At 44.7% G+C, this 144,179-nt stretch overlaps 3 protein-coding genes and 1 pseudogene across 3 annotated transcripts; all 4 read right to left on the bottom strand.

Moving 5' to 3' along the window:
* Positions 1 to 5,089: 5,089 nt before the first annotated feature.
* On the bottom strand, positions 5,090 to 6,295 carry LOC130123377 (gastrula zinc finger protein XlCGF26.1-like; annotated as a pseudogene).
* Positions 6,296 to 28,439: 22,144 nt separating this feature from the next.
* On the bottom strand, positions 28,440 to 32,168 carry LOC130124312 (gastrula zinc finger protein XlCGF57.1-like). The gene is made up of 2 exons (XM_056293773.1): positions 31,844 to 32,168; positions 28,440 to 29,953 (listed from the first exon to the last, which is right to left on the bottom strand). Exons 1-2 carry the CDS (start codon positions 32,166 to 32,168, stop codon positions 28,440 to 28,442), a joined length of 1,839 nt encoding a protein of 612 aa, XP_056149748.1.
* A 34,396-nt stretch (positions 32,169 to 66,564) lies between these two features.
* On the bottom strand, positions 66,565 to 80,282 carry LOC130124311 (oocyte zinc finger protein XlCOF6-like). Its single transcript, XM_056293772.1, has 6 exons — positions 80,111 to 80,282; positions 73,641 to 73,814; positions 73,515 to 73,544; positions 71,946 to 73,275; positions 71,506 to 71,777; positions 66,565 to 66,683 (listed from the first exon to the last, which is right to left on the bottom strand). Exons 1-6 carry the CDS (start codon positions 80,280 to 80,282, stop codon positions 66,565 to 66,567), a joined length of 2,097 nt encoding a protein of 698 aa, XP_056149747.1.
* Positions 80,283 to 101,464: 21,182 nt separating this feature from the next.
* LOC130124310 (oocyte zinc finger protein XlCOF8.4-like) lies at positions 101,465 to 116,070 on the bottom strand. The gene is made up of 4 exons (XM_056293770.1): positions 115,899 to 116,070; positions 112,328 to 113,076; positions 108,660 to 108,695; positions 101,465 to 101,551 (listed from the first exon to the last, which is right to left on the bottom strand). Exons 1-4 carry the CDS (start codon positions 116,068 to 116,070, stop codon positions 101,465 to 101,467), a joined length of 1,044 nt encoding a protein of 347 aa, XP_056149745.1.
* Between the last annotated feature and the right edge of the window lie 28,109 nt (positions 116,071 to 144,179).

Genomic DNA, 144,179 nt, shown 5'->3' with positions numbered 1-144,179 from the left:
TTCTATCAGCTCGAACCAGTCTGGCCATTCTCCTCTGACCTCTGGCATCAACAAGGCATTTTCGCCCACAGAACTGCCGCTCACTGGATATTTTCTCTTTTTCGGACTATTCTCTGTAAACCCTAGAGATGGTTGTGCGTGAAAATCCCAGTAGATCAGCAGTTTCTGAAATACTCAGACCAGCCTGTCTGGCACCAACAACCATGCCACGTTCAAAGTCACTTAAATCACCTTTCTTCTCCATTCTGATGCTCGGTTTGAACTGCAGCAGATCGTCTTGACCATGTCTACATGCCTAAATGCATTGAGTTGCTGCCATGTGATTGGCTGATTAGAAATTTGCGTTACCGAGCAGTTGGACAGGTGTGCCTAATAAAGTGGCCGGTGAGTGTATATGGGAGCCATGGGTAGCTGAATGTGAAAAAATACTCCAGTCTGTGTTTTCAAAACAGTCCTGGAGTTCAGAGACTGCTCTGTCTGGCCGGACAGTGATGGCTTTACTGCTGGCTTGACCCGTTTTATTAGGGGTTTGTAGGCTAGGACCAGGAACAGGCAGGGGTGGTCAGAATGCCCCAGATGAGGGCAGGGAGTAGCTTTGTATGAGTCCTTGATGTTTGTATAGCGATGGTCCAGGGTGTTTTGTCTCCTAGTGGGGCAGGAGACATGCTGATGGAATTTGGGCAATACAGCCCTGAGGTTAGCCTGATAAAGGCATTGTCCGGGTGTTTGGTCTGTTGTCTGCTGATGGCACATTGTAGCTGCTTAAGCTCTTCCTTAGAATTAGCATGTGGGGGGGGGGTGTATACAGCGGCGATGGTAATGGCCGTTTGCTCCCTGGGCAGGTAAAAAGGCCTGCACTGAATCATAAGGAGCTCGAGATCAGCAGAGCAATGCCTTTCAACGATCTTTATATTGTTGCACCAAGAGTTATCGACATAAATACTCAAACCTCCTCCGCGGATCTTGCCGGAGTCCGCTGTCCTGTCGGCACGGAAGGCTGTGCGGCCCGCTAGCTCGACTGCCGAGTCTGCTATGTTGCTGTTGAGCCAAGTCTCCGTAAACATCAACAGACAGAAGTTTTGCAGCCTTTTGTGAAAGGACAGCCTGAGTCTTATCTCGTCCATTTTGTTAGCTAACGATCGGACATTAGCCATGAAGATGCTGGGGAGGGAAACTTTGAAGGGAGCGCTACTTAGCTTAGCATGTACAGGTTACTAGATCTCTAGTGTTAGTCTGTGTAGACTTCTTGTCAATAGAGCCAGACCGAAGTAATACAAAAGATGTCCTTGTGATCACTGACTTCTTTACTAAATATGCAGTCGCAATTCCCACTCCTAATCAGAAAGCTAGAACAGTAGCCAAATGCCTCTGGGAAAACTTTCGAATACATTATGGCATTCCTAAAAAACTTCATAGTGACCAAGGGGCAGATTTTGAGTCCAAGACGATCAAAGAGCTATGTGATCTTGCAGGTATCCACAAAGTGAGAACGACTCCGTACCATCCAAGGGGAAACCCTGTGCAGGTTCAACCGTACGCTCCTTAGTATGCTTGGTACTCTCGAAAACAGACAAAAATCACTGGCGAGATAAGTGTGAAGCCGTTGGTACACGCATATAACTGTACAAAACACGAGACAACAGGTTTCACATAGTACGAGCTGATGTTTGGGCGCCAGCCCCGGTTGCCTATTGATCTTACTTTCAATGCTTCACGAAACACAGTCATCAGAAGATCTCATTCCCAGTATGTTCAAGCTCTAAAAATCCGTCTTCAAGAGAGCTACTCCCTAGCTACTGCAAATGCTGCCAATGCCGGTGAACAGAACAAAAGGAGGTTTGACACACATAACACTGAATCCACCTTACAGGTTGGTGACCGCGTATTAGTGAGAAACGTGCGCCTAAGAGGAAAACATAAACTGGCTGACAAATGGGAAGCAGTTGTGCATGTTGTTGTCAGTCGGAAAGGTGATCTTCCAGTTTACACAGTCAGGCCAGAAAACAAAGATGGTCCCTTCAGAACTCTGCACAGAGACCTTGTGTTGCCGTGTGGATTCCTACCAACTCTTGAAGAAGAACCTCCTGCTGTGTCAAACAGACCTCGGAGGCTGAGTATGCGTCAACATCCAGACACTGATACTGAGGAGCAAGAGCCAGAGTGTAACTCTGATGAAGAGGATGACTATCCTTTATACCCCTGTAAAATTCCAGTCGTGGAAACCACAAGTTCAACTCAGGAATCTGAGATAAGGATGTCTCCAGGGGAGCAGTCCAATTCTGATAGAGCTCCAGAGAAATCTGAGGAAAACTCACCTGAGAATGCAACAACTGTGGAAAGTGAGTACACACCTGAAGAGGAAGACCTACCTGAAAAGGAGAACTTACCGGAACATCTGTTGGACGATCCTGTGGAAGAAACAGAAACTGAAACACTTACAGTCAATGCTGAAGATGTACCTGCAATTCAGAATGAAAACGCCACAGAGGGATGTAGTGATTATGTGTCTGTGGAAATGGATGACACACGTGGTTAAAGTGAAACCCAATGTGCAGTGAGGAAATCCTCAAGACAAAGAGAAAGGACAAAAAGGTTGACCTATCCTGAGCTAGGAAACCCCTTAGTAGCTGTCATCCATCCCTACTGCAAAGCTTGAGTACAGCTATTACTGATTCACTTCTAGAGCCAAGACTTACACCCCTACCTGAACCCGAGATAGTATAGTCTATGTACACTATGCATAGGGACTTGCATAGAGTTAAGAGGAGAGGGTGTAACCCAGGTCAAGATAACCCAGGTTAAAATAACCTACATATAATTATATTTGAATCATAATAAATAAATAAATAAACAATCATAATTATTCACTTTGCAAATAAATAGTAAACAGTAGATAAGTAATTCATGATATCAATAAATTCATATTCATATTGTTGGTTCAGACTGCCATTTCTTAAATCGCAGCGCATGCAGTGCTGATTAGCCAATCAGCTGCCTTGCTCGAGAGGGAGAAAGTTCCAGAACCAGCTAGGTTTTAGAACGCCAGGAAAACGCTTGAGAGAAGCCACTAGAACGAGAGATGACGATAAAAGATTCTACTTTGAAATAGCAGTGAGCTACAACTGTTTCTTTCTTTATCCAAATTTAGTATTTTGTTGGTTTAATCATCCTCCGGACCCTGGGTTTTATATTGTGTCCGAGTATCATCCAGGACTTGGTGACTCAATTGCTAACTAGCCAAACTTTTCCGTTTTCAATGTCTGTGCGCATAGGCTAGTTAAAGCTATACGTTTTATGTTGTAGATCATATTTTGTGTAAAGATTATTGAGGAGCTACGTTTTTCTTTTGTAAACGGAAGTCAGAATATATTTTTCTTTTGTGCAAACCGAATTGATAAGCTAGCTACTTCCAGTTAGGCTGCAGCAGCATGGTGTATTAGCACAGAAAATTGACCTGCGTCACAGCTAACTACATGCAGCCAGGCTGTAGTAGCATCGTGCACTAGCATAGGAGATTAAACTGCGTCACGTTTTAGCGGTTGGTAGATTGACTATGTCAATCGGTACTTCTGTTGTTTTATTTTGATTATTTTATTGAGATATGTAAATTAATGTCTTTGCATGTGTGATGTGCCTGTTATAATGCAGGCCAGTTTTTTTTTTGGATTGGGAAGATCGCGCTTGGTGTTTCATACCCCAACCTGGAAACAAGATGGCGAGCCACCCATAGGAGACCTGCTGGATCCACGTGGTCTGCCTGCGGCTGCAGACAGCTCATTCTCAGGACAGTAGCCTACAGATTCGAGCACCGGGATTGTGGTAGGACTGAAATTTCCAGTTTGTTACTGCAAAACTCTGTTGGACTCAGTGGAGCAACAACGAACTTTCCAAAAAGGATTGATTATAGCCTACATTGATTATTAATTTTGATTGTTAATCTGATATTGTATTGTTAATTGCTGTATCGGCTGAGTTTATTACTCATTCATACTTTTCATGGGGTAATGCAATTGTGTGTTACTTTTGGCATTCTGATTTACTGGTTAAGTAACTTAGGTTAATTGAAATTAGAACTGAAACTTAAAGGCCTAATAGAACAAAATAGAACATAAAACAAATTAACATAATTTGTCAACTCAAACAAGAGATAACTTCAAATTAGAATTAAAAGGATCCTAAATTAGAACTAAAATATCTATCTAAAATATCTGAAACTGAAAATAGTGGTTTAATAAGGGTTAAATCATAAAACGAGAGGTTTCAAGGAATTTATCCATTCTCATTTTGTTATTGTGTAATTGTGTATATTTCTCTGTCTATGTTTACAAGTCTTTATATAAAAACAAGCCGGCAGTTCAAACTTTATTCACTGGTCTGTAGCCTGCAATCATTTGATGCTAGTTATAAACTGCTCCTACGAACCTAGAACTGGTCCTGGTCAACTGTCAACATCTACAGTGCTACAAACACTCCAAATAATTTTCATCTTTAAGCATGGAAATGTGATTGTCCATTGAGAACTATAGAGCCTATCTGAGTCCTTGCAGAGCAAACCCAAACCCCGAGTTCTCTACTACATTTGCAGCCCCACAAGACTGACGATGGAAGGAAGAAACAAAAAAAAAAGATGAGACCCTCGTGCAAATGAACGCAATTAGAATTTAGATCAGACCTCTTTGGGAGAGAGCATTTCATAATGAGGCTGAACTTGGCTTCTTATTCAACAGCTTCTTGCTCGTATGTTTCGTTCCACCTTAAAGGTGGCGTTATGTGGCCTATAGGAAGCTCTGCTTAGTAATTTTTCAAAAGACTATTCTTTAAGGAATACAGTAAACATCTTCAGTCAAAAGAAGAATTGAAATGGACTGACTGTCCAGTTTGCATTTTTGTATGGAACGTATTTAAGAATGTGGAAAATCTCTATTTAAAAACTGAGATTAACAAAACTTGGTATGAATAGTTAAATGATAAACTAATATGATTGCACTTTCTGTTTACCATGGTTCTACCTACTACCAAAATCCTGAATTTTAAGAAATTTTGTTGTAGCATTTCTTTATTAGGACACTTTGAACATAGCATGTATGATTACATTGTCATAATAAAATGTGATTGCACTTTCTGCTTAATTACTATGGTTCTTCCTCCTTAATATCAAAAAGTGACCTGTGAGGCCTCTCACCGGCGTGGATCATGACATGTTGTTTGAGATGACATTTTGAGCCGAACCTATTTCCACAATCGCAGCACCTGAATGGCTTCTCCCATGTACATGAGTCCTTCCGTGCCTTAGTAAATCTGGCTTCCGGGTAAACATTTTCCCACATGTAGTGCATCTGAATGGCTTCTCCCCTGTGTGAGTCCTTATGTGCATTTGTAAATTTGACTTCTGGGTAAACATTTTCCCGCAGGTGGTGCATTTGAATGGCTTCTCCCCTGTGTGAGTCCTTACGTGCATTTGCAATTGTGAATTATGGGTAAACATTTTCCCGCACATGGTGCATGTGAATGACTTCTCCTCTGTATGAGTCCTAACATGCGTTTGAAAATTTGACTTCTGGGTAAACGTTTTCCCGCATATGGTGCATATCAATGGCTGCACCTCTGTATGTGTCCTAACGTGTATTTGTAAATTTGACTTATGGGTAAACATTTTCCCGCACGTGGTGCACCTAAATGGCTTTTCCCCAGTATGAGTCCTGGTGTGCCTTTGTAAATTTGATTTGTGGGTAAACATTTTCCCGCACGTGGTGCATCTGAATGGCTTCTCCCCTGTATGAGTCCTTACGTGCGTTTGAAAATTTGACTTCTGGGTAAACATTTTCCCGCATGTGGTGCATCTGAATGGCTTCTCCCCTGTATGAGTCCTCATGTGCATTAGTAAATTTGACTTGTGGGGAAACATTTTCCCGCACGTAGTGCATCTGAATGGTTTCTCCTCTGTATGAGTCCTTACGTGCATTTGTAAATTTGACTTGTGGGTAAACATTTTCCCGCACGTGATGCATCTGAATGGCTTCTCCCCTGTATGAGTCCTTATGTGCCTTAGTAAGTCTGACTTCTGGGTAAACATTTTCCCGCACGTGGTGCATCTGAATGGTTTCTCCCCTGAATGAGTCCTCATGTGCCTTAGTAAATTTGACTTATGGGTAAAAATTTTCCCGCACATGGTGCATCTGAATGGCTTCTTCCCTGCATGAGTCCTTGTATGCCTCTCCATGTTGTACTTACAGGTAAAATCTCTCCCACAAGTGGTGCATTTGAAAGGCCTTTCCCCTGTGTGAAATGTCTTGTGAATTTTGAAAATTTCCGAATTATAAAGTACTTTCCCACAAATCTTGCACTTGTTATCGGGCTTTTTGTGACGTTTCAGCCTTGCTTTCCGAGTTGAACCCGCTTCCTCACAGTTTTGGTATCTGCAGGTATGGTCAGCTTCACTCTTAGTTACATGACAGCAGTCAGAGAGGGTATGGTGGTCACTTGTTGGTTCTGATATTAAAAAGTTTTCTTCTTTGGCATCCAGTTGTATCACTTCAAATGAGGTGATAGCTAGGGGCTCTGTATCTCCCTCTGTCTTGGTTTGGTAGATTTCTGAGGGCAGAGGCGGATCTTTACCATCATCATTTCCATCACAAAGAGGGGTAAATATGGACTCAGAGGTATCAGCTACCTCCTGCAATGGAAGTTGGTCTTCCTGTGGACGGATCCAGAGTTCCTGTTGTTCCTCCTTGGCTAGACTGGGGCTCCTCTCCTGCTCACCATGCTGCTGATCAGATAACTGTACAAAGCCTGGATAGAGGGAAAAGAAAAATCAGTGCTGTTATTTGCATCTACAGAGGCAGTTTAAAGTTTGGTCGTAGTAGCACACCCTGCTTACGTATCTTAGGTAAACCATAGAGCAGTGGTGCCCAACCCTGCTCCTGGAGAGCTACCCTCCTGCCTGTTTTCACTCCAACCCTGATTTAACACATCTGATTCAATTAATGAAGGTCTTGGTCAGTAGGTATTTAGTAGAATCAGGTGTGTTAAATTAGGGTTGGCGTGAAAAACGGCAGGATGGTGGTTTTCCAGGAGTAGGGTTGGGCTCCACTTCCATACAGATTAGGTGTAGCTTCCCCATATTGACAGAATTTTTACCACAGATTATACCCAGGAGAAGCTATACCTAATATGTATGGTTTACCTAAGATACATAAACAGGATGTACCATTAGGGCATATTGTTTTTATGATTAACTCAGTGACCTACACTCACTGGCCGCTTTATTAGGTACACCTTGCTAGTACCGGGTTGGACCCCCTTTTGCCTTCAGAACTGCCTTAATCCTTCGTGGCATAGATTCAACAAGGTACTGGAAACATTCCTCAGAGAGTTTGGTCCATATTGACATGATAGCATCACGCAGTTGCTGCAGATTTGTCGGCTGCACATCCATGATGCGAATCTCCCGGTCCACCATATCCCAAAGGTGCTCTGTTGGATTGAGATCTGGTGACTGTGGAGGCCATTTGAGTACAGTGAACTCATTGTCATGTTCAAGAAACCAGTCTGAGATGATTCGAGCTTTATGACATGGCGCGTTATCCTGCTGGAAGTAGCCATCAGAAGATGGTAACACTGTGGTCATAAAGGGATGGACATGGTCAGCAACAATACTCAGGTAGGCTGTGGCGTTGACACAATGCTCAATTGGTACTAAGGGGCCCAAAGTGTGCCGAGAAAATATCCCCCACACCATTACATCACCACCACCAGCCTGAACCGTTGATACAAGGCAGGATGGATCCATGCTTTCATGTTGTTGACGCCAAATTCTGACCCTACCATCCGAATGTCGCAGCAGAAATCGAGACTCATCAGACCAGGCAACGTTTTTCCAATCTTCTATTGTCCAATTTTGGTGAGCCTGTGCGAATTGTAGCCTCAGTTTCCTGTTCTTAGCTGACAGGAGTGGCACCCGGTGTGGTCTTCTGCTGCTGTAGCCCATCTGCCTCAAGGTTCGACGTGTTGTGCATTCAGAGACGCTCTTCTGCATACCTCGGTTGTAATGGGTGGTTATTTGAGTTACTGTTGCCTTTCTATCAGCTCGAACCAGTCTGGCCATTCTCCTCTGACCTCTGGCATCAACAAGGCATTTTCGCCCACAGAACTGCCGCTCACTGGATATTTTCTCTTTTTCGGACCATTCTCTGTAAACCCTAGAGATGGTTGTGCGTGAAAATCCCAGTATATCAGCAGTTTCTGAAAGACTCAGACCAGCCCGTCTGGCACCAACAACCATGCCACGTTCAAAGTCACTTAAATCACCTTTCTTCCCCATTCTGATGCTCGGTTTGAACTGCAGAAGATCGTCTTGACCATGTCTACATGCCTAAATGCATTGAGTTGTTGCCATGTGATTGGCTGATTAGAAATTTGGACAGGTGTGCCTAATAAAGTGGCCGGTGAGTGTATATCATCTCTAAGTTTCTTGCAACTATTCTTAACTTGTTGGTAGGCAGTAACGAACATCACATTCAGAACACTATGGGTGAGGGACATCATTATATGGAGAGGGACGAAACTGTGGTCTCTTATGAGGTTAGGTGTCTCTTCACGTGCGTTCCTGTTGATTAAGCAGTGGAGTTAGTCCTATGAAATTACAAAATGACCTCACCCTTAGCAATAGGGTGGGGTCAACTTTTGATTATTGCTGTTTACCGTAAACCATAATGATCAGTACTTAAGGTTTGACTCTCATCATCCACTGGAGCACAAACTAGGAGTCAGAAAAATCCTGTCAGCCTTCGTGGCCCTCTCCCAAAAGTTGTTGTTGGTGGACGTCTTGGAGCTAGCCAAGGCAACACGGATGTGTGAGGGTAGCTGACGGTGGAACAGCTGGCCGAAAAGGAAGGCGGGGTCACACGAACCCAGCATAGTCAGCATCTTGTCCATTAGTTCCGAGGGCTTGCCGTCCCCCAAGCCTTGCAGCGAAAACAACCAGTACGCCCGCTCCACCTCTGCTAGCTCAAAAGCCTGCAGCAAGTGTTTCTTAATTGTGTCGTACTTATCCACCGGCGGAGGGTCTTACAGCAGGCCCAATATCCGTGACGCCGTAGATGGTCTGAGTGCTGCCACGACGTAGTAGTACTTGGTCTCATCCACGGTGATGTTCCTAATAGCGAACTGGGCTTTGATGTGAGCGAACCACGCTGCCGTAGCCGTTTCCCAGAAGTCGGGCAGTTTGAGCGAGACGGCGTTAGCCACTGCCCCACTACTGGTAGCTTCGTTTTCCATGGCTCACGTCGGGGTCACCAATGTGGAGGATGTAAGAAAGGAGACGAGACTGCTTCTCCTTTGGATCACAGAGCTGTGGGGTCTTTTATTTCCTCTATCTAACTTCAAGTGAACAGTTCACAACATCAAAACCTCAGCCTCGTGTCTACCCACAATCCCCCCCTGCTAGGGTTGGCGGATCGAACCGAATATCGATACCACATGGGCATCGATACCAGATGGATTCTAGTGCGTTGGGATCGATGCCAGTTTCAGTTTCCCTCTCAGTCACCCATTTCAACAAACAATAGAACTGTCTGAACAAACAACGTTCTATTGTCATGAACACATACACGCCCACTTTGCTTCTCTTCTACTGCTTTTGTTGTTGTGTCGTCACGTGACTATACATATATAATATATCCGTGCTCACTACCCTCGAAGTGCGGGAGCAACGGCTCCGACAACAGGAGGAGAAGATTGAACAGGTGCATCGGGCTGTGGCAGAAGCTTCCCAGCGCAGTGAAGAGGTGTGCGGCACAGTTACCGCTCAACTCAACTACGTCATCGGGCAGCTTCAAGCATTGGGCTCATTCACTCACCCCTCTCAGTCAGCTGAAACCCCTGCGCCTCCCTCATCGTCAGCTCCGGCACCAGAACTGCCTCTGGCTCCTGCTCCTCCCTCAGAAGTCAGACCCGTCCGGCTCTCCAGTCCGGAAAGATTCTCTGGGAAATCTGATTACTGCTGCCCCTTCCTCTCTCAGTGCGAGCTCCATTTTGAGTTCCAGCCCGCCGCCTTCCCCTCGGATCGAGCCAAAATAGCCTTCATTATCTCCTACCTATCGGGGAGATCCAGGGCGTGGGCCACCGCGGAGTGGAGCCGGCGGTCTGCAGTATGTAACTCTCTTTCTCTCCACCGACACATTTAAACAAATTTTTCACTCTACTCTTCCCGCTAGAGAAGCTGCTAGAGCTCTACACTCCCTGAGACAAGGAAGACGCTCTGTGATGGACTATGCCATAGAGTTCCGCACGCTAGCCGCCGACAGCGGTTGGAATCAACCTGCCTTGGTGGATGCCTTCTTTAACGGACTCTCCGAGACCCTGAAGGATCATCTCACTCCTCTGGACCTGCCGGTGGAACTGGATGCCCTCGTCGCCTTAGCCTCCCGCATCGACATAAGACTGAGGATAGACAGAGAGGTCGCCCCATCAGGGAACCTGACCAGCTCGGCACCCCTCCCCAAGCTTCGGTCTCCATGAGTAGCTCATGTCCCAACGCTGTTTCGGAGCCAATGGAGGTTGGGTGTACCCGCCTCACCCCAGCCGAACGTCACCGTCGTATGATGGAGGGTCGGTGTATATACTGTGCCCAGCTGGGTGATTTCATCGCCTCCTGCCCTCTACGTGGCTCCCTACCTGCTCCACCCTCTAGACCCCTGGTGAGTGTTACTGCTCTTAAAAATAAGACTCAGAGACAATTAACAAAGGTGAAACTAACCGCTGCCTCTTCCACTCTGAACTGTTAAGCATTAGTTGATTCAGGTGCAGATACTAACCTGATAGATTTCAGTATAGCCCAGAGCCTAGGCGCCTCGGATGAGCCACTGCCTACACCCCTCCTTGCCACGGCTCTTGACGGCAGGCTTATTGCCACTGTCACTCCTCAGACCTCACCCATCCAGATGAGCCTCCCCGACGGACATGTGGAAAACCTCCGTTTTCACCTGTACAACTCTGAGGTACAACCCCTGATCCTCGGGTACCCCTGGCTGGTTCAGCACAACCCACACATCAACTGGGCTACCAGTCAGGTAGGGGGAAAAAACTGCTACCAAGACTGTTTCCAGGACATAGCCTCTAACCTCTTGAGTAAGACACAGTCAAAGGACTCTCCTGACTTGACTGGTGTCCCAGCCTGTTACCATGACTTACGAGAAGTTTTCAGTAAGAGCAGAGCTGCTTCCCTTCCTCCCCATCGTGAATATGACTGTGCTATCGACCTCCTCCCCGGTGCACCCATTCCCAAGGGTCGGTTGTACTTTCTGTCCGCAGCCGAGAGAAAAGCTATGGAGGACTACATTAATGACTCCCTCGCAGCAGGGCTAATTCGGCCATCATCCTCTCCAGCTGGAGCAGGGTTCTTCGTGGAGAAGAAGAGTCTAAGACCATGCGTAGACTATTCCCCACTCAACAACATTACAACCAAGAACCGTTACTCCCTCCCACTAATTTCTTCTGTCTTTGACGTCCTCAAGGGCGCCAAGGTATTCACTAAATTGGATTTGCGGAATGCGTATCACCTAATACGCATCCGGGAGGGGGATGAATGGAAAACAGCTTTCAATATGCCCATTGGCCACTACGAGTACTTAGTCATGCCCTTTGGATTGACTAACGCCCCCGCAGTTTTCCAAGCCCTAGTGAACGATGTCCTGAGGGACCTCCTGAATCAAAATGTCTTTGTATTTCTTGACGATATCCTTATTTTTCCCCCCGACGAAGAGTCTCATGTCCGGATGGTACGGGAAGTTTTGAAAAGGCTGTTAAAAAATTAACTGTTTGCCAAAGCAGAAAAGTGTGAATTCCACAGGAAACAAGTGACTTTTCTGGGGTACGTGATCTCCCACGATCACTTGGAAATGGACCCAGAAAAAGTCCAGGCTGTGGCAGAGTGGCCGACCCCCACCTCCCGAAAGGAGGTACAACGTTTTCTTGGCCTCGCAAACTTCTATCGTAAGTTCATTAGAAACTTTAGCTCAGTGGCCGCCCCTTTAAGTGCCTTAACCTCTCCCAAGGTTTCGTTTCAGTGGTCTCAATCCTCCGAGGATGCGTTTCAGCGCCTGAAGAAGCTCTTCACCACAGCTCCGGTCCTCACCCTGCCCTCAGCCGATCAACAGTTCATCGTGGAAGTGGACAGCTCCAGCTCTGGAGTGGGGGCCGTCTTGTCCCAGAGATTAGGTACGGATAACAAGATCCACCCCTGTGCTTTTCTTTCCCGGAGATTGTCTCAGGCGGAGAGAAACTACTCTGTGGGGGACCGGGAGCTGTTGGCTGTAAAAGCGGTGCTGGAAGAGTGGAGGCACTGGCTAGAGGGGGCGGCCCAACCATTCCTCGTGTGGACAGACCACCGGAATCTGGAATACCTCAAGGGTGCCAAGAGGCTCAATGCCCGCCAAGCCAGGTAGTGACTTTTCTTTTCCCGGTTTAATTTCACTCTGTCATATCGTCCAGGAAGCAAGAACACAAAGCCAGACGCCTTGTCACGCATTTATGCACCCGAAACAGACTCCTCAGATCCAGAACCCATCCTCCCTGAAACCTGCATCGTGGGAGACTTCACCTGGAGTGTGGAAGGCAAGGTAATAGAGGCTCTCAGGGCAATTCCATCACCCCCTGAGACCCCCATGAACAGGTTGTTTGTTCCCCCTTCCCTCCGGGGGGAGGTTATTAAGTGGGCTCATGAAAACAAGCTCTCATGTCATCCTGGCATCCGCCGAACTCTCTTCTGAGTGTTGGAGCGGTTCTGGTGGGCTAACGCCAAGGATGACGTGTCAGGATGACGTGCCCTTATGTGTTTAACCTGTGCCTCGTTATCCCTTCCCTCCTGTGTGTATTTAACCTGTGCTCCCCTGTGCGTCAGTGCCAGACTGTCTTGTCTCCTAGAGCAGCATTCCAGTGTTTCATATAAGAGAGTTTCCCCGTGTCTGACTGTTTCGTTCCTGGTTTCCGAGTCTCCGTCTCCTGTTTTGGTACCGTCGCCTGTTTGTTAGTCCGCCTGGTTCTTGAAGTCTTCTGCCTGCCGATTTTGTACCTCTGCCTATCTGATTGCCTTTCTGGATTTTGACCCTTGGACCGAATTAAAGACCCTGAGAACTGATTACTGTCTGCCTGCCTGCATTTGTGTCCGCCAGTCTCTGTGTTCCTGACAATTAGGACAGTGCAATATAAATGTTCCCCCAAATGAATAAACAAGAACGAAACCGTCCAGACCCACGGCGCACCTGATGGAGACAGTGACTGAAGTCTCTACACAGTTTGAAAAATTTGCTCAGAGGCGTTATTCTCGTTAGGCTTTTGATGGATATAAACTACAGCATAACGACCCCCTACAGCGCCCCTGGGAGGCAGGGAGCAAGCTGGAAGAAGAACAAAAGAAAAGGGAAGGGGGAAAAAAAGGTCGGGATGCTTCCACATAAGTACCTAATCACTAATAAGATTAAAGAGGTGTCCTTTAAAATCATTCATAAATATTATCCCGCCAATCACTACATGCAGAAATCTAAAAGAGTCGTACATGTGAACTGTTCTTTCTGTGATGAACAGCCAGAAACAGTGTTACACCTGTTTTGGCACTGCTCTCACACCAAGAAATGCTGCCAAGACCTTTGCAGATTTGTCATTGATCATCTTTTCAGACTTTGTTTTATTATGGGAGAACGTAGTATTTGGTTTCTTTAAACACCCAATAAAAGGTGATAAATATTTTTCCATACTAAATCCATTAATAATATTGGCAAATTTTTTTATTCGCAAAAGCAAATTCACAAACAAACATCCTTTTGTTATTTTCTTGAAAGAGGTTGAACAACATGTAAAACTTAATTCTTCTACGAGCAAAAATGTTGTGAAAACGTTTAATCTATGTATGTCTTTTAATATCTTTATGTAATGGGATGGAATGTAGCCCTGGCTCTTTTACTTATGTTCGTTCTATATACTGTCCTCTGTATACGAAATCAATTGTATCAATAAAGATTTGTTAAAAAAAAGAGAAAGAAGAAGAATCCATTCACAGAGACCTGTGTTAATTTCTGTAGCAAATAAACAATGACATCACATTGAAAGAAGGAATGCAAGAATGTTTTGATTACGGATGGCACACACGATTTTACCAACCTATTCTCTGTAACGCAATACGGGGCGTCAACACCATGTCCAGCAGTCTCCTCTGTCGATCTATCTCGTCCTCATACTCCGCTATCGTCCTCTCGAAGGCTCCTAATATCTCCTCAGCTGCTGCTGTTAGTCGCTCGATGACGAACGATCTTAGAAGATCTGTTCTGGACATGGTAAACTCAACGGGGAAATAAAACCAGTTGAACTCCAGCGGCACGATGTCGCGTAGCTGATTTTCTGTCTGCAGCTGGCTGGTTTTCTATCTTCTACTTGAAGTTTAAAACCGGTTGACATTAATCACAAAAAGTGCACTACCGCCGCCTGTTGGGCGAAAGTGTAAACAAGTGATCCTTTTTTTTAAATACCTTTATTAGACAAAAGAAATCTGGCCATAACAATAACAAATTAGCAAATAGTACAGCTCAGACTGACATATTACAAATTTTTTAATATTTCACAAAACAATAAAAGATAAAAAGAATAAGAAAATATAAAGACAAAAAGACAGGTCTCATCAGAAAGGAATATATGTATGTTTTTGTAAATATTCAAAACTTGTTTGGTTTGTATACATTTCAGTGCTTTCTTAAAATTTATTGATTCATTCATGAAGACTAAGAATAGTGGCCTGGCATTAATAAACCTAGATCTATGGATAAATTGTTTAGCCATGATAATCAGGCTATTGTACAATATTTTCACATTTTTATCCTCCATTATAAATCCACATTTAATATCCTTATAATCGAAATTGGGGAAATTAAAGTTTTTTTCCAGATATCCAATTTTGAAATTCCCAAAAGGCTCTGGTATAACTACAAGTAAAAAAAAACAAATGTTCTACAGTTTGGATAACAGAATCACAAAACATACAATTGTTTTTTATCAATGTTAAATCTTTGTCTCAGAAACTCATTACAAGGATAAATATCATTTATCATTTTAAAATGAGTTTCTTTCGCGTTTGGTGAAATGGGGAGTGTGAGATATCTGGTTCTAATTCTGAATATAATCTCTTTGGGATAATCTTTATTTAATATATTTTTTTCTTTTTAATGGCGGAGAAAAGAGTGCGGCGGTAAGGGCACCCCATACAAATTTGTTTGTGCATTTTATTCGCCGTAAAATCGAGATTGTCTATATAAAGTGAAGCCATATGCGGTACTAACACGTCATAAGGCACCCTTCCTTTTATCATATTCACCATTACTTGCGGGATTGCCTTGATAACCACTGAGTATTGTTTTTTTTTGTACACGTCACATTGAAATTATCAGTGAATTCATTGTAATCTAGAAGATTTCCTCTTGAATCCATCAAATGTAAACGAGACTAAATACCTCTCTCCACCCAATCATAAATTAGACTACTAGTAGTTTCGGCTGCTCCCGTTAGGGGTCGCCACAGCGGATCATCCTTTTCCATTTCTCCATGTCTTCTGCATCTTCCTCCGTCACACCAGCCACCTACATGTCCCCCCTCACCACATCCGTAAACCTCCTCTTTGACCTTCCTCTTTTCCTCTTCCCTGGCAGCTCCATATTCAGCATCCTTCTCCCAATATACCCAGCACCTCTCCTCCACACATGTCCAAGCCATCTCAATCTTGCCTCTCTTGCTTTGTCTCCAAACCGTCCATCCTGAGCTGTCCCTCTAATATAATCGTTCCTAATCCTTCTTAGCATCTTCAACTCTGCCACCTCCAGCTCCACCTCCTGTCTTTTCATCAGTGCCACTGTCTCCAAACCATATAACATAGCTGGTCGCACAACCATCTTGTAAACCTTCCCGTTAACTCTTGCTGGTACCCTTCTGTCACAAATCACTCCTGACACTCTTCTCCACCCACTCCACCCTGCCCGCACTCTCTTCTTCACCTCTCTTCTGCACTCCCTTTGTACACTTGACCCCAAGTATTTAAACTCATACGTCTTTGTCATCTCTACTCCTTGCATCCTCACCACTCCACTGTCTTCCCTCTCATCCACGCATGTGGAATCTGTCTTGCTCGCATATGTATTGCGTCTGAAAAATCTGTCGAAATCTGTCATAACAAAGAATTATAAAGAAAGCAACAGAAGAGAGAAAATCATCGTAACAAGACCAAGATTGGATCACACAGGATTAAATGGCACTTTGTTTATAATGGGGAAAATGACAGTGATAAGTGTGAGAACTGTCGAGTTAAAGAAAACGCCGAACATGTAATATTACATTGTAACGTGTATGAAGTGGAAAGAGAAAGGTCACATGATAAAGTCCGAGAGGCGGGACGAGAGTGGAATCTGATGGGGATACTGGAGAGGGGGAGGGGATTAAAATCACCAGTAAGGCACTCTTTACTTTTTTAAGTGACGCAAGGTTGATGGGTAGAATTTAATAGGGTTAAATGGCATGATGTTACACACTCTTGTACAATAGTTGGCGATATGCAATGTAAAGTTGTTTGCGATCTGTCAGTAAACCGAGAGCAGAAGAAGAAGAAGAAGAAGAGGAGGAGGAGGAGGAGGAGGAGGAAGAAGAAGAAGAATTAGTTTGTTTTTACAATTCAAGACTTCAAATATACAAACACATCAGCAAAGCCAGTATAGTCTAAAACAACAGAGTAGGCTAAGATCAAACAAAAACAAGGAAACAGAAATAGTAAATTAAAAAGAGCTAGAATAAATTAAAATAAAATAGGACAACACAATATTCCAGGGTTTAAATTATATTAAATTATTCAAATGCGAAGAATAATTTTTGGGCATTTCTGTTTTTCATACATTTTAGAGATTTGGAAAAAGTTACCAATTCGTTTTTAAAGGCTGCTAAACAAGGTTGCGTTTTGCAATATTTACATTTGTGTATAAAATATTTTTCCAAAATAATTACATTATTCAACAAGAATTCTATATTTCTATCTTCCATAAACATTCAAAATTGGACACCTACTAGTAGAAACGGAGGTAAAGCACCATTGCTAGACTTCATCCATACATACAAATTATACCAAAAATTATATGTTATGTTATATAATGTTACAGTGGAAAAATAAATGATCCGTTGTTTCTATGCCTGTAAGAAGAAGAAGAAGAAGAAAAAGAAGAAGAAGAAGAAGAAAAAGAAGAAGAGGAGGAAGAAGAAAAAGAAGAAGAAGAAGAAGAACAACAACAACAACGTCAGAGCGAGGGCTGGGCCGGTGTGTTATTGTGAAGTCCACCGCTTTTCTTGGCACGCTGCCTCTGATTGGCCAGTACTCGTTACCTCCGTTGGTTGGGTTGGTTGGGGTTGGGGCGGGGCGGGCCTGGATGCTATGCAAGGCGTGTCTTGCCAAGAAAAGCCGTGGGATCCATAGTAACGCTGCGTCGGAAGGGACGATCCCGACACTTCCGCGGGCTCATTTGGGCTTATTCTTTTTCTCATTCCCTCATCAGACAAGCCACTGCCGGGATCCACTAACGTGTATCTATCAAGAGCCACTCGCCATGTCGTAACCCGCTGCCATAACAGCCGAACGGTGCCGGCTGGTATATAAAGGGCTACAAGGCAACACGAAACGCAGCCAGGGTGCAGTGACTGAAAGTTCAAGTATTTGCTCATCACTTGGAGGTTGTAACGTTTTAATGACCCGACCCCTTTTCGCACTACTTTTTTTTTATTGAATTATAGTGAAATTGATTATTTTTGGACAGAATGTAGCTAGAACACCGTGTGTGGAATATCAGAAGCCATGGTAACAGGCAACATTCTATTGTGAAAGAGAAGCTGATTGGACATGGAGGCTTCGTTATACTGTGTTCTGTTTGTGTGAGAGACTATGGCAGGCCGTTTCATTTATTCATTTTAAGGCACTAGTCACTAAAACATTAGACTATAGCAATTATTTTTAAACAGTAGTTCCTACTCTGACTGTCACTAGACGTTATTGTAAATTCACTACTTGCAAAAGAAAAAAAATAGTAGTTACAGAAGGTTGAAAACAGCTCACCTCAGAAATGAGTAGAGAGAAAAACAGACACCCCTAGTTCACTACACTGCCATTTTACCTCCTTGCCGCTAGATGGCGGATTGCGCTTTGGTGTTATAGAATAGCATCTCCAGCACACACGGGAAGAATAGATCCCCCTGTCGCTAAGATAACACCAGCTCAACGTGTGTGTGTGGGGAAGGGGTGGTTTCCACTGATCTAAAAAAAAAAGACTGGTTCGAGCAACTCGCGATATGAAGTGAAGCCGGCATGGGCGACTTGGCGGCCATCTTAGGTTGACCAAGAAGGGATCAAATTGCATAGAATTGCCAGCTAAAATGTTGAGTTGCGGCGCGTACCAGTGCTTTAACCGCACAGGGTCGAAAAAAGGTGGCAATTCAGATAATATAACATTTCACAAGTAAGTACCCTTTTTTATTTGACTCTTGGCGCCGATCAAGTTCAATTGGCCTTCATAAATTGGTGGCGCGGAATTATGGGTTGCGCGATCCAGTCTTTTTTTTTTTTAGATCAGTGATGGTTCCCCGGCTATGACTATGCGCTGGATTTAGTCAAGGAGAACCCGCTGCAGGTGATCGATCAGAATCACGCAGATGTCTTCAGTTTTTCCGTCTTTGTTGCCACCACTACAAACACAATCCTTGTACAACAGTCTGATGACTCCGTTTCTGTGTAAATGAACAAAATAAATCAGCGACCTTTATAAAATTATGAGGCACATGCAGAAAACGTAAACTACATTGCTTTCCCAAAGGTATGAATTTACACTGTACAAGGCAATACAACTGGTAAACACAGCAGATAAATAATGTGACTATGCATTGTAACCGGTTATTTTCTTGCCCGGTGCGGGATTCGATACGGGTTGTACTGCACCACAAGGCGACATCACTAACCGCTCGGCTAAAGGGTCAGACCCGTTAGCGATGGACTAACGTGTTTTATTAGTAGTTTACAGTATCAAACAGGCATATCTGAGGCTGGCACAACAAATTCCCTCTTTAACAGTGGCTGAATGCCAATCAACGGTGCAACACCCCCCTCTACTGGCCAGTAGTAGGCAGCACGATTGAATTGCAAGGCACCAATTCCGGTGGCTAAATTAGCTGCTGCGCTACACACGCTGTACCATCCATCCATCCATTATCCAAACCGCTTATCCTGCTGTCAGGGTCGCGGGGTTGCTGGAGCCTATCCCAGCAGTCATTGGGCGGTAAGCGAGGAGACACCCTGGACAGACCGCCAGGCCATCACATGCACACACACACGAAATTATAATGTCAAATCAATGAAATTGTAAAGTCCACCTTTTTAATTATCCCGTTATCACAGTAACTCCTTCTCACTCCAAACACGGCAGCGCGAGAGGAGAGGGAGATACGCCATTTAAGCTCGTGATGCAGCAAAAATTTCAAAAACACAATCTGGAAAATAACATTACACAAAGGCATGTTACACAGAGGATAAAGTTGCTATACAGCTTAAGAAACTTGAACAGAGTCTCGCCTTATTCACTCAAATGCACACAAATCACGAATAAGTTATAAAGGGTTAATTGTCCCTACGGGGTATATCTGAACTGTCACTTTTGTACAGAAATAAAGTCGCCGTTCGGTCCGCGATTCTATCAGTAACAGAGTAAACCAACGGAAACCAAACAACCTCCTAACGGTGTACCTAAGACATGACACCCATTTACTGCTAGTAACTGAGCAACATCCATCCATTACATTGGTCAACACAATTTTTCTTGCATGGGGTTTTTCAACGGATTCTAGCTAACTGTTGGGTGCTGAATCCAAATCTGGCATTAGTTTTTGAACTATGAAAAATCATTATTTTTGAGAAAACAGCAATTTTACACTCGAAGTTAAAAAACACTGTTGCATTAGAAGATCAATAGATGCAAAAATGATTACAATGAATAAATAAACACTCAGCCTAGCATGAAATTACTTAGGAAATGAATAGGGGTGATATTATCCCCACCAACATTGCCAGACTAGATGGTCAACTTTTGTAAAACCCTGAATAAGGAGCATACAGATAGCACAACAACTTGATGTGATAGAGCAAATCTGAGCTCAGATTTGGATTCAGCAGCCCAAAATTAGCCAAAAACAGTTTCCAAAGTCCATGCAAGAAAAAAAAAACTACATTTTTGTAGACCAGTGTTATCAAGCCGGGATCACATCTTTTCGTGTTATAGTCACGAATAAATTAATCTATGGATTCGTGTTGCGCAACACTTATAATCTTTAAACTTCGTGCACGAAGTACAACTGTATTTTCAGTTGGAAGGCTGTTTTGTGTCTGTGTTAATGTGAAAAAACGGTTAATGTGAAAAACTACCCGGGTAACGTGCAGATAACCCAACTGGGCGGTTAATGTGCACATTACCCGCCAGAACGGGTTATCTGCACATTACCCGGGTAGTCTGCACACTACCCGCTTGGGCGGTTAATGTGGATGGAACGAACCTGCAACTCATCTTTTTACGACATTTTGATATTTAGTTTCTCATAGTAAAGGTCTCTCTTACACGTACCCATTATTTTTGTCCGATCTACTACGATAAGGTTGGTGAGGACGTGAGTGAGTTGGACGATTACCAGATACTACTACTAATCAAGCTGTTCAGCCAACGTCTGAATGAATGAAATTCGCGCTTCAAACCAGTCGCTTACAGCAGCCAATCAGTGTAGTTGTGCGCGTACAGTAGCCAATCGAAGTAGCTCATTGCCATGCGCGTGCTTGATGTTGTCAAGGCTAGTTTGCGCGCCAAATTCCCTTGAGCGCCACACTCCCTGAATAAAAGGGACTCTCTAAAAACACGGCATTGTGCCCGGATGGGCGTGGTTTGTGTTGGACGTAGCCGCGCCCGACTCAGAGCCACCATATCGAGGAGTTGTTCGCGATGGAGGGTGAGTGACATTCCTACAGTCTGTGATGATAGTGTATTTTTATTTCTACAAACGACTTACTATTACTGCCTTTGCGAGTCATTTCATTTAAGATGGTATCTCAACTACTACCGCGTTTTGAATTATCCAGTCATGGCCATTTTCGATGTCATATATAGAGCGTTAAATGTTGTATGAAAATTAGCATTGGCTAAGGTTAGCACTAGCTATTACGAGCTAACTGTTAACTGAGGTAATTTACCAGTTCATACAATTTAGTTTACAGCACGTCCGCGGCGCTAGCTATTACATTTCGTCGACAAACGTGTGCAAAGTTGTTGTGTGACCAGGGTAATGTGGAATTAATAGTGCTGTCAAAATCAACCTGTTAATCCTGGCGATTAACACGACGAAAAACGGGTGGTGGTGAGTCTCGTTCCAAGATGGCCACAGCGCCAACACCAACTAAGCTAACATTAGCCTAGCCATACCAGCTAATTAAAACGCCGCGCCAAACAAACACTTTTGGTGAAAGTGACTGGGAAAGTGACTTCAAAAAGGTGTTCACATTTTCTCTACTTTTTTTTTTTTTGGCCAAATTTTCACTTAAGATGTTCAGTTCAGTTAACATTGCATATCCACCTTCATTATAAAGACCCAGGCACAGCAACACTGTCAATGGTGAAATTGTCCATTAATATTAGATTTATGTTAATCTTTACTCTTGATTCTCTATGGGTAAGTGGTTAGCTTACACCAAGCTAAAAAAAATCGATCTCTTAATTTTTAACTTAACCCATCAATCTACAAGCCTGTTGTTTTTTTAATGATTTATTGAGGTAAATTACCCGTTTAGGATTCAAAAACATCAATTAAGCAGCGTAAAATGCTATAAATTGTCTCTCAATTTCATCACTCCAGCAACACGGCGGTGCCGCCATCTTGGTTTGAATTTTCTGATCCGAATCGTGCACGGCTACGTCCAACACAAACCACGCCCATCCGGGCGAAATGCCGCGTTTTTAGAGAGTCCCTGAATGGAATGTTCTGCCCGCTTTGCCACACATCCACAGCAGACCAAATCAATCAAGTCAAGAGCCATTATCAAGGCGTGACATAACAATTGCACCGCAATAGTACAGCGCTAACCCAAGGAAGGCTGCACAGGCACCACCGATATGAACTAGGTTATACACGAAGGACTAGCTACTTGCTGATTTATCGGGGACAGCAGACTATATTAAAATGAAACAAAATCCTATATAAGAGCTACCTTTACCGATTCCATATCATAAACCTCTTTCAACTTGGCATAGCCTATAGGCCGGAGAATGAGCTAGGCCTACGTTGCAAAACTGGACAGTGGACAATTCTGATTGAGTGTTTGTTATTTGTATAAAGTTATTTAACTCACTTTTTCCCAAATAAATGTAGACTAGACTCGCTGTGGTTTTAGGCCTAGGCCTATAGGCCTACATTATTGGGCTTGCTTGGCTTGTACGTGTATATATGTGTGTGTGTGTGTGTGTGTGTGTGTGTGTGTGTGTGTGTGTGCGCGCACGTGAATGCGAATGCGCGTGCACGTGGGTGCTTTACCTGCACAGCAGCGAGTCTAGTCTACATCGACTATCTGTTTGCTCCCTCCCAAATTCTGGGTTAGATTAGGATATGATGGATGAAATATGTAGGCTACTAGTAGGATATTAGCCAGGTGAGGGAGGGGATCGGGCACATTTTTGTCTTTTTTGGTGGTTGTGTAAAAGTGCATCTGAAAGGTATCGCCTGTTCATTCATTTTTCTTGCCTGATTGGCAGACAGGAATTGCATTTTGACATTTTTTCGCTGCTTCTGCTCCTACATAATGGGCTTATAAAACGGATTTGGTTCCGTTTTCATATCATCTAGTCTTAGTATGTTCCCCCGCCAGTACCCCTCTTCCATAAAGTGTTATTTACCAGTCTGTCGACGGAGTGATTGCCATTTGGGATTGGTTGAATGACGCATGTCTCCAGTGAGAGTAGGTTATAGCAGCCTGATGGGAGATGGCCGAGACTGATATTTCTTTTCACCCTTGTCAAAGGTGTAGGCTACTCATTCATATCAGGGATCAGATAGAGAGTGAGGAGGAGGGCTCATGTTTGTGTTCTTTGATGCTAATAGCCTCGTTATACAAGTGGGGGAAAACGTTGATCTAAAGACAGAATGATATCGCCAATGTCTGTTCTTTCATTTACCACAACTTGTGATTCCTCAGATGGCCTCACTTCATGAGTCATTAGGCTAAAGGCCTATTGCTGATTTAAATATGCAAATATCATAAAAAGATGAGTTGCAGGTTCGGTCCATTCACATTAACCATCCAAACGGGTAGTCTGCACACTACCCGTTTTTCCACATTACCCGTAACATCTGCACCACGTTTATTTATTTATTTATTTTTTTTGTCAATCAGGACTCGGGAGCGCAGAAGCCGTATAGGTTTTAGGGTTGGGGCCGGAGAGGATCCGTCGCATACCGACTAAGGTCTGTCACTGGTCTGCTTCATGTCAGTAGTCTCAAACGGCCCATGTCAAATCTTTTTGTAAGACACGTGTGAAAAAGTTAATCGTTGTAAATCATATTGGCCTCACGCATACCAAATAGGTAGAGATTGTACAGAAAACGGCTTATGTTCTGTTCTAACAGGTGTCTTGAGATTCAGATTTGACCAGAAATGTAAAGCACTTTGAGTGGCTGTTGCAGTGAGAAAACCGCTATATAAAATGCAGCTTGATTGATTGATTAATTGATTGATTGATTGACTTCTCAACACAAAACACAAAAGTGTCCTTGATACCTCAACAATATGACAGGCTAATGTTACGCCCGTCCATTTTCATTATTTCTCCTTCGATTCTGAGAAATCAAGCTTGTTTTGGTCGATTTCAATAGCGGAAGGCTACGTTAGCCTACCAATGATCCTCAGTGAGTTTGAAAGTCGTGCTAAGTGTCACGAAGAAAAACAAGGAAAATTTGTGACCGTGTACACGAATCAATAGATTAAATGTCGTGACTATTGGACAGGACGCCAAGCTATCACAGATCCGACACACACATTTCTCCCCTGCACTAAAAGACAATCTCCTGCCATCTGCACATCTGGCAATTTGGCTGTGGTGAGGGCGACAGGTGGTTGATGAGAATGTAACAGTTGTTGTTACAGCATTGTTGTCTTGTAGACAATCAAAAACCCATAAAACAGGACCGACATTCACAACAGTTATTGCAAAACAATACATCGTTCTCCTGAGACCGAACCCCGTTCTCCTAAAGGGATACCAGGGCCTGCTTTCAGGCACTGGCACCATCACGACAAAGTACCTCAGTGGTACCTTACTTTCATCAGGCTCCATTAGATAAAAATAAAAGTATGCTTTTCCCTATAGCGCAGCAAGCTTGGGCTCTCAGTAGGTTTTTAAACTTCATTGAGGGGGCGTCCGGGTAGCGTAGCAGTCTATTCCGTTACCTACCAACACGTGGGTCGGCGGTTCGAATCCCCATGTTACCTACGGCCTGGTCGGGCGTCTCTACAGACAGAATTGGCCGTGTCTGGGGGTGGGAAGCTGGATGTGAAGAGTGGGGTAATTGGCCAAAGTACAATTGGGGAGAAAAAGGCAAGAAAAAAAAACCCCTGTGAGAGCTGGCCACGTCTACTTGTTTTCCTCGTTTGTGAGCGGAGCGGGTCTCTCACCCTGGACCTCCGTCTACAGTGGTGGCACCTTCTAGCAGTGGCTGGTGTGTGTCCAGCTGACTATCTCCTCCACCTTCACCGCTGTAGGTGTGGTCAAGAGCACTTGGTGGGACCCCGCCCACGGGCCTTTTCCGATGTTTTGGCTTCCGGTCGTGCAGCTGACCCTCTGTTGGCTGTGGAAGTGCCGATCTCACCTGCATGTGAAGAGGACCCAGCATTTTGTTTAACTGCACACCATAATTAAGCATTACATCCTTGATGAGGTCTGAGCTGAGGACCTGCTTTTACGGGGGAAGAGCTATTGCGGTGTCCATGGTCTGCCTGTGAGGAGTTTAAAAGGCGACACTCCTGTTGCAGCTCTCCCTCTTGCTCTCATGGCCATCGACACTAATGGCAGTGCCTTTATCCACGTGAGTCCTTCTCATCACAACATTTGAGCACTATATTTTTAATTGTCCCATTTTCTCTCTCAACTTACCACACCACTCTGTGGATGATAGGCACAATGTTGCCTAAGATTGACACCCAAAAATGTTGAAAGTTGTTTAATAGCACTATTTACAAAAAGTGTCCAGTGATCACTGCTGATCTTCCGTGGTATTCCCCATCTGGGAATAATCTCTTACTAGCACCTCTGCTACTGTGGCGGCATCTGCCTTTCCTCTAGGGAAAACGTCAAAACACTTAGAAAACATCAGCAATCACGAGACAATATGTCTTTCCCTCACATGGTGTTAGTTCAATGAAATCCATCTGCAGCTGGTCAAGTCGTTGGTCAGGGGGAGGGTGGGTTGAGGCTTGTGTGATTTGCCCTCTTGCAGCATCATTTTTCAAACAAAAACATTTTGAACAAAAATTTTAGGAATAATTTGTGAAGCCTCTCGTCAAACAGTGTTTGTTTACTGCCTCCACCCCCCCTTTTTGAAACATGGTCCTTCCCATGTGCCAATTTTACATAAAAAGGAAGAAAAGACTTAGGCTGGCAAGGATGTCTTGTCTTCAGACAGCCATACCTTATTTACATATGTGCACTTAGCCCTTTTCTTCTTTTTTCTCTCTGTCTCTTGTCATAAAACCTTCTCCTTCCACAGTCTGTGTGCATGTTCTGTCTGTGGTAGTCCAGGTCTGTTTTAATTGAGTGGGAACTTAAGTAAACCTCTGTCTACGTCATATTGTCAGTTGGTTGTAGTCCATGGTCATGTGTAATAGATAATAGTGGAACCTCCAGGGATGCATAGTCACAGATCCACTGTCAACAATGGCCCGTCATCCCTAAAAATGTCATTAATTGCCTCTTAGTGAAAGGTTTTCGAAATTTGAGGATGGCTTCCATTAATTTTTTTCTATTTTAAGAGATCTTGTGCCCTGGAAAGGTGACTTGTTTCCTAGACAAATTGCAATTTACTCAAACTGGCCTTGTGGCAGCAGATCCCATTGATATATATATACAGTGGCTTGCCATGCCCTAATTGTACATCCTGACCTGGGATGTTTAACCCTGTGATGGACTGGCGGACTGTCCAGGGTGTCTCCCCGCCTGCCGCCCAATGACTGCTCCAGCATCCCGCTACCCCAATTGGGATAAGTGGCTTGGATAATGGAAATGGACCTGGGATGTTTGATAGTTTAGTGACTTTAATTCCTTCCTCTGTATCAAGCCCACTGCACACAACACATTTCTGGGTAACAGATTAACAGGGCAACATTCGGAAATGAGGAAAGACACTTTCTTTTCCCATGTCACCATCTTATGTAACAACTGGCAAAGGTGTTGTATATAATTATTTTACTGCAACGCCTGATGCTGCTACAGTGTTAATATATCTACCACTCAAGGGGGCTGGGGATTAACAAAATATGGAGGGACAATGATTTCCATTTCCATTGTATTTTTGTTTTTGTTTTTTTCCCCACCCGTTACTTCCAATAAAATATCATAGCAGATTGCAGATATATGTTTATAAATATATAATTGCAGATATGTTTTTCAATTTAATGCTATAGTTATTCTTTGTCACCTGTGCTGGCGTCATTTTGTATTTATGTCCTTTGTCTTGGGGTAGAATGGAACAGAGCAGATCAGAGTTGTGCTATATGGCCATTCTAATAAGTTCTGTCAATCTTCCTTACCTGTAGAGGGCACTCTCTCCGCTCCGGGATGTAACCTGCGAGATAAGTAAAAAACAGTTCAGTAAAAATGTTATGGTCAAGTCAACCAGGTGTTGCCATTAATTATTAAATTATCACTACAAGAAGGACATAAATTGTTTAGGCCTAAAGATTTTTTACGCCGAGTCACGTGACCTCAGACACTAAAGGGAAAAAAGACGCAGCGAAAACTTGACGCATCTTTGACAGATTTTGGTTTGATTACTCAACCACAAATAGAAAACGGAAATAAAATATAATATCCAACTAAGATTATTTTTATTAGTCAGGCTATACAAAAACCTCCTGCCTGCATTTACAGCATATAGGCTCTATTACTGCAGGAACATTTGAGTAAGTTAAGTTTACAATGAGGGCTGATTCAATAATCCCATTCCTAAATTCGGTTTCCCTAAAAAGCCATTTGGTTAAGATGAATAAAAGAAAATACAGGATTCGATTAATTGCATTGTTTTTTGTTAGAATCACCTCAACACTCCAAATAATTTTGGCTTTAAACATGGAAATGTGAATGTCCATTGAGAACTATAGAGCCTATCTGAGTCCTTGCAGAGCAAATCCAAACCCCAAGTTCTCTACTACATTTGCAGCCCCACAAGACTGATGATGAAAGGAAGAAAAAAAACCAAAACAGATGAGACCCTCGTGCAAATGAAGGCAATTAGGATTTAGATCAGACCTCTTTGGGAGAGAGCATTTCATAATGAGGCTTAACTTGGCTTCTTATTCAACAGCTTCTTACTCGTATGTTCCATTCCACATTAAAGGTGACGTTATGTGGCCTATAGGCAGCTCTGTTTAGTAATTTTTCAAAAGACTATTCTTTAAGGAATACAGTAAACATCTTCTGTCAAAAGTAAAAATGAAACAGACTGACTGTCCAGTTCGCAATTTTGTATGGAACGTATTTCAGAATGTAGAAAATCTCTATTTAAAAGCTCAGACTAACAAAACATGGCATGTCAGACTAAACATAATTAAATGATCAAATAACATGATTGCAGTTTCTGTTTACTGGTTCTACCTACTACCAAAATCCTGAATTTTAAGAAATGTTGTTGTAGCATTTCTTTATTAGGAGACTTTGAACATAGCATGTGTGATTACATTGTCATAATAAAATGTGATTGCACTTTCTGCTTAATTACTATGGTTCTTCCTCCTTAATATCAAAAAGTGTCAACAATCTGACACTATGGTGTCACACTCTGTATAAGTCTGTATCACCATGACTCCAATGAAATGGAGCTGTGAGGCATAACTACAGTCTAAGTTCGTTGGTATAAAAATGCCCCTCAATATAAAAGAATTGATCTTATTGTTGCACGGTCGTTTTGGAACACATTGACAAAATGATTATAAAGGGCACCATGTCTTGTTTGTGCAGTTACACCCCAATAATGATTCAATGTAACCCCCTGACCCATGGTGTGATATAAAATGATTATAAATAATTAAGATGAATATTCAACTTCTTTTTACAGTGACCTGTGAGGCCTCTCACCTGTGTGGATCATGACATGTCGTTTGAGATGACATTTTGAGCCGAACCCATTTCCACAATCGCATCACCTGAATGGCTTCTCCCATGTATATGAGTCCTTCCGTGCCTTAGTAAATCTGGCTTCCGGGTAAACGTTTTCCCGCATGTGGTGCATCTGAATGGCTGCTCCCCTGTATGAGTCCTTCCGTGCCTTAGTAAATCTGGCTTCCGGGTAAACGTTTTCCCGCATGTGGTGCATCTGAATGGTTTCTCCCCTGTATGAGTTCTTATGTGCACTTGTAAATTTGACTTTTGGGTAAACATTTTCCCGCATGTGGTGCATTTGAATGGCTTCTCCCCTGTATGAGTCCTTACATGCGTTTCAAAATTTGACTTATGGGTAAACATTTTCCCGCACGTGGTGCATCTGAATGGCTTCTCCCCTGTATGAGTCCTCATATGATCTTGCAAATGTGACTTCCGGGAAAACATTTTCCCGCACGTGGTGCATCTGAATGGCTTCTCCCCTGTATGAGTCCTTACGTGCGTTTGCAATTGTGAATTATGGGTAAACATTTTCCCGCACGTGGTGCATCTGAATGACTTCTCCCCTGTATGAGTCCTTACATGCGTTTGTAAACTTGACTTCTGGGTAAACATTTTCCCGCACGTGGTGCACCTGAATGGCTTCTCCCCTGTGTGAGTCCTTACGTGCGTTTGAAAATTTGACTTCTGGGTAAACATTTTCCCGCACGTGGTGCATCTGAATGGCTTCTCCCCTGTATGAGTCCTTACATGCCTATGTAAATTTGACTTGTGGGTAAACATTTTCCCACACGTGGTGCATCTGAATGGCTTCTCCCCTGAATGAGTCCTTACGTGCCTTAGTAAATGTGACTTATGGGTAAAAATTTTACCGCAGATGGTGCATCTTAATGGCTTCTTCCCTGCATGAGTCCTTGTATGCCTTTCCATGTTGTACTTACAGGTAAAATCTCTCCCACAACTGGTGCATTTGAAAGGCTTTTCCCCTGTGTGAAATGTCTTGTGAATTTTGAAAATTTCCAAATTATAAAGCACTTTCCCACAAATCTTGCACTTGTTGTAGGGCATTTTGTGAGGTTCCAGCCTTGCTTTCTGAGTTGAACCCGCTTCCTCACAGTTTTGGCGACTGCTAGTATGGTCAGTTTCACTCTTAGTTACATGACAGCAGTCAGAGAGGGTATGGTCGTCACTTGTTGGTTCTGATTTTAAAAAGTTGTCTTCTTTGGCATCCAGTTGAATCACTTCAAATGAGGTGACAGCTAGGGGCTCTGTGTCTCCCTCTGTCTTGGTTTGGTAGATTTCTGAGGGCGGAGGCTGATCTTTACCATCATCATTTCCATCACAAAGAGGGGTAAATATGGTCTCAGCGGTATCAGCTACCTCCTGCAATGGAAGTTGGTCTTCCTGTGGACTGATCCAGACTTCCTGTTGTTCCTCCTTGGCTAGACTGGGGCTCCTCTCCTGCTCGCCATGCTGCTGATCAGATAACTGTGCAAAGCCTGGATAGAGGGAAAAGAAAAATCAGTGCCGTTATTTGCATCTACAGAGGTAGTTTAAAGTTTGGTCGTAGTAGCACACCCTGCTTACGTATCTTAGGTAAACCATAGAGCAGTGGTGCCCAACCCTGCTCCTGGAGAGCAACCCTCCTGCCTGTTTTCACTCCAACCCTGATTTAACACATCTGATTCAATTAATGAAGGTCTTGGTCAGTAGGTATTTAGTAGAATCAGGTGTGTTAAATTAGGGTTGGCGTGAAAAACGGCAGGATGGTGGTTTTCCAGGAGCAGGGTTGGGCTCCACTGCCATACAGACTAGGTGTAGCGTCCCCATATTGACAGAATTTTAGAATTAGCTATACCTAATATGTATGGTTTACCTAAGATACACAAACAGGATGTCCCATTACGACATATTGTTTGTATGTGTTAGTGGGATAATTTGGAAGGGCTAGTTTGTCTTAGGTAGAGAGTAAACAGGATGGTGTGTCGGTCAGAACACAGGAATGAAGAGGAGACGTGAACTTCGTTTGTCTGAACTGTATTGAAATCCAGCATAAATTATAGCGAGTTCTGCAACAACAAGAAGGGAATTGCCATTAGGCACTACCATTGCAACATTACAGGATATGAGTTAGGCTATCAATAAACATAATAAAGGTATGTCCATCCAGTCAGTGGTTCTGAGTTATTCAACATAACAATAGCTTTACAATATCAGAAACGGTGGCCTCAAGCTACATACATTTAGAGTAGGCCTATTACTATCAAATACGAGATATACGAGTAGGCCTATTACTATCATATGCTGGAGAGATGAATAACAAAATGGAGTCCACGTTGGACGATCAACACAACGACCAAACTAACACATGACGGCATAAGCTGCACGTTAGTCTATAACAGAGTGTAAGGCATCACCTTTGCTAGTTTAGCACTTAAATCAAGGAATTATGGCAGACATTCTAACACTGAATATATCTTCTCACATTTTAGAACCTACGGGTGCGCAGTGAGCTAACAACTACTACTTAGACTAGCTAAACATAACGAGGCAACTCAGACTGAAACACTTACTTTTCGTCAGTGACTCAAAGAACAAGCTGGATCGCAACAAAGGACAAATGAGGATAACGTCACTATACACCTAGACACAAGTATTGCAGGGGAAAACTACATGTAGTGTGCACTTATAACATAAAGGCAGTCTGAACGTGCGCTAGGCAAGGCATCTAGCTTCAAACTACAACTGAACATAGGCTGCGTCACTCACAACCGGAGAATTTGGCCAGAGTCTTAAAGGGGCAGGCAGTCTTAAAGGGGGAGGCACCTATAAATGTCGGCGCCTTTTTTACAGTATGATTAACTCAGTGACCTATAACATCTCTAAGTTTCTTGCAACTATTCTTAACTTGTTGGTAGGCAGTAATGAACATCACATTCAGAACACTATGGGTTTTGTGGATAAGGTGAGGGACATCATTATGGAGAGGGACGAAACTGTGGTCTCTTATGAAGTTAAGTCTCTCTTCACGTGCGTTCCTGTTGATTAAGCAGTGGAGGTAGTCCTATGAAATTACAAAATGACCCCACCCTTAGCAATAGGGTGGGGTCAACTTTTGATTATTGATGTTTACCGTAAACCAAGATATAATGATCAGTACTTAAGGTTTGATTCTCATCATCCACTGGGGCACAAACTAGGAGTCAGAAAAATCCTGTCAGCCTTCGTGGCCGTCTCCTGAAAGTTGTTGTTGGTGGACAACTTGGAGCTAGCCAAGGCAGCACGGACGTGTGAGGGGAGCTGACGGTGGAACAGCTGACCGAAAAGGAAGGCGGGGTCGCACGAACCCAGCATAGTCAGCATCTTGTCCATTAGTTCCGAGGGCTTGCTGTCCCCCAAGCCTTGGAGTGAAAACAACCAGTCTGCCTGCTCCACCTCTGCTAGCTCAAAAGCCTGCAGCAAGTGTCTCTTAATTGTGTCGTACTTATCCACCGACGGAGGGTCTTGCAGCAGGCCCAATATCCGTGACGCCGTAGATGTCCCGAGTGCTACCACGACGTAGTAGTACTTGGTCTCAACCACGGTGATGTTCCTAATAGCGAACTGGGCTTTGATGTGAGCGAACCACGCTGCCGCAGCCGTTTCCCAGAAGTCTGGCAGTTTGAGCGAGACGGCGTTAGCCACTGCCCCACTACTGGTAGCTTCGTTTTCCATGGCTCACGTCGGGGTCACCAATGTGGAGGATGTAAGAAAGGAGACGAGATTGCTTCTCCGTTTGATCACACAGCCGTGGGGTCGTTTATTTCCTCTATCTACCTTCAAGTGAACAGTTCACAACATCAGAACCTCAGCCTTGTGTCTACCTACAATCCCCCCCTGTTAGGGGTGGGCGGATCGATCCAAATATCGATAACACATGGGCATCGATAACAGCGCGTTGGGATCGATGCCAGTTTCAGTTTCCCTCTTATAAGTCACCCATTTCAACAAAGAGTAGAACTGTCTGAACAAACAACGTTCTATTGTCATGAACACATACACGCCCACTTTGTTTCTCCTCCACTGCTTTTGTTGTTGTGTCGTCACGTGAACATACGCGTCGCGCGCACGCGCAGAAGCACTCCGACTACCGGCGCCAATCCGACATGTGGAGTGATGGCAGAGAGAAAGAGGAGCGCTGCGTGGAGTTATTTTACACGTGAAAACACACATGAAAACCTTGCGAACTGCTTTGTGTGTAAAAAGGCTGCTCGCTACTGTGGCAACACCACCAATTTATATAAACATATGAAAAACCACGAGAAAGAGGAGCAGAGCTTCAAAAGAAATGAAGGGAGGAGGAGGGGGACATCTAACGGACAGACAGACAGACCCCCAGCCCAGAGACGGAGTTCACTGGCAGTCCTTTCAGAGAGGCAAGGAATAGCCAGGTAGGCTACGTAGTGAAATTCATATTCTAGTCACATCGGATCTTAAGCATTGTTTAATGTTAGATTTTCAAACGGTGACTGCACATCATTAGCTATAAAGTCTATATTCAGGCAACCAAATAAATTCAGCCCATTGAAACTTATGTAAGTTAGTTATTTTAATGGAATTGAAAAAAATACCTCAAAACTGAAATATAAAAATGGCTGAATACTGTAACCTTTTTGTGTAACTGTGAAAGGGAGACTATTCCTGTATGCAGTCTATATAGGCTATAGACCTACTTATTTTGTTATTTCATCTAGGTGATCCCCCAAGAGCTCTCAATATAACCGGAAGCCTTGCCGAAATGATTGTGAAGGACATGCAACCTTTCTCTGTGGTTGAAGATCAGGGTTTTGGGAATTTTGTCAAGACACTTGAGCCACGCTAGAAGATTCCAAGTAGGAAGACTTGGAATAATGGAAGGGAAAATACCAGAAAAGTATGAAGAATGCCGATCAAAAGTTAAAAATAAAAATCTCTGGATGGTGCAAACACTGTTGTACTCACAACAGCCATGTGGACATCTAGAGCCACAGAGGCTTATTTAACTGTCTCATGCCATGTCATTGATGAGAACTGGAAAATGCAAGCCTGTGCCCTGGAAACCTGTAGTTTTGCAGGAAAACACAGCGCTGACAACATTTGCACAGAATCAAAACGCACTGGTGAACGGGGCATAACTGACAAAGTTCAGGCTGTAGTCACAGATAATGGAGTCAACATGGTTGCTGCAGTGCGCAAAGCAAGTTGGGTGCATTATCCATGTTTTGCACACACTTTAAATTTAGTGGTAAAAGACTATTAAGGCTCTTCCTGATCTACTTAACATCCAGCAGAGATGCAGTGCTATAGTAGCTTTCTTTCACCCTGCACAAGAACAGCAGAGAAGCTCAAAGAAATCCAGAAACCGCTGAAGTTTCCAGAACAAAAACTGATAGTCAGTTGAAAGAAGGTGGAACTCTGTGTTCTATATGTTCCAGAGACTCTGAGCAGAAGGAAGCTATTACAAGAGTCCTCTGTCTTCTTGTAGAGAGCTCACTGTACTTACGTGAGACAGACTGGTTCATGATCAGTCTCTCCATTGTTATTTTCTTGAAAGAGGTTGAACAACATGTAAAACTTATTTCTTCTGCGAACAAAAAGGTTGTGAAAACTTTTAATGTATGCATGTCTTGTAATATCTTTATGTAATGGAATGGAATGTAGCCCTGGCTCTTTTATACTGCTCAAAAAAATAAAGGGAACACCTAAAAACACAATATAGACCTCGATGAATGAAATATTTCAGCTGAAAATCTTTATTTATTAGACAGAGGAATGTGTTTAGAGCAAAATAACCTAAGAATGATCAATGGAAATCAAAATCATTAGCCCATTAAGGTCTGGATTCAGAATCATACTCCAAATCAAAGTGGAAAATGAGAACATAGGCTGATCCAACTTCTGTGGAAATTCTTCAAGACGATTCAAAATGAGGCTCAGTAGTGTGTGTGGCCTCCACGTGCCTGTATGCACTCCCTACAACGTCTGGGCATGCTCCTGATGAGACGACGGATGGTCTCCTGAGGGATCTCCTCCCAGACCTGGATCAGGGCATCGGTCAACTCCTGGACAGTCTGTGGTGCGACATTGCGTTGGCGGATGGTACGAGACATGATGTCCCAGAGGTGCTCGATTGGATTCAGGTCTGGGGAACGTGCAGGCCAGTCCATAGCATCAATGCCCTCGACATACAGGAACTGCTGACACACTCTGGCCACATGAGGACGAGCATTGTCATGCATGAGCAGGAACCCAGGGCCCACTGCACCAGCATATGGTCTGACAATGGGTCTGAGGATCTCATCCCGGTACCTAATGGCAGTCATGGTACCTCTGGCTAGCACGTAGAGGTCTGTGCGGCCCTCCAAGGATATGCCTCCCCAGACCATCACTGACCCACCGCCAAACCGGTCATGCTGGAGGATGTTCCAGGCAGCAGAACGTTCTCCACAGCGTCTCCCGACTCTCTCACGTCTGTCACATGTGTTCAGTGTGAACCTGCTCTCATCTGTGAAGAGCACAGGGCGCCAATGGCGAATCTGCCAACCAAGATGTTCTCTGGCAAAGGTCAATCGGGCTGCACGGTGTTGGGCTGTGAGCACAGGCCCCAATTGTGGACATCGGGCCCTCATACCATCCTCATGCATTCTGTTTCTCACTGTTTGAGCAGAAACCTGCACATTAGTGGCCTGTTGAAGGTCGTTTTGTAGGGCTCCGGCAGTGCTCCTCCTGTTCCTCCTTGCACAAAGGACCAGATAGCGGTCCTGCTGCGGGGTCGTTGTCCTCCTGCGGCCCCCTCCACGTCTCCTGGTGTACTGGCCTGTCTCCTGGTACCTCCTCCATGCTCGGGACACTGTGCTGGGAGACACATCAAATCTTCTTGCCACAGCACGCATTGATGTGCCATCCTGGATGAGCTGCACTACCTGAGCAACTTCTGTAGGTTGCAGATACCGCCTCATGCCACCTCTAGTGGTGAGGGCACTAGCAAAATGAAAAACTAACCAAAGATCGGTCAGAAAAGATGAGGACAGGCAAATGGTCTGTGGCCACCACCTGCAAATCCATTCCTTTTATAGGGGTTGTCTTGCAAATTGTCTAATTTAAACCTGGTGGAAATTAGACAATTTACCAACAGGTGAAATTGAGTCACAAATCAGTGTTGCTTCCTAACTGGACAGGTTGATATCTCAAAAGTGTGATTGACGTGGAGCTACATCGCATTGCTTATGTGTTCCCTTTATTTTTTTGAGCAGTGTAGTACGTCCAAATTTAATATCCTTATAATCTAAATTGGGCAAATGAAAGTTTTTTTTTCAGATATCCAAATTTGAAATTCCCAAAAGGCTCTGGTATAACTACAAGTAAAAAAAAAAGTTCCAAAGTTTGGCTAAGAGAATCACAAAACATACAGTTGTTTTTATCAATGTTACAACTTTGTCTCAGAAACTCATTACAAGGATAAATATAATTTATCATTTTAAGATGAGTTTCTTTCGCTTTTGGTGAAATAGGGAGAGTAAGGTATCTGGTTCTAATTCTGACTATAATCTCTTTGGGATAATCTTTATTTAATAGATTTTTTTTCTTTTTAATGGCAGAGAAAAGAGTACGGCGGTAAGGCCACCCCATACAATTTTGTTTGTGCATCTTTTTTTCGCCGTAAAATCGAGATTGTCTGTATAAAGTGAAGCCATCTGTGGTACTAACACGCCATAAGGCAACCTTCCTTTTATCATATTCACCATTACTTGTCAGTGCCACGGTCTCCAAACCATACAACATAGCTGGTCTCACAATCATCTTGTACCCTCTTGCTGGTACCCTTCTGTCCCAAATCAACCCTGACACTCTTCTCCACCCACTCCACCCTGCCTGCACTCTCTTCTTCACCTTTCTTCTGTACTCACGTTACTTTGCACAGTTGACCTCAAATATTTAAACTCATACGTCTTCGTCACCTCTACTCCTTGCATCCTCACCATTCCACTGTCCTCCCTCTCATTCACACATATGTATTCCGCCTGAAAAATCTGTCATAACAAAGAATTATAAAGAAAGGAACAGAAGGGAGGAAATCATAGTAACAAGACTAGGATTGGATCACACAGGATTAAATGGGACTTTGTTTATAATGGGGGAAAAGGACAGTGATAAGTGTGAGGACTGTCGAGTTAAAGAAAATGCTGAACATGTAATATTACATTGTAACATGTATGAAGTGGAAAGAGAAAGGTCACAGGATAAAGTCCGAGAGGCGGGACGGCTTAGGCTTTTGATGGATATACACTACAGCATAACGACCCTCAACAGCAGTGGTTCTCAACCTTTTTGGGGTCCTGGACCCCCTGCCTATTTTTGATCTACCCTGAGGACCCCTCCACCTGATCTTGGGGGAGGGGGTTTGCAATTTGATAGAAACAGTAGAAACTGCATTTTAAATTGCATTATAGCATTTATTCACTCTTTGGGGCAAAAATAAGAGCTTTCAGTTGTAACTTAGATATAGTTAACAAAACAGAATTCTTATGCAGTAACTTTCAGATATATGTAACAAAACAAAATATGTATTCAGTAACTTTCAGATATATGTAACAACAGAATTTTTATGCAGTAACTTTTAACAATGCAAACGGGAGCGAGATCTCTTATTAAAATACAATAAATTACACTTGTGAAACAGATGTAATTAGAGAAAAAAGTCCTGTTACCCTTTATAGTTTAGGTAGATAAAGGTCTCAGTCACATTTGAGTAAAATAATCCTATTTCTATAAATGTCATAGGATCTTTTTTTTAAAGATATTTTATTTTCACGGACCCCTTGCAATTACACCACGGACCACTAGGGGTCCGCGGACCCCCGGTTGAGAAACACTGCTCTACAGCACCCCTGGAAGGCAGGGAGCAAGCTGGAAGAAGAACAAAAGAAAACGGGAAAAAAAGGTCGGGATACTTCCACATAAGTACCTAATCACTAATAAGATTAAAGAGATGCCCTTTAAAATCATTCATAAATATTGTCCCGCCAATCACTAAATGCACAAATTTAAAAGAGTCGTACAGGTGAACTGTTCTTCCTGTGATGAACAGCCAGAAACAGTGTTACACCTGTTTTGGCACTGCTCTCACACCAAGAAATGCAGGCAAGACCTTTGCAGATTTGTCATTGATCATCTTTTCAGACTTTGTTTTATTATGGGAGAACGTAGTATTTGGTTTCTTTAAACACCCAATAAAAGGTGATAACTATTTTTCCATACTAAATCCATTAATAATATTGGCAAAATGTTTTATTCACAAAAGCAAATTCACAAACATCCTTTTGTTATTTTCTTGAAAGAGATTGAACAACATGTAAAACTTATTTCTTCTACGAACAAAAAGGTTGTGAAAACTTTTAATGTATGTATGTCTTTTAATATCTTTATGTAATGGGATGGAATGTACCGCTGGCTCTTTTACTTATGTTCGTTCAATATACTGTCCTCTGTATGCGAAATCAATTGTATCAATAAAGATTTGTTAAAAACAAGAGAGAGAAGAAGAAGAACCCATTCACAGAGGTCTGTGTTCATTCCCGTAGCAAATAAACAATGACATCACATTGAAAGAAGGAATGCAAGAATGTTTTGATTATGGATGGCACACACGATTTTACCAACCTATTCTCTGTAACGCAATACGGGGCGTCAACACCATGTCCAGCAGTCTCCTCTGTCGATCTATCTCTTCCTCATACTCCGCTATCGTCCTCTCGAAAGCTCCTATTATCTCCTCAGCTGCTGCTGTTAGTCGCTCGATGACGAACGATCTTAAAAGATTTGTTCTGGACATGGTAAACTCAACGGGGAAGTAAAACCAGTTGAACTCCAGCGGCACGATGTCGCGTAGCTGATTTTCTGTCCGCAGGTGGCTGGTTTTCTATCTTCTACTTGAAGTTTAAAACCGGTTGACGTTAATCACAAAAAGTGCACTACCGCCACCTGTTGAGCTATAGTGTGAACAAGTGATCCTTTTTTTTAATACCTTTATTACACAAAAAAATCTGGCCATAACAATAACAAATTAGCAAATAGTACAGCTCAGACTGACCTATTACAATTTTTTTAATATTTCACAAAACAATAAAAAAATAAGAAAATATAAAGACTAAAAGACAGGTCTCATCAGAAATTAATATAGGTATGTTTTTGTAAATATTCAAAGCTTGTTTGGTTTGTATACATTTCAGAGCTTTCTTAAAATTTATTGATTCATTCATAAAGACTAAGAATAGTGGCCTGGCATTAATAAATCTAGATCTATGGATAAATTGTTTAGCCATGATAATCAGGCTATTGTACAATATTTTCACATTTTTATCCTCCATTATAAATCCAAATTTAATATCCTCATAATCTAAATTGGGCAAATTAAAGTTTTTTTTTCAGATATCCAATTTTGAAATTCCCAAAAGGCTCTGGTATAACTACAAGTAAAAAAAAGTTCCAAAGTTTAGATAACAGAATCACAAAACATACAATTGTTTTTATCAATGTTAAATCTTTGTCTCAGAAACTTATTACAAGGATAAATATCATTTATCATTTTAAAATGAGTTTCGTTCACTTTTTGTGAAATAGGGAGAGTGAGGTATCTGGTTCTAATTCTGACTATAATCTCTTTGGGATAATCGTTATTTAATAGATTTTATTTATTTTTAATGGCAGAGAAAAGAGCACGGCGGTAAGGGCACCCCATACAATTTTGAATGTGCATTTTTTTTCGCCGTAAAATCGAGATTGTCTATATAAAGTGAAGCCATCTGTGGTACTAAGACGTCATAAGGCACCCTTCCTTGTATAACCACTGAGTATTGTTTTTTGGACGCGTCACATTGAAAATTTTCAATGAATTCGTTGTAATCTAGAAGATTTCCTCTTGAATCCATCAAATATAAACTTGACTAAATACCTCTCTCCACCCAATCATAACATGCATGCATAACTACTTTCTTGGATGAGAGACGAAACGTCTTCACGGATATATACCAAGTCCAGTTGCACTTGATTCAACTCCTTAGGATACACAGGGCGTGTCTTGCCAAGAAAAGCAGTGGGATCCATAATAACGCTGCGCCGGCAGGGACGATCCCGACACACCCGCGGGCTCATTTGGGCCTATTCTTTTTCTCATTCGGGGTACTTTCTCCTGCAACGGTCAACACGCCAGGTTGCCCTTTAAGTCCCTTGCTATTTGCCCTTGCCATAGAACCCCTGGCAATAAAACTTCGTTCCAATCCTCTAATTAAAGGTATAATTAGACACGGAAACGAACAAAAACTGTCTCTATATGCAGATGACTTATTGTTATACGTATCCGACCTTTCTGTTTCTGTCCCTGCAGCCCTTGCCACTTGCACATCCTTCAGTCACTTATCAGGGTATAAACAAAATTTTAGTAAAAGTGAATTGATGCCACTTAATGTGGCCGCAAAAAGTTTCTCTCTGCATAACTTTCCATTTAAAAAGGTTCATAAAACTTTTACCTATCTCGGTGTACATGTCACAAACAGACTTGAAAACCTTTCAGGCCAACTTTGTCCCCCTTTTAACCCGTACTAAGGACAATTTGGAACGCTGGTCATTGCTGGACCTCTTTTTAGTCGCAAGAATTATATTAAAATGAACCCCCTCCCTAAATTCCTATATCTCTTTCAGTGCGGGCCGTCGGTGGCAATATGGTGCTCCACGCCGTGCTTGGACACCGCTGATGAGAATGTAGGTGAGGTCAGGGAACTCTGCGAGCAGGCGTTGATACGTATCTCCAGCGGCGAGCATGTTTGACAGCCCGAGCGTCCCTGCACCTCCCATTGTGCATGGGTATGTAGCGAAAGAGACAGCATCGATCAAGCGACAGTTTGTAACATCCACCAGCAGCCCTAAGGCGAAGTCCGCGCCCAGGAGGGGAACCGACACCGCGGCCATAACGAAGTCCCAGCCAAAACGCCGCCCGCCGAAATACACCTCCACATACCTGGTGCCGTAGGTACGTATGGGCGTGCCGTTCACGGCATCCATCCGGGGGCCTTGTCCGCCGGCCATGGTGTCCGCGGCCGATGCAGGCAGGATGCGACGCTCAGCGCCCGAGTCGACCAGCAGCCCCCGGCCAGATAAGGCGGCCTTGATAAACAATAGCCTGCTGTTCTCGCCGGCGCTCATAGGCGCTATTGAGCGCCGATCCTGGCGTTTCCCTGGACGCTGAAGCTGCATGGCGGGCGACACTGCTTGGCCCTGGCACCAAACCTGTTGTGGTAATAACACAACCCGCTGTCATGCTGGCGGTGGGCAGCCACCGCAGCCGCGGTGCCCGCTGCGTCCTCCAGAGGCGGGGGCGAGGTCTGGGTGGGGAGCATGGCATGAACAAACTGCTGCCGGTTGGCGAGGAAAATCCTGTCCGCTGCCGCACCCAGAGTGCAGTAGACTTTGGTGGAGGAGAGGGAGGCGCTGGGTGCTACCGTAGAAAAATATGGGTGAAAATGAAGGAGGGATCCGCCGAGCCCAAAACGGCCAACAGCTTCTCCAGCAGCTCAGACGGTTTGCTATCGCCGACTCCGTTGAGTGACAACAGGCGATCCGCCTTCTCCATCTCCGAAAGCTCAGAGCTGCAAAAGGAAGGCCTTGAGTGCGCCGTATTTTCCCACAGCCGGGGGGGGGGGGCTTCCAGTAACCCCATAGCTCGGGCCGTCGTCTGGGCATCTAACGCCGCCACCACATGGAAATATCTCGTAACGTCCGGCGTTATTCCTCCCAGCTCGAACTGGGCTTCAATGTGCTGAAACCATGGCCGGGGACTGTGCTGCCTAAAGTCGGGCAACTTCACCGTCGTTGCTGAGATGCTAGCGCTAACATGAGCCGTACCGTTAGCATCACTCGGAGCTGGAGCGGTGTGGTCATCGTGTTGGGTCGACATGCTCGTTGTCAACGTGCGGGGCGTGCAGGAATGAGGTGGGCGTGCAGGAATGAGGAGTCGGAGAGATCGAGTCGAGTCAATTCCGTTTACTCGCCACCAGTGGTGTAGTCCTAAAAAAAGAAGCGGTGTACTACAGGGTCATGTGTCCCAGCCCCATTAGGGGGGTTCAGGGGCATGGCCCCCCGAAAAACTTTTGAAGAATCTATGCAATTTAACATATTTTGAGAGCAACAATAATCACTTATAACAACAATACATCACACTTATAAACAGGTCAAACCTGGTAGCCGAGGACAATTTTTGGTAGCCCAAAAATGGACACAAGAGAAGTCAATTTTTATTTTGTTTTGTTTACTAGTAATGTTATGAGAATCATTACATGACAGTGTATAATTTTCTCTAAAAAACAGATAATACAATTAAATAACACATTTATATATAGTCACTTTTACTACATCAGCTCATTGTCAATTTGTTTTGTTTATTAGTAACATTGAGTGTATCATCGTCTCCAAAAAAACAAACAAATAATAATACAATTAAAGTAATTTATACAGTCACATGCTAAATGGGCTCAGTAAATCTTTTGATTACATTTATACAGTAATTTATGCTATATCAGCTCAGTCAAACAGCTAAATTATGAAGACATTTTGGCTCATCTGCCAATGGCGGGTAATCTGAAAAAAATTACCGGCCAAAAAACTGCATAAAATAAAGGAATTAAGCATACAGTCCACTTTAGAGTTGGCTAGCAATGTTAGTCTTGCTCACAATCATTTAACATGGTAGCTAGCTAATATTAACTTAAGGTTAGAAAAATGGCAAACGGCAATCCGAGCATTTGTATCTGCAGCGACGACCAGCGCGGATGGAGCCTCTTAGTTCTACAAGTATGGCAGTGATTAAGTAATTTTATCATGCTATAGCAAATATATCGATTATTTAGGTTCACTTGTGTGATATTCTTACCGTTCTCTTACGTCTGTGAAGTGTGAATGCCTCGAGAAGCTGCTCGATGCAGAGCCTGGCGGTGACAGATCTCAACGTCAGAGGCGGGTCCAACCAACTGATTGGCTCATTTGGCTGAAACCATACTACTGAGTATGGTCCATACTCAAAGGCATGCATAAAGCACACAGTGCTGTCCTCAACAATCCCACATCAGCTACACTCCGGCAACAATGGCAAGCATCCAGGAGAGAGGTGCAGTCAAAATTGCGTGCCCTGCAGAATGAGTGGTGGATATCGAAGGCAAATGAAATACAATCCCATGCCGATAGAAATGATATGCACAACTTTTATGATGCAGTGAAAACCATCTACGGCCCAAGAAACTGCTCTGTCTCCCCCCTGAAGTCTGATGATGGTACCACCCTCATAAAGGACCAGAAACTCATCACAAAAAGATGGGCAGAACATTTTGAGACTCTTTTGAACCAGCCCTCCCCAACAGATCCCTCGATCTTGGATGAACTACCTGTCCGCCCCACCATCCAAGACCTTGACCGTCCACCAACCTTTGAAGAGGTTCATTGTGCAGTTAGGTCGCTGAAAAATAACAAGACCCCTGGCCCTGACAGTATCCCTGCAGAGATTTTTAAACAGGGAGGCTACCTCTGCACCCGTGCACTTTTCCTGTTCATCTCACACGTATGGAAGAATGAAACGGTCCCTCAGCAGTGGAGGGATGCTAACATCATCTCCATATATAAAGGCAAAGGAGACAAGTCCCTCTGTGGCAACAGCCGTGGCATTTCACTACTGGCTGTTGCTGGAAAAGTCCTGGCCAAACTCATGTTACACAGGCTGGTAAAACACATCTCAGAGGAGCTGTTGCCTGAGTCACAGTGTGGGTTTAGGAGGAATAGGAGTACTGTGGACATGGTGTTCACAGCACGGCAACTCCAAGAGAAGTGTAGGGAGCAACATCAGAACCTCTTCATAGCCTTCATCGACCTGTCAAAGGCTTTCGACACAGTCAACAGGTACATCCTATGGAACATACTCCTGAAGTTTTGCTGTCCACGAAAGTTTGTCAACATCCTTCAAAGATTTCATGTGGGGATGATGGCACGTGTGACCATTGGAGGCCAGGAATCCGAGCCCTTCAGGGTGTGCACAGGGGTACGTCAGGGGTGCATCCTTGCTCCAGTTCTCTTAAACATATTCCTCCTGTGTGTGACATTGCTGCTCCACAAGGAAATCAGGAAGGACAGTGGGGTTACTGTGGACTTCAGACTAGATGGAAACCTATTTAACATCCGTAGGCTCCAAGCGGTCACAAAAATGACATCTGAGCACATCATCGAGTTACAGTACGCAGATGACTGTGCAGTTGTGGCCCACACATCCGAGGCACTACAAGCTACCCTTGCAGCTGCTGCAACGGCGTATGGTAGGCTGGGGCTCTCTATAAATGTGGCAAAGACTGAAGTAGTATGCCAGTGGGCATCTACTCCTCCATCTCATTCACCAACCTTCAACATCTCCGACAAACCACTTACAACAGTGGAATCCTTCAAATACCTGGGCAGCTTCCTCTCTGACGACTGCAGCATCGACAGGGAGATGCAAAACCGCATTAAACAAGCGTCATCCTCTTTTGGCAGACTTAGGAGAAGGGTCTTTCAAAACAAAGACCTCAACCTCCACACCAAAATATCTGTCTACTTGGCAGTTGTCATCACGACTCTCCTCTACAGCTGTGAGGCGTGGACCCTGTACAGCCACCACCTCAGGATGCTTGAGGCCTTCCACATCAGATGCCTACAATGCATCCTGAGGATAACCTGGCATGACCGAGTGCCCCATACTGAAATACTCCGCAAGACCAACTGCATCAGCATGGAGGCTACCATCACCCAGCACCAACTTCGATGGCTTGGTCATGTCATCAGGATGCCAAAGGAGTGCTTGCTTACCGCGTAAAGTGATGTATGGCCAGCTACATCTTGGCCGCCGCTTGACAGGGGGCCAGAAAAACGGTACAAAGACCAGCTGAAGACCATCATAAAAAAGTGCGGCCTGAACCCGAGCCAGCTGGAAGACACTGCCGCCCAACGCTCCATCTGGCGGCAGCTCTGTCAACAAGGGGTGCAAAACCTCGAGAAGGACCGCGGTGATCGACGGACCAGAAGACGTCTGAAGAGACATGAAGCCAGTACCACACCTACACCCCCAGTCAGTGATTTCACCTGTTCTGTCTGCGGCAGACATTGTGGATCTCGGATTGGGCTTTACAGCCATAAGAAGACTCACAAGTGACAGAGGCAGGATTGTCATCATCGGACACGACGGACAACCTAAAGCAAGCAAGCAAGTGTGTGTGTGTGTGTGTGTGTGTGTGTGTGTGTGTGTGTGTGTGTGTGTGTGTGTGTGTGTGTGTGTCTCCTCACTGGCACAGGAGAGGAAAAAGTACTCAAAAAAGAAAAGATCCAGCTTAGTTTTCATATTGTGGTAAATGACGGTAGGTGCTCGAGGTTGGTAGTCCAAACCATGTTTGCTGCTGGCCCCGGCTGCATTGATTTCCGATTGAGTAAGAAGGGGGCGTGGCTAAGTTCCCACCACTTGGTTTTTTAAAAATCCAAGATGGCCACGGCGTGAAATGGGCGTATTATGCTCATCTCGGGTTTCCTTAATGTGACGTGTTTCCGGATGAAAACAGACCGTTAGGCGGGTACTTTACGTGGGGAGGCGCCCGATTTGATTGACACCCGAAAGTGAGCGCGCGCGCTTTTTGAAAATCAAAAAAATGGACATCCTAGATATCGATCGAGGCTAGCTTCGACTCCGTGGTAGAGGACCACTCACCCCCCCCCCGCTCCGAGAGATAGAGGCAATTTTTGAAGAAGAAGAAGCAGAAGAAGAGGAAGAGGAGGATAACCACAACGAAGAAGAGGATAATTTCATACCTGGGGTCAGTGTTTGAACCCGCGGTGGCCGCGAGAGATGCTGCAGCTAACAACGTTCGTGTTATGGACACGGACATTCATCCACGGGACAACATTTCGGCAGATGAATGGTAAGTTAGGACACAGTAACGTTAACATGCACACTAAATATAATGTGTTAGTAACTTTATTTAACAATTACATATACACTACCGTTCAAAAGTTTGGGATCACCCAAACAATTTCGTGTTTTCCATGAAAAGTCACACTTATTCACCACCATATGTTGTGAAATGAATAGAAAATAGAGTCAAGACATTGACAAGGTTAGAAATAATGATTTGTATTTGAAATAAGATTTTTTTTACATCAAACTTTGCTTTCGTCAAAGAATCCTCCATTTGCAGCAATTACAGCATTGCAGACCTTTGGCATTCTAGCTGTTAATTTGTTGAGGTAATCTGGAGAAATTGCACCCCACGCTTCCAGAAGCAGCTCCCACAAGTTGGATTGGTTGGATGGGCACTTCTTTGAGCAGATTGAGTTTCTGGAGCATCACATTTGTGGGGTCAATTAAACGCTCAAAATGGCCAGAAAAAGAGAACTTTCATCTGAAACTCGACAGTCTATTCTTGTTCTTAGAAATGAAGGCTATTCCATGCGAGAAATTGCTAAGAAATTGAAGATTTCCTACACCGGTGTGTACTACTCCCTTCAGAGGACAGCACAAACAGGCTCTAACAGGTACTATTTAATGAAGATGCCAGTTGGGGACCTGTGAGGCGTCTGTTTCTCAAACTAGAGACTCTAATGTACTTATCTTCTTGCTCAGTTGTGCAACGCGGCCTCCCACTTCTTTTTCTACTCTGGTTAGAGCCTGTTTGTGCTGTCCTCTGAAGGGAGTAGTACACACCGGTGTAGGAAATCTTCAATTTCTTAGCAATTTCTCGCATGGAATAGCCTTCATTTCTAAGAACAACAATAGACTGTCGAGTTTCAGATGAAAGTTCTCTTTTTCTGGCCATTTTGAGCGTTTAATTGACCCCACAAATGTGATGCTCCAGAAACTCAATCTGCTCAAAGAAGTGCCCATCCAACCAATCCAACTTGTGGGAGCTGCTTCTGGAAGCGTGGGGTGCAATTTCTCCAGATTACCTCAACAAATTAACAGCTAGAATGCCAAAGGTCTGCAATGCTGTAATTGCTGCAAATGGAGGATTCTTTGACGAAAGCAAAGTTTGATGTAAAAAAAATCTTATTTCAAATAAAAATCATTATTTCTAACCTTGTCAATGTCTTGACTCTATTTTCTATTCATTTCACAACATATGGTGGTGAATAAGTGTGACTTTTCATGGAAAACACAAAATTGTTTGGGTGATCCCAAACTTTTGAACGGTAGTGTATATATATATATATATATATATATATATATATATATATATATATATATATATATATATATATATATACTTGCTGTCAAAAAATACAACAAACTTATACTTAATGACTGACTGTGACTGTTCCAGACAGACGAAAATAGAAAACACTATGAAGCTCTTCTATTAGGTTGACAGATCCTTACCGCCGGCGCCTTTTTCCATCTTGCCGCCTTTACATTAACCGCCTTTTTTTCCTTCTGATGCTCGTTGCATTAATGTTACAACAACGTTTGTTAGCTTAGCTAGCTAAAGTTATTGCTAAATATAGGGTCTATTTCTCTAATTAAATGCAGAACGTTAACTACCTAGATAACTAAAGTTAGTTAATTAACTTACCTTTATTACGCCATGTGGGCTATATTGGCTGGAAATTAGCCCGAGTCCCCACGGTTCTATTGGCATGGGATGTTTGGCTGGTCACATCCCGTGTCAGCGCCCAGAATAACAATAATTGCGTTGCAGTTTTGAGACAACATAACCTTGTACATACTAGCTATGATGTAAAGAAAATAATTAGGTAACGTTACTTTTGGCGTATGCAAAGAACCTCCTCCGACTGTGTACACAGTGGGTATAGCAAATTGATTTAGAGAAAATTAGTTTGCAGCTCCAGCAATTACAGAATCGTAATTTGGGAAGGAGTCAGGGATGAAATGACGGTCGCACAAGCGTGAGCTGTCAAACATCTTAGATTCCTCGAAATGCGTAAAGTCAAGCTATTTCTGGCGCAGCCACTGGGTTTGGGGGAAGGGAAATAGCGTTTTGTTTACGGTGCAACCGAAAACACACCGGCTTCCCATGGTGATCGGTGAGAGTGAAAGCCGTGACTGTTACGGGTGGTATTATAGCACCACCCATTGGATGTTAGCTATAGTTAATGTTACGTAAGGCACGCAGTCTCCTGCGTGCGTCAGTTCATCTCTGTATTGTTGATACTGTAACGATCACACGGATGAATGAGCTCGGTAGCCCTTAGCTAACGGGTTGGGCCCTTTAGTTAACCCTTTAGTCGAGCGGTTAGCGATGTCTCCCGCGGTGCGGGAGATACGGCTTCGCGTCCCAGCTGCAGCGGTTCCTGCGGTTGCAGTACTTACAGTTCGACGCTAAAGCCCATTAACTGTTAACTTAGAGTATGCCACGGTTTAATACACCACTAGCGCAAACATGGTGTCAGAAGTGGACCTGCGATTTAGTGGCTGAAGGGCTATTGAGCTGTCAAGCGAGTTTTGCAAATTTTTCTGGTTTGCTAATGCTAGCTAGCCGTACCGCAGTAACAGTAGTGAACAGCCATTGCCGCGACCATACCCCCGCCAGCTCCAATGAAGCTCAGTGGCAACCTGAGTGTGAATTGGGAAATCTTCTGAGCAGAATATAAAGATTATGCTTTAGCCACAGGGCTGGTGGACAAGGACAAGAAGGTCCAGGCGACGACTCTGAGGAGTGTCATGGGAGTTGAATGTCGACATGTTTGAAGCATGCAGAGCAGCAGAGCTGAGTGATTTGCAGTTGAGATCCGTGGAGCAGGAGAGATCACTTGTGGACAATGTCAATGTTGTAGGGAAACAAACATTCAAAAGATCAGCCAGTACTACAGAGAAAATGAGTGGACACCCCAGATCACAAGGTGGGGGCCTCTCCGCATGCAAATACTGTGGAACAGCACATGAGTGGGGAAGAGAACACTGCCCAGTGTATGGCAAGACCTGCAATGCTTGTGGCACAGCCAATCACTTTGTGAGAGTTTGCAATAAAAATAAGAAAAAGGATGGTAAACTCCACGCAGTTGAGGGACTGAACATGGATAAAGACAGCACAGTCATGGACAGAAATGATGTGTATGCAACAGAAAGCATTGGTGGAGTGGGAACAAAAGGCAAGAAATGGTTTGTCAATCTTCGCCTAAATGGCAAACTACAGAGATGCCAGCTTGACTCAGGAGCTATGTGCAACGTCATGAGTCTCAGGGACAAGAAGAGGCTAGTTCCCAGAGAGAAACTAAAGATTAGTAGCACCACACTGAAAATGTACTCAGACCAAGGTCTACCATCATTTGGGGTCCTTACCACTGAGTGTATTGTACGGGGCAGCAAATACAAGCTGAATTTTGAGGTTGTAAATACACGACAGTTGCCACTGCTGTCAGAGTCCACGTCAGAGGAGATGGGGCTCATACACTTCACCATCCCAGAGGAGCTCAGAGAAGAAGGGCTCAACGCAGTGGACATCAGCCTCACCATGCCTCTCACCAGAAGTACAGTCATCAGAACATATCAGGATGTCTTCGCTGTTCCTGTGGAGGCACTCCCTGGAGAGGTTCATTTCAATTTGGATCCAGCGGTTCAGCCGGTGCAGAGTGCACCACGCAATGTTCCGGTGGCTATGAAGGAAGCATTGAAGGCTCAGCTCGACCGATATGAAAGAGAGGGTCATATCACATCAGTCAGTGAACCCACGGATTGGATCAGCGATATGGTCATAGTCAAAAGACCAGAAAAGTTGCGTATATGTCTACAGCTGCACCATCTCAACTAGGCACTCAGGCGCTCGCATTACCTCATGCCCACACTGCAGGATGTGCTCTATACGTGGCCTAAAGCCAAGGTCTTCACACTGGTTGATGCAAGAGATGCTTTTCTTCAGTGTAAACTGGATGAGGCTAGCAGCCTCATGACCACCTTTTGGACCCCCTGGGCTGGAAGAGATGGTTGGAACTTCCGTTTGGTGTGTCAGTAGCCCCAGAGGTCTACCAGGGGAAATAGCATGAGCTGTTGGAAGGGCTTGAGGGAGTGGAGCCTATAGCTGACGACATCCTCATCGTTGGTTGTGGCAACATGGAGGAAGAGGCAAACAAGGACCATGATGACAAGCTGTTAGCCCTTCTGGACCGCTGCCGACAAGTGAAACTGCAGCTCACTGTCAAGAAGCTTCAGTTTAGACTGTCTGAGGTGCGGTTCCATGGCCACATCCTGACGGCTGCAGGTCTAAAAGCTGAACGGGAGAAAGTCAGAGTGGTTTTGGACATGCCAGCCCCATCCGACGTCAAGGGTGTGCAGAGACTCATCGGATTCGTCATGTACTTGGCTAAGTTTCTCCTGCGGCTCTCAGAAGTATGCGAGCATTGAGGAGACTCAGAGACAAGGACACAGTCTGGCACTGGCTGCGGAAGCACGATGCAGCTGTCAGGGAGCTAAAACAGCTTGTGACACAGACGCCTGTGATGCAATACTATGATGTGTCAAAACCCGTCACAGTACAGAGTGACTCCAGCCAGCATGGCATGGGTTGCTGTCTGATGCAGGAGGGACAGCCTATTGCTTTTGCGTCGAGGGCGCTCACGCCTACAGAGCAAAACCATGACCAGATAGAGAAGGAGTGCCTCAGCATAGTATTTGCCTGCCAGCGTTTCCATCGTTATCTGTACAGTCGAGACAATTTGACAGCGGAGACGGATCACAAGCCCCTCGTAGCAATCTTCAGCAAGCCTCTCCTCAATGCTCCCAAGTGCTTGCAGAGCATGTTACTGGCTCTTCCGAATTACAACCTGAGGGTGATCTACAAACCAGGACCGGACCTGTTTGTGAGTGACACATTAAGCAGGCTGTCACATCCAAAACACATCCTGGCTATATGCATGCAGAGCACACAGTCTGCAGTATGGTGGACGAGCAGCTGGCAATTGAGCACATAAATATGGCTGACTAACTGAATGTCACAGACAAAAGGCTGCTACAGATACAGCAACACACAGACAACGACAGACAGCTATAAGTTGTGAAGTCTACGATCCTGAAGGGTTGGCCCGCTGATAATGATGAAACAGAGCAGGCAGTCAGCGAGTTCTGGCCTATCAAAGAGGAGCTAAGTGTCCAGAACGGAGTCTTGTTTACGGGGCAAAGAGTGGTGATCCCAGAATCATTGCGTCCTCAGATGCTTGTTAGAGTACATGGCAGTCACATCCGTGGCGAGGCCTGCTACCGACAAGCACGGGAGACCATATACTGGCCTGGAAAGCAGAGCAAAATCAAGGATTATGTCAGTAAATGCTCTACATACAATGAGTATGTGATTGAGCAGCAAAAAGAGACAATGCTGAGCCATGAACTGCCCACACAACCCTGGCAAATCATAAGTCTGGATCTTTTCCAACACAGTGGGAAAGCCTTTCTGATGGTAGTTGATCACTACTCAGATTTCTGGGAGATTGATGTTCTGCCAGACAACAATAAAATGATGCAAGGCTCAATTTGCTCATTATGGGCAACCTGAGAGGGTCATTTCCGACAACAGGCCCCAGTTCGCCTGTTCTCAGTTCCACCAATTCGCTGTGGAGTGGGGGTTTGACCATATCACCTCCTCACCAAGGCATCCCAAGGCCAACGGGAAGGCGGAAGCAGCAGTCAAAATCGCAAAGAATCTGAGCAAGAAAGCACTATGGGATGGCGAGGATGCCTGGAAGGCAATCTTACAATGGAGAAACACCCCAATGGAGGGTATGGACAGCAGTCCTGCCCAACGACTGATGCCACGGCATTTGAAGTCAGCTCTGCCAGTGATTGATGCACTTCTTGAGCCACGCGTCATTACGGATATTGTAGACAAACTGCGGAACAAGAAACAAATCTCAAAACTCATCTTCAACAGGTCTGCTACCTGAGCTCGCAGTGGGAGAAGCAGTTTGGATGAAACCACTACCAGGGGACAGGACTGGCATCTGGCGATGGGGAGTGTGTCTGAAGAAAGTGGCCCAATGGTCATATCTGGTAGAGGTCGAGGGCTCTTTGTATCATCCCAGTCGAGTCGATCTACGTTTGGCAGAGCCAAGGCCATCACAAAACCCTAGAGCTGGCGCAGAGGGGCCTTCATCTGAATACAGTGGGTCTCAGCCACAGAGTGAAATGACGGCGGTTGAGAGGGCATGCATGTTCTCTCCTCAACCCTCTCCCAGCAGGCTCTACAGCAGTCCACGGGCTCCTGGCCCACCACAGACTTTGGACACCTCTGCTGTCCCATTGTCACCCCATTCCCCTGCTCTCTCTTGATATGACCGTAAGATAAGGCCTCCCAACAGACTGAACCTATAAGCTCACATAGACTGGTTCTAATGTTCTGTGTTTAGGCAGTCTGGGGATAGTGGCTGAAAGGAAGTGGGGGGGGGGGGGTAGAGGGGCTGTTTAATTGTTTTTGAGATCTAGATATAACCATGTCTTGGGTGAAGTTCACAAGTTGTTATTTCAAGAAGTGTTTTGTTTACTTAAAAGGAAAGAGAGATGTCACGGGTGGTATCATAGCACCGCCCAGTGGATGTTAGCTGTAGTCAATGTTATGTAAGGCACGCAGTCTTCTGCATGTGTCAGTTTATCTCTGTATTGTTGATATTTACAGTTCGACACTAAAGCCCATTAACTGTTAACATGGAGTATGCTGAGGTGGACACGTATTGGGGACAGAATTCAACCCAGGAACTAAGGGTTAAGTCATGGTTGCCCTGGCAGGTTAACGCAGGGTTAAGTTATGGTTGTCCAGCCAGTCCATTAACCTATAACCTCTGGTTATTCTTGCCACCTCCGCTCAGTCGAGCTGTGGTTTGGTTGTCTCTCTGATTTACCGTGGATTAAAGAAAGTTGCCTACACGGCTAAAGTGTGAACCTACGGTCTTCTCCGTTCCTTTGGCTCTACACTGGTGACCCCGACGTCGGTTTTCGGATAAGTTTTCTGAAACCACACACATTATGGCTACGAACGCCGTTGCAATTAAACTGCCGGAGTTTTGGGAGTCTTCCGCGGCTACATGGTTCGCGCAGGCTGAGGCACAGTTCGCGCTCAGAGACATAACAGCAGACGAGACCAGGTACTACTACGTAGTGGCAGCGCTGGGGGGCGCTACGGCTTCCAGGATAAGCGGTTTCATAACCAACCCACCGGCCGATGGTAAATACGCCGCACTTAAACATCTCCTCCTTGAAACTTTTGAACTGTCAACAACGGAGAGAGCACGTCGCCTCTTCGCAATTCAGGGCTTGGGAGATGGCAAACCATCGGAGCTAATGAGCAGGATGTTAAACCTACTGGGTCAAGAAAAGCCATGTTTCCTGTTTATGGAGCTGTTTCTGCGCAACATGCCGCCCCACGTCCAGACTGCGCTCGCTAACTCCACCATCACTGATCCCCGTGAGCTGGCAAAGGAGGCTGACCGATTCTTCGTCGCTACACAACGTTCCTCCCATGCCGGGGTGCTGGCTCCTACCTTCACTGGCCCCCCGCCGACATCGCGGGCGTGGCCCGACGGTGGCGCCACAGCATCAGACCGCTACAAGCCCTCTGGACTCTGTATGTACCACGCTCGATTTGGTGCGAAAGCTAAACGGTGCCGTTACCCCTGCAACTACAGGCCGACGGGAAACGAGAGGGCCAACACTCAGTAGTGGCCATGAGTGTTGGCGATACGAGCAGGCTACTCTTCATCCTCGACACCATCTCCGGTCGGCGATTTCTTTGTGACACGGGCGCACAGAGAAGCGTGCTCCCTGCTACTGACGTCGACATCATGGGCGGGGAGCGGGGCCCCCAGTTGGCGACGGCTGACGGCAGCCCTATCCACACCTACGGCGTGCGGTCTGTAGAACTGTGTTTTGGTGGACAACGTTTCACGTGGGAGTTCGTCATGGCCAATGTAACGCTTCCCCTCCTCGGAGCTGATTTTTTGTGCGCTTACGGTTTGCTAGTGGACATTCAGAACAGCCGTCTGGTCGACGCCTTAACCTTCTCCTCCTTCGCATGTACGCGGAGGGAAGCGGCCTATGCAGGTCTAGCCAACTCTCTCTCAGAGGCAGACAAGTTCAACCGCCTCCTCGCTGAGTTCCCTGACCTCACCCAGCCTACCTTCTCTGCACCCACCGCTAAGCATGGGGTGGAGCATCACATTGCTACGAAGGGGCCCCCGGTCTACGCCAGAGCCAGGCGTCTCGACCCCGCCAAACTCGCCATTGCCAAGTCTGAGTTCGAGCACCTGGAACGCATGGGGATCATCCGCCGCTCTGACAGCCCGTGGGCGTCCCCACTCCACATCGTCGCTAAGCCTGATGGAGGTTGGCGCCCATGCGGGGACTACCGCCGACTAAATGACGCCACCACGCCCGACCGCTATCCTGTCCCGCATATCCAGGACTTTTCTGCAAACCTGTCTGGCAAATGCGTCTTCTCAAAAGTCGACCTGGTCCGTGGTTATCATCAAGTTCCCGTGCACCCCTCAGACATCCCCAAGACAGCGGTGACTACCCCATTCGGCCTATTTGAATTCCTACGAATGCCATTTGGACTCAAAAACGCGGCCCAGTCCTTTCAGCGGCTGATGGATTCAGTGCTCCGTGGCCTTCCTTTCATCTTCGTCTATTTGGACGACATACTCATCGCCAGCGCCTCCGAGGAAGAACACCTGTCCCATCTTCATGCCCTCTTCACACGCCTCAGCCAGCATGGGCTGATCGTCAACCCGGCGAAGTGCCGGTTCGGGCTGACAGCCATTGATTTCCTCGGGCACCGCATCACTGGGGACGGGGCAGTCCCCCTGCCCTCAAAGGTGGAAGCGGTGGCGGCCTTTCCGCGCCCCCAAACAGCTCGTGCGCTCAGGGAGTTCATCGGGATGGTGACATTCTACCACCGCTTCATTCCCCGAGCCGCCTTTATCATCCGGCCACTGTACGAGGCGCTGAAAGGCATGTCCCCCAACCAGGCGGTCGACTGGACAGCAGAGCGGGACCGTGCGTTCACCGAGACTAAAGCTGCGCTCTCCCAGGCTACCCTGCTAGCGCATCCTTCACCTACAGCGCCTATTTCCATAACCACGGATGCATCGGACTATGCTGTTGGTGCGGTTCACGAACAGTGGGTGGGGGGGGGCTTGGCAGCCTTTGGCCTTTTTCAGTCGCCAGCTTACACCCCGAGAGCGCAAGTATAGTACTTTTGACAGGGAACTCCTCGGTCTCTGGCTCGCCGTCCGGCATTTCCGTTTCCTGCTAGAGGGCCGCGAGTTTACTGCGTACGTGGACCACAAGCCCCTCACGTTTGCCATGTCCAAGACGGCCGAGCCATGGTCCGCTCGCCAGCAGCGACAACTCTCCTACATTTCGGAATTCACTTCCGACATCCAGCACGTCGCTGGTAAGTCTAACCAGGTAGCTGACTGCCTCTCTAGGGCAGTGATTGGAGCGGTCCACCTAGGCCTTGACTATGCACAGATGGCTGCTGACCAGGCCACGGACCCGAGCATCCTCCGTCTCCGGGCCTCCGACACGGGGCTACGCCTGCAGGACGTTCCTTTCAGCGACACAGGTGTCACCCTCCTGTGTGACGTCTCCACAGGACAGCCCAGGCCCATCGTCCCGCACAGCTGGAGACGCCCCGTATTTGAAGCTGTGCACGGCCTCTCTCATCCAGGCGGTAAGCCATCCGTGCGCCTGACCTCTGCTAAGTTTGTGTGGGAGGGACTTAAGAGAGACGTGAAAGCGTGGGCCGACTCGTGTGTTGCCTGTCAGCGGGCTAAGATACACCGCCACATTAAGGCGCCCCTGGAACGCTTCGCAGTGCCGGAGAGACGATTTGACCATGTCCACGTCGACCTGGTTGGTCCCCTACCCCCCTCCCATGGGTTCACCTACCTCTTTACTGTGGTGGACAGGACTACACGCTGGCCTGAAGCTGTTCCCCTGGCATCCACGACGTCTGCTGATGTGGCCCGGGCTTTTATTGGGTTGTGGGTCTCACGTTTCGGTACGCCTTCCGACCTTTCATCTGACCGCGGGCCACAGTTTACCTCAGAGCTATGGAATGCTGTGGGTGAGGCTCTGGGCGTCAAGCTTCATCGCACTACCGCCTACCACCCTCAGGCGAACGGCCTATGTGAGCGCTTCCACCGGTCCATGAAGGCTGCGCTTCGGGCTACTCTCAAGGACTGCAACTGGGTCGACAAGCTCCCATGGGTCATGCTGGGCCTGCGGACCGCCCCGAAGGAAGACCTACAAGCCTCCTCTGCGGAGCTGGTGTACGGCACGCCGCTGCGAGTCCCAGGCGATTTCATGCCCAATGCAACGCGTCCCTGGTCAGCTGTGGACCAACGAGCCTCCTTGCTGGACGGGGTCAGAGCTTTCACACCCGTCCCTACCGCCCAACACGGCGCTCCGGTGTCCCAGGTGCCCCCAGGTCTGCAGTCAGCGGACTACGTGTTCATCCGTCACGACGCACACCGCCCCCCTCTGCAACCCCCTTATGACGGCCCCTTCCGCGTCCTGGAACGGGGAACTAAGCACCTGGTGGTGGATATTGGGGGCACGGCCGAGCATGTTTCAGTGGACCGAGTTAAACCCGCACACCTGGACTTGACGCAGCCGTTGGAGTTAGCCCAACCTCCTCGTCGCGGTCGTCCCCCGGCTCCGCCTCCTCCCCCCGTGGAGGCCCGAGCTGCCTCTTCTGCTCCTCAGGCCGACCTCCACAGGCCCGCGTCAATGCCTCCCAGAGACACTCCGGCCCCTGTTATCCGGAGCCGCCGCGGACGGCCTGTCGTCCCCCCGCACCTGCCTGACTTCGATTACTAGGGCGAATTCTGGGGGGGCTCATGTGGTGGACAGGTATTGGGGACAGAATTCAACCCAGGAACTAAGGGTTAAGTCATGGTTGCCCTGGCAGGTTAACGCAGGGTTAAGTTATGGTTGTCCAGCCAGTTTTCTGGTTATTCTTGCCACCTCCGCTCAGTCGAGCTGTGGTTTGGTTGTCTCTCTGATTTACCGTGGATTAAAGAAAGTTGCCTACACGGCTAAAATGTGAACCTACGGTCTTCTCCGTTCCTTCGGCTCTACAATGCCTCATTTTTACACACCGCTAGCTCAAACAGTGACTGCACATTTACGTTACAATTTTTACAAAGTGGTGGTGTATGTGTGTGTGTGTGGGGGGGAATCTAAATGACCATTGTCATATTTTACCGGATGAGCTTTTTTGCGGTATGCCCCCGAGTGCAGATGTAAGTCTCTCACAGGCAAGCAAGCGTTTTCAAGGAAAAGAAAGAATGGATTTTCTCGATAGAATTTCAGGCCGATTTTTTATCTTATTTTTTGTCAAATATTTGGCATGATTTGATATAAAGATGCATATTAGGTGCCAAAAAAAGTATAACACAATGAAAAACACATTTTTCGTTTCAAAGGGTCCTTAACATTGGTGCCGCAACAGGCATTTCTTCTTCTCTTCTAACTTACGTGACACACAACACGGCATTCATAACATTTGTGCCACCTACTGGCGCATGCGTAGAACACAACAGAAGCGTAACATCCACCTCCGCCCGAGACGTGAAACGTATCACGTTATAACGTTAAAAAAACAAAACAAAAAAAACAACAACAAAAAAAACAACGTGATATGGATCTTTTTCTGGTGTGACAGCAATATGCTGCTGTACTGCCCATTAGACGGATTTTTTTTTTCAAACGCTAGCTAGCAGAGAAAAAACGTTGTTAGCCTCAGTGTAATCCCACGCAAACGAGGAGTGTCCAGTCTGGTAAACCTATACACAGGTTCGCGCCAGTTGGAGGTGCATAAGAGTCACCAACTGCTTGCCTACTGGATCCCTTACCAGCAAAACTTTTTAAAGACCTCTAGCCTTTCCTTGGACCTACAGTGCTAGACGTCGTTAATTTATCTCTTACTACTGGCATTTTCCCCAGCAGTTTTAAGACAGCTGTGGTTAAACCTGTACTTAAAACATTGCACCTTGATCCAAGGTCTCTTAATAACTATCGACCAGTCGCTAATCTTCCATTCTTCTCTAAAGTACTAGAGAGAGTTGTGTATCAACAACTTTTGACCCATATAAAAGAAAACCATCTATATGAACCTTATCAGTCGGCTTTCAGGCCCTGTCACACCACTGAAACTGCTCTAACCATAGTGGTAAATGATCTTTTACTGGCTATCGACTGATTTCTGTGCTTCTACTACTGGACCTCAGTGCAGCCTTTGACACCACTGATCACTTTATACGTTTAGATAGATTGAATTGTAATTTTGGTGTCTCTGGCTTAGCTCTCTCTTGGCTTAAGTCCTACTTATCTGGAAGAACGCATTGTGTCTCCTATAGTAATATTATATCAAAATTTTCTGATGTTAAATATGGTGTGCCTCAGGGCTCAGTTCTTCGCCCTCTACTTTTCTCTCTTTACATTACACCTCTTGGCCAAATTATACGCAGTTACGGAATAAATTTCCATTGCTATGCTGATGATACTAAGTTGTATGTGCCTATAAGGGCTGATGATCATACTCAAATCACTAACTTAGAGGCCTGCCTGGCTACTGTGAAAAAACTGGATGTCACTTAACTTTCTGCTTTTAAATTCAGATAAAACCGAGATGCTGGTCATTGGCCCGGCTAGACACAGACACCAATTTGATCAAGTAACGATAACAATCAACAACTCTGTGGTTTCACAAAGTGTGGCAGCCAAAAATCTTGGTGTTACGTTTGATCCCAGCCTTTCCTTTGATAAGCACATTAAAGAAATCACCAAGACTGCCTTTTTTCACTTACGTAATGTAGCACTATAGATGTTGACAGTTGACTAGGACCAGTTCTAGGTTGGTAGGAGCAGTTTATAATTAGCATCAAATGATTGCAGACCACAGACCAGGGAATAAAGTTTTAACTACCAGCTTGTTTTTATATAAAGAATTGTAAACATAGACAGAGAAACATACACAATTACACAGTAACACAGTGAGAATGGATAAATTCATTGAAACCTCTTGTTTTATGATTTAACCCTTATTAAACCACTATTTTGAGTTTCAGATATTTTAGATAGATATTTTAGTTCTAATTTAGGATCCTTTTAATTCTAATTTAAAGTTATCTCTTGTTTGAGTTGACAAATTATGTTAATTTGTTTTAAGTTCTATTTTGTTCCATTAGGCCTTTAAGTTTCAGTTCTAATTTCCATTAACCTAAGTTACTTAACCAGAAAATCAGAATGCCAAAAGTAACACACAATTGCATTACCCCATGAACAGTATGAATGAGTAATAAACTCTGCCGATACTGCAATTAACAATACTATATCAGATCAAAAATCAAAATCAATAATCAATGTAGGCTATAATCAGTCCTTTTTGGAAAGTTCCTTTGTTGCTCCGGTGAGTCCAACTGCGTTTTGCAGTAACAAACTGGAGATTTCAGTCCTACCACAATCCAGGTGCTCGAATCTGTAGGCTACTGTCCTGAGAATGAGCTGCCTGAAGCCGCAGACAGACCACGTGGATCCAGCAGGTCTCCTATAGGTGGCTCGCCATCTTGTTTCCAGCTTGGGGAAGGAAACACCAAGCGCGATCTTCCCAATCCAAGAAAAAAACCTGGCCTGCATTATAACAGGCACATCACACATGCAAAGACATTAGTTTACATATCTCTCAATAAAATAATCAAAAGAAAACAACAGCATCGACATCGTCAATTTACCAACCGCTAAAACGTGACGCAGTTTAATTTCTGTGCTAACACACCATGCTGCTGCAGCCCAACTGGAGGTAGCCAGCCCATCTACTCGGTTTGCACAAAAGAAAAATACATTCTGAATTCGGTTCACAAAAGAAAAACGTAGCTCCTCAATAATCTTTACACAAATTATGATCTACAACATAACTGAGCTACTTATAGCTTTAACTAGCCTATGCACACAGACCTAGAAAACGGAAAAATTCGGCTAGTTAGCAATTGACTCACCAAGTCCTGGATGATACTGGGACACAATACAAAACCCAGGGTCCGGAGGATGATTAAACCAACAAAATACTCAATTTGGATAAATAAAGAACCAATTGTAGCTCACTGCTATTTCAAAGTAGAATCTTTTATCTCACGTTCCAGTGGCTTCTCTCAAGCGTTTGCCTGACGTTCTGAAACCTATCCAGCTCTGGGACGTCCTCCCTCTCGAGCAAGGCAGCTGATTGGCTAATCAGCACTGCACGCACTGCGTTTTAAGAAATAACAATCTGAACCAACAATATGAATATTAATTTATTGGTACCATGAATTACTTATTTATGGTTTACTGTTTATTTGCAAAATGAATAATTATGATTATTTATTATGATTCAACTGTAATTATATGTAGGTTATTTTAACCTGGGTTATCTTGACCTGGGTTACACCAACATAGCTAAAATTCGGCCTTTCTCTCCGTGGCTGACACAGAGACTCTAATACATGCATTTTTTTCATCCAGACTTGATTACTGTAATGTTCTGTTCTCAGGTCTGCCACATTCTAGTACTAAAAGTCTTCAGATGGTTCAGAATACTGCTGCTAGAATCCTAACTAATTTGACCACATTACACCAATTCTTGCCTCCCTTCATTGGCTTTCTATCCATGTTAGATCAGAATACAAGGTGCTTCTGCTGACTTATAAAATCCTAAATGGGCTTGCCCCATCCTACCTGTCTGATCTCCTTAAACCTTACATGCCATCTCAAGCTCTTCGTTCTCAAAATACAGGGCTCCTGTGTGTACCCAAAGTTAAAAAGAAGTCAGCTGGTGGCAGGGCCTTTTCCTATCGGGCTCCATTGTTGTGGAATAACCTGCCTGCTGCCATCAGACAACCAGAGTCTGTTGAGTCCTTTAAATCCAAACTTAAAACTCATCTTTTTGCCTTAGCTTACAATTAGTTGCCTTTAAGTTGAGTGCTTCACAACCTGTACTGGATGGCGGGTCGGTTTTCTGTCTCAATGAATTTACCAGCCGCTGTTCTGCCCACGAGATTATCGAGTATAGATTACAGAGTATAGATTATGACTTGTTGATGACTTAATTGATTATTATAATGACTATTGCAAACTGTTCTCTTCTCTAACATGTCTTTTCTCTCTCTCTCTGAATGATGTCTTCTACTTTCTCTTTTTCTGTGTTTGAATGGTGTCATGTGAGTCTCTCGTGTACACGCGCAGTCGGTTCTCCCAGGTCTCCGTGGTGATGGTGGTCGCCATTTAGATGCGCTGCCTGCCCTTCCTCTCCTCACATAAGTTTTTTTTTTTTTTTACATGATGATGCTGGTCGCGTGGCTTGGGTTCTGGACTGTTCCGGTGGCGTCTGGACACTGCTTGGCATCCTGTGCATCATGTTCTTCATACATTTTATGTCCATTATAATTCTGTTATCCTCTTTCAATGTTGTATTATGTAAATTGCGTGAACACAACATCCATTGCACGCTGTCCGTCTTGGGAGAGAGATCCCTCCTCTGTTGCTCTCCCTGAGGTTTCTCCCTATTTTTTCTCCCTGTTAAAGGGTTTTTTTTTTAGGGAGTTGTTCCTTATCCTCTAAGGACAGGGTGTTGTGTTGCTGTTAAGCCCACTGAGGCAAATTTGTAATTTGTGATATTGGCCTATACAAATAAAATTGAATTGAATTGAATCATTTAAGATCGTAGCGACTTTAAATCCATAGTTTGGAGTTGAGTTGCTTGGAGACGTCACGGGAGACGTGTTACATGGACGCCGTCTTTGCTCCCTCAAGCCCGGGGAGTGTTTTGTTCTCCGCTGAATTTGCAGCATAGCAGAGCGGGAGACCACACAGAGGGAAACAATTAAAAAGCGTGAACTTTGAGACTTGAAAAGTGAACATAAAGACCTGAGGAGCGAACATAGAGACTTGAAGAGTAAATATAGAGACTCTGAAAAGAGAAACGAAGAAAAGGATATCACAGGAGAAATAGAGGATACAGAGGACGATTTGGCGGCACCGACAGAAGTAGAGGACTTAGGTGAGTTGGCTGCGGCTGCTAATATTGATTCATAGGCAAAGTCAAACCCACAAATAAACCAGTCAGGATATTTGAAGACCATTTATATGTTATTTATGTTTACCACTCAGCATGGGAGGTGAACATTGGAGGAGAAGACTCACCACTCTGTATGAGAGAGGAAGAATCCTGGTGAGTTAGCTTCTGATGACTAGACCTGTCAAGTTAATTCAAGTTGGTACATTTATGGGGAAAGGGGCTGTGTCGTGGCACGCTTAGCCATATATGACATGTCATGATGACAGCTAGCATAAAAGGCAACATGACAATATGAATGTGGTCCATGATATACACAAACGCATAATGTTACACCGATTGTTGAATGATATTGATGGTAAATTAAAAGACGTTATTACTGTTACATTTTGAATGCATAGCATTGTAATGTTCACGGATAAGTAGACACGTTAGCCCTTGGCTAACGGGTCGGACCCTTTAGTGGACTGGTGAATGTTGTCGCCCGCGGTGCAGGAGATACGGGTTCGCGTCTCGGCGGCGGCGGTTCCCGGACTGCCCCCCGAATTCGCGCACGTTACACTACCCCCCCTTCTTCGGGAAGCGCGTCCCCGCGCTTCAGCATATCAACTCCCTCATGCTTCTGAGCGCACGCGCTTCCGATGACCTCACGGTCTCACCATCCCACTTCTGACACCAATGTAGCGAAATTCGGGTGGGCAGTCCGGCCGGACCGTCACGATGTGTAGTTATCCGTGCACGTTACACTACCCCCCTCTTTCGGGGTTCTGCATATCAACATGATATATGCTTCAGCATATCAATGTAGTGAATTCGGGGGGGGGGGGCAGTCCAGGAACCGCCGCCGCCGGGACGCGAACCTGTGCCTCCTGCACCGCGGGCCACAACGTTAACCAGTCGACTAAAGGCTCCTATTCATCCGTGCACGTTACACGGATAAGTAATCTTCATCTACTGCCACAGTAATATTTTGTTAATTTATTGAAAGCAAATTTTCCTCTGATGACTCCTTGAATTGTTTGTAGAGCAGTACTCCTCCACTTCATCCATCAATTTGGGTGTCTCATCTTCTCATTGCTGGGCAGCTTACATTGACAATGCAAAATATAATTACTGAGTTTATTACTGTATATGTATCTGTGCCCTGTGTATTAAACACGACCTTCAACTTAAAATGTATTTGCTGTACTTGGTGATTGAAATGACTAAATTGTATTTATGGACATATATGTAGGCCCCAATGGAAGTCAGAACTGAATACTTACAGGGTGGAAGCAGCCTGGAAACTTGGTAAATGGGACCTTCTGGAACATTTAAACATGCAGGCAATGTATATTTAATCATGTTCAAGTCTTATCACACAAGATGATACTTTGTTGTCCTCTCTGTATTTGAAACCTTCTCATTAATTCAAATGGACATGTATTTGTACTATTTAATAGTGCATAGAACCTGATTATTTCTTCTGCCTTTTTTTAGTGGGGGGAATCTGTATTCAGTATAGTGTAGTATTGTGTATGTCATGGTAATTATTAAATTCCACGCTGACATTAAGTGAGGAGCGAGACAAAAATCTCTTACAGTATTCACACTTTAATATGTTCATGAACAGACACACAAGCCGAGATACTTGAATGTGCACCGATCAGTACAGTAGTCTCTCTTCTAGGTCAGTCGTCTGTTCTTCTCCTCCTTATCTCATGTCTTCCAGCTCACATCCCATCAAGGCCATTTCTGCAGTTACTGTGTAGACTTGCTACACTCAGTGAGTTGCTCACATGTGTCTATATCAGCTAACAGTTAACAATAGGCCTTTATTTGTTCACATGGAGAAGACACTTTATAAGACTGCCTTTGTTCTGTTACACATGAACTTTAAGCATCTATCTAAGCAATGTAAAATAAAGTTAAACATGGTATAGGTCATACATAGTCAAAGATTAAAAGTAAGCAGACAATATGACAAATCATCTAGATAAAACATCACATGAAAACATGACAGTGGTTATACATCCTGGGGAACATCTTACCTCACACAGAATAACTGTGAGGCCTGTCTGTCAGTTGTAAGTCAACTGAAGTGCATCAGGTTTACATCAACACACTCCATATAAACTCACCAGTCAGACAGACGTCACAATTATCCCATGTCCTCTCCAGCCACACATCTCACCCCACTCCTGACTAGAAATAAGAAACTAACAAGAAGCAGGATAATACCTACAATCAGGGTACAAATGAATGATCTACCCACAGATGCCAAGGGGCCAAACCTATTGGAAAAGGGATCCCACCCCTGAACAGTATGTAAATCTTTTGCCCCTTGTTCAGGATCATGTTTCAATTCAGATATTTCAGCATCGTTGCTAGTAATATATGCAAAGCATTCAGTGGAGAGCACCTTAAATACACCACCTTCTGAGACTAACGGAAAGTCCAACACCATTCTATTTTCAGTTGTTACACATCTAATATCATCTAAGCATCTCGCCGTGGCTGTTGATGTGTTCATGTGACGTTCTAACACAGTAGAGTGTGACTTAATCGTGTCCTGGGCTGCATACCATACTACGGTATTGATATGCCAAATTTGCACTGAGCAGTTGATAACGTGTGAGACAGTTGATAAATGCCTCAAAAGGGGACAAATGTTTTTGGGCAGCACGGCAGCACAGTGGTTAGCGCTGTCGCCTCACAGCAAGAAGGTCCTGGGTTCAAACCCCGGGGTTGTCTAACCTTGGGAGTCATCCCAGGTCGTCCTCTGTGTGGAGTTTGCATGTTCTCCCTGTAGCTGTGGTGGGTTTCTCCGGGTGCTCCGGTTTCCCCCACCATCAAAAAGACATGCATGTTAGGGTTAATACTCCTGTCTGTGCCATTGACTGAGGCAATAGGAAGAAATAACTAGAGTTGGTCCCCGAGTGCTGCACAGCGGCTGCCCACTGCTCCTAGCTACACAGCGAGGATGGGTTAAATGCAGTGTAATTTCCCCACGGGGATCAATAAAGTATCTCAAAATCAAAAAAATAAAACAAAATTAGGCATGTTTAGCTTTGTGATGGAGTGATCATAACTATGATGCACACGCCTGTCTGATCAAGGGCACCGACAATGCAAAGTAGCACCGGTTGTGGGTTTCTCTTGGGAAACGGCTATATCCTGATCACCACAAATCAAATAGACCTTTTCAGGCAGTGGGGGTTGCTTACTGAATGTTATCTTTACTGACCTATTACAGAGAGTAGTGTCTGTGGTAATTTCATAACTGGGATCCTGTACACACAAAGAAACATCGGGCAGGGCATTGTACACTCAGAGTAGGCCAAGTAAATGAACAGTTGCGAGTGAAAGACTTAGTATAGAATATAGGCCTAGATCAATTATGTACAGTAAAACCTAAAAATGTCAGCTGTATTTGCAATTTTCATGGGGCTGAAAACACCCTGGCTAAAATACGATAGGCATATTCTGATTCAGTTATTGGCTTACATTCTATATTGTTACTGCAATTAGGAGGCACAGACAGACTCTCTACACTATACTGAAGCACTGCATTTATCATTGTTTCAAATTTAGATACCTTCCACAATACTGCGTGCTTCAATTTACACAGCTTGTAAAAACTTTATTGAATTCAGACAAGGCAAATAAGATTATATCTACCTCACAATCAGGTAGACCATAATGAATAAGACATGAGACTTTTTGACACCTGAGGAGGTGTCAAATAGGTTAACAATGAATACTTTAAAGTCCACTGTAGACAACGGTACTGGAACTACCATAGGTGATTGAGACAAAGCAGGTAATTGTTGAAAAATCCAGCAATTAATAAAGTTATGAGAGGTGGCCCGTTCTTTCATCCTAGTTAGACAGATTTCCTCTCTAGGTATCAAAGCATCTTACACACATTAGAGGGGTTTCAAAAGTCTGAGTGGCTACTGTGGGGTTAGCAATAACTTTAAATACCCGTGATTGATACCCTGGTGGCCAATCTGTATCTATACAGCATGTGGATTTTCCATCTTTTTTGCACCAGACTGTGGACTGTTTCAAGCCTTCAACTGTAAATTGGTCTGTGACTAGCACTTTACAGTATCCTGTTCCACATGTAGTAACATGATAGTGATTGCCGTTTATCCATGACCAATAAATTTTTATGCATGCTCAATAATCCAGGTAAGAAGATCAAAGAAAGTTGAATCAGTTCATCTGGACACAACGTTTACTGAGAGAAAGGTTTCATCACTCATCTAAGTAACCTTTTCAGACTAACCTGACTGCAGGTATCCCCACCCTTATAAACAATACAGTGGCATAACGACCGAAGCCAATAATCAGTTTCATATGCAAACTGGCGTGACTATTATGTTTCAAATGCCAACTGATCGTTGGTTTTGGCCGTTATGCAACTGTATTGTTTATAAGGGTGGGGATACCTGCAGTCAGTTCTGACTGAAGAGGTCACTTAGATGAGTGACGAAACCTTTCTCTCAAACTTTGTGTCCAGATGAACTTGATACAACTTTCTTTGATCATGACCAATAAACTTTGTTCAGCTGACCAGAGTAAACTGTAGCTGGTTAGTAAACAGCTGTCTTTATCACACGCATCTCCACTGCACAAAAATACATTAATCTCCTGCCATCTGCACATCTGGCAATTTGGCTTTGGTGGGGGCGAAAGGTGGTTGATGAGAATGTATCAGTTGTTGTTACAGCATTGCTATCTTGTAGAGAATGAAAAACCCATAAAATGGGACTGACATTCACAACAGTTATTGCAAAACAGTACATCATTCTCCTGAGGCCAAACCCCATTCTACTAAAACGATGCCAGAGCCTGCTTTCTGGCACTGGCGTCATCATGACCATGAACCTCAATGATGCCTTATTGTTATCAGGCTCCATTAGATAAAAGAATGCTTTTTCCCTATAGCGTAGCAACCTTTGACTCTTGGTAGGTTTTTAAACCTCATTGAGAGCTGTCAACGTCTACTTCTCTTCCTTGTTTGTGAGCAGAGTGGGTCTCTCACCCTGGACCTCCATCTCCAGTGGTGGCACCTTGCTGTGGCTGGCGTGTGTCCAGCTGACTCTGCCCTCCACCTTCACCACTGTAGGTGTGGTCAAGAGCACTTGGTGGGACCCCGCCTACGGGGCTTCTCCAATGTTTTCTCTTTAGGTCCTTTATCAGCACCCAATCTCCTGGCTTCAGGTCGTGCAGCTGACCCTCTATTGGATGTGGAAGTGCCGATCTCACCTGCATGTGAATAGAAATTAGAATTTTGTTTAACTGCACACAATAATTAAGCATTACATCATTGATGAGGTCTGAGCTGAGGACCTGTTTTTGCAGGGGAAGGGCTGTTCCAGTGTTCATGGGTCTGCCTGTGAGGATTACAAAAGGCAACAGACCTGTTGCAGCCATCCTTCTTGCTCTCATGGCCATTGACACTAACAGTAGTGCCATGTGATCCATATAACATAACATATCCATGTAATGATAACAGTAATCCATGTGAGTCCTTTCTCATCACATTTGAGTAGTTTATTTTTAATTGTCCCATTTTCTCTCTCAACGACATCACTCTTTGGATGATAGGCACAATGCTGCCTAAGATTGATACCCAAAAATGTTGAAAGTTGTTTTCAATTCAATTCAATGTTTTATAGTTGTTGAGAGCTCTCACTTTCCATAAATTAACAGGAATATTTCCTAGCAGCTTCTTAGCCATGGAATCTGCCCTCATGGCTTGCTAATTTTTTACAGATGAAGCGAATGGTGTACTTGTATCTTGCATTAGTAAGCTTCTTGTGCTCAAGCTCAGGCCCTTGTCTGGGTCTGCCTGCCATAGCCCATGATTTAAAGGCTTCACGGGCTTCTTCATGATACCCAGCTACATACTTGTTCCAACCAGACCTGACGTGATGTGTCTTATTTTTATACTTACTACCTTCATACAGAGCACTAACAATATCATCATACATACATCAGAGATCTCGCCTATGCCTCATGTCCTTACAATTAATGTCTCTGCACACAACTGCATCTATAAGCAGATGTATATTACCCAAGGTTTCATCTGTACGGGCATAATAGGCTAAGATGTCCTCCTTTGTAAGAGTTGACCAGTCCAACCTTTCTGCATTATCACTATCTCCATTATTAGATAGCACAGATAGATGTTCAACATTTATAGCCATAGCAAGAGGTATGTGATCAGTCGTTGCTGCCACATACATAATACCCATACTCCCCAATGAGGCAAGTGCATCAGCAGTGCATATACAGTGGTCCAGCCTTGATGTAGTGTGCCAGGCCTCACTTATGTATGTATAACTATTTGTATTCAACAAGACTTTGCTTGACAAGATTATTATCTTGACAGAACTGAACCACGTGATTGGCAAATAACAAATTCCTGTCTGAGATATCAGCATTCAAATGCCCAATGACATACACACTGGAAGAAGTATTATCTTGTATAAAAGAGCTGATGAATGCAAGCCTATTTAAATATTCATCCTCATTCTGCTGGCATTCATAAGGTGTATGCACATTTGTATTTTTTATTAGTACTATTTATAAAATCCAAAGGGGTTGAATCAAGTGCAACTGGACTTGGTATATATCCATTAAGATGTTTCGCCTCTCATCCAAGAGGCTTCCTCAGTTCGTGCCTTTCTGACTAGACGAAGCTAGTCTGACTGGCTGGTGATGAGACTCAGAATTTATCCTCTACCTATAGTTGACCTCATCACATCCACAGAATCAGCCATAAGGAAAAACAATCTAACGGAAACTGAGGCGGAACAGTTTAGGTTAAAGGTATCAGCAGTTCTGTCCAACGCGAAACTCCCTCCTTCCAACCTAACCATAGAGGAAAGGAAAGCCGTGACAGCCCTGAGAAAGCATGAAAACATCACTATCCTTCCAGCAGATAATGGGAGATGCACGGTTATCCTCAACACAACAGACTACCACGCCAAGATCAAGTCATTACTCAGCGACACCGACACCTATGAACCTCTGAGATGCGATCCTACTAGTGGTTACAAGAGGAGAATAATAGAATACCTACAGAAACTACAGAAAGGAGGAACCATTGATCGGATACAATACCACCGTCTCTGTCCACAAGATAACAATCCATGCATATATGGACTCCCTAAGATCCATAAAGATGGAACCCCCCTCAGGCCCATCGTCAGCAGCATAAACTCGGTCACGTACAACATTGCCAAACATATAGCCAACATCTTGACCCCTTTAGTGGGTGAAACACCTCACCATATCCAAAACTCCATTGACTTCGTGGACAAGGTCCAAGGCGTAAAACTGGAACCGAATGAAACCATGGTATCCGACGACGTGACCTCGTTATTCACCTGCATCCCAACCATGGAGGCTTTGGAAACTGCGAGGCAACGTTGCTATGGGACGACACCCTCCACAATAGGACCAACCTCAGCCCAGACCAGATTTGCCAACTACTGGACCTTTGCCTGAACACTGCATATTTCCAATTCAGGGGCCAGTTTTACAGACAGAAACACGGCTGTGCAATGGGCTCACCAGTATTGCCCATTGTGGCCAATTTATATATGGAAGAGGTAGAACACAGGGCCCTGAACTCCTTCAGAGGAACACCTCCGAGCCACTGGTTCAGATATGTGGATGACACATGGGTCAAAATCCAAACACAAGAGGTGCAAGCGTTTACCAAACACATCAACTCGGTGGACAAGAACATTAAGTTCACAAGGGCAGATGTACAGAACAAAAGTTTGCCCTTCTTGGACTGTGATGTCCACATTGGGGAAGACAGGAGCCTCCACATTGGGGTTTACAGGAAACCTACACACACAGACCAATATCTACTTTTCGACTCACACCACCCGCTGGAACACAAACTGAGCGTCATCAGAACTTTGCAACACAGAGCTGACAATGTGCCCAGCAGCACTCAGGCCCAACGAGAAGAACACAACCACCTGAGGGGAGCTTTAAAAACCTGCGGCTACCCCAGTTGGACCTTTGTGAAAACTGCAACAGGTTCCAAAAAGACCAACCAGGTGAGCGACGAGGAGAAAAGGAACAGAAGGAATAGCACAGTCATCCCTTATGTTTCTGGGGTCTCCGCGAAACTCAGGAGAATTTTCAACAAACAACGCATCCTGTTTTTGAATATGGGAACCACCACCCCAGTCTGCCACTCCACAGGTACTGTCCCCAGCCTCCATGCGACACTGAAGAGGTGTGTCAACCAAGACAGCCCAACAATGTACAGAGCCTTCAGCATCTCAGGGCGAATCTCATCCACTCCCAGCGCCTTGCCAACGAGGAGCTTTTTAACTACCTGAGACCTCTGCCAGGGATATGGGTGGGGCTTCCCCTGAGTCTTCAGACTGTACCTCCTCCACTGAGGATGTGTTAGCTGGGTTCAAGAGCTCCTCAAAGTATTCTTTCCACCACTCGACACCATCCCCAGTCCGGGTCAGCAGTTTCCCTCCCCGGCTGAACGCAGCCTGAGTCAAGCCCTGCTTCCCCTTCCTGAGTCGCCAGATGGTTTGCCAGAACTTCCTTGAGGCCACCCGAAAGTCTTCCTCCATAGCCTCGCCGAACTCCTCCCACACCCGAGCTTTTGCTTCCGCAACCGCTGAAGCAGCAGCCCTTCTGGCCTCCCAGTACCTGTCTGCTGCTTCAGGAGACACCTGGGCCAACCAACGCTGAAAGGCGTCCTTCTTCAGCCTGACGGCTTCCCTCACCACCGATGTCCACCAGCGGGTTCTTAGGTTGCTGCCTCGACAGGCACCGATGACCTAAATTTAATTTATCTAAAAAGCCTTTCGGTTAAGATGAATAAAAAAAGGATTCGACAAATTTAATTTGTTTTTGTTAGAATCACCTTAACAACACTCCAAATAATTTTGGCTTTAAACATGGAAATGTGATTATCCAATGAGAACTGGAGATCCTATCTGAATCCTTGCAGAGCAACTCCAAACCCTAACCTATCTACTACAATTGCAGCCCCACAAGACTGATGATGGGAGGGAAAGAAAAAAGGCGAGACCTTCGTGCAAATGAATGCAATTAGAATTTAGATTAGACCTCCTTGGGGGAGAGTATTTCATAATGAGGCTGAACTTTGCTTCTTATTCAACAGCTTCTTACTCGTATGTTCCGTTCCACCTTAAAAGTGACATTATGTGGCCTACAGGCAGCTCTGTTTAGTCATTTTTCAAAAGACTATTCTTTAAGGAATACAGTAAATATCTTCAGTCAAAAGAAAAAACGAAATAGACTGACTGTCCAGTTTGCGTTTCTGTATGGAACGTAATTCAAAATGCGGAAAATCTATTATTTAAAAGCTCAGATTAACAAAGCATATGTTAGACTATACATAATTAAATGATCAAACAATGTGATTGCACTTTCTGCTTACTTACCATGGTTCTACCTACTACCAAAATCCTGAATTTTAAGAAATTTTGCTGTATCATTTCTGTATTAGGAGCCTCTGAACATAATAGCATGTGTGGTTATATGGTCATAATACAATGTGATTGAATTTTCTGCCTAAGTACTATGGTTCTTCCTCCTTAATATTAAGAAGTATCAACAATCTGACACTATGGTGTCATGTTCTGTATAAGTCTGTATCACCATGACTCCAATGAAATTGAGCTGTGAGGAAGTTCACTGGTATAAAAATGCCCTTCAGTATAAAAGTATTGATCTTATTGATGCACAGTCGTTTTGGACTATATTGACAAAATGATCATAAAGTGCACCATGTCTTGTTTGTGCAGTTACACCCTTATAATGATTCAATTTAACCCCTGACATATGTTGCAATATAAAATCATTATAAATCATTAAGATGAACAGTCACTTAACTTCTGTTTACAGTGACCTGTGAAGCCTCTCACCTTTGTGGATCATGGCATGTTGATTGAGATGCCATTTTGAGATGAACCTATTTCCGCAATCGCAGCACCTGCATGGCTTCTCCCTTGTATGAGTCCTTACGTGCCTTTGTAAATTTGACTTGTGGGTAAACATTTTCCCACATGTGGTGCATCTGAATGGCTTCTCCCCTGTATGAGTCCTTACGTGCGTTTGAAAATTTGACTTCTGAATAAACATTTTCCCACATGTGGTGCATCTGAATGGCTTCTCCCCTGTATGAGTCCTCATGTGCCTTCGAAAGCTTGACTTATGGGTAAACATTTTCCCACACGTGGTGCATCTGGATGGCTTCACCCCTATATGAGTCCTTTCGTGCATTTGTAAGCTTGATTTCCGGGTAAACATTTTCCCGCACGTAGTGCATCTGAATGGCGTCTCCCCTGTATGAGTCCTTATGTGCCTTTGAAAACTTGACTTATGGGTAAACATTTTCCCGCATGTGGTGCATCTGAATGGCTTCTCCCCTGTATGAGTCCTTACATGCGTTTGAAAATTTGACTTCTGGGTAAACATTTTTCCACACGTGGTGCATCTGAATGGCTTCTCCCCTGTATGAGTCCTTACATGCGTTTGAAAATTTGACTTCTGTGTGAACATTTTCCCGCACGTGGTGCATCTGAATGGCTTCTCCCCGGTATGAATCCTTACGTGCGTTTCCAATTGTGACTTATGGTTAAACATTGTTCCGCACATGGTGCATCTGAATGGCTTCTCCCCTGTATGAGTCCTTACGTGCCTTTGCAGTTGTGACTTCTTGGTGAACATTTTCCCGCACGTGGTGCATCTGAATGGCTTCTGCCCTGCATGAGTCCCTACGTGCATTTGCAATTGTGACTTCTGGGTAAACATTTTCCCGCACGTGGTACGTCTGAATGGCTTCTCCCCTGTATGAGTCCTTACATGCATTTGTAATAGTGACTTCTGGGTAAACATTTTCCCGCACATGGTGCATCTGAATGGCTTCTTCCCTGTATGAGTCCTTACATGCATTTGCAATCGTGACTTGTGGGTAAACAGTTTCCCGCAGGTGGTGCATTTGAATGGCCTCTCCCCTGTATGAGTCCTTATGTGCCTTTGAAAACTTGACTTATGGGTAAACATTTTCCCGCACATGGTGCATCTGAATGTCTTCTCCCCTGCATGAGTCCTTGTATGCCTCTCCATGCTATACTTGCAGGTAAAATCTCTATCACAAGTGGTGCATTTGAAAGGCTTTTCTCCTGTGTGAAATGTCAAATGAATTTTAAAAATTTCCAAATTATAAAGAACTTTCCCACAAATCTTGCATTTGTTGTAGGGCTTTTTGTGAGGTTTCAGCCTGGCTTTCTGAGTTGAACCCGCTTCCTCATAGTTTTGGCGACTGCAAGTATGGTCAGCTTCACTCTCAGTTACATGACAGTTAGAGAGGGTATGGTGGTCACTTGTTGGTTCTGATATTAAAACGTTGTCTTCTTTGGCATCCAGTTGTATCAGTTCAAATGAGGTGACAGCTGGGGGCTCTGTGTCTTCCTCTGTCTGGGTTTGGTAGATTTGTGAGGGCAGATGCTGATCTTTACAATTACCATTTCCATCACACAGAGGGTTAAATATGGACTCAGAGGTATCAGCTTCATCTTGCAATGGAAGTTGGTTTTCCTGTGGACTGATCCAGACTTCCTGTTGTTCCTCCTTGGCCAGACTAGGGCTCCTCTCCTGCTCACCTGGCTGCTGATCAGATAACTGTACATAGCCTGGATAGAGGGGGGAAAAAATCAATGCTGTTATTTGCATCTACAGAGGTAGGTTAAATTTGTGTAGAGTTGCGAGGGCAGAGGCTGATCTTTACCATCATCATTTCCATCACAAAGAGGAGTAAATATGGACTCAGAGGTATCAGCTACCTCCTGCAATGGAAGTTGGTCTTCCTGTGGACTGATCCAGAGTTCCTGTTGTTCCTCCTTGGCCAGACTGGGGCTCCTCTCCTGCTTACCTTGCTGCTGATCACATAACTGTACATAGCCTGGATAGAGGGAAAAAGAAAATCAATGCTGTTATTTGCATCTACAGAGGTAGGTTAAATTTGTGTAGAGTTGCGAGGGCAGAGGTTGATCTTTACCATCATCATTTCCATCACCAAGAGGAGTAAATATGGACTCAGAGGTATCAGCTACCTCCTGCAATGGAAGTTGGTCTTCCTGTGGACTGATCCAGAGTTCCTGTTTTTCCAACTTGGCCAGACTGGGGCTCCTGTCCTGCTCACCATGCTGCTGATCAGATAACTGTACAAACTCTGGATAGAGGGAAAAACAAAATCAATGTTGTTATTTGCATCTACAGAGGTAGGTTAAATTTGATTCAGGACACCTACTCAAGTTTGGCTGTAGAGGCACAATCTGTTTAAATATCTTAAGTAAACCTAGACTAGGTGTAGCTTACCCCTATTGACAGAATTTTTACCACAGATTCAACCCAGAGGAAGCTACACCTAATCTGTATGGTTTACCTAAACTACATAAACAGGATTTACCATTATGGCCTATTGTTTGTATGATTAACTCAGTGACCTATAACATCTCTAAGTTTCTTGCATCTATTCTTAACTTGTCGGTAGGCAGTAATGAACGTCACATTCAGATTACTATGGCTTTTGTGGATAAAGTGAGGGACATCATTATGGAGAGGGATGAAACAATGGTCTCTTATGATGTTAAATCTCTCTTCACATGCGTTCCTGTTAAGCAGTGGAGGTAGTCCATATGCTATTAAAAAAAACGATCCCACCCTTAGCAATAGGACCACTCTTAACACGGACCAAGTGTGTCTGCTCCTGAAGCTGTGTCTTCAGTCCACATACTTCACATATAGGGGACAGTACTATAGGCAGAAGCATGGGTGTGCTATGGATTCCCTAGTCTAACCTGTAGTGGCCAACTTGTACATGGAGTAAATGGAAAGAAGGGCTCTGATGTGCTATCCAGGGACACCACATAGACGTTGGTTCAGATTTATGGATGACACCTGGGTTAAAGTTAAATCTCAGGATGTACCACATTTCACCAACTACATTAACTCTGTGGGCAACCAGAACCCCTTATATCCAAGATGGTGGTGCGCTGGACGCACCGGCTACTGCAACTCCCTGTTCAGTGCTATGTTTTCTTTGTTATTTATACGTTAGTTTTAACTTTACTTACAAGTGTAGGTCATGCGCTCTTCTACAGCCGTCAGGAACTTTTAAACCTCAGAACGGGTTACTCACTTCCCTCCACCATCACGGACAATTTCCCCATCGATATTGTCCGCTCACCGGTCTCGCAGTGGAAACGCTGCCCCCGTCGGCAACGTAAACAGAAGAGGGGAAAACGTGGCGGGCTACATGCTAAGCTAAGTAGCGCTCCCTTCAAAGTTTCCCTCCCCAGTTTCTTCATGGCTAATGTCCGATCGTTAGCTAACAAAATGGACGAGGTAAGACTCATGCTGTCCTCTCAGAAAAGGCTGCAGAACTGCTGTCTGCTGATGTTTACGGAGACTTGGCTCCACAGCAACATAGCTGACTCTGCAGTCGAGCTGGAGGGCCGCACAGCCTTCCGTGCCGACAGGACAGCGGACTCCGGCAAGATCCGCGGAGGAGGTTTGAGTATTTATATGTCAATAACTCTTGGTGCAACAATATAAAGATCGTTGAAAGGCATTGCTCTGCTGATCTCGAGCTCTTTATGATTCAATGCAGGCATTTTTATCTGCCCAGGAAGCAAACGGCCATTACCATTGCCGCTGTATACACCCCCCCCACATGGTATTGTTAAGGTAACACTTAAACAGCTACAATGTGCCATCAGCAGACAACAGACCAAACACACGGACAATGCCTTTATCATAGGTGGTGATTTTAATCAGGCATACCTCAGGGCTGTATTGCCCAAATTCCATCAGAATGTCTCCTGCCCCACTAGGGGACAAAACACCCTGGACCGTCTCTATACAAACATTAAGGACTCATACAAAGCTACTCCCTGCCCCCACCTGGGGCAGTCTGACCATATCTGCCTGTTCCTGGTCCCAGCCTACATACTCCTAATAAAACAGGTCAAGCCAGCAGTAAAGACAATCACTGTCTGGCCAAAAGGTGCAGTCTCTGAACTCCAGGACAGTTCTGACAACACAGACTGGACTATTTTTGCACATTCAGCTACCCATGGCTCCCATATAGACATTAATGAACAGGCATCTGCCATACTAGCCTACATTAACTTTTGCACTGAGATTGTCACAACAAAAAATCAATCTGCGCCTTTCCAAACCAGAAACCCTGGATGACCAGTGAGGTCCAGCAGCTGCTGAAAGTCCGGGATGCAGCGTTCAAGTCAGGTAAGGCCTACAGCACAGCCAGATCAAACCTCAAAAAGGGCATTAGAACAGCCAAACAAATATCCCCTACGAATAGAGGACCACTTTCACAATAACTCCGATCCCCGGCGAATGTGGCAAGGCATTCAGTCTATCACAGACTACAAAAGCTCCAATAGTGGTCCCACTGTCCATGATGCCTCCCTGCCAGACAAGCTAAATCATTTCTATGCCCGCTTTGACAAGGACAATACTGACCCAGCCACAAAAATCCCCAGCCACCCAGAAAACCAGGTGCTCACTCTATCGATCGCAGAGGTCAGATAATCACTGCGCAGAGTGAACACACGGAAGGCTGCCGGACCGGACGGCATACCGGGTCGGGTCCTCCGGGAATGTGCCGACCAGCTGGCTGAGGTCTTCGCAACTATATTTAACCTTTCACTGTCCCAATCCACAGTCCTGGCATGCTTTAAGACCACCGCTAGCATTCCTGTCTCCAAGAAACCAACATCCACATGTGTGAATGACGACCGACCCATAGCACTCACCCCAATTGCCATGAAGTGCTTTGAGAGACTGGTTCTGGCTCACATCAAAAACGTACCCCCCCCCACACACACACACACACACATTCGACCCACATCAGTTCGCCTACTGTCCCAAAAGGTCTGCTGAGGATGCCATTGCCACTGCCCTGCACTTTGCTCTGACCCACCCTGAACTTAACAACACATACATCTGGATGCTGTTTATAGATTATAGCTCTATCTTCAACACTATCATCCCCGCCAAACTAACCACCAAACTCCTCCCTTGGCCTCAACCCCTCCCTCTGTAACTGGACCCTGCACTTCCTGACCAACAGAACTCAATCTGTTTGGTTAGGTGACCACACTTCCTCCACCCTGACCTTCAGCACAGGTGCCCCTCAAGGCTGTGTTTTGAGCCCCGTCCTTTTCTCACTCTTTACCCACGACTGCCTGCCAACTCACCCTTCAAATGTTATATACTTAGCACAAAAAGTAAGGAAATTTGTGTTTGGTAGATTATTTCTTTGTTGTAACAATGCTTCTTGGTAATAAATCTTTTACTGTTGGAAAGCCTGTTTATTTCCCTTTTAAATGGTGCCACATTTGTAAGGAACATGCATTTGTGGGATGAGCAGCAGAGCTGAGTATGTGGGTTGCGCCCATGAAAAATTTGCCAAATCATCTCTGCCAATGCCGAACAGCTTATTTTGCTCTTGCTATTGGCTCTTGTTTTGAGCTTCTGGTACCCCAGGTGCTGACAGTCAGCTGCCTGATATAAGATGTATTGCCAAGAAGCATTGTTACAACAAAGAAATAATCTACCAAACACAAATTTCTTTACTTTTTGTGCTAAGTTTAGTTAAGTTTGCAGATGACACCACAATCATTGGCCGTATAACCAACAATGATGAGATGGCCTACAGGGATGATTCAGCACCTCACATCATGGTGTACTACCAACAATCTTGTCCTCAATGTGCAGAAGACGAAGGAGCTGACTGTGGACTTCAGAAGTCTAGAAGCTGCAGCCACTCCCCCATACACAGCAATGGAGTGGAAGTGGAGCGTGTTTCCAGCTTTAAATTCCTTGGAGTCCACATCAGCGAGGAACTTTCTGGACATTAAACACTCAGGCTCTTGTGAAAAAGGCCCAACAATGCCTGCATTTCTTGAGGAGACTGAGGAGCACCCGTCTATCCCCAAAATTCTCCCCAATTTCTACCACTGCACCATAGAGAGCATCCTGACCATCTGCATCTCAGTGTGGTACGGCAACTGCACCTCAGTAGACCAGAAAGCTCTGCAGTGGGTCATCAAGGCGCCCCAGCATATCACCGGTACCCAGCTCCCAGCCATAAAATACATTTATCACAAACGCTGCCTTCGAAGGGGTCTCAGCATCAGCAGAGATCCCACCCACCCCAACCATGGACTGTTCTCCCCCCTGTGCTCTGGGAGGCGCTACAGGAGCCTCAGAGCCCGTACTACCAGGCTCAAAAACAGCTTCTTTCCACAAGCTGTTGCCCACCTGAACCTGGCTACCCACTCTGTAGATATTTTTAAATATTTTGTACTCTTGCTCTTTTTTAACTTATTTTTAGCTTTTGGTCTTCATGTGTGTATATCTTATACTGTGTTTGCTGTGTTTGTCTGTGTCTGTCTTGCACTGTTTGGTGAAGCCCTAGCCCTCATTTCATTTTTAACATGTGCCTGCACATTGTTTCAATGACAATAAATTGAATTGAATTGAACTGAACCATATCAAGTTCACCAGGGAGGATGTGAAAAACAACAGGTTAGCCTTCTTAGATTGTGAAATTGCAATTGGTGATGGGGGACATTTGATTATTAATGTTTACTGTAAACCAACATATACTGATCAGTACCTAAGGTTTGACACTCATCATCCACTGGAGCACAAACTAGGAGTCATCAGGATGCTGAACCAGCGAGCTGACAATGTCCCCACCAATACAGCGGGGGAAGGGGAGAAATCCCACATTAAACATCCCCTGGTTAAGTGTGGTTATCCTAACTGGGCATTTGTCAAAGCTAGGAAGACGCCCAAACAGTGCACCAGCCAATCAAAGAGAGGAGAAGGACCACAGCGTAAGTGTAAACCAGTGGCGATTCCATATATGGTGGGAGTGTCGGAAAAGTTGAGACGCATATTTTCCAAACATGGTGTCTCGGTTGCTGTCGAACCACAAAACAAGCTGCGCCAGAAGTTGGACCACCTCATTGATCAGGTCCCCCGCCAAATACAGTGTGTATACTGTTAAGTGCCAGGAGGATTGCTGTGACTTGTACATTGGGGAAACGAAACAGACGCTGGCCAAGAGAATGGCACAACCTGGGAGAGCTAATGTGTCAGACCAGGACTCCACAGTCTACACCCATCTACAGGCCAATGGCCACTCCTTCAGGGATGAGCACATCCTTGATAGGGAGGAACGTTTGAACAGGGAGACAAAGAGGCCATCTATGTGAAGAGGGAACGACCATCCCTGAACCGGGAAAGGGGGTTGGGGGCGGCTAAGAAGTACATCTGTCACCATCTTACAATGCTGTGATTGCAAACATTCCCAAATCCTCTCTGAATATTAGACATGGCCTTTGAAAATCTAATTAATGGTCACGCCTATATTTCCATATGAAACTGTTCGTTGGTTTTGGTCATTATGCAACTGTATTGTTTATAAGGGTGGGGATACCTGCAGTCAGTTTAGACTGAAGAGCTCACTAAGATGAGTGATGAAACATATCTGTCAATAAACATTGTATCCAGATGAACTGATTCAACTTTCTTTGATCGGGGTTAGTTGTTCTGCAGAGTGGATGAGCATTCAACTACCAATATTATCAGGGCCAGAACTTGTTTTGCTTTTACAGTGCTTTAAAGTATCACAGTGTGGACATTAAAAGGAGTGGCCAGGTGACTGGGTTTCAATAAGAGCATTTTTAAAAATAGCTGTTTCACTTCTAAAATCATGCACGTCAAATCTGGGAGAAATCTTTGCCAGAACTTGATCTGAAGTGAACCCTTCTAATGTCACTCTTCGTATTGTCAATTAGCCCAACCATAATCCTGATACTGTCAGGACTACGGTTGGGAGAACCCGCCCCCGTAAAATGGCCTCTTCTTTTCTTTTTATTAAACAGTGGTTTACTGAAGAAACTATGGGTTGGTATGTCAATGCTGCTACTACTGGCTGCAGCCTTCTAATAAAAAGGAGAATTTACTTAACAGTAAATCAAAAATGAATGTTCTTTCACATAAATAAAAATAATATAACAAACTACACATACATTAACGTGCAGCATTCAGGAAATTTACTGTACTTGAACTCACTCACATTAGGACTGTACAACATAAACATTCCCTCGAGTAAATAAACAAGCAGGAAACCGTCCAGACCCTCGGCGCACCTGGTGGAGACAGTGACTGAAGTCTCTGCACAGTGTGAAAAATTAGCTCTGGGGCGTTATTCTCGTTACCCTTTTGATGGACCTAAAGTACAGCAGAGAGGTGCTGTAGCACCCCTGGGAGGTAAGAGGTAAGCCGAAAAGAAGAAGAAGAAGAAACTACAGTCACGAAGATCTGTGCTAATTCCCTCAGCAAATAAACAACGAGATCAGATTGAAAGAAGGAATGCAAGAATGTTTTGATAATGGACGACACACAGGGAAACTTGGTGTTACCAACCTATTCTGTGTAATGTAATCCTGGGCTTCAACACCATGTCCAGCAGTCTCCTCTGTTGATCTCTCTCGTCCTCATACTCCGCTATCGTCCTCTCGAAAGCTCCTAATATCTCCTCAGCTGCTGCTGTTAGTCGCTCGATGACGAACGATCTTAGAAGGTTTGTCCTGGACATGGTAAACTCAACGGGGACATAAAACCAGTTGAACTCCAGCGGCACTATGACGCGCGTAGCCGGTTTTCTACCGGCAGGGGGCTACTACTTTTGATTCTGCTTCTGCTTCTGCTGCTAATTCTTCTTCTTCTGCCACGTATTGTTTTTCTTCTTGGTGTTTATTGGCGGTTGGCACACAACTAATTGGTGCATTACCGCCATCAGCTGGTATGGAGTGTGAATCGGACAGTCTATTACGCTATTCACGCAAAAACAAAAATAACAAAACAAAAAGACCCCTCAAATCTTACTATTTAATTTAGTTAGTCTAAGAAACCGAAACAAGATTTTATAACACTCAGTTGAATTCTTCTGTAGAATATCTACTAAATCAAATTGTACTTTTATTTTCCTGAGATTTTGGGTCATACGCCCTATTTCTGCCTCATATTTCTGGCAATATATCATAACATGCTCTATTGTTTCTTCTTGCCCACATTTGTCACATCTGTCTGTATTGTGTTTGCCTATTTGGAAAGGTGTACTGTTTAGTCCAGTGTGTCCAAATCTGAGTCTTGAAATTATTGTCTCATCTCTCCTGTTCCTTCCTGCACACACCATTTCTCCCACTTTCCTTTGAACTGTGTAAAACCATCGTCCTTTCCCCTCTTCCTCCCATTGCTTTTGCCACCTTTCCTTCAATCTGTGCTTAATAATGCTCTTTATTTCTGTCTTGCTTAAAGTAACTACCAAATCAATGCGATTATGTTTTGTAAGCCTTCTTTTTAATCTTATCTGCTATTTCATTTCCCTCAATGCCAATGTGTGCCGGTACCCATAAAAACGATACTGTAAGACCCAACATTTGAATTCTATATAATGTTTGTTGTACCTCTATTAAAATGTCTGGTCTGCTGTCTGAATGACTGTATTGTAAACTGGCTAGTGATGAACTTGAGCTGAACAAATAATTGTTCTCAGTGGTCTTTTTTTCCTATACCCATGGCACTGCTAACAATATTGCAAACATTTCTGCGGTGTGTACTGATATTTCCTCATTGATCCTTTTCCCTACTTTAATATGAAATTCTGGAACAATAAATGCTACTCCTACTTTATTTACTGAACTCTGTTGCATCTGTATACATCTGTATGTAACTGTGATAATTATCAATATGAGCTGTATGGTATGTGAATCATAATTAAACTCTATCTTTATTCTTCTTTTCTAATAATGTGAAATCTACTGTGGCATCTGGAAGTATCCAAGGTGGTATTGCTGGCAAAGGTACTGTTGGATTAATGTTTAACTGGTCTACTTCAAGTTCTGTTGCTTTCTGTGTCATTGTCCATCCAAAGCTTTTTGTTTCCCTCCTCTCCTTTTCCCAACAAGGGGTTAAAGTGTCTAGTGTTGGATGACCCTGACTATGGCCCTGTAAATTAACCCAGTAGTTCAAGGACAGCTGTATCCTTCTCATTTCTAGTGGCATGTCTCCCATTTCCACCTGTAATGCTGCTGTTGGGGTTGTTTTAAATGCACCTGTGCATAATCTCAAAGCCTGATACTGTATCTTATCCAATTTCTTTAGAGAAGTGTTTGCTGCTGACCCATACACCACACAACCAAAATCTAATACTGACCGAATTAAACCACTGTATATGGCCTCCAAAGCAGTTCTACCTGCCCCCCATTCACCTCCAACTAAATACCTCATTACATTTAGTACCTTCTTACATTAGTCCACTACTTTCTGAATATGTATAAGCCATGTAATTCTTTCATCGAACCATATCCCTAAAAAACGTATTGTTTCACTCTTTACAGTTCTTGAATATATAATTTTAGTTTTATTTCATTATCAATTATTTCCCTTTTGAGGAACATTGTTGTGAGAGCAACTTACATATTACATTACATTACAGTCATTTAGCCGACGCTTTTATCCAAAGCGACTTGAAATAAGTGCATTTAACGTAGGAAATCAGGAGAACTACTAGTCATAAGTGCATCTAAACAAACATCTAAGAGCAAAACCAGGGCTTAAGTAAAAGCGCAAGAAATATTTTTTTTTCTTTTTTTAATGAGTGAATACAATAAGTGCTAAGAGGAACTAACAGGGTAGTAGTTGTTGAAGAGGTGAGTTTTCAACCTTCGCCGAAAGATGGGCAGCGACTCCGTTGTCCTGACATCAGTGGGGCCCCTGTGGGGCCTGGACAGAAAAGAGCCGTGACCGGGTCGACTGGCAGCAGGGGCCTCTGAGTATGTTGTGAGGGCAGCTTACATATGTATAGCTAAGGTCAAAATTATTAGCCTCCTTTATGAAATCAAACAAAACCCTTAACTTTTCCATGGAAATGATCATAACCAAAAGTGTTAATAGTTTAATTGCTTCCAAAAGAACAAAAACAAAATCTCCATGAAGCTTAAGATATTTTACTGATGTGCTGAATTGAAACAAGAAAAAACAAAAATGACAAGGCCAAAGTTATTAGCCCTCTGACAATTAATAGTCAATAGTGTAACCTTTCTGACTCACAACTGACAACAACCTCTTATGGTAGTTCCTCACTAGGTTGGCACATGTTTCTTGAGGGATCTTAGCCCATTCTTCCATGGCAAATTGTTCCAGCTCATCCAAATTGCGTGGTTTTTCAGCATGGACCTGCCATAGATTCTCAATAGGATTGAGATCTGGTCTCTGAGAGGACCACTCCAGCACCTTGATTTTGGTGTCCTTCAAAAAGTTTTGGACCAACTTGGATGTATGCTTCAGGTCATTGTCTTGCTGGAAGAACCAGCATCGACCTAGAGCTAGACTGGCAGCAGATTTCTTTTCATTACCCTTCAAAATGTCAACATAATCTTGTTTCTTCATGAATTTATCAACCACTTTTCTGCCGACGAGTTTGTAGAGTATACATTATGACTAATTGATGACTTAATTGATTATGACTAATGACTGTTGCAAACTGTTCTCTTCTCACATGTCTTTTCTCTGTCTCTGAATGATGTCTTCTCCTTTCTCTTTTTCTGTGTGCGAATGGTGTGCACGTGCAATCGGTTCTCCTCTCAGGTCTCCGTGGTGATGGTGGTCGCCACTTGGATGCTGCCTGCCATTCCCCTCGCGTGGCTTGGGTCCTGGACTGTTCCGATGGCGTCTGGACACTGCTTGGCATCCTGTGCATCATATTCTTCATAAATTTTATATGTCCATTATAATTGTGTGATTATGGTAGCACGTAAGGGCACGTGGGTATCCGTCGTTTCATGTGACTAGAGTGACAAACAAGTGTGGCAAGTAGCACAAGGCCATATAACCAGGACATAACGTCAGCAGAAGATAAACTTGTTTATGTCCAAAAGTAGGATAAGCGACATTCCATCATGTAAGTGTAACCTTTATTACGCAGAAAACAGTAGCAGCAAGTCAAGACAACAATTAGACTGTCAAAGGGCGATGACTGAAGACACCCTAACGTCATCCTTGCATCGATAGAGAGGCTCCTGCTCCACCAACATGTCTTGATCAACAAGGACCCTGATTAAAAGCAGGACATTGACTGACGCAAGTAGATTGTTCACTAGATTTGTAAATGGTATAAAGACAGGGAGGCTTTTGTCTGATTTTCAGTCACTCTGCAGACCTGACTCAGACTTTGTTGATACGTCAATAAAAGTCTTATTTTGAAGGATCGTCGTCTCATTGACATTTTTTGCAAGTTCTCTGTATCACTGGCCACCACAGAGAAAAATTGGCGTCACGAACAGGATTGGATAAAGCAAGCTGCCTCGACGCAGGATGGGCCCGGCTCTGGACTCCTCACAGAAAAGTGGCCACTAAGAGGTAAGCAATATTTTGCTTTATTATACATATTTCTGTGAGGAGATCGGTGCTGAGACGCCCATTATCTGTGCCGGTAAGAGCTGCTTCCAAAAGCTTACCAAATTTAATGAACAAATTAAAGAGACAAGGATCCTTCTGCATGGGGGGCTAACAGGTGTAGAGAGTGAAGCGTCTATCTTAGGAAAAGATAGGGATGAGGCATGGTACAGTATTTTGCGTAACAGTATATAGGGAATATACGGTATCGTTTGCAGAATACAGTGTCTCAGGGCACGGTACAGTATCAAGGATCAGTAATAAACGTTTGATACAGTGTCCACCAAGACCTAGCTCTGGGGAGTTAGGCGCCTGTTTAGGGAAACAGGGACAGGTACGGTATAGTATCTTTTATCTAGTATTTTTTGCAATTTCTCTGTATCACTGGCCACCACATTATCCTTTTTCAATGTTGTATTGTGTAAATTGCGTAAACACAACATCCATTGCACATTGTCCATCTTGGGAGAGAGATCCCTCCTCTGTTGCTCTCCCTGAGGTTTCTTCCTATTTTTTCTCCCTGTTAAAGGTTTTTTTAGGGAGTTGTTCCTTATCCGATGAGGGTCTATTGACAGGATGTTGTGTTGCTGTTAAGCCCACTGAGGCAAATTTGTAATTTGTGATATTGGGCTATACAGATCAAATTGATTTGATTTGATTTGATGATCCCATGCACCCGAACAAGCTTCCCTGTGCCTGAAGCAGCAAAACAGCCCCACAGCATTACGCTTCCACTACCATGTTTAACTGTGGCAACTGTGTTTTTAGGGTTGAAGGCCTCTCCCTTCCTTCGCCAAATGAAAGCAACATTCATGTGCCCAAACAGCTCAAGTTTAGTCGCATCAGACCAAAGGACAGACTTCCAAAACTCATGCCCTTGTTTCAAATGTTCACAGGCAAACTTCAGTCTGTCTCTGATGTGCCGCTGTGGAAGCAATGGAGTTTTTCTTGGATGAAGACCTCGAAGCCCACCACGATGAAGAGCCCTCACAACAGTCTTCCTTGAAACAGCAAGTCCAGAAGAGGCCAGTTCAGCAACAAACATCTTGACAGAGATCTGGCGATTGTTGTTGACATCTCTGACTATTTTCCTCTCCAGAGTTTTTGAAATCTTGCACTTTGAACCACGCCCAGGTTTGTTTCTAACACAATTTGTCTTCTTCTGCTTTGCAATGATGCAACGTACAACTGTTATAGACATTGTGAAATGCTTGGAAATGTCAGTATAGCCTTCCCCCTTAAGATGAGCATCCACTGTCTTCTTTCTGAGTTCCAGACTGATTTCTTTACTTTTTGGCACGATGAAATTACTTCTACCAATAATTTAAGAGTCGTCCCTCTCAATCAAGTGTTCAAGTGCCACTAGCTCTGTTCATTGGAGTCCCTTAAGTAATCCAAAGGAATTGAATCGAGTGCAACTGGACTTGGTATATATCCGTGAAGACCAAGTCCAGTTGCATTCGATTCAATTCCTTTGGATAACCATGACCCGGATGAATGATAACATTCACAGACAGTCCCTTAAGTAAAGTTCAATGCTGATTGATTGCTCAGGTGTGGTTTGAAAGCAAAAAAAATCACATGGGGGCTAATAATTTTGACCACCTCAATTTTTACTACATTTGGTATAAAGCAAACCTTAAGATTTATTTTACATTCCAAAATGTACCAAATATGGGCCTTAACATTGATGAATGTTTTACTATGTAAAGTTTTATGAATGATGGAAACATTGGGCAGGATTTTAGGGAAATGTCCCATAGTTCCTTGGGGGCTAATAATTTTGGCCTTAACTGTATGTTGTGAGGGCCGCTTACATATGTATGTTGTTCACTTTTAATCATTGTGCACAGATCAGCTATACAATGGTTACATTGTCTGAATGAATGCCTGGGGACTCATCTTTGGCAGGACAAAGGTGGTGTTAAAAATGCCTCTTCTTTTGTCAATATGGGAAGGGCCTCATAACAGAGGGATGTGTGAAAGCCTTTGAATATCACAGAAGGTGGCCCTGGAGGGTCCTGGCAGGAGGCAGGCAGAGGGAGAGACTCCGGCTATGCACCATTGTGGTGGAAACTATCTTCTCTTAATGACAAAGAGACCCTGGGTGCATATCATTATAATAAAAACAAAGGCATTGTTCTACTCTATGGCATAAAGACGGTGTGCTCTGAGATTGGGGTATGCACAAGCATCTGAGCTTGTGCGTCATGTTGATGAACATTAAAATCGTGTGACAATACTGTAAGAGATTTTTGTCTCGCTCCCCAATTAATGTGAGATTAAAATTAAATGATTTATTTAACAATTTGAGGGCTCTCCCGGGAAGCCTAACTCATATTCTTCCTTAACCCACCCTTTGCATGGATAAAGTCTGGTGAAGGGACTGAAAAATCACCTAAGACCCAGGAAGTCTACCTTCCCTGAGGACAGCTCGTAACCGACTCCCGGGGTTGAGAAAAGACTGTTGTGAGATTGTGGAGAAAGGAATTGTATGATACAGCTTTTTATTCAACTGAGGATACAATTGAAGACCACGTGAAGTCGTCTGAAGGTAATGTGTGAGAGACGTGGTGATGACTCCTGTAAACAGCTTTCAATGTGGGAAAATACTGTAGCGAATTCGGGGGGGGGGGCAGTCCAAGATACCGTCGCCACAGCCCGGACGCGAACCCGTATCTCCTGCACCGCCAGCGACAACATTAACCAGACGACTAAAGGGCCCGACCCGTTAGTCAAGGATCAACGTGTCTACTTATCCATGCACGCTACACTACCCCCCTCCTTCGGGAAGCACGTCCCTGCGCTTCAGCATATCAGCTTCCTCACGCCTCTGGGCGCACGTGCTTCCGATGACCTCACGGTCTCACCATCCCACTTCTGACACCAATGTAGCGAATTCGGGAGACAACGCAACCACAGGAACTGCCGCGGCCGGGAAGCGAACCCGTATCGCCCGCACCGCAGAAGACATCGCTAACCGCTCGACTAAAGGGTCAGACCCGCCAGCCAGCGGCCAGCGTGTCTTCTTATCCATGCACGTTACAATACATGTAGATTTCCTGAAACCAGTAGTTTTACTGTAAAACAGCTAAAAAAGAGAAAAAAAGACGCTGCACCCCCCCAAAAAAAACCCAAAACAAAACTGCGGGATAAGGACAAGATGGGAAAATGTGAAAGTAAAGAAGGGACAGGTAAAGTGATCTTAAGCACTGATGATGTGGAAAGAGGAAACAGGGAAAAGAAGCAGGCAAAAGAATAGTGAGAAGAGATATAAGGGGGGGGGCAATTAATTACTGTCCTCAGCTTTCACAGAAGGACCTGGACCTCCTCCCCGTCTCAGCCGCTCACCAGAGACCCGCAGATCAGCAGCAACCTGCCGCAGCCTGCAAGTCTTCACCAAGAGGCCCGAGAACAACCGGCTGCTGCAGCAGAGCCCGTCACGCGGAGCCCAGCGACCGCCCCGCCTCCACACCAGGCGGGTACAGCCGGGATGAAACTGACCGTTATAACTGGCAGACAACGCCGATTATCGGCGCCATGCAGAGGTACTGTGGGGCAGAATGAGAGACGAACGAAATGACTCCCCGTTTAAGAACTGTTTCCTGGGCGGCATGGAGGAAGAAATGAGCCGTCTTGTAGGCAAACTCTGTGTGGGCTGGGACAGAGGACGTTGGAACTGTGGGGCCCCCGATCATTGGGTCAGAAACTGTACCGAGCCAAGGAGGAGACGGGAAACCATTGGATACACACGCAGTGTGTACACTGAGGATGAAGCATGACTAGCGGCGGGGACGGGGGAAATTCCGGTGTCTGGTGAATGCGGCCCCGACAACACACACACACACACACGCACGCACGCACGCACACTCACACACACACGCACACACACACACACACAAACACACGACAGCCAAAGACCATTCAATATGACAAAAGTGAGCACATTTGAGAATTTACCTGAAATGATTTTGGAAGTGGCAGGGAACCATATGTATTACGATATTGGTTGACTCTGGAACTACGGTTTCCGTAATAAAACAAAATGAATTAACGTGCCCCCGAAATTGAGTGGTAGATGGACACTGTAGGAGCATTACGTGTTGGAAGTAAGTGTAACGATCTGATTTGCTATTCAGCATAACCTTTGTACCTTACAGCTTGCCATAGAATAGTGACACCGACAAGTCCCGCGAGATTGGAGCAGTTACGTATGTGATCCAAGATGGTGGAATGAATAAACGCGCGGTGCCGAGCCGGAATATGCATTTATTATTTTATTGAGTTTATAATTGTGCCACAGGGCAAATACTACATGGTGTCAGAGTAGAGGTGTGACTACCCACACGTCGCCAAGAAAATGGAATCTTACGGCGTTCCAGCTCCACGGATGGACTGGGATTCGGCGAATTTACCCGAAGCATGGAGACGATTCCGGCTGCACGCAGAGTTGACGTTCACAGGCCCGCTGCGCGAACGAGGAGGAGAAATGCAGAACCGTATTATGATAAGTACACATAGTATATCACACCAAAGACTAACCGCATTTATGCCAGATATAAATTCCATGAAAAAAATGCAGGGTGAGCGCGAATCGTTCGAGCAATTTGTAACAGAACTAAAATTGTTGGTAAAAGACTGCGGCCACCCAAACAGGAGGGAAATGGTCCGAGACCGCAATGTGTTTGCCACGAACTCACCCCGCGTGCGAGAAAAACTACCCAGCCAAGGTGCAGAGCTCACGCTCGAAAGGGCCATAGACATTGCACGTTCACATGAGCTAGCACAGTTGAATCAAGTGCAACTGGACTTGGTGTATATCCGTGAAGACGTTTCGCCTCTCATCCAAGAGGCTTCCTCTGTTCGTGCCTTTCTGTCTCATATCTATGGCTCTGTTGGTGGCGGGCGTTGGTAAACATCAGATCACAAAGAGCCACGCATATCAATAGCTCTGACAACGACTCCTAGAGGATAAATTCTGAGTCTCATCACCAGCCAGTCAGACTAGCTTGGTCTAGTCAGAAAGGCACGAACTGAGGAAGCCTCTTGGATGAGAGGCGAAATGTCTTCACGGATATATACCAAGTCCAGTTGCAATTGATTCAACTCCTTTGGATAACCATGAGAACATTCACAGACAAGCTAGCACAGCAACAGCTAAAGCAACAGCTGTTCTGGTGCTTTTGGACCTGACTGCTGCCTTCGACACAGTTGACCATAATGTTCTTTTATCACGTCTTGAGCTGTGTGTAGGCATTAAAGGTACTGCCATAGAATGGTTCAAGTCTTATCTGTCAAATAGAAGCTTTTCTGTCCATATTGACCAATTCTCTTCTGCTGCAGACCCACTTAACTGTAGGGTCCCTCAAGGCTTCATTCTGGGCCCCATTCTTTTCTCGTTGTATATGCTGCCCTTGGGGTCCATTAAAAACAAAACATAATATGTCTTTTCGTTGTTTTGCTGATGATTTGCAAATCTATCTGCCTATAAAAACAAAGAGCAGAGATTCTATACAGGCTTTGCTTAGTTGTTTAAAGGATGTCAAAACATGGATGAAGTTAAACTTCATGAAACTAAATCAAAATAAGACTGAAGTTATTGTATATGGACAACCTGGTCTTCTGGATGGTTATGGTAGCGCTCTTGGCCCTTTAGCTTCATACAGTCACTCTTCTGTTAGGAATCTTGGTGTGATTTTTGACAGCTCTTTTAACTTTGATAAATAAGCTCAGTAGTCAAAAAATGTTTTCAGTTACAACTTCTGGGAAAAGTAAAGGCCTATCTCCCTCCAGATCATCTTGAAAGGGTAATTCATGCATTTATTACCTCTCGTTTGGATTATTGTAATTCATTGTATGTTGGTGTAGCTCAGTCGTCGCTTCATTGCCTGCAGCTTGTACAAGATGCAGCTGCTTGCCTTCTGACAGGAAAGAAACGACGCGATCACATAACGCCTGTACTGGCCTCCCTTCATTGGCTTCCTGTCTGTTTTAGGATCCAGTTTAAGATTTTGTTACTTGTTTTTAAGTCTTTAAATGGACTGACACCATCTTATTTATCTAAGATAATACATCATCATAAACCAGTCAAACCAGATGCCCTTACATGTTCCCAGATCCAGTCTTAAGAATAGGGGCGACAAAGCCTTTACAGTGGCTGCCCCTGATCTCTGGAACAACTTACCAGTACACATAAGATCTACTCAGACCCTAGAGACTTTTAAATCTTTGTTAAAGACCTACTTCTTCTCGCTGGCATTCAATTCAAGTTGAGCTCGACACCATGATTTTATTGTGCAAATATACTTTTACTCTTATGTTTTATTCTTTACATTTTATATTCTTTATTTTATTGTGTCTTCTTTACATATATTTTTATATTCATATGTGTCACTTATTTTATGTTGTATTTTAAGCTTGTGCAGCACTTTGGTTCAACTGTGGTTGTCTGAAATGCGCTATATAAATAAACTTGACTTGACTTGACTTGACTAAAGACTATGGGCCATAGCAAAGACCAGAGCGACCACGACACTGTACATGCTCTAAGCAGGAAAACATACAGACTAGACTACTACTACTACTACTTTCGGCTGCTCCCGTTAGGGGTCGCCACAGCGGATCATCTGTTTCCATTTCTTCCTGTCTTCTGCATCTTCCTCTGTCACACCAGCCACCAGCATGTCTTCCCTGCTCTTTGGCCTTCCTCTTTTCCTCTTACCTGGCAGCTCCCTATTCAGTATCATTCTTCCAATATACCCAGCATCTCTCCTCCACACATGTCCAAGCCATCTCAATCTTGCCTCTCTTGCTTTGTCTCCAAACCGTCCAACCTGAGCGGTCCCTCTAATATAATCGTTCCTAATCCTGTCCTTCTTCGTTACTCCCAGTGAAAATCTTAGCATCTTCAACTCTGCCACCTCCAGCTCCACCTCCTGTGTTTTCGTCAGTGCCACTGTCTCCATACAGACTACATACATATAGACTACAGAAAACATACAGACTAGAAACAGCACAAAAAGCTACAAAGCAAAGAGAAAGCACAGCAACCAGATCATGTAGCCACTGTGGAGGGCAACATAGTGCCAAAGTTGTATGCCCAACCAAGGGGAAACAATGCATTAAATGCAAAAAATTCAATCATTTTGCAAAAGCATGCAAATCAAAATTCCCACCACAGACAAAACCTTACCGCAGTACAGTGCACACTGTTGGAGAGAACACAGACGAAGAGCAGACAGAACTCTACTTAGACAGCATCACAATAGAGAACAATGGCAAAAGCAATGAGCAGGATTATGCAGAGGTAGGAATTGGCTCACCTCCACAAAAAGTCAAATTCAAATTGGACACTGGGGCACAGGCCAATACCATTCCAACAAACCTATTTCACACACCGTTCAAGAACATTGCACTGAAAGCAGCAGCACTAGGCACTGAATACGGGGGAAGAGCACTGAGCATGAAAGGCACATGCCAATTAAAATGTCGATACATGGACAGCTCAACGTTGCTAGATTTCTACATCGTCAACACCACTGCCCCGCCGGTCCTAGCAATGACAACATGTCGTGATCTAAACTTAGTCAAAATAGCGATGGCTGTGAATGAGGAAAATGGAGGAACAGACATTGGCTCACAGAGCATACAGGAGGAATACGCAGACGTATTTCAAGGCATAGGTGAATTTCCAGGCGAGTGCACCTTTCGCGTTGCCCCAAACGCAACACCTGTAGTGTGCCCACAATGCAGAATCCCCATCGCGCTACGCAGCAGACTAAAAGACAAGCTGGACAGCATGGAGAAAACATAATCTGCAAGGTCACGGAACCCACAGAATGGGTGAACGCACTCATTGTAGTTGAAAAGCCCAAGACAAGAAAACTCAAAGTGTGTTTAGACCCCAGATCCCTTAAAAAGGTGACACAAAGACCTCACTACCCCCTTCCTATTTTACAGGATGTCACCACGAAGCTTGCTGGAGCACAATTTTTTAGTGTCTTAGATGCTAGGTCAGGCTATTGGGTCATAAAATTAAGCACTGATTCATCGCTGTTGACCAAATTCAACACAGTGTTCGGCAGATACTACTTTCTCAGACTGCCATTTGGCATTATTTCAGCTCAAGACGAATTCCAGAGGTGTGTGGATGAAACATATGAAGGCCTTGATGGCGTAGCAGCCATAGTCAATGACATACTGGTGTTTGGCAAAACCGAACAGGAACATGACCGGTGCCTCAGGGCTATGTTGAAACACAAGGGAGAGAGGGATGAGGCTAAACCCTGACAAATGCCGCATTCGCAAGCTGGAGGTCAACTACTTTGGACGCACACTCTCAAGCGAAGGCATAAAACCAGACTCACAGAAGGTGAAGGCAGTGTGAGGGCAATTCATATTTGATGTTTGCTTACTTTTAATCTTTCACCATGACCTTACAATGCTTGGATGGATGCTTGAAGACCATGTGTAGTAGAACAAAGGTAGTCTTATAAAGTGTCTTCTCCAGGTGCACAAATAAGGGCCTATTGTTAATTGTTGACCGTATGGGAGACACTGAGTGTAGCAAATCTGTACACACTAAATGGAGAAATGGTCTTGGTGGAAGAGAGCTGGAAGACATGAGATAAGGGGGGGGAAGAACAGACAACTGCCCTAAAAGAGAGATTGTACTGTATTGATCGGTGGGCATTCAGGCACCTGGGCTTGGATGCGTCTGTTCATGAACATATATTAAAATCGTGTGACAATACTGTCAGAGATTTTTGTCATGTTCCTCATTTCTGTCAGCGTGGAATTCAATAATTGCCATGACAGCAGTCAAAGTGATGCAACCACCACGGAATAAGGTGGAGCTTGAAACAGTCCTCGGGATGGTCAACTACCTGGCCAGGTTAACTACCTAGCCAGGTTTGCTCCACATCTCTATGAGCTAAATGCAACACTACGAAAACTGCTAAAACAGGACAGTGAATTTGCATGGGATGCCAATCATGACAGAACATTCCAACAGAGGAAAGATCTGATAACGCAACACCCAGGCCCAGTACACGCGTACTTTGACCCCCAAAAAGAGCTACAGCTCCAAGTAGACGCTTCCAAAAGTAGTCTTAGCACTGTCATGCTCAAAGATGGCAAGCAATTGCCTATGCGTCCAAATCACTTAACAGCACAGAAGAGAATTATGCATAAATATAGAATGAGCTCTAAGCAGTACTCTTTGGTTGTAAATGGTTCCATGAGTATATGTATGGCCGGAGAGTGATTGTGGAATCAGACCACAAACCACTGGAAGCAATACTTAAAAAACCACTGGCAGCAACACCACCACGGCTGCACAGGATGATCTTGCAATGACAAAAATATGACATTGACATCCTCCACCGCCCCGGAAAAGAGATACCGGTGGCTGACACACTGTCACGAAAGTCGATCGAGTACCACGATAACGCCCTGCATGAAGGTATGGAGGCCCAGGTGCACATGGTCCTCATCAGAGTCCCTGTGAGTGACAAGAGACTGACAGAAATCAAAGAAGCAACAACACTAGATCCACAGCTTGCCGCACTGAAAAAACCCACACTGGCCGGCTGGCCTGACACAGAGACGAACTTTCTGAAACGGATGGCATTTTGTTTAAAGGTGAGAAAATCATCGTTCCCCTTAAGCTCATGGCGAACATGATAGAGCGCATACATGCCGGTCACATGGGTGTGGAAAAAAGCAAAAACCGAGCGAGGGATCTCTTGTTTTGGCCTGGCATGGGAAAACAGATTGAGGTGGCAGTGGAAGCCTGCATATGCCAGGAGCGACGCAGCACAAACCCAAAAGAGCCCATGCTATCACATGCCATACCTGAGAGACCATGGCAAGTGATAGGCACAGACTTATTCGCATGGAACTCACAGGACTACCTTGTTACAGTGGACTATTATAGCAGTTTTTCTGCGTTAGAGAGACTACACAGCTGTACTTTATCAGCTGTCATCACCAAACTCAAGGCAGCGATGGCTCGACATGGAATTGCTAAGTCTGTCATAAGTGACAATGGACCGTGCTACAGTTCAGGTGAGTTTCGGCACTTTGCCGAGACATGGGGTTTCACTCACACCACCACAAGCCCCCATTACCCACAGAGCAACGACCTCGCAGAAAAGACTGTCCAGACAGCCAAACGCATACTGGACAAAGCCAGAGCCGAGAACAAAGACCCCTATCTGAGTCTACTGGTGTATCGCAATCGCAGCTCACCTGTAGACAGCCTGAAATCACCAGCACAGCTTCTAATGAGTCGGAGGCTGCGTTCGATCCTGCTAGCAACGGCAAAACAACTGCAGCCACAGGTCACATGCCAGCAGACTATGCGAGAGGAGAGAGGTATGCCAACACCGCCAACAGGCATACTATAACAGATCTGCCAGACCTCTGCCCCACCTGCCCTAGGTGCAGCAATTCTTTTCCGGCAGGAAGATGGAACCTGGAAACCCGCAATGGTAACACGGCCTGCAGACACATAGAAGTTACCACATCAAAATCCGAGAAGAACAGACCTATCGATTCAACCGCCGACACCTCCGCGAAAACAAAGAAGATGCAAGTGCAACAGACACCCAGCAGGCGGAGCCCAGCACCAGCAACGCACAGGTTCGTCGGCAGGAACCTGCTGAACCCCCAGACCTGGACAGTCAGCCAAACGGACATCAGTTTGGCTATACCACACGATCAGGTCGCACGATCAAACCAAGACAAGTTCTTGATTTGTGAGCATTTGTAAAGGGTGTAGGCGGATCGCTGCCCTATGAAAAAATGGAAAAAATCATGTGAATGCACTTTCCTGTAATGTTTTCTACTTACCTGTTCATATCCACGTGAATGCACTTACCTGTAATGCTATTGCACTTACCTGTTCATATTACTGTGAATGCACTTACCTGTAGTGAACCTACCTGTTCATGCTTTGTCTTCCTTATTTGTCATCACAGAGTTATTGCACCTTGATGACTTGATGAGATCCAGTACCTCCCGCCTACTGTATTTCAAAAATGTTACACCAATAGGATTGTTCTGGTAGTGTGTATGGCGGCACTTTTCGGAAAAAGAGAGATGTAACATTCTGCTAGTCAGAATAACCTTTGTACCTTACAGCTTGCCATGAAATAGTGACATCGGCAAGTCCCGCGAGATTTGAGCAGTTATGTATGTGATCCAAGATGGTGAAATGAATAAACACACAGTACTGAGCCGGAATATGCATTTATTATTTTATTAAGTCTATAATTGTGCCACAGGAAAGTAAAAAAAAAAACCACACCATTTATGTTTGGATGTGTGTTGTGTATGTATAAGTAAAGCACGGATCACAGTAGTAATGATCAATCGGTTCTTATTCTCTTCTTTTCGTCTCGGTTCTGATTTACGTTACACACAACAGGGCATTCATAACATTGGTGCCACGTACTGGTGTATGCATAGAACACAACATATTCCCCCGTTACGTAAAGGTAATTAACAGAACCTAGCATAGCTAGCGATAGAATTAATAATTAAGATTACGTGCATAACCTTAAGCACTAGAAAATATCAGCATTCAATACCATAAAGCATTATCGCTAGAAGTCAGAATAGTAATAAAAAGAAGCATACTGTTGTCATACTAAAATACTGTAGTGATTTCGGGGGCCAGTCCGGGAACCGCTACAGCTGGGACACGAACCCGTATCTCCCACTCTGCAAGCGACAACGTTAACCAGTTGACTAAAGGGTCCCACCCATTAGTCAAGACCAACGTGTCTACTTATCCATGCACGTTACACGACCCCCCTCCTTCGGGAAGCCTTCAGCATATCAGCTTCCTTACACCTCTGGGCGCACGCACTTCCGATGACCTCACGGTCTCATCATCCCACTTCTAACACCAATGCAGCGAATTCGGGGAGCAGCCCGGGACCGCCACAACTGGGACGCGAACCCGTGTCTCACACTCTGCAAGCAACAACGTTAACCAGTCGACTTATCCATGCACGTTACAATATCATTGATAACTGTTAGGTACACAATAATAAAAATGGAGCATCATATCGTAACACTGTTAAGTATCAATATAAATTTGTGGAATGATTCACTCTCAATGTCCAAGCAACAATGAACATTTTCAAAAGGTTACATTAAGCAACATGAATATGGTTGTAAAAAAATATGTATAAAAAGGTATGAGAATGTATAAATGTATAAAAGGTATATGAATGGTGTGTGTAGACTAGTGTAAGCGTAACTGTAATTGAGTGTGTGCTTAAGTCACATAGTCTTGAATCAAAGAAGGCGGTCGTCTGACACGAACAGGTGTGGTATATGGGTTTGAACATATACAAGGAGTAATACGGTGGTGAGCCTATACTATAGGTATTACGACGAGAGGCCAGTAGGCGTGCTCTCAGGCGGATGTACGTAAGCAGAACTGAAGTCGGTTAGGATTCGCATGCAAGGTTGTTGTTCTTTGTTCCTGAATAAAGTTAATAAAAAGGACTACCCGCCAGTCTCCTCGTCAGTATAAACCACAATAACAAGGGTCGTGCAAGTGTTCGTGGCTTCAGTGTTGTCCTGTCCAGGAACGGAGAAGTAGTGACTCGGTAGATCCCGCGATGAGCTCGTGCATGTCATTTCTTACCGTCAGCCAATAGACAAGTGCGTGGGCCAATTTTCTTTCTAATCTCCAACGGCCGAGTGTCTTGTGGGTGCGCCTTAGGAGCATGTGTAGGCTTTCTTATTCGCACTCTGTCCCCCTCTTTGAAAACAGGCAATCGTGCTCCACGTCTGGAGTCAGTGTAGGCTTTAATTCGGAGTCGGTGTTCGTCGGTGGTGGGGCGAGAACGTTGAGGCGTGTGCGCATTTTCCTGCCATGTAGTAGCTCGAACGGAGACACTCCGGTGGTGGCATGTGTAGCGCGGTACACTTGTAGGAAGCCTGTTGTAACGTTTACGGATATGTACAACAGTACAGTGATTAATATTGTAACGTGCATGGATAAGTAGACACGTTGGTCCTTGACTAATGGGTCGGACCCTTTAGTCGAGCGGTCAGCGATGTCTCCCCTGGTGTGGGCGATACGGGGTCGCGTCCTGGCCGAGGCAGTTCCTGTGGTTGCCCCCCCCCCCCCGAATTCGCTACAATATTTACGACAGTGACGTATTGCCGTCATGCGCAGTCATACATTACGTGAGGCAGAACCCGCGAAATCGGTTAGTCAGACAGCAGTACGGCTGTATCCATTGAACCTGTGATTCTCCAGTAAAGTTTCGCCCGCGTTTGTTTAATAAGTTGTCTGCTTATTTGTATTACTCACGAGAACATCACGTTGGTGACGAGGACAAAAGGACGACGAATGACACACTGCACTGCACGCAAGTAAAGAAACTAAACCGAACAAAAACGAAGTGCTAAACTAGCTAAGCAACGGACTACCACGAGTGGCTGGCACATGAAACTGAATGAGTGGCTAGCAAGAGACTGAATGAGTGGCTAGTAAGAGACTGAATGAGTGGCTAGCACAAGAGACTGAATGAGTGGCTAGCAAGAGACTGAATGAGTGGCTAGCACAAGAGACTGAATGAGTGGCTAGCAAGAGACTGAATGAGTGGCTAGCAAGAGACTGAATTCAAAATGTCACTCGCAAACACCGTCACTTTACCAGCTCTCAACACAGACACGGATCCAAGCTCGGTAGGACCACGCTGGACCAAATGGGTGCAGAGGTTTGAAAATTTTATACTATATACTATATACTACTTATATACTACTGCCATGAACATTACAGGCGATGCAAGGCAAAACGCATAGCTGCTATTAGCAGGACAGCGGTGCAGGACCTTTATGACACGCTAGCAGCAGAGGCTGACAAGTTTGCTGAGGTAAAGCAGAAGCTAGAAAAGTACTTCACGCCTAAAAAGAATGTGCAATACCAAGTGTACATGTTAAGAAAGGCAGTGCAACAGCCAGGTGAACATTTAGACACATACTGTACAAGACTACGTATGCTAGCGAAGAATTGGGAATTTAACGACATCGACAAGTAGATTAAAGCGCAACTGATCAAAGCTGCTCTTCAACGAGGCTTACTGTACATTTTTATAGACATTTTTGGAATTTGTTAAAGGATCCATTCCTTTATGTTACATGAAGTAACTGAAAACATGACATTTCCTTCAACCACGAAACAAGGTTTAATAACTTTAATTCCCAAGCCTGTCAATGACTCCAAACTACTAGACAATCTAAGACCAATCACATTACTAAATAACGATTACAAATTTTTAACCCTTATTCATGCCAATAGGTTAAAAAATAACTTAAAATAAAATTATAAGTGATTCCCTATCTGGCTTCATGAAGGGCAGATCCATTCACAACAATATTAGCTTAGTCCTCAAGCTTTTAGATTACAGACATTTAATAGAAGCTTATGGTTTTATTTTATTTCTTGACTTTTACGAAGCATTTGATTCAACTGGGCACCCTTTTATTTTCCATTGTTTAAAGTTAGGTTTTGGGGATAAATTGCAAAACATTGTAGAATCTTTTTATGAAAATACAAATACTTAAGTCTCTTTACCAGGTGGCACATCACCTGGATTTACGATAAAACAAGGGATTAAACAGGGTTGCCCCATTTCTCAATTTCTCTTTATAATAGCCACAGAAATGCTTTCCATCTTAATAAAAAATTCTGACATTGCCCCGTTAGATGCTCTTGGAACACCAGCCATTATTAGCCAGTTAACGGATGATACAACCATCTTTATGAAGCAGTTAACTAAAATCCCAAATATACTACAACTGATTAACACTTTCTCTAAAGCCTCTGGTCTAAAACTACATTTGAATAAATGTGAGTTAATGCCAATTCACCAAAGTCATTTAACAGAAGCATACAACATTCCTATAAAATCCACTGTTTAATACTTGGGCATACATATATCCAAAGATCCACCTGAAAGTGAAAATATGAATGTGTGGAAAGTAATTGATGAATGCCAAATTAGCCTTAACTCATGGTTAGTGAGAGACATTAGCTTCAGATGCTTCAGATTTACATCAACACAATCCATATAAATTCAGCAGTCAGACAGAAGCCACAATTATACCACACCCTCTCAAGGCAAACATCTTACCCCACTCTTGACTAGAAATGAGTACAAGACTCAAGAAGTTACCTACACTAATTTGAGCAGCCAAATCACAAGAAAAAACCCAGTGTTGACATTTGGGAAAAACTTACGTGAATGCTCAAAATCCATCTAAAACACAACATAGTCCCCAGTAACATTAAACAATGAGTAAATGATGAAACAATAAATGGGATAAAAACATTTAAAAATATAAAAGTAAAATATAAAAAAAGAATACAACAATATAAAAATACACGCAAGGTAATGCAGAAATACAGTGAGTGAGTATGTGGCAATAAGAAGAACAGAACATAGTTGCAACACCCCTTGTGGTGACAAGTTTCAGTATGGTGAGTCATTTAGTATACTTCACAAATCGCAAATCAAGATTTCACAGTGATAAACATCTTCATCGTTGTGATTCAGATAAGGAGGTATCCAATCAGGGACTGGGTACAGGTCATGGTCAGATGGGTTAAAATCATCATTAACTTTTCCAACAAGATGTGAGTGGGAAAGCATAACATACTGGTTTTAACCGTGACATCATTCATGCTATTGATGGTTGACCTTAAACAAGGTGTGACACAACACAACATTATTCCAATAGCAAGAAGGCCTATGTTGCAGCCTAAAGCTTTCTTTACAAAAAGTGCCCCCCATGCAAACCAATCGAGGGTCCACATGCTGTGGCCCATGTTTTGCATCATCTCATTTGCCATTTCATCTAGTTTGCCCATGGCTGTATTGAAAGAGCCCGTGGGTGCGGTGTTGTTGGGAATGAAGGTACAAAAAATGTCACTGAACACTGCAAACACCTCCCTTTTCTGCCAATATCATATCTAAGGCAAGTCGGTTTTGGCAGAACATCTGCAAGGTTGCATGCACCTGTTCCCCTAACGAGCCCAATGCATCTCTCGAATAATTAATGAATTGTTGTTGATTATAATAAAGATAATTGATCCACTCGACATTTTTATTTATTGCATTCACCAGAAGATACTGGATTCAAACCCTGCCGCCGCCTGATTACGGGCTTTGAATTCAGTGGGTACTCCGCTGGGAACTCCGATGCCGTCTATCCAAACCTTAGGGTCTTCTGTATATTCTCGTTTTTGGACATGATTGTGCTGTTTTGGGGTGCCATTGTGGTCAGCTGGCGTGATGTGTATTTGCTGGGATAAGACTACTCTCGTGCTTAACCCTCTCCCAAGCTGTAGGTAATACGCACCTTAAGTGTTTTTTTTCCACATAACCAATAAATGTCAGGGACAGAGAGTTCTTACAGTAACAGTGCTGAAGCTGTGGCATCGTTACATGCTCTGTGGCTTTTACCCTCTTTAGTACAACTGAATCCTGTATCTGAATGGATGACATGCGTGATGGAGCGGTTTCCTGTAAAATTACCCATGTCATGCGGGGTACTACCATCCTCTAATTTAGAGTTGTTAGCTATGCTGTCACTGAGACTTCCGCCGGTGTGATAAAATCATTCAAAACTAGTTGTTGGCCAAATGGGGGGTGCCCAATGTGGGACAGCTCCCCCAGTAGGTTCGACTGGCGGGCAATTTTGGTTGATGAAATTTTCCAAGTTGCTGGCACTAGTCATTCCACTAAATCCTCTGGCCACCATGGAGTACCAGGGACATGTGACATTAGATGATAGGCTGGACTGAGTGCATGATTCGGCTGTATATGGCAGCAGAATCACCCACACTTGTGGTTGAGCTGACATACACAGCCAGCATGAATCATTTGACACTTGCTGTTTCTCGTGCTTGGCACGTTGCCACCACAAATTCTGTCATATCAGATACTGCTGCTGACGCTCTTTCAAGATGAGCGATGGATTGTCCAGTGGGTTTGCTACCTCTCTTGACATGACTCAGGTTTAACCCTTTCAGTTGCAAAAGCAAACAGCCAAACTATCGTCAGTATCATTAACAATAATATGCACAGATGTCCATCTCGTGGTGTCCTCTCGTTTGCCATTCTCACTCTACTGAGTGTCGGGCGTCGCTGTGGTGTCATCTAGGGGACTGGGTACTCTTTTACAGTGGCTGGTGTGTATCCACGTTGCCCTCTCAGCGACCTTGACTGCCATTTCCGTTGTCAGCAACACTTGGTATGGTCCCAACCAACTCGGTTTGTTCTAGGCCTTTCATCTGTGGTCCTTCACCACTACCCAGTCTCCGGGCCACAGGTCGTGTAATGGTCCCTCTGCCGGTTCTGGTAGGGCTGCTTTGATCTGCTTATGAACATCAGAGAGCACAGAGGACAGGTTTACACAATAACGCAACATTTCATCCTCACACTGGCTGGTGTGGGGAAGGTGTCTTTGGGCTGGCCCAATTCATGTGTTCAATGGTCTTCCAAACAATTTTCCGAATGGACTTAACCCATTCTTTTGTCTTACCCTTGCCCTGGTGTACATTAGCATAAGAGGGAGAGCCTTTGTCCATGATAGTCCTGTCTCTTTGCAACATTTAGCCAATTTATTTTTTTAGAGTACCATTCTCTTGCTGTATCGCTCCTCCACTAGCTGGGTGATAGGTACATTGTGGTTTCATGTCTATGCCTAAATAATTTCCCACACTTCTTAGTGCAGCGTTCACAAATGGTGTGCTATTATTGCTGCTAATTTTGCTTGGAATTCCCCAGCGAGGAATAATTTCCCTGATTAATGTTTTAGACACTGCACTTTTATCTTGCTTTGAAGTTGGTAACGCTTCCACCCATTTAAAAAACATATCTACTGTTACCAGACAATGTTTTTTCCCTTCACTTGCTGTTAGTTAAATAAAATCCATTTGAAGAAAATCGAATAGTTTGTGAGGTTGTGGGTGGACCCCTTGATTTACCTGGTGGCCACGGCCGACGTTGTTTGTTGCACAAATAACACAGTTTTGACAAAATGTTTGGGAATAATTTTAGAAGCCTTTTGTATACCACACTTTGTTTAATGTAGTACACAGCCATACTTTTGACACATCATCCTTTCCATGTGTCAACTTAGCATAGTAAGGGACAAAATTTTTTTTTTCCTAAATTTATTTCTGATTTTTCCTTTTTTCTCCCAATTTAGTGGCCAATCGATCCCTATTTTTGTTCAAACACCTACCCTCGTACTGCATGCGTTCGCCAACTGCATCTCTCCGGCTGGAGACTGCCAGGCCAAACCACTGCTTTTTACGACACACACAGACGCATTCATGTGACGAACACAAGCCGACTCCGCCCCCCTCACGAAGACAGCGTTGCCAATTATTGCTGCTTCATCGAGTCCGGCCATAGTTGGATCTGATGAGCAGCTGGTCCCCAGTGGGCAAATGCATCGACACAAAGCCGATGCTTAGACCGCTACACCACTGTGGACTAGGGAAAAAACATTTAAGTGAACAGGGCTTGTCATCTGGCCCATGCCAGAAGCCTTCTACCTTTCTGCACCCTGCTTTCCCCACTGAACTATTTCTGATTTTTCTGCTCTGCTTTGCCTTTCCTTTAGGTCTGTTGGGAGTTTGTACAGCAGTGGCCACCATCTGAGTTTCAGATGAAGAATTTTGTGCAGCTGCCTTAGCAGCCACATCCGCCTGCGCATTTTTCCACAGAGTGCCAAAATCATGTACAACACCGTGTGCATACCTGGAATGGGTATAGATGTTGACTGTTTTAATCTTTTGCCAATTTGCAGGCCTCAGTCAGAGCCTTTAACTCTGCTACCTGTGCCAACCAATGATATGGCAAGGATCCTGATTTCAAAATGGCATGATGTGATACTACTGCATAGCCCACTTGATTCTTTCCAGTGTCAGAATTGCAGGAAGTGGATCCGTCAAAAAATATTTCTAGATCCGGGTTTGGTATTGGTTGTTCCTTCATGTCTGTTCAAGGGGAGCGAACAGAGGTTATTGCAGCCACAAAATCATGTGGTTCACCATCTTCTGCTGTTGGGAGCAAAGAAGCAGGGTTAAGCACAGTATATCATTTAACTGTAATATTGGGCATTTCTAATAACACCGTGTTGTACCTGAGCCACCTTGCTGCTGACAAATGTGATGGCTTTTGTTCTAGCAGGATTAATGATACCGCATGCGGTACAAGGAGAGTGAGTGGTGCATATCCCACTATGTCTCTGGGGGCCAATACACCTTTTTCGGCTGCGGCCACTGATCGCAAACACCCTGGCCGGCCCACTGTAACTGAATCTAATTTTGCAGAGAAATATGCCACTGGGTGTTGTCTGCCCCCATGCTCCTGGAGCAGTACTGATGACATATAACCTCCTTTCTCATCCACCGTTTGTGTGAATTGTTTTTCAGGGTCAGGCAATCCTAACGTAGGTGATGTCTGCAATACTGTTTTCAACTCTGTTAATGCCTTTTCTGCCCGTTCCGTCTATGGTATGGGGTCATGTGGCAATAAGCCATTTCCATGGATCATGTTTGATAATGGTGCCTCCATTTCAGCATAGTTAGGTATCCATTGCCTACAATAGGATGTCATTCCTAGGAAGCTCATCATTTGTTTCTTCATGCACGGTTTTGGTACCTTCTGAATTGCAGTAACCCTCTTAGGTGAGAGGGATTTACCTTCTGCTGTTATGGCATGTCCTAAGTACTTTACTTGTTGTCTTCCCTGATGATGACTCTGCACTCATCCTTCTCAGTGACTTCAACATCCACACTGACAAGCTTCATCCTCTTCTCTCTTTCCTTTCCTGCTTTGACCTTCATCTCTCACCCTGTCCTCCTACCCACAAGGCCGGCAACCTGTTGGACCTTATCTTTACTAGACACTGTCCTATTTCCAATCTCTCTGTTACTCCCCTCCAGCTCTCTGACCACTATTTCAATGTCCTACTCTCTCTCCCTCTCTTATCCCCTCCCCCTACCCACATGGTTTCCACCCGTAGACACCTCAGCTCTCTCTCTGCCACTGATCTTTCTTCCTCTGTTACCTCTATCCTCCCAACACCTGAATCTTTCTCCTACCCCCTGACCCTGCTACTGATGTTCTTCTCTCTACCCTCTCCTCTTCTCTGGACAATCTCTGTCCCCTCACCTCCAACTCCACGCCCATCTCCACCTGCCCCTTGGCTGTCCAACTTAGTATGTACTGATAGACGGAGCCTAAGAGTGGCAGAGCGCAAATGGAGAAAAGGCAAACTCCTAGAGGACCTTCTCAACTTCCAATATCTTCTTTCCACTTTCTTCTCCTCCCTTTCTGCTGCTAAAGCTGCCTTGTATCGCTCTAAAATCCAATCCTTTGCCTCTAATCCTAAAAAACTCTTTGAAACCTCTACACTTCTTCAACCCCCACCTCCTCCTCCTACTTCTTCCCTTCTCCCTGATGACTTCGCTGACTTCTTTGACAAGAAGGCAAACAACATAAGATCCTCCTTTTCTCACCACCCGGTTAGTGCTGCTTGCACTATCTCACCCTCTGCACCCTCCCTCACCTCTCCACATCCCACCCTATCCCACCTTGCTCCCCTCTCCCCCGATGAGGTCCTCAACCTCATCACATCCAGTCGCCCTACCACATGCTCCCTTGACCCGGTCCCCTCCCCTCGTCTTCAGTCTATAGCACCTGAACTCCTTCCCTTTCTAACTCACCTCATCAACACCTCCTCCAGGCAGGATGCTTTCCATCTGCCTTCAAGGCTGCTAGAGTCACCCCCCCTTCTCAAGAAACCATCACTTAATCCCTCTGTCATCAAAAACTACAGACTGGTTTCCCTTCTACCCTTTCTATCCAAAACCCTCGAATGTGCTGTCTTTAACCAACTTTCTTTGTACCTCCACCAGAACAGCCTCCTGGACCCCAACCAGTCTGGGTTCAGGGTGGGTCACTCGACAGAGACAGCCCTCCTTGCAGTGACAGAATCGCTGCACTCTGCGAGAGCAAACTCTCTCTCTCGCTGTCCTGATACTCCTGGACCTGTCAGCTGCGTTCGACACTGTGAACCACCAGATCCTCCTCTCTACCCTCGAGGGGCTGGGTGTCACAGGCTCTGCACTCTCAATGTTTGCATCCTACCTGATGGGTCACTCCAACCAGGTGTCATGGAGGGGATCTGTGTCGGAGCCTCACAGACTGACTACAGGCATTCCACAAGGTTTGGTTCTGGGTACTCTCCTGTTCTCCCTGTACACGACATCCCTGGGTTCTGTTATTCGCTCGCATGACTTCTCTTACCATTGTTATGCTGATGACACCCAGCTGATCTTGTCCTTCCCTCCCTCTGACACACAAGTAGAGACACACAATGCTGCGTGCTTGACTGGCATCTCGGAGTGGATGGCGACACACCACCTAAAGCTCAATCTGGACAAGACAGAGCTGATGCTCCTCCCAGGGAAAGGTTGCCCGCACTGAGACCTGGGCATCACCATTGACAACACCGTGGTGACGCCAACTCAGACTGTGAGGAATCTGGGTGTGATCCTGGACGACCAACTGTCGTTTGCTGTAAACGTTGCATCGGTTGTTCGCTCCTGCAGATTTCTCCTCTATAACATCAGGAAGATTCGCCCATTCCTCACCGACGAGATGGCACAGGTACTCATCCAGGCTCTGGTCATCTCCTGGCTGGGCTACAGCAACTCCCTCCTTGCTGGCGCCCTGGCATCAGCCATCAAACCCCTGGAGCTTGCTCAGAAAGCTGCAGCTCGTCTGGTGTCAACCGCCCTAAGTTTTCCCACACAACTCTTCTTCTCATGTCCCTACACTGGCTCCCAGTAGCTGCTCGTATCCAGTTTAAGACTCTGGTGCTAGCCTACAGGGCAGTGAAAGGAACAGCTCCTTCCTATCTCCAGGCCATGGTCAAGCCCTACACCCCTGCCTGACCACTTCACTCTGCTGCCTTGGGACGCCTGGTTGCCCCATCGCTCAGAGGCCCCTGCTGCCGATCAACCCGGTCACGGCTCTTTTCTATCCTGGCCCCAAAGTGGTGGAATGAACTCCCCACTGATGTCAGGACAGCGGAGTCGCTGCCCATCTTTCGGCACAGGTTGAAAATGCACTTCTTTAAGAACTACTACCCTGTTACCAGGGTCCGAAATTAACACTCGCCACCGACCAAATGCGAGTAGATTTTCTGATTGGTGAGTAAATCTCGGAAGCCTACCCGCCACATGGCGAGTAACAAAAAAAGTGAAATCCAACCACTTAACCCCCCCATCTCTCTTGCTCTCTCTCCCTCTCTCTCTCCTTAGCAACGACAATAAAAGATATTAACCAACCAAAGTGCATTAGAACAATAACATAACCACAACAATAACAGAAATTAACCAAAGTGCATTAGAATGTTGCTAGATGCTACTGGCGGGTAACATTACGCACACACTCGAGGAACAACGACAGCAGCACCCATCAAACTCAGTACTAGCCTACTCTATTCTTTTAACTAACGTTAGCGAGCAACACCAGTTATGTGGCGATATTTAGAAGGCACAAAACCACCACCAAAAAGACAACCATGCCCCGAAGAGGAGGAAGAAGCCACCATCACCACCAAACCCAAAAAAAGAAAGTTTAGTGAAAAGTGGAGGTATGACGATAAAGGAGCTGCGAGAGGCTGGTTGGAGTATAATGTACAGACCGTGATAATGAGTTGCTCCGTCTGTCGCCAGTATGCCAAAAACCATAGCAATTAATTTGTCATCGGTAACAAGATAATGAAGGTAGAAAACATCAAGGAACATGAGACCTCCAGATGTCACATTAACTGTATGAATGCCTCTCGGGCTCAATCGGAGCCTCTCCTGGCAACATCCTCTGTAAAGGCGCTAACAGCCATGTCTGAGCAGACCAGCATGAAAATGCAGAACATGTTTAGGACTGTGCATGCCATTTGCAAGAAGGCGAGACCACTCTCCGACTTCGAATGGATGTGCGAGTAAGTGAATTTAGTTGTCATCTCAAAATATTCTTATACAGCGTAAACAAAAAGTGCTGGTTGTAGCTAACGTTAGCCAGCTAGCACTAGTATGTGACACCTAGCTTGCGCTAACGTTAGCTGTGTGTTAGCCTTAACACCACGAAACAGGTTAAAACTGACTGGTGGTCCAAGGGTCTGCGATGGTGTAGCGGTCTAGGCATCGGCTTTGTGTCGATGCAGTTGCTCACTGGGGACCGGGGTTTGCGCCCCAGTCTCGTCATATCCGACTATGGCAGGACTCGGTGAAGCAGCAATAATTGGCAATGCTGTCTTCAGGAGGGGGGCGGAGTCGCCTTGTGATCGTCACATGAATGCGTCTCTGTGTGTGTCGGAAAAAGCAGTGGTTCAGCCTGGATTCACCTCGAGGTGTTTCCTTCGAGACTGCCAGCCGGAGAGATGCAGTTGGCGAGTGCATACAGTATGGGGGTGGGTGTTTGAACTAAAATAGGGATCGATTGGCCACTAAATTAGGAGAAAAAGGGAAAAATCAGAAATAAATGTATAGGAAAAAAAACTGACTGGCGGTCCAACCTCAATTCAGACACACTCTCGGATCTACTGATGGTGCAGCTGTCATCTCCCAAGATCAGGGAGTATGGTGAGGATGCAAGGAGTAGAGGTGACGAAGGCATGAGTTTAAATACTTGGGGTCAACTGTCCAAAGTAATGGGGGAGAGCAGAAAAGAGGTGAAGAGAGTGCAGGCAGGGTGGAGGGGTGGAGAAGAGTGTCAGGAGTGATTTATGACAGAAGGGTACCAGCAAGAGTTAAAGAGAAGGTTTACAAGATGGTTGTGAGACCAGCTATGTTATATGGTTTGGAGACAGTGGCACTGACAAAAAGACAGGAGGCGGAGCTGGAGGTGGCAGAGTTGAAGATGCTAAGATTTTCATTGGGAGTGACAAAGAAGGACAGGATTCGGAATGAGTATAATAGAGGGACAGCTCAGGTTGGACGTTTTGGAGACAAAGCAAGAGAGGCAAGACTGAGATGGCTTGAGCATGTGTGGAGGAGAGATGCTGGGTATATTGGGAGAAGGATGCTGAATATGGAGCTGCCAGGGAAGAGGAAAAGAGGAAGGCCAAAGAGGTTTATGGATGCGGTGAGGAAAGACATGCAGGTGGTGTGACAGAGGAAGATGCAGGAGACAGGAAGAAATGGAAATGGATGATCTGCTGTTGCGACCCCTAACGGGAGCAGCCGAAAGTAGTAGTAGTGTTTCACCCAACAGCCACTATATATACATATATTTGATATATATCTAATATAATATAATTCTATAGTTATTCTTTGTCACCTGTGCTGGCGTCTTTTTGTATTTATTAGCAATGGCCTTTATCTTGGGGTAGAATGGAACAAAGCAGATCAGAGTTGTGATATATGGTTATTCTAATAAGTTCTGCCAATCTTCCTTACCTGTAGAGGGCACTCTCTCGGTTGTGGGGATGTAACCTGGAAGATAAGTAAAAAACAGAGTTCAGTAAAATGTTATAATCATGTTAACCTAGTGTCTCCATGAGTTATTAAATTATCACTACAAGAATGATATAAATTAACACTTTAATTATTTAGGCATAAAGGTTTTTCGTCAGAGTCATGTGACCTCTGAGACACCAAAACGGAAAAAAGACACAGCGAAAACTTTACGCATCTTTGACAGATTTTGGTTTGATTACTCAACAAAAAACAGCAAAAATAAAATATTATATCCAACTAAGACCCTTTTTAGTAGTCAGGCGACACAAAAACCTCCTGCCTGCAGTTACAGCATATACAGGTGCATCTAAAAAAATTAGAATATTGTGGAAAAGTTCATTTCATCTGAAAAGAGGACTTTGGACCACTGACCAACAGTCCAGTTCTTTTTCTCCTTAGCCCAGGTAAGACGCTTCTGACGTTGTCTCTCTGGTTCAGGAGTGGTTTGGCACTAGGAATGTGACACTTGTAGCCCAGTTCCTGAGCACGTCTGTGCGTGCTGGCTCTTAATGCACTGACTCCAGCCTCAGTCCACTCCTTGTGAAGCTCCCTCAAATTCTTGACTCGGCCTTGCTTGACAATCCTCTCAAGGCTGCGGTCATCCCTGTTGCTTGTGTACCTTTTCCTACCACACTTTTCCCTTCCAGTCAACTTTCCATGGATATGCTTTGATACAGCACTCTGAACAGCCAGCACTTTCAGCAATGACCTTCTGTGGCTTATGGGACATTGTCAAGAGGAAGATGAGAGACACCAGACCCAACAATGCAGATGAGCTGAAGGCCGCTATCAAAGCAACCTGGGCTTCCATAACACCTCAGCAGTGCTACAGGCTGATAACCTCCATGCCACGCCGCATTGATGCAGTAATTCGTGCAAAAGGAGCCCCGACCCAGTATTGAGGGCATAAATGAACATACTTTTCAGAAGGTCGACATTTCTGGATTATAAATCCTTTTTTTGACTGGTCTTATGGGATATTCTAATATTGTGAGATACTGGATTTCTGATTTTCATGAGCTGTAAGCCGTAACAATCAAGATTAAAACAAAAAAGGCTTGACATATTTCACTTTATGTGTAATGAATCTAGAATATATTAAAGTTTCACTTTTTGAATTAAATTACAGAAAATAATGAACTTTTCCACAATATTCTAATTTTTTTGAGATGCACCTGTAGGCTCTATTACTGCAGGAAAACTTAAGTTAAATGTACAGTAAGGGCCGATTCAATAATCCCATTTCTAAATTTAGTTTCTCTAAAAAGCCACTCGGTTAAGATGAATAAAAAAAGGTTTCGATAAATTGAATTTGTTTTTGTTAGAATCACCTTAACAACACTCCAAATAATTTTCGGCATTAAACATGAGAATGTGATTGTCCATTGAGAACTGGAGATCCTATCCGAGTCCTTGCAGAGCGAACCCAAATCCTGAGTTCTCTACTACATTTGCAGCCCCACAAGACTGATGATGGGAGGGGAAGAAGGCTAGACCTTCATGCAAATGAATGCAATTAGAATTTAGATTAGACCTCCTTGGGAGAGAGCATTTTATAATGAGGCTGAACTTGGCTTCTTATTCAACAGCTTCTTACTCGTATGTTCCGTTCGACCTTAAAGGTGATGTTATGTGGTCTATAGGGAGCTCTCTTTAGTCATTTTTCAAAAGATTATTCTATAAGGAATACAGTAATCATCTTCCGCCAAAATGAAATAGACTGACTGTCCAGTTTGCATTTTTGTATGGAACATATTTCAGGATGTGGAAAATCTATATTTAGAAGCTCAGATGGTGGCACTTTAGACTATAAATAAATGATCAAATAATGTGACTGCACTTTCTGCTTACTTACCATGGTTCTACCTACTACCAAAATCCGGAATTTTAAGATATTTTGCTGTAGTGTTTGTTTATTAGGACCCTCTGAACATAGCATGTATGATTATATGGTCATAATGCAATGTGATGGAACTTTCTGCTGAATTACTATGTTCTCCCTCCTTAATATCAAAAAGTATCAACAATCTGACACTATGGTGTCACACTCTGTATGAGTCTGTATCACCACGACTCCAATGAAATGGAGTTGTGATTCTCTGTGGTGGTGCAGAGGTCTAAGCATCGGCTTTGTGTCGATGTAGTTGCCCACCGGGGACCGGGGTTCGCATCTCGGTCTGCCAAATCCGACTATGGCCGGAGTCAATGAAGCAGCAACACTGGCAAATGCTGCTTCGAGAGGGGAGGGGGTCGGGGGTCGGCTTGTGTTCGTCACATGATATACATTTCTGTGTATGCCGGAAAAACAGGCGTTGGCTTGGTTCGCCTTGTCACGGAGGTGGCAGGGCAGTTCCTTCGACACCGCCGGTTGGAGAGATGCAGTTGGCGAACGCATATAGTACGAGGGTTGGTATTTGATCTAGAATAGGGAACAATTGGCCACTAAATTGGGAGAAAAAAGGGAAAAAAATTCAGAAATAACAAAATAACTAAATAAATAAAAGGAAAAAATGGAGTTGTGAGACATGGCTACAGTCTAAGTTCGTTGGCATAAAAATGCCCTTCAATATAAAAGTATTGATCTTACTGCTGCACAGTCACGAAGGGCCCCATGTGTTGCACCCTGTGCAGTTGCACCCTGATGATGATTCAATTTAACCCCCTGACATATGTTGCGATATAAAATGATTATAAATAATTAAGATGAATAGTCAGTTAACTTCTTTTTGCAGTGAGCTGTGAGGCCTCTCACCTTTGTGGATCACGGCGTGTCGTTTGAGATGCCATTCTGAGCTGAAACCATTTCCACAATCGCGGCAACTGAATGGCGTCTCCCTTGAATGAGTCATTACATGCCTTTTAAAACTTGACTTATGGGTAAACATTTTGCCGCACATGGTGCAACTGAATGGCTTCTCCCCTGTATGACTCCTTACGTGCCTTTTGAAACTTGACTTATCCGAAAACATTTTCCCGCACATGGTGCATTTGAATGGCTTCTCCCCTGTATGAGTCCTTATGTGCGTTTGAAAATTTGACTTGTGGGTAAACATTTTCCCACATGTGGTGCATCTGAACGGCTTCTCCCCTGTATGAGTCCGTACGTGCATTTGTAAACTTGTCTTCCGCGTAAACATTTTCCCGCATGTGGTGCATTTGAATGGCTTCTCCCCTGTATGAGTCCTTATGTGGATTTTAAAACTTGACTTATGGGTAAACATTTTGCCGCACATGGTGCATCTGAATGGCTTCTCCCCTGTATGAGTCCTTATGTGGGTTTTAAAACTTGACTTCTGGGTAAACATTTTCCCGCATGTGGTGCATTTGAATGGCTTCTCGCCTGTATGAGTTCTTATGTGGATTTCAAAAGTGGACTTATGTATAAACATTTTCCCGCATGTGGTGCATTGGAACAGCTTCTCCCCGGTATGAGTCCTTACGTGGATTTCAAAAGTTGACTTATGTATGAACATTTTCCCGCATGTGGTACATCTGAATGGTTTCTCCCCTGTATGAGTCCTTACGTGTATTCGTAAATTTGACTTCTGGGTAAACATTTTCCCGCATGTGGTGCATCTGAATGGCTTCTCCCCTGTATGACTCCTTACGTGCGTTTGGAAATGTGACTTCCAGGTAAACATTTTCCCGCATGTGGTGCATCTGAATGGCTTCTCCCCTGTATGAGTCCTTATGTGCCTTTGAAAACTTGACTTATGGGTAAACATTTTCCCGCACGTGGTGCATCTGAATGGCTTCTGCCCTGCATGAGTCCTTGTATGCCTCTCCATGTTATGCTTCCAGGTAAAATGTCTCCCACAAGTGGTGCATTTGAAAGGCTTTTCCCCTGTGTGAAATGTCATATGAATTCTAAAAATTTCCAAATTATAAAGCACTTTCCCACAAATCTTGCACTTGTTGTAGGGCTTCTTGTGAGGTTTCAGCCTTGCTTTCCGAGTTGAACCTGCTTCCTCATAGTTTTGGTGACTGTAAGTATTGTCAGCTTCACTCTTAGTTACATGACAGCAGTCAGAGAGGGTATGGTGGTCACTTGTTGGTTCTGATATTAAAACGTTGTCTTCTTTAGCATCCAATTGTATCAGTTCAAGTAAGGTGACAACTGGGGGCTCTGTGTCTACCTCTGTCTTGGTTTGGTAGAGTTGCGAGGGCAGAGGCTGATCTTTACCATCATCATTTCCATCACAAAGAGGAGTAAATATGGTCTCAGGGGTATCAGCTACATCCTGCGATGGAAGTTGGTCTTCCTGTGGACTGAGCCAGAGTTCCTGTTGTTCCTCCTTGACCAGACTGGGTCTCCCTCCCTGCTCATGACACTGCTGATCAGATAACTGTACATAGTCTGGATAGAGGGAAAAACAAAATCAGTGCTGTTATTTGCGTCTACAGAGGTAGGTTAAATTTGATTCAGGACACCTACTCAAGTTTGGCTGTCGAGGCACATTCTGTTTAAATATCTTAAGTAAACCTAGACTAGGTGTAGCTTCCCCCTGTTGACAGAATTTTTACCACAGATTCAACCCAGAGGAAGCTACCGCTAATCTGTATGGTTTACCTAAGCTACATAAACAGGATGTACCATTATGGCCTATTGTTGGTATGATTAACTCAGTGACCTTTAACATCGCTAAGTTTCTTGCATCTATTGTGAACTCGTTGGTAGGCAGTAATGAACATCACATTCAGAACACTATAGATTTTGTGGATAAGGTGAGGGACATCATTATGGGGGGGGGTGAAGCAATGGTCTCTTGATGTCAAGTCTCTCTTCACATGCATTCCTTTTTGATTATATAGTGGAGGTAGTCCATATGATATTACAAAACGACCCCACCCTTAGCAATAGGACCACCCTTAACACTGACCGAGTATGTCTGCTCCTGAACTTGTCTTCAGTCCATGTACTTAACATACAGGGGGCAGTAATATAGGTAGAGGCATGGGTGTGCTATGTGTTCCCCAGTCTCACCTGTAGTGGCCAACTTGTACATGGAGTAAATGGAAAGAAGGGCTCTGATGTCCTATCCAGGGACACCCCATAACCATTGGTTCAGATTTATGGATGACACCTTGGTTAAAGTTAAATCTCAGGATGTACCACATTTCATTGACCACATTTACTCTGTGGACAACCACATCAAGTTCACCAGGCAGGATGTGAAAAATGACAGGTTAGCCTTCTTAGACTGTGAAATTGCAATTGGTGATGGGGCACATTTGATTGTTGATGTTTATTGTAAACCAGCACATACTGATCAGTACCTAAGGTTTGACTCTCATCATCCACTGGAACACAAACTAGGAATCATCAGGACGCCGAACCACCGAGCTGACAACATCCCCACTAACACAGTGGCTGGGGAAGGGGAGAAATCCCACATTAAACATGACCTGGTTAAGTTTGGTTATCCTAACTGGGCATTTGTCAAAGCCAGGAAGACACCCAAACAGTACCAGCCAATCAAAGACAGGAGAAGGACCACAGCTGTCTAAGTGTAAACCAGCGGTTTACACTTAGACAGCTGTAATTACAAGTGTAATAAATTGCTCTCAAGCGCCAGTTTTCACAAGCACTCTTGAAGTTTGGATGATGGCTTTCAAGCATAATTTTTCTCCACATTCATGCATAATATGGAACAATCAGCATGTATTGTCTATAAACAAGTCCAGATACATAAAAGAATGGATGGATAAGGGTGTAGTCTTTGTTTTAGATGTACCCACTGAGAGAGGCAACCTCTACGCATATGAAGATTTTGTTCAGATGAAGGATATGAATATTTCTCGAAAAGAATATGACGTTATAATAAGTATATCACCAAAGTTACTATTTCTCATCAACAGTGCATTAATATATGGCCCTTTGAGTGGAGAAATTCCCAAGCTCTTAATTGGTGGGGAAGACCTATCAGATCCTATGTGTAATAATCGCCATATCAGAAAAATACTGACCTCAGATCAGAGTTATTTTCCCAAATTGGCTCTTTTATGGAAACTAAGTTTTCCAGAAATCTTAGCAGAGAAAGTTTGGTCAGACCTTAATAAATTCCCAATTCCAAATAAAATAAGTTCACATGAAGGTATTACATAGATACTACCCTTGCAATAAATTATTGCATAGATTTAAAGAAGCTATCTCCAGTATATGTACTCTTTCTGCAAAACAGAAATTGAATCTATTTCCCATTTATTCTATGAATGTACTTACTCTCAAGAGTTCTGGGTTGAAGTTGCTCTGTTGATTTTTCTAAACTTTAACAGACTGACACCAATTTTAGAAGACATGGCCTCGTTTCTGAACTGTAATACAGACTGTAATACAGTCCACTAACAATGCTCTCAAGCTTATCCGTCTTGTCGGCAAATATCACATATATAAGGCTAAAGTGCTTCAGATCACACCTAATATCCGGCTGGTTTGTGTTGAACTACAACATCTCTTTGACTCCATTTCCAAGACAACGAACAAAAAAGCTATTAAGACCTCTCAAATAATAGGGAAAATACTTGGTAATAAAAATGTAGAAATTGTATAATAGCGGTTTTTTTGTTTTTGAAACCGTCAATGGTGTTGATAAAAGTGCTCATGAAATGAGGATCGGAATATTAGGAGAGATGTAAGAAAAAATACTTTATTTCATAGCAGCACAAGCCTGTTTTGTGCGTCACGCACTCACTTGGCTACAGCCAACTTGGCAGCTGATGAGTGCGTGATGCACGAAACAGGCTTGTGCTGCTATGAAATAAAGTCCCACCCCGTACATCTACCTTAATAAGCTTACATCTCCCTCGTCCATTTTGATGTTGACAATAGTGTTTTTTAGTTTTACTTTTTTCTTTCTTTCAATATATTTGATGATGATGTCTTACGTATAAACACAAGATGTTAAAGTTGACAAGTTCCCCACATGTTGAATTGACATTTATTTCTGTGTATAATGTGTTGAAATGTGCATTTCTCTGTGTAATGTCTTGAAATGTGTTCCATAGAAAAATAATAAAAAATATTTTTTTAAAAAGAGAAGATGAAGAAGAAGAGACAACTACGGTCAGAGAGATCTGTGTTAATTCCCGCAGCAAATAAACAATGAGATCAGATTGAAAGAAGGAATGCAAGAATGTTTTGGTAATGGACGACACACACGGACACTTGGTGTTACCAACCTATTCTGTGTAACGTGATCCTGGGCTTCAACACCATATCCAGCAGTCTCCTCTGTCGCTCTCTCTCGTCCTCATACTCCTCTATCGTCCTCTCGAAAGCTCCTAATATCTCCTCAGCTGCTGCTGTTAGTCGCTCGACGACGAACGATCTCAGCAGGTTTGTCCTGGACATGGTAAACTCAACGGGGAAGTAAAACCAGTTAAACTCCAGCGGCACAATGTCGTACGTAACTGGGTTACCCCCCCCCCCCGTCTTCTTCTTCGGCTTCTTCTTCTTCCTCGTGTTTATTGGCGGTTGGAAAACAAGAAACTCGTCCTGTACCGCCACCAGCTGGTTTGGAGTGTGGACCGGAGTATATTATTTACACTACCCCCCCCCCACAAATTGTCTTAGCTAAATTAGTTACTGTAAAAAATTGAAAGGATATGTTATAAAACTCAGCTGAATTATAGAATACCTACTAAATCAATACTATTTGTATTACACACGATATTCTGCCCTAGCCATTGTGTCCTAACAAGGCGTGGACAGATAGCGAACGAGAGAATGAATGTAGCTCGAGTATAACGTCTTCTTCAGATGGAAGTTCATTGAAGACTTAACTCCATACACTCGTTCTTCCCTCTTTTGTTAAACTAAAGAAACACAAATAAAGAATACAGTTTCTGCTACTACTACTACTACTTTCGGCTGCTCCCGTTGTGGGTTGCCACAGCGGGTCATCCGTTTCCATTTCTTCCTGTCTTCTGCGTCTTCCTCTGTCACACCAGCCACCTGCATGTCTTCCCTCACCACATCCATAAACCTCCTCTTTGGCCTTCCTCTTGTCCTCTTCCCTGGCAGCTCCATATTCAGCATCCTTCTCCCAATATACCCAGCATCTCTCCTCCACACATGTCCAAGCCATCTCAATCTTGCCTCTCTTGCTTTGTCTCCAAACCGTCCAACCTGAGCTGTCCCTCTAATATAATCGTTCCTAATCCTGTCCTTCTTCGTTACTCCCACTGAAAATCTTAGCACCTTCAACTCTGCCACCTCCTGTCTTTTCGTCAGTGCCACTGTGTCCAAATCATATGGTCTCACAACCATCTTGTAAACCTCCCCTTTAACTCTTGCTGGTACCCTTCTGTTGCAAATCACTCTTCTCCACCCACTCCACCCTGCCTGCACTCTCTTCTTCACCTCTCTACTGCACTCCACCGTTACTTTGGACAGCTGACTCCAAGTATTTAAACTCATATGCCTTCGTCACCTCCACTCCTTGCATCCTGACCATTCCACTGTCCTCCCTCTCATTCATGCATAGGTATCCCGTCTTGCTCCTACTGACTTTCATTCCTCTTCTCTCCAGTGCATACCTCCACCTCTCCAGGCTCTCCTCAACCTGCACCCTACTCTTGCTACAGATCACAATGTCATCTGCGAACATCATCGTCCATGGAGACTCCTGCCTGATCTTGTCCATCAACCTGTCCATCACCATTGCAAACAAGAAAGGGCTCAGAGCCGATCCTTGATGTAATCCCACCTCCACCTTGAACCCATCTGTCATTCCAACCACACACCTCACCATTGTCACACTTCCCTCATACATATCCTGCACCACTCCTACATACTTCTCTGCAACTCCCGACTTCCTCATACAATACCACACCTCCTCTCTCGGCACTCTGTCATAAGCTTTCTGTAAATCTACAAAGACACAATGTAACTCTTTCTGGCCTTCTTTATACTTCTCAATCAACATTCTCAAAGCAAACATCGCAATCTGAGGTGCTCTGTTGTGGCATAAACCATACTGCTGCTCGCTGATCATCACCTCTCCTCTTAAACTAGCTTCTATTACTCTTTCCCAAATCTTCATGCTGTAGCTGATCAACTTTATACCTCTGTAGTTGCTACAGTTCTGCACATCGCCCTTGTTCTTGAAAATCGGTACCAGTATGCTTCTTCTCCACTCCTCAGGCATCCTCTCACTTTCCAGGATTGTGTTAAACAATCTAGTTAAAAATCCCACTGTCATCTCTCCTAAACATCTCCATGCCTCCACAGGTATGTCATCAGGACCAACTGCCTTTTCACTCTTCATCCTCTTCATAGCTGCCCTCACTTCCTCCTTGTTAATCCACTGAACTTCCTGATTCACTATCCCTACATCATCCAACCTTCTCTCTCTCTCTCTCTCTCTCTCTCTCTCTCTCTCTCATTTTCTTCATTCATCAGCCCCTCAAAGTATTCCTTCCACCTTCTCAGCACACTCTCCTCGCTTGTCAGCACATTTCCATCTCTATCCTTGATCGCCGTAACTTGCTGCACATCCTTTGCAGCTCACATACAATACAATTACCAAGTACTCAAATAGTCTTTTCTGTATTTTCACATTACCTATTTCATATGCACACAAACTAGCCCGCACACATTCACACGCAGATAGCTAACTAGCATAGGCTACACGAGGTAAAATAATGAGCTACGCTAACATGAAATTACATCCTTATAACTATTACATACATACTCACGTAAGTGTTAATTATATTTCCATAAAACAAGAAAGAAAAAAAAACAACGCTTATGGACGTATCGCTCCAAGGATCCGACACTCAGAAGAGCTGTCTTTCTCTGCTTGAAACGCGAGGGAATTGAACTCATTCATTCCAAACAACAGCTACCTATCGTCTACACCAGTGGTTCTCAACCTTTTTGGGGTCCTGGACCCCCTGCGTATTTTTGATCTACCCTGAGGACCCCTCCACCTGATCTTGGGGGAGGGGGGTTGCAATTTGATAGAAACAGTAGAAACTGCATTTTAAATTGCATTATAGCATTTATTCACTCTTTGGGGCAAAAATAAGAGTTTTCAGTTGTAACTTAGATATAGTTAACAAAACAGAATTCTTATGCAATACCTTTCAGATATATGTAACAAAACAGAATATGTATTCAGTAACTTTCAGATATATGTAACAACAGAATTTTTATGCAGTAACTTTTAACAATGCAAACGGGAGCGAGATCTCTTATTAAAATACAATAGATTACACTTGTGAAACAGATGTAATTAGAGAAAAAAGTCCTGTTACCCTTTATAGTTTAGGTAGATAAAGGTCTCAGTCACATTTGAGTAAAATAATCCTATTTCTATAAATGTCATAGGATCTTTTTTTAAAGATATTTTATTTTCACGGACCCCTTGCAATTACACCACAGACCACTAGGGGTCCGCGGACCCCCGGTTGAGAAACACTGGTCTACACCGACACAGACACAAAATGCACTACCCAGTCTCACCAGTAGGTGTCACATACACACCGCAAAGGATGCGGAGTAGCTAACTGACATAGGCCTAGAATAGACTGAATAAAACAAACCTTTAAATTTCTCAGTCAGACACGAGAACATCACACCTGTTATTGTAGTCTTCCACGGCCTCTCTTGCAGGATAGCGGACTGGACGCATGACTTGATTAGACGGTGAAAGTGTTCAATTGCTCCATTTGCGGTTGGATGATACGCTGAAGTGCGGACGTGCTGCTTTAAGAATGCAGCGAATCCGCGGACAATAACTGAGATCCATTATCGGCCACGATGGTACGTGGATTACCTCGTCTACTAAGGAATGATGTAAGAAAAGCAATGATGTTTGCAGTACTAGCAGAGGCCGTGAATGCTACTTCAGGCCACTTACTGTGATAGTCAGTCAGTGTGAGTGCACAGCGGCAGTCCCAAGCAGCAGTCTCGAAAGGACCAACCGTCAATGCCTCGCTTTCCTCGTGGCTCTGATGGAAACTGTACGGGTTGCAAGGGCGCAGCAGAGGGCCCAGCAGTCTTTCCTGAAGACTGGCACAAGAGGAAACTCTCAATGTGTGTGTTCACCAGGTCATCCATACTTGGCCGCCAGTAGACTTCGCGGAGGCATTGTTTAGTTCTCACAATGCTTTGGTGGCCTTCGTGAGCCAGCCCAAAAAGCCAGCCTCGGAAAACGTAATCGTCTTGCACAGTCAGTTAATCACGCAAACGAAAGTATGGACGTAGCCACGTAGGACTGTACTTACAGCAGCAGAGGAAGGAGGCCAACCATCCGTGATTTGTGGGCGTAAAGCTCTCATTTCAGGGCAGGAAGCAGAGGCAGCAGCGAACTCATCCGGAGAGACGACAGACAGGCCAGCAGCAGAAAGCAAAGCTACAAACTCCGGTCCAGCTGCCACACACTCGTCAGTGGCAGCAGGCAGAGGCAAGCGGCGTAACTTCTGACGTACGGGCGGAGCAGTGTCTGAGATGTTCACCTTATGCACAAATCCTTTTGGGCAACCCAGCGCAGGCGGAGTCACGGGAGCAGTGAACGTCACAGGTGCAGAGTCCATCGGGGCAGCTGGTAGCCCAGCAGAACCTTTTAAAGCACATGCTCAGGCCATTGATGAGAGCCATACCGAGCAGAGCAGTACCGGATTCAACGATGAAGAGTGCAGTTGAACATGTAGAGTCAGTCCAAGACGTAGTCGCAGGTAGACATCCATGCACAGGGGTAGGAGCACGGGAGTAGGTAACTAACTTTACTGTCGGAGGCTGCAGGTGTTCTCCTTTTAAGTATTTTTCGTAGAGATGTTTCGGCAGGATAGAGACGGGGGAGCCCTAATCCACCGTCAGTTCCACAGGCACTTTAGCAGTCATAGTCTTAATGTTAACCGTGCAACGGATTTTGTCAGATGCTGTATGTTCATGCAAGTAGAGAATTTGAACCTCAGGCAAGTCAATTTCGTGCACAGAGCGTGTTCGCGAAGACCGACACACTCGCGCAAAATGACCAGTCTTGTTGCAGTGCTTATACATTGAGCGGAGGCAGCGGGGCAGGATTGATCGTTTGCAAGATGTCGATCAGATCCTCAACGGTAGCAGGTCCGGTTGGATGTAGGACGACAAGAAACAGCAGCAGCAGGACGAGAAGGAGCAGCCATCGATGCAGACGGAGGCTCCGGCGGTTTGCAATGGCGGTGTGAAGCGCTATGTGCAGACACAGCTTGCACGGGCATTGAGCGCTCATCAGCAATACGTGTTGAATGGCAGCGGAAGCAGGGCACGGCAAAAAAATGTGTAGAAAAAGGTGTAACTGCAGCCACCTTCAGTAGTTATGGCTTATGGAATATGTTATATATAAGAGTTGCAGTATGTTATATTGACCTGTTTGGAAAGGGGATACAATGATGTTTATGTTAACGAATGGCTTGACAGAAATCCACCCAAAAGTGAATGCAGCTCTTATAACCCTATTGGATCTGATTTTTGTAGTACTCATAACTTATTAGACCCCTGGCGCCTTAAATATCTGGACACCAAACAATATCCCTGGTTCAAACCAAATAATGCAACAAGATCGAGAATAGACTTCTGCCTTATTTCTTTCCCTGTGACGAACTTTGTCTCTGCTGTGTGTCAGCAGCTCCTCTCACAGATCGTTCCATTATTTAGTTGTGTTTTAAATCCCCTGGTGGTTGCTGCAGGAATAAAGGGTGCTGGAAGTTTAGTTTACTAAAATGCCAGTCATTTTGTGATGGCATTGAAACCATTATCGCTAATGTAAACAACTAATAAGAGAAGTTAGCCCTAGCTAACGGATCTCACCCTTTAGCCGAGCGGTTAGTGACGTCGCCTTGTGGCGCAGTACACCCGGTATCGAATCCCGCACCGGGCAAGAAAATAACCGTGTTACATTGGTGGCAGCGGTGGGATCCGGAAGTGTGCAGATCCTCAGAAGTCTCTTCGGAGCGCGGGAAGAACAAAGCGCGAGGGCGCGCTTCCGGGAGAGGGTGACGACTGTAAACTACTAATAAGACAAATTAGCCCAAGCTAACAGGTCTGACCCTTTAGCCGAGCGGTTAGTGATGTCGCCTTGTGGTGCAATACACCCGTATCGAATCCCGCACCGGGCAAGAAAATAACCGGTTACACTAATATAATGTCGAATGAATCTGTGACTTCATACACTTCTAAATGGGAACTCTTGAAAATTTAATTTCGACAATACTCTATACAGTTTGGAAAATCATTCAGTAATATCCACAAATTAACAGAACTGAACATCATTAAAGAAATTAACACATGATGCAATAAGACATCACCCACTGACGGCGATAAACAGAAATTACAAACTCGGCAAACTAAACACATTGAAACATATCTCAGAAAAGCGGAAGGGGCCTACATATGGTCCAGGGCACAATGAATAGAAGAAGGACAAAGAAGCACATGCATTTCTGTTGGTTGGAAAAGAGAAGGCAGGAAATAAACTCAATCAAAACCTTAATGATGGGTCCGCGGTGGTGTAGCGGTCTAAGTATCGGCTTTGTGGTGATGCAGTTGCCCACTGGGGACCGGGGTTCGCGCCCCGGTCTCGTCAGATCCGACTATGGCCGGACTCGATGAAGCAGCAATAATTGGCAACGCTGTCTTCGGGAGGGGGGCGGAGTCACATGTGTTCGTCACATGAATGCGTCTCTGTGTGTGTAGGAAAAAGCAGTGGTTCGGCCTGGAGTCGCCTTGTCACGAAAGTGGCGAGGCGACTCCTTCGAGACTGCCGGCCGGAGAGATGCAGTTGGCGAACGCCTACAGAACGAGGGTGGGTGTTTGAATTAAGATAGGGATCGATTGGCCACTAAATTGGGAGAAAAAGAGAAAAATCATAAATAAATAAATAAATAAAGCCTTAATGATTGATGGCCAAGTTAATACAGATCAGCCTCGATTGCCAAAGAAACAGTTTCCTTCTAGTGAATTATATTCCTCAGCCTTTTCTATTGACGATGCTGACTCTTAAACCATATCAAAGATCTTATTCCCCGCATAGATGATGAGTTTGCAGAGTTGTATGACGCTGATCTTACTTCTACTGAAGTGGATATAGCAGTTAAGAGTTTGTCTTTAGACAAATCTCCAGGAAATTTACCAACCACTGTTCTGCCGACGACATTATCGAGTATAGATTACAGAGTATAGATTATGACTAATTGATGACTTAATTGATTATGGCTAATGACTATTGCAAACTGTTCTCTGATTTGATCGGATACATGTCTGGTTGTTCCCAAAAGTTTTTGAACTTGGAAACTTCTCTCACAAGGACATTATTTATGGACTTGTCATAGACAACAGAGAAGATGACCTTCTGGTTAACACCATTCTCATCCTTGGAAATTGTTATATACACAAGTCAAAGTATATGAAAGTGAAACCTAAGTTTTTTGTGTTTCATAATGCATTTTTTTATTTTTATTTTAGTACTCTGCCATGCTGGACTGTGTTGTCTTTTTAAATCTATCTCTTAAGAGGAACAATGCGTGATTAAAGAATAGGATATTGTGTTACACAAGTCACTGTGTACCCAACTGTGAGGTTTGTCTGGTCCTTACCAGTCAGGTTCTAGATATCAGGAACGTGACGTTCAAACCCTTCATACTACTTGTTGTGAGCCATACAGATCGGATGATGACAGCAACCTCTCTAGTGTATAGGCAGGCAGGCAGGCAGGCAGGCAGGGAGGGAGGTAAACATGTCTATTGAGTAGCACAAAACATAGAAATATAAAACTGAACCTATATAGAGAGGCTATATAACTATAAGACACACGGGGTATAGAATAAAATACAAATAAAACTAAATACGCAGATGTGAAAAATAGGAAATGAGTATATAAATGAAGTGAAAGGTACTAAATACAATTAAGAGTGTGCAGAAGATACATTGTGATTATTGCTGCACATAATCCCCAGTATTTACTAACAGTGTGAAATTGTATAGGGATAATGGTATCATTACCTTGATCATGTTTTGATAGATTAAACCACGAGTTGATGCAGCAGGTGGGGAAGTTTTGTTTTCCTTTATTTTTAGTACATATATTGGAGAATGGTACAAGGAGCAGCATGTGGTGCTGGGTACTGATTTAGGGAGCTCCCCTGTAGGCACAACTTGAATGGTGCATGTGTACACAAGCAAACAATTTCAAAATAAAAACATAAGACATACAGAAGGTTGACAAGTTTAAGGAAAACCCTGAATGCGTGACCCCTACAGTGAGGGGGTCTGGGGGCTCTGTTATGCTGTGGGGGGCATTTTCCTGTTGTGTTTTGGCTCCACTTGTCCCCTTAGAGGGAAGGGTCACTGCAAATCAATACAAAGTTATTCTGGGGGATCACCTTTATCCTATGATGAGACGTTTCTATCCTGATGGGAGTGGTCTCTTCCAGGATGACAATGCCTCCATCCACAGGGCACGAGGGGTCACTGGATGGTTTGACGAGGATGAAAATGATGTGAATCACATGCTATGGCCTTCACAGTCACCAGATCTCAACCCAACTGAACACTGATGGGAGGTTTTGGACCGACGTGTTAGACAGCGCTTTCCACCACCATCATCAAAACACCAAATGGGGGAATATCTTCTGGAAGAATGGTGTCCATCCCTTCAGTAGAGTTCAGAGACTTAGAATCTATGACAAGGAGCATTGAAGCTGTTCTGGAGGCTCGTGGTGGACCAACACCTTATACTAAGACACTTTAAGTTGTTTTTTCATTAGTCACCCCTCTGTATATATCAGCTTTTAAAAACAAGATTTATTCCTATGATGTAAGACTGGCCATACCACCATCAATGTAGATATTGTTTGAGCTGTCCAAGATCTAAGACAGCTCAGACACATTTTAGGTTGGAAATCAGAGAACCAAGTCTTTAACTGCCAAGTTGTAGCCTTAAGATGGCTTTAAGTCTAGACATGGTGTTTGGGCTACAGCTGGCTGAAAAGTGGCTGGAAAAGTGAACGTTTAGTAGACGTCTCCATCTCAACCTAAATAGCCACCACTGAAACAAAAATAATGTAATAGGTGCATAAGTTCATAGGAAACAGATCCACCGGGACAAAGAGTAGGAAGCTAAACTAATGCCAGTAAGAAGCATCAGTCCCCCTGTGTGTTCTCAGTGAAGTGGGCCATCAGCAGATGGACAACACAGAGGTCACTTCACCATGTCCTCACCCTGGGAGAGGACAGACTGGACATCCTTGTTCTTTGTTTTGGTCCTGAAATACTCCTCAGATGCTCTTTGTGGTGGCAAACTTTCTGATAAAAAGAAAATACTCAACCTTGTCTCTCTGAGTAAGTTTAATTCACAGAAAATTGAACTTACATGGACTCAATCTCACCAAGGCCAGAGTTAGTTACATGATTTTTTTTATAGGGTGAGACAAACAACTTGCCTATCAGGATGTCATCATCCCATGTCCTCTTGAGCCAACATCTCACCCCAATCTTGATTAGAAAAGAGTACAAGACTCAAGAAGTTACCTACACTAATTTGAGCAGCCATACCACAAGAAAAAAAACGGTGCTGACATTTGGGGAAAATGTATGTTGAATGCTCAAAATCCATGTAAAGCACAACATAGTCCACAGTAACATTAAACAATGAGTAAATGATGAAACAATAAATGGGACAAAACCATTTAAAAATATAGAAGTAAAATACAAAAAAAGAATACAACAATATAAATATACATGCAAGGTAATGGAGAAATATAGTATGTGGCAATAGGAAGAACAGAACATAGTCGCAACACTCCTTGTGGTGACAAGTTTCAGCATGGCGAGTCATTTAGTATACTTGACAAATTGCAAATCAAGATTTCACAGTGATAAACATCTTCATCGTCGTGATCCAGATAAGGAGGTATCCAGTCAGGGACTGGGTACAGGTCATGGTCAGGTGGGCTAAAATCATCGTTATCATTTCCAACAAGATGTGAGCGGGAAAGGATAACATATTGGTTTCTAACCGTGGCATCAATCATGTTGGTGATGGCTGACCTTAAACAAGGTGTGACACAACACAACATTACCCCAGTAGCAAGAAGGCCTATGGTGCAGCCTAAAGCTTTCCTTGCAAAAAAAGTGCCCCCCATGCACCAAACATGTTATCAGACCAATCGAGGGTCCACGTGCTGTGGCCCACATTTTGCTTCATCTCCTTTGCCGATTCATCTAGTTTGCCCATGGCTTTAGTGAAAGAGCCCCCGGATGCGGTGTTGTCGGGAATGAAGGTACGACAAATGTCGCAGAACATTGCAAACACCCCCCTTTTCTGCCAATATCATGTCTAAGGCCAGTCTGTTTTGGTAGACCATCTGCAAGGTTGCACACACCTGTTCCCGTAATTAGCGCAATAGATCTCTCATGTAATGAATCATTGTTGATTATAATAAAGATAATTTATCCAGTCAACATTTTTATTGATCGTGCTCCAGCAGAAGACAGTGGATTCCCTGCTGCCACCTGATTACGGGCTTTAAATTCATTGGGTACTCCTCTGGGCACTCAGATGCTACCTATCCACACCTTAGGGTCTTGTGTATTTTCTCGTTTTTGGACATGATTGTGCTGTTTCGGGGTGCCGTCGTGGTCAGCTGGCATGATGTGTATTTGCTGGGATAAGACTACTCTAGCACATAACCCTCTCCAAACTGTAGTTAATACATGCCTTAAGCGTTTTTTTCCACATAACCAATAAATGTTAGGGAAAGAGAGTCCTTGCAATAACAGTGTTGAAGCCGTGGCATCGTTAGGTGCTCTGTGGCTTTTACCTTTGAACCCTGTATCTGAATGGATGACATATGTGACAGAGCAGCTTCCTGTTAAAATACCTATGTGTCGCGGGGTACTACCATCCTCCAATTTATAGTTGTTAGCTATGCTGTCACTGAGACTTCCGCCGGTGTGATAAAATCATTCAAAACTAGTTGTTGGCCAAATGGGGGGTGCCCAGTGTGGGACAGGTCCCCCAGTAGGTTCGACTGGCGGACAATTTTGGTTGATGAAATTTTCCAAGTTGCCACTAGTTCTTCCACTAAATCCTCAGACCACCATAGATACCCGGGACACGTGACATTAGATGATAGGCTGGACTGAGTGCATGATTCGGCTGTATATGGCAGCAGAATCACCCACACTTGTGGTTGAGCTGACATACACAGCCAGCATGAATCATTTGACACTTGCTGTTTCTCGTGCTTGGCACGTTGCCACCACAAATTCTGTCATATCAGATACTGCTGCTGACGCTCTTTCAAGGTGAGCGATGGATTGTCCAGTGGGTTTGCTACCTCTCTTTTGACATGACTCAGGTTTAACCCTTTCAGTTGCAAAAGCAAATAAAGCCAAACTATCGTCAGTATCATTAACAATAATATGCAAAGATGTCCATCTCGTGGTGTCCTCTCGTTTGCCATTCTCACTCTATTGAGTGTCAGGCATCGCTGTGGTGTCATCTAGGGGACTGGGTACTCTTTTACAGTGGCTGGTGTGTATCCACGTTGCCCTCTCAGCGACCTTGACTGCCGTTTCCGTTGTCAGCAACACTTGGTATGGTCCCAACCACCTCGGTTTGTTCTAGGCCTTTCATCGGTGGTTCTTCACCACTACCCAGTCTCCGGGCCACAAGTTGTGTAATGATCCCTCTGCCGGTTCCGGTAGGGCTGTTTTGACCTGCTTATGAACATCAGAGAGCACAGAGGACAGGTTTGCACAATAACGCAACATTTCATCCTCACACTGGCAGGTGTGGGGAAGGTGTCTTTGGGCTAGCCCAATTCATGTATTCAACAGTCTTCCAAATAATATTTCGAATGGACTTAACCCATTCTTTTGTCTTACCCTTGCCCTCATGTACATTAGAACAAGAGGGAGAGCCTTTGTCCATGATAGTCCTGTCTCTTTGCAACATTTAGCCGATTTATTTTTTAGAGTCACGTTCTCTCTTTCTATCGCTCCTCCACTAGCTGGGTGATAGGCACAGTGTTGTTTCATGTCTGTGCCTAAATAATCTCCCACTCTCCTGAGGGCAGCGTTCACAAATGGTGTGCCATTATCGCTGCTAATTTCCCTTGGAATTCCCCAGCGAGGAATAATTTCCCTGATTAACACTTTCGACACTGCACTTGCATCTTGCTTTGAAGTTGGTAAAGCTTCCACCCATTTAGAAAACAGATCAGCTGTTACCAGACAATGTTTTTTCCCTTCGCTTGCTGTTAGTTCAAGAAAATCCATTTGAAGACGATCGAATGGTTTGTGAGGTTGTAGGTGGGCCCCTTGATTTACCTGAAGGCCATGGTCCACCTTGTTTGTTGCACAAATAACACAGTTTTGACAAAATGTCTGGGAATAATTTGAGAAGCTTTTTATATACCACACTTTGTTTTATGTAGTACACATCCCTCCTTTTGACACATGTGGCAACTTAGCATAGTAAGGGAAAAAACATTTAGGTAAACAGGGCTTCTACCTTCTACCTTTCTGCACCCTGATTTTTCCCATTGTACGTAACAAGTGGTTCTGTATTTTTCTACTACATTTGTCTCAGCACCAAGGTTACAGCAGAACCTGTATAAGTTGTATCTTTCCATTACACCTGTATTAGCACGTTCCATGCTGGAAGACCTAAATTCTCCAAACTCGCATGCAAAACCTGCGAGTAGACTGCTGGGAACTCAACATAACCTTGTGACATCCTGGCCCAAGTATATGTTTTACCCTTAAATGTGAACTCAAACCAATACTGAGAGTCTGGGTGCACATGGACACTGTTGCATTTTGCTTGCAAATCTTGCATCAATCGCCACTCTGCTGGCTGATTCTCCAGCCTTATTTTTTTAACTGGAAAGACAGGCATCCTCACTGTTGAATGAGCACAAGGGATAATGACTCCTGCTGCCAGCAAACTGTTAAACACTGGTGTTATACAATGTGGAATACTACAAGTACCTGGGGGTGTATATAGACAATAAACTAGACTGGGCAAAGAACACTGATGTCCTCTACAAGAAGGGACAGAGCCCTCTCTACTTTTTTTTTAATAAATGTATTTCTAGTTTTTCCCCTTATCCCACCTAATTAACCCAATGGTATATGGCTGGAACTCTTGTCGAATAACTCCCCTGGCTCACGTTTCCACAGGAAGGAGATAGTCGTAACACCAGCTTCCTTCAAACTTGTGTCGGCTGCTCTCGCTATTTTACACTGAAGCCTCACATGGATTGCATTACCTTCAGGCCACGAAGGAGACGAAGGGAGAATGCTTGGGGTTGCTTGGCTGCAGGCGCCCAGATGGGCCAGAGGTGTCGCTGGAGAACGACGAGTCCCCGAACACTACATCGATCTACACCCACTATCCCTCGGGTAAGGGTGGCCTAATGAATGCCTTACCCCATGGACGCTCTGGCTGTGACCAGTTACGGCGAGTTTCAGATACGAACCTCCCAGCCACATGACGAATGGATTGCAAGAATGGCAGTTTATTCTGCTCGGCCATCAGAGCGGCCTGCCGTCTCTACTTTTTGAGGAGGCTTAGGTCCTTCAACATCTGCCAGAAAATTCTCAGGATGTGGTATGAGTCTGTAGGGGCCGGTGCTCTCCTGTTTGCTGTTGTGTGTTGGGGCAGCAGGTTGAGTGTAGCAGATGCAAACAGGCTCAATAAACTGATCTGCAAGGCCAGTGACATTGTGGAGGTGGAACTGGATTCTCTGGTGGCGGTTTCTGAGAGGAGGACGCTGTTGAAGTTATGTGCCATCATGGACAATGTCTCCCACCCACTCCATGACATGGGGGTTGGTCACAGGAGTACTTTTAGTAATAGACTCATTCTGCCAAAAAGCACCACAGAGCGCCACAGGAGGTCATTCCTACCTGTGGCCATCAAATTTTACAACTCCTCCCCCAAACTCAGACTGTCAGAGTTAATGGTCATTGGACTGGCCCTGTCGAGTTTTGTTTGTGCTGCTTTTTTTGTGCCGTGGTAGTGCAGTATAGATAGGGTGTTATGTGCACCATGCTTGTTGATATATTTTGTTCTTATTTCTATGTCTTATTTTATCTTTTATTTCTATTTGTTTCTGTTTTTCTTGTTTCTATTTGTTTCTGTTTTCTTATCTTGTATCTTGTTAGTTTTTAGTTATTAGAGCGTGAGTGTCTGTAATGGAACCCAATTTCCCCTTGGGATGAATAAAGTATTCTGATTCTGATTCTGATACCTATTGCTACCTCTGGTTTGAGCGGATATTGTGCCTGACATGTACAGTATATGCTCTTGGGTGTCACATGGAGGAGTTCAGCCCTTTTAAATAACCCCACATCGTAATTATCTGTAGCCCGTAACATTTGTGGCACTCCTTGCAACTCTGGTGAGTCAGTGGTTAACTGAGGGGAAATTTCCCCACCCCCACAAGTTGAATTTACTGTTCTGTGCTAAATTCACAGTCCGCTTTCCCATAAAAGTGCTCTGAAATGGGCAGTTATATGCTTACATTTGGGGTGAGTATTGCACTCATTCTCCCCTAGTCTCCCCCATGCGGTCTTGTGAACACCGAGTGACCCACAGCCCTACATCCTTCCACTGGATGTCACATGTGCTGTGGGGACATGCGAGTGTGTGCTATCCATCCAACCATCTGTTATCCAAACCGCTTATCCCAGTTGGGGTCGCGGGATGCTGGAGCCTAACCCAGAAGTCACTGGGCGAGTGTGTGCTATTTTTAAGCAAATCGGAGGTTATTGATGTTGGCCCTGGTGGCGGCAGATCCCATTGATATATGTACAGTGGCTTGCCATGCCCTAATTGTACATCCTGACCTGCAATAATTGGTACTCTAGTGGCTTTAATTTCCTTCCTCTGTACAATGCAATATCAAGCCCAATACACACATTAAATTTCTGGCTAACAGCTTAAAGGGGCAACATTTGGAAGAGGAAAGAGTGTTTGTTTGTCTTTTCCCTGTCACCATCTTGCATGACAACTGGCATATTCTCTTACTTAATTCTCTTAACTTAATTCTTACTGTAATGCCTGATGCTCCTACAGTGCTAATATATCTACCACTCAAGGGGTTGGGGATTACCAAAATATGGAGGGACAATGGTTTCCATTTACATTGTATTTGAGTTTTTTTTCACCCAATGTTCTTCCCAATAAAATGTTATTGAAAAAACAAATTGCAGATATGTGTGTTTCACCCAACAGCCACTATATATACATATATTTGATGTATATCTAATATAATATAATGCTATAGTTATTCTTTGTCACCTGTGCTGGCGTCGTTTTGTATTTATTAGCAATGGCCTTTATCTTGGGGTAGAACGGAACAGAGCAGATTAGAGCTGTGATATATGGTTCTGTCAATCTTCCTTACCTGTAAAGGGCACTCTCTCGGCTCCGGGGATGTAACCTAGAAGATAAGTAAAAAAAAAAGAGTTCAGTAAAATGTTATAGTCACGTTAACCCAGTGTCTCCACGAGTTATGAAATTATCACTACAAGAATGACAAAAATTAACATTTTAATTATTTAGGCCTAAAGGTTTATCACGTCCGAGTCACGTGACCTCTGAGACACCAAAACAGAAAAAAGACAATGAAAACTTGATGCATCATTGACAGATTTTGGTTCGATTACGCAACAAAAAACAGTGCAAATAAAATATATTCAACTAAGATCCTTTTAGTAGTCAGGCTATACAGAAACCTCCGGCCTGCAGTTACAGCATATAGGCTCTATTACTGCAGGAAAATTTGAGTAAGTTAAGTTTACAGTGAGGGCCGATTCAATAATCTGATTCCTAAATTTAGTTTCTCTAAAAAAACCATTCGGTTAAGATGAATAAAAAATAATAATAATTCAATAAATTGAATTTGTTTTTGTTACAATTGCCTTTAGCAACACTCCAAATAATTTTGGCTTTAAACATGGAAATGTGATTGTCCATTGAGAACTTGAGAACCTATCCGAGTCCTTGCAGAGCAAATCCAAACCCCAAGTTCTCTCCTACATTTGCAGCCCCACAAGACTGATGATGGGAAGAAAAAAAGGTGAGACCATCATGCAGATGAATGCAATTAGAATTTAGATTTGAATTCTAGGAGCGAGAGCTATTTCATAATGAGGCTGAACTTGGCTTCTTATTCAACAGCTTCTTACTCGTATATTCCGTTCCACCATAAAGGTGATGTTATGTGGTCTATAGGGAGCTCTCTTCAGTAATTTTTCAAAAGATTCTTTAGGGAGTACAGTAAACATCTTCGGTCAAAAGACAAAATGAAATAGACTGACTGTCCAGTTTGCATTTTTGTATGGAACGTATTTCAGAATGTTGAAAATCTATATTTAAAACTGATGTAGCCGGGTGGTAAATCTGTTAAATATGTTAAATTATTTTCCACTTAAATTTAGTATAGTTTAACTGTTAATATATGTAATTGTTACACTGTCAAGCCATGTAAAATGTCATTTGATGTAGTTAAATTGTGAAGCAGATTGTGAATGTATTTTTATAGTTTTGGTTGTCATTGCATGTTTTGACCAGTAAGTGGCAGTGTTGCGGACTTTTATTGTAACTCCGTGCAAGTTATCCAAGTGCATCTTGGGTATTCTTTCTTTTTTTTCTTGTGTGGAGCACCTGAAGATTGCAGTGTGACTATGCTCTGACTCCGTAGTAAGTAAAGACGCTACTGGAGTTGATGTTCGGTGATTTTGGGCGCGAGCCGTCGACCACTGTTCGCCATTGCAGGCATGACAAGGTAACTGACAGAGTGAGAAGTTGCGCGATCTTCAGGAAGTTCCACATGTCTTTGTTAAACCCTGTTTAACGTACATAGTCCACTGCCGTATTTTGCACCGTATGTTGTATGTTGTATTTATTTTCCTTTTAAAATCTTTTCTGTTAAACTTGCCACATCTGTGAACATTTATGAGCTGTTTGCTCGAAAGACACAGGAATTTATGCACTCAGTAAAACGATCTGCATTCGAAGGTTCAAACAATAAAATTAAAGCTACAAGAACCCCGGAAGTAATTGTGTCCTGAGTGGTATCTAATTCCACGGGCTACATAATTTTGGTACCAGGAGTGGGGTGTAGCTAAAATATTTTTTTTTTGAATTGGCAACAGAGTGGCTTATTTTTACTTAAAAAAATACGGCAGTGGTGAAGATTGCTGGTGACGTCCGTTGGTGTTGGGTCTGAAGCCATCCTGCTGTGGAGGTGGTGACCAGCGAGAGACGACGTGAGGGGCTCTACGAGGTTCTGGTGCTTCCTGTGTCACACGACTCAGCCGTACCAGCGCAGAGGACTCCAGCGCTAACTTCAGCTACAAAGACCAAGATTCAGCAAGGCTCCAAGTTAAAGACTGTCCTTGTAGTATCCTTGAACCAGGTTTTGAACTAAATATCCTCATTTATGAGGATATTTAGTGTGTCAGCAGTGATTTGCGACAGAAGGGTATCAGCAAGAGTTAAAGGGAAGGTTTACAAGATGGTTGTGAGACCAGCTATGTTATATGGTTTGGAGACAGTGGCACTGACGAAAAGACAGGAGGCGGAGCTGGAGGTGGCAGAGTTGAAGATGCTAAGATTTTCACTGGGAGTAACGAAGAAGGACAGGATTAGGAACGATTATAGTAGAGGGACCGCTCAGGTTGGACGGTTTGGGGACAAAGCAAGAGAGGCAAGATTGAGATGGCTTGGACATGTGTGGAGGAGAGATGCCGAGTATATTGGGAGAAGGATGCTGGATATGGAGCTGCCAGGGAAGAGGAGAAGAGGAAGGCCAAAGAGGAGGTTTATGGATGTGGTGAGGGAAGACATGCAGGTGGCTGGTGTGACAGAGGAAGACGCAGAAGACAGGAAGAAATGGAAACGGATGATCCGCTGTGGCGACCCCTAACGGGAGCAGCCGAAAGTAGTAGTAGATACTGGACTGAGTAAAGATTAATATATCATTATGTCTAGTGATTCTGGTGATGAAGGGAGTTCACGTAATGATAATGGCCACACCTCAGGTGGCATAACGGGTATAGGTGAAGGTGCTACAAAAGAAATGCAGACCACCATGCAAGAGCTCGCCAGACTGCGAGATGAGCTCACCAGGTTAAATGGTGAAGCAAGGGCTCAGAGAGCAAGTGATAACATTGCACCCACACGTTCATACATCTACGTTCCAAGAGAGCGCCAGATCCAAGCATTTAGTGGGGAGTGTGGTACAGACAGGAGATCTGTCGAAGAGTTTATTGAAGAGGTTGAAAGGGTTTTAAGATACAGAGAGCAAACAACAGAAGAACAATGTGACTATATACTATCTCTATTGCGTGGCCCTGCATTGGAAGAGGTGCGACTATGCATGAGGGGTCAGTCAGTGCGGCCCAGTGATTTATACTCTTACCTGAGCAATGCATTTGGGGAAAAGCGCAGTTCCACACAGCTTTTGCAGACCTTTTACAACCGTAACCAAACTGATGGAGAAGACCTCCGTGACTACTCCCATGCACTATCCCAGATTTTGAGCTCTGTAGTGAAACAGTCCACAGATGTAATACCTAATGAGAAAACTGTGCTCAGAGACCGGTTTATTGAGGGTTTAAGAGAAGCAGCACTCAGGCGTGAACTCAGGAAAATGGTTAGGGACAAACCAGAGAGCAGTCTTCTAGATGTGAGGAACGAGGCCCTCCTGTGGGAGATGGAGGACAGCAGGTCTCATCGTCCCAGGGTCATAAAGAGCAACCAAGTTACATCAGAGGTTCCGGAAACCCAGTGCTCTATTATTAAAACAAACAATGACCAAGGTACTGCATTAAATGATGTTCGGAGAGCAGTAGCCCATCAGGAAAAACAGCTAGCAGAGTTAGGCAAAACACTTGCTGATCTAGCCTTTGCTGTAGGTGAACTGAGTAAGCGCAGCACTCAACAGACATTCCTAGAGCCCAAGCCACGACCTAGACCCCAGCCAAAGTTCACACCAGATGGTCAGCCTATCTGTTTCAAGTGTAGAGGCATAGGTCACATTGCAAGAAAATGCTCACAGGCCAGAGGGGGTCAAGGGAACGCAACACCTAGTTCTTATGTAGTGCAGAAAAACTCGCACCCTCAGTTGTCATGAGCCACACAACTCGAGGGGAGGAAGCTGGCTCACCAAAAGAGACTCCAGACAGAAGCAGGATCTTAGAGCGTGCAGTCGGAGAATGTAAAACTGTTGAGGTGAAACTACGAGGTGTTACAGTGTCCTGCTTACTTGACACTGGTAGCCAGGTCAGTACAATTTCTGAGAGTTTTTTCAGGGAACACCTGTCAGTGAAAGGCGAAGACATTCACCCGGCATTTGAGTGGTTAAAGATCACTGCAGCTAATGGATTAGACATACCCTATATGGGCTATGTGGAGCTTGATGTAGAAGCCATGGGTCTGACTATCCCAGAGCGAGGTTTTCTGATAGTTAAAGATTCTGAACACTCTTCCTCTGTTCCAGGTCTAATAGGGATGCATTGTCAAAAAATGCAGAGAGCTAGTACACACTGAGTTTGACACCACACTGCAGGAGAGGTTTGACTCAAACTGGAGAGAGGCTTTTAATCATCTTCATGCAGTACATGCAACAGACAGACTCTCTTTCGCTAGGGTAGCTGGTAAGGATGTAGTCCATATACCTGCTTCATCTGCTGCTACAGTTATGGCTAGGGGACTCAGGACCGTGAGTGAGGATGGTTCTTTTTTGTTGCTAGAGTCTGTGGGTGTCCCCGTTCCTGGAGGTTTGGTTGTTGTGCCTACTTTGGTTTCATCGGGCAATCACATTTTTCCAGTCCGAGTCATGAACATGTCTGATGAAGATATCTGGCTAGGGCCACGGACTAGGCTAGGGGTTTTGACTCAGGTAGACTGTGTGAAAAGTGATGAGCTTTGTGAGGTACAGTTCCAGAGAATCTCAGCATATACTGAACAAGTGAGTATCAGTGAACACCCCGAAACACCGACAGATGTGCAGGAAATTCTCGGCAAGCTCAATTTTTGTGGTAGCCCAGAACAGCAAGCACAGCTGACTTTGTTACTGGAGAAGTACTCTTGTGTTTGCAACAGAAGATGAAGATCTAGGCCACACTGACAAAGTACAACATGAGATCCATCTGACAGATGACATACCTGTAACACAGCCATACAGACGAATCCCACCCACACAGTACAGTGAAGTCAGGGAACATATTGGCAAGCTGCTTAAAAAGGGGGTCATTCAAGAAAGCTCTAGTGCTTATGCTTCGCCCATAGTACTAGTGAGAAAGGCAGATGGTAGTCTGAGGCTATGTGTCGATTACAGGAAACTCAACTCAAAGACAAGACGTGATGCATTCCCGCTCCCGAGAATTGATGAGAGTTTTGATGCGCTGAGAGGGGCAAAGTTCTTTTCGACCATAGATCTGGCGAGCGGATACCACCAGGTAGCTATGCATGAGAGAGATCGGACTAAGACTGCATTTACTACACCGTTTGGTCTGTATGAGTACGTGAGAATGCCTTTTGGTGTTTGTAACGGTCCAGCTACATTTCAGAGACTTATGCAAGTTACTATGAATGATCTCATTTTTCAGATACTCCTGGTCTACCTAGATGACATCTTGGTTTTTTCAGAGACATTTGAGCAGCATTTGGAGAGACTTGAGACTGTGTTTAAGAGACTGGCAGAGACGGGCCTTAAGGTGAAGTTGCAGAAGTGTGCTTTTCTACAACAGTCAGTAAAGTTTTTGGGTCATCAGGTGTCAGCAGAAGGTATAGGAACTGACCCCTCCAAGGTCTCTGCTGTTAAGAACTGGAAGGTCCCAACCACTGCCAAAGAGCTGCAGTCGTTCTTGGGTTTCTGTAGTTACTACAGGAGATTCATTCGAGGCTTCTCACAGATTGCCGGGCCACTGCATGACCTAGTCAACAAATGTTCAGGTGTGAAAAAAACAGGGAAAGTAGGTCACCAGTTTTGTAATATGTGGACACCAGAGTGTGACTCTTCCTTTGAGCAGTTAAAGGAAAAACTTACCTCTGCTCCCATTTTGGGTTTTGCCGATTTCAAACAAACCATTTGTAGTTGAGACAGATGCTAGTCAGCATGGATTAGGCGCTGTATTGTGTCAGCAGCAAGGTGACACCAGACGTGTCCTAGCATATGCTAGCCGCAGACTACGCCAGGCTGAGAAGAATGACCGAAATTATAGTAGCATGAAGTTGGAGTTGCTTGCCTTAAAATGGACAGTTGCTGAAAAATTCAGAGGTTACTTGCTTGGTTCAAAGTTTGTTGTCCTGACTGATAACAATCCCCTCTGCCACCTCAAGACAGCCAAGTTAGGTGCTATAGAGCAGAGGTGGGTAGCGCAACTGTCTGTTTTTGATTTCGAGGTTAAGTACCGTCCTGGTTGCAGTAATGCCGCCGCAGATGCTCTCTCTAGGCAGGAGTTTGCAGGGGAGCCTGAAACAGACCCTGACTCGGATTTTGACGACTGTATCACTGTGTGTAACCTGATTGAGCGAGGAACAGTTCTGGATCCTGGTCTTGTCTCTAGAGGTCTGGAGTGTTACAAAGTGAGACAGATCCGTGCTGGGGAGTCGAGGTCTGGTGAGACAGGTACTAAACAGGGCAACACCCCCACACTGCCAGGTTATACCAGAGAGGAGCTGGTAGGTTTTCAGGCCGGTGACCCCACCCTAAAAGAGTTTAGGGCATTTTGGGATCGGGGGAGGAGGCCATGTCCCAGAGAGAGAGCAGCCCTGTCTAGTCAAGTGAAAAGATTGTTGAAACAATGGAGATGCATACAACAACGAGAAGGGTTGTTGTACAGGGTTATCACAGACCCACGTCATGGAGAAGTGTGGCAGTTACTCGTGCCTAGTTGTTTGAGGGACCAAGTTCTAGAAAATGTACATAACAACATGGGACATCAGGGCATAGAGCGCACTGTAAACTTGCTAAGAGGGAGGTGTTTTTGGGTAGGGCTATGCGAGGATATTGAAAGCTGGGTTAAAAACTGCGAGCGGTGCATTTTGACCAAGATGCCTCAGCCAAAAATCCATGCTCCAGTTCAGGCATTCCTGGCCTCCCGACCTCTAGAAGTGGTGGCTGTTGATTTTACAGTGTTGGAGGCAGCTTCAGATGGCCGTGAAAATGTCCTTGTTGTGACCGATGTGTTTACAAAGTTCACACAAGCGTATGCTACCAAAGACCAGAAGGCTGACACTACAGCTAAAGTTTTGCTCAGGGAGTGGTTCATGAAATATGGGGTCCCAGAGAGACTGCAATCAGACCAAGGTCGAAATTTCGAGAGTGAAATTATAGCAGAGCTGTGCAAACTCTATGGGGTTAAAAAGACACGGACAACTCCCTACAGGCCACAGGGAAACGGTCAGTGTGAAAGATACAATCGCACACTCCATGACTTGTTAAGGACACTCCCACCAGAGGAAAAAAAGCGTTGGCCAGAGCATCTGTCTGAAGTAGTATATGCCTATAATGTCACTCCTCATTCCACCACAGGGTACTCGCCTTATTATTTGCTTTTCGGGGTACAGCCACATCTCCCAGTAGATGCTTTATTAGGGCGTGAGTGTGTGTCAGACAGGAAACAGGATTGGTTGTCTGTTCATCAGGAGAGACTCCGACAGGCACATGAGAGAGCCAGAGAGTACTCAGAGCAGAAGGCAGCTGAGAGGATCTCACTGCAAAATGAGAAGGTGTATTGTCCTCCTGTGGACATTGGTCAGTTGGTTTTCCTACGTCACAGACCCCCAGGTAGACATAAGATTCAGGACACATGGACCTCAACAGTCTACAAGGTAGTTGACGTCCAGGGTACCACACACACTGTTGAACCTTTTGAGGGAGGTCCCATTAAAAGAGTTCATAGGTCAGAGTTGCGACCTTGTGCGAAACCAGTTCCCAAACCAAGAACTAGAACTAGGTTACAGACCACTACACAGTCTGTAGCTGAGGATGAGCCTGAGTCACCTGAGGCTGATTTTGTTATTGTTGAGGAAGTCATCCCTCGCCGGCTTGTGCAAGTACCTAACCTGCCTCTTGCAGCAGAAAGTGTTAGTTTACCTGTGACAGCACCCACAGATGAGAGTGACGGTGAAGGACCTGAGGAAGGTTATTTAGATATGAGAAATTGTGGCACAGAAACAGAATGTGTTAATGATGTGCATCCAGACGTTAGCGACAGTGACTTGCCCATTATTGAAAACAGGGACAGGCCCGCACTAACAGGGGATGCTGGTGGAGCAGGACGTAGAACCTATGCACCTAAACCTGCCATTAGGAAAAGCAAGCGGGAAATGGCTGGATCTCATTCAAACCCATTTCATCTGCCAAAGTCAGCCTGTAATGCAGTCACAGTCAGCACAGACATGGTCTCTAAGGTTTTGACAAGCCTGGGTGCTGCTCTCTTTGAAAAGGCCTTGCAGGGAGTATTTGAGTCAGTTCATGTTTCGTAGTCACCGAGGACGTTGACTATATTTGCAGGGGAGTATGTAGCCGGGTGGTAAATCTGTTAAATATGTTAAATGATTTTCCACTTAAATTTAGTATAGTTTAACTGTTAATATATGTAATTGTTACACTGTCAAGCCATGTAAAATGTCATTTGATGTAGTTAAATTGTGAAGCAGATTGTGAGTGTATTTTTATAGTTTTGGTTGTCATTGCATGTTTTGACCAGTAAGTGGCAGTGTTGCGGACTTTTATTGTAACTCCGTGCAAGTTATCCAAGTGCATCTTGGGTATTCTTTCTTTTTTTTCTTGTGTGGAGCATCTGAAGATTGCAGTGTGACGGTGCTCTGACTCCGTAGTAAGTAAAGACGCTACTGGAGTTGATGTTCGGTGATTTTGGGCGCGAGCCGTCGACCACTGTTCGCCATTGCAGGCATGACAAGGTAACTGACAGAGTGAGAAGTTGCGCGATCTTCAGGAAGTTCCACATGTCTTTGTTAAACCCTGTTTAACGTACATAGTCCACTGCCGTATTTTGCACCGTATATTGTATGTTGTATTTATTTTCCTTTTAAAATCTTTTCTGTTAAACTTGCCACATCTGTGAACATTTATGAGCTGTTTGCTCGAAAGACACAGGAATTTATGCACTCAGTAAAACGATCTGCATTCGAAGGTTCAAACAATAAAATTAAAGCTACAAGAACCCCGGAAGTAATTGTGTCCTGTGTGGTATCTAATTCCACGGGCTACACTGAGATTAACAAAACGTGGCATTTTAGACTATACATAATTAAATGATCAAATAACAGGATTGCACTTTCTGCTTACTTAACATGGTTCTACCTACTACCAAAATCCTGAATTTTAAGATATTTTGCTGGAGTATTTCTTTATTAAGACCCTCTTAACATAGCATGTGTGATTATATGGTCATAATGCAATGTATTGAACTTTCTGCTTGATTACTATGGTTCTTCCTCCTTAATATCCAAAGTATCAACAATCTGACACTATGTTGTCACACCCTGTAGAAGTCTGTAGCACTATAACTCCAATGAAATGGAGCTGTGAGACATGGCTACAGTCTAAGTTCGTTGGTATAAAAAATAACCTTCTGTGGTGGACACGTATTGGGGACAGAATTCAACCCAGGAACTAAGGGTTAAGTCATGGTTGCCCTGGCAGGTTAACGCAGGGTTAAGTTATGGTTGTCCAGCCAGTTTTCTGGGGCTTCTTGCCACCTCCGCTCAGTCGAGCTGTGGTTTGGTTGTCTCTCTGATTTACCGTGGATTAAAGAAAGTTGCCTACACGGCTAAAGTGTGAACCTACGGTCTTCTCCGTTCCTTCGGCTCTACACTGGTGACCCCGACGTGATTTTCGGATAAGTTTTCTGAAACCACACACATTATGGCTACGAACGCCGTTGCAATGAAACTGCCGGAGTTTTGGGAGTCTTCCGCGGCTACATGGTTCGCGCAGGCTGAGGCACAGTTCGCGCTCAGAGACATAACAGCAGACGAGACCAGGTACTACTACGTAGTGGCAGCGCTGGGGTGCGCTACGGCTTCCAGGATAAGCGGTTTCATAACCGACCCACCGGCCGATGGTAAATACGCCGCACTTAAACATATCCTCCTTGAAACTTTTGAACTGTCAACAACGGAGAGAGCACGTCGCCTCTTCGCAATTCAGGGCTTGGGAGATGGCAAACCATCGGAGCTAATGAGCAGGATGTTAAACCTACTGGGTCAAGAAAAGCCATGTTTCCTGTTTATGGAGCTGTTTCTGCGCAACATGCCGCCCCACGTCCAGACTGCGCTCGCTAACTCCACCATCACTGATCCCCGTGAGCTGGCAAAGGAGGCTGACCGATTCTTCGTCGCTACACAACGTTCCTCCCATGCCGGGGTGCTGGCTCCTACCTTCACTGGCCCCCCGCCGACATCGCGGGCGTGGCCCGACGGTGGCGCCACAGCGTCAGACCGCTACAAGCCCTCTGGACTCTCTATGTACCACGCTCGATTTGGTGCGAAAGCTAAACGGTGCCGTTCCCCCTGCAACTACAGGCCGACGGGAAACGAGAGGGCCAACACTCAGTAGTGGCCATGAGTGTTGGCGATACGAGCAGGCTACTCTTCATCCTCGACACCATCTCCGGTCGGCGATTTCTTTGTGACACGGGCGCACAGAGAAGCGTGCTCCCTGCTACTGACGTCGACATCATGGGCGGGGAGCGGGGCCCCCAGTTGGCGACGGCTGACGGCAGCCCTATCCACACCTACGGCGTGCGGTCTGTAGAACTGTGTTTTGGTGGACAACGTTTCACGTGGGAGTTCGTCATGGCCAATGTAACGCTTCCCCTCCTCGGAGCTGATTTTTTGTGCGCTTACGGTTTGCTAGTGGACATTCAGAACAGCCGTCTGGTCGATGCCTTAACCTTCTCCTCCTTCGCATGTACGCGGAGGGAAGCGGCCTATGCAGGTCTAGCCAACTCTCTCTCAGAGGCAGACAAGTTCAACCGCCTCCTCGCTGAGTTCCCTGACCTCACCCAGCCTACCTTCTCTGCACCTACCGCTAAGCATGGGGTGGAGCATCACATTGCTACGAAGGGGCCCCCGGTCTACGCCAGAGCCAGGCGTCTCGACCCCGCCAAACTCGCCATTGCCAAGTCTGAGTTTGAGCACCTGGAACGCATGGGGATCATCCGCCGCTCTGACAGCCCGTGGGCGTCCCCACTCCACATCGTCGCTAAGCCTGATGGAGGTTGGCGCCCATGCGGGGACTACCGCCGACTAAATGACGCCACCACGCCCGACCGCTATCCTGTCCCGCATATCCAGGACTTTTCTGCAAACCTGTCTGGCAAATGCGTCTTCTCAAAAGTCGACCTGGTCCGTGGTTATCATCAAGTTCCAGTGCACCCCTCAGACATCCCCAAGACAGCGGTGACTACCCCATTCGGCCTATTTGAATTCCTACGAATGCCATTTGGACTCAAAAACGCGGCCCAGTCCTTTCAGCGGCTGATGGATTCAGTGCTCCGTGGCCTTCCTTTCATCTTTGTCTATTTGGACGACATACTCATCGCCAGCGCCTCCGAGGAAGAACACCTGTCCCATCTTCATGCCCTCTTCACACGCCTCAGCCAGCATGGGCTGATCGTCAACCCGGCGAAGTGCCGGTTCGGGCTGACAGCCATTGATTTCCTCGGGCACCGCATCACTGGGGACGGGGCAGTCCCCCTGCCCTCAAAGGTGGAAGCGGTGGTGGCCTTTCCGCGCCCCCAAACAGCTCGTGCGCTCAGGGAGTTCATCGGGATGGTGACATTCTACCACCGCTTCATTCCCCGAGCCGCCTTTATCATCCGGCCACTGTACGAGGCGCTGAAAGGCATGTCCCCCAACCAGGCGGTTGACTGGACAGCAGAGCGGGACCGTGCGTTCACCGAGACTAAAGCTGCGCTCTCCCAGGCTACCCTGCTAGCGCATCCTTCACCTACAGCGCCTATTTCCATAACCACGGATGCATCGGACTATGCTGTTGGTGCGGTTCACGAACAGTGGGTGGGGGGGGCTTGGCAGCCTTTGGCCTTTTTCAGTCGCCAGCTTACACCCCGAGAGCGCAAGTATAGTACTTTTGACAGGGAACTCCTCGGTCTCTGGCTCGCCGTCCGGCATTTCCGTTTCCTGCTAGAGGGCCGCGAGTTTACTGCGTACGTGGACCACAAGCCCCTCACGTTTGCCATGTCCAAGACGGCCGAGCCATGGTCCGCTCGCCAGCAGCGACAACTCTCCTACATTTCGGAATTCACTACCGACATCCAGCACGTCGCTGGTAAGTCTAACCAGGTAGCTGACTGCCTCTCTAGGGCAGTGATTGGAGCGGTCCACCTAGGCCTTGACTATGCACAGATGGCCGCTGACCAGGCCACGGACCCGAGCATCCTCCGTCTCCGGGCCTCCGACACGGGGCTCCGCCTGCAGGACGTTCCTTTCAGCGACACAGGTGTCACCCTCCTGTGTGACGTCTCCGCAGGACAGCCCAGGCCCATCGTCCCGCACAGCTGGAGACGCCCCGTATTTGAAGCTGTGCACGGCCTCTCTCATCCAGGCGGTAAGCCATCCGTGCGCCTGACCTCTGCTAAGTTTGTGTGGGAGGGACTTAAGAGAGACGTGAAAGCGTGGGCCGACTCGTGTGTTGCCTGTCAGCGGGCTAAGATACACCGCCACATTAAGGCGCCCCTGGAACGCTTCGCAGTGCCGGAGAGACGATTTGACCATGTCCACGTCGACCTGGTTGGTCCCCTACCCCCCTCCCAGGGGTTCACCTACCTCTTCACTGTGGTGGACAGGACTACGCGCTGGCCTGAAGCTGTTCCCCTGGCATCCACGACGTCTGCTGATGTGGCCCGGGCTTTTATTGGGTCGTGGGTCTCACGTTTCGGTACGCCTTCCGACCTTTCATCTGACCGCGGGCCACAGTTTACCTCAGAGCTATGGAATGCTGTGGGTGAGGCTCTGGGCGTCAAGCTTCATCGCACTACCGCCTACCACCCTCAGGCGAACGGCCTATGTGAGCGCTTCCACCGGTCCATGAAGGCTGCGCTTCGGGCTACTCTCAAGGACTGCAACTGGGTTGACAAGCTCCCATGGGTCATGCTGGGCCTGCGGACCGCCCCGAAGGAAGACCTACAAGCCTCCTCTGCGGAGCTGGTGTACGGCACGCCGCTGCGAGTCCCAGGCGATTTCATGCCCAATGCAACGCGTCCCTGGTCAGCTGTGGACCAACGAGCCTCCTTGCTGGACGGGGTCAGAGCTTTCACACCCGTCCCTACCGCCCAACACGGCGCGCCGGTGTCCCAGGTGCCCCCAGGTCTGCAGTCAGCGGACTACGTGTTCATCCGTCACGACGCACACCGCCCCCCTCTGCAACCCCCTTATGACGGCCCCTTCCGCGTCCTGG

This window comes from Lampris incognitus, chromosome 14 (genome assembly GCF_029633865.1).
Source record: "Lampris incognitus isolate fLamInc1 chromosome 14, fLamInc1.hap2, whole genome shotgun sequence".
In the NCBI taxonomy this organism is placed as follows: domain Eukaryota; kingdom Metazoa; phylum Chordata; class Actinopteri; order Lampriformes; family Lampridae; genus Lampris; species Lampris incognitus.
This window is presented reverse-complemented; position numbering and strand designations above follow the sequence as displayed.

Bases quoted from the DNA above. Each gene is read 5' to 3' on its own strand.
- LOC130124312 (XM_056293773.1), bottom strand. From the start codon at position 32,168: ATGGAAAACGAAGCTACCAGTAGTGGGGCAGTGGCTAACGCCGTCTCG. The intron at 29,954-31,843 runs GCAAGCCCTCGG...CCCTCTATCCAG, and splicing joins ACTCCAAGGCTTGGGGGACA to GCTTTGCACAGTTATCTGAT.
- LOC130124311 (XM_056293772.1), bottom strand. From the start codon at position 80,282: ATGTCCAGGACAAACCTTCTAAGATCGTTCGTCATCGAGCGACTAACA. The intron at 73,815-80,110 runs GTTGGTAACACC...CCCTCTATCCAG, and splicing joins GATTACATTACACAGAATAG to AGTTTGTACAGTTATCTGAT. The intron at 66,684-71,505 runs GTGAGAGGCTTC...CCACACCTACAG, and splicing joins ACATGCCATGATCCACAAAG to TGGTGAAGGTGGAGGGCAGA.
- LOC130124310 (XM_056293770.1), bottom strand. From the start codon at position 116,070: ATGTCCAGGACAAACCTGCTGAGATCGTTCGTCGTCGAGCGACTAACA. The intron at 113,077-115,898 runs GTTGGTAACACC...CCCTCTATCCAG, and splicing joins GATCACGTTACACAGAATAG to ACTATGTACAGTTATCTGAT. The intron at 108,696-112,327 runs GTAAGGAGTCAT...CTTATCTTCCAG, and splicing joins AGTCACATTTCCAAACGCAC to GTTACATCCCCACAACCGAG.